Source organism: Leptinotarsa decemlineata, unplaced genomic scaffold (genome assembly GCF_025532065.1).
Source record: "Leptinotarsa decemlineata unplaced genomic scaffold, Ldec_3_MD MMD2_tig00026330_RagTag_RagTag, whole genome shotgun sequence".
In the NCBI taxonomy this organism is placed as follows: domain Eukaryota; kingdom Metazoa; phylum Arthropoda; class Insecta; order Coleoptera; family Chrysomelidae; genus Leptinotarsa; species Leptinotarsa decemlineata.
The window spans coordinates 251,612-395,790 of record NW_027412690.1 but is presented as its reverse complement, the minus strand read 5'-3'; the positions used below and the strand labels follow the sequence as shown (position 1 = coordinate 395,790).

The 144,179-nt window shown below is 35.2% G+C and overlaps 5 protein-coding genes and 1 long non-coding RNA gene across 6 annotated transcripts; 2 read left to right on the top strand and 4 right to left on the bottom strand.

Annotated features, from left to right (window-relative positions):
- Window positions 1-12,482: 12,482 nt before the first annotated feature.
- LOC141485727 (uncharacterized) lies at window positions 12,483-13,226 on the bottom strand. Its single transcript, XR_012467386.1, has 2 exons — window positions 13,068-13,226; window positions 12,483-12,861 (listed from the first exon to the last, which is right to left on the bottom strand). It is a non-coding gene; the product is annotated as an uncharacterized lncRNA (long non-coding RNA).
- A 193-nt stretch (window positions 13,227-13,419) lies between these two features.
- On the top strand, window positions 13,420-18,749 carry fbp (fructose-1,6-bisphosphatase). The gene is made up of 5 exons (XM_074183044.1): window positions 13,420-13,740; window positions 14,772-14,916; window positions 15,575-15,855; window positions 16,525-16,750; window positions 18,421-18,749. The coding sequence occupies exons 1-5, from the start codon at window positions 13,565-13,567 to the stop codon at window positions 18,619-18,621; spliced, it is 1,029 nt and encodes a 342-aa protein (XP_074039145.1). The 5' UTR covers window positions 13,420-13,564; the 3' UTR covers window positions 18,622-18,749.
- Window positions 18,750-23,943: 5,194 nt separating this feature from the next.
- LOC111514916 (tyrosine kinase Abl) lies at window positions 23,944-34,492 on the bottom strand. Its single transcript, XM_074183043.1, has 7 exons — window positions 34,256-34,492; window positions 33,671-34,147; window positions 31,743-31,925; window positions 31,485-31,558; window positions 31,179-31,407; window positions 26,557-26,886; window positions 23,944-24,968 (listed from the first exon to the last, which is right to left on the bottom strand). The coding sequence occupies exons 1-7, from the start codon at window positions 34,275-34,277 to the stop codon at window positions 24,805-24,807; spliced, it is 1,479 nt and encodes a 492-aa protein (XP_074039144.1). The 5' UTR covers window positions 34,278-34,492; the 3' UTR covers window positions 23,944-24,804.
- Window positions 34,493-38,337: 3,845 nt separating this feature from the next.
- Window positions 38,338-78,485, top strand: ChT (Choline transporter). Its single transcript, XM_074183042.1, is given in 8 exon segments — window positions 38,338-38,844; window positions 46,662-46,836; window positions 48,543-49,199; window positions 49,202-49,234; window positions 53,622-53,943; window positions 62,036-62,211; window positions 62,611-62,838; window positions 70,756-78,485. Coding segments are annotated over 7 exon segments (1,779 nt in total). The 5' UTR covers window positions 38,338-38,844; window positions 46,662-46,670; the 3' UTR covers window positions 70,953-78,485.
- Window positions 78,486-79,087: 602 nt separating this feature from the next.
- Window positions 79,088-93,828, bottom strand: LOC111512466 (uncharacterized). The gene is made up of 5 exons (XM_074183041.1): window positions 93,672-93,828; window positions 86,031-86,094; window positions 82,398-82,703; window positions 80,776-81,081; window positions 79,088-79,952 (listed from the first exon to the last, which is right to left on the bottom strand). The coding sequence occupies exons 1-5, from the start codon at window positions 93,690-93,692 to the stop codon at window positions 79,219-79,221; spliced, it is 1,431 nt and encodes a 476-aa protein (XP_074039142.1). The 5' UTR covers window positions 93,693-93,828; the 3' UTR covers window positions 79,088-79,218.
- A 20,467-nt stretch (window positions 93,829-114,295) lies between these two features.
- Window positions 114,296-115,050, bottom strand: LOC141485666 (uncharacterized). The gene is made up of 2 exons (XM_074182831.1): window positions 114,820-115,050; window positions 114,296-114,739 (listed from the first exon to the last, which is right to left on the bottom strand). Exons 1-2 carry the CDS (start codon window positions 115,048-115,050, stop codon window positions 114,296-114,298), a joined length of 675 nt encoding a protein of 224 aa, XP_074038932.1.
- Between the last annotated feature and the right edge of the window lie 29,129 nt (window positions 115,051-144,179).

Genomic DNA, 144,179 nt, shown 5'->3' with positions numbered 1-144,179 from the left:
GCATTTGGCCCTGATGAAGTGCCCGTCATCGTACTTAAAAAGTGCGCAAATGAACTTGCATCAGTCTTTTGCAGACTTTTCAACCTGTCTTATGAGAAAGGGGGTTTTTCCTTCTTGTTGAAAGATTGCTCGCGTTCAGCCTATTTCTCAAAAGGACAAGAAAAATCTTCCAAATTACTGTAGATGAGTCGCTTTGCTATTAGTGATATCAAAAATCATGGAAACTGTCGTAAACCACCATCTCCTCAAATATTTGGATTGCTTCAATATCTTGAGCGATTATCAATATGGCTTTCGGAAACAAAGATCAACAGGCGATCTTTTATCGTATGTCACCCATATTTGGAATAACGCAATCGAGGAACATGAAGAATGAAGAGCTGTAGCGCTTGATATTTCTGAGGCTTTTGTCAGTGTATGGCATAAGGGTTTGCTCGCCAAACTTCGATGCTATGGCTTATCGGATCATTTCTGTGTATGGCTCTTCAGCTTCCTGAACTTCCTGCACTGCACTGGCAGCAGGAGGTTGCGTATCTTAATGAGGACCTAGAAGTGATTTCGAATTGGGATGAACGTAATCAGTTTCAGTGCCACAAAAACCCAGGCATCGCTTTTCTCCAAAAAGATAAATGTCTCCGATCCGGATATAATAATGTCAGGTCAGACAATTCCGCTGCTGTGGCTGCTCATAGTTTCGAGTTTCAACTCAGTATACTTTAAACTTCACTGTTTAAGAACTCTTTCATCTAGAGACCTGCGTTTATGTGGAATTAACTTCCTGAGAACTTTCTTCCAAATGGATTTAATCTCCAGAATTTTCCTATAGTGAAAGATATGAAAAAATATAATTCCAAGCTATAATAATAACCAAAATGAAAGTGAAACAATTCGTTAATTGAGAAAAGTTCAAAATAAAAGGTAGGAAAATAATTTTGAAATGCATCTGAGCGGTTGTGGTCTGGATACTCCACCCATTGAAAAAAAATTAATACACAGGGGTGCGCAAAAGTCTGGAATAAAATTAATATCTTTTTAACCAGAATTTTAAAAAAAACGCTGAAACACGTCAGTTTTTTCCACGTTGTACGCATTTTTTGGCAATAAAATGAAATTTTTTTTAACCTCTTAGCTGCAACCCTCCCCAACTTTTTTTTTCAAATGCAAACCTATGTCGCGTATGAGTTCATTGAAAAGCTCGTAAAAAATGGATTCTGACCATACCCTTTAATTTTTTTGTGGTTACAATGAAATGAGAAAAAACTCTTTTGAAAAGTTACAAATACCTAACTTAGTGCTATCTACGGCTGAATTAACGTAACAGATGCTGATATTGGCCTTTGCTTGGCAGGCTCCTAGGCGATGGTAAAACCCGTCTACGGAATTCCGAATGGCCACAGCCGGTATGTTATGTGATTCCACTCTAATTCTGCTTTTTAGATCTTCAATATTAGCCGGCCTATTTTGATAAACCTTGTCTTTCATATATCCCCAATAAAAATTATCTAATGGCGTTAAGTCTGGGGATCTTGGCGGCCATTCAATTGTACTACGTCGTCCAATCCAGCGTCCTGCAAATATGTCATCGAGATATTCTCTGAAATTATTACCAAAATGTGGGGGAGCGCCGTCCTGTTGGAACCAAAGTGTTTCAGTGGGGATATCTGGATGTGCTTCATTGGAAAACATAACAGCTAAAGCAGGGACTAATTCAAAGCGTAAAAAGTCTGAGTAGCGTGCAGCTGTGAGGTTTCCCTCAAAAAAGTACGGCCCTAATATTCTGTTGCTGATGATGCCTGCCCATACATTTACTTTCTGAGGACGCTGCGTACGAGCTTCGCATATCCAGTGTGGGTTTTCCTGACTCCAGAATCGATAGTTATGCCTGTTAACTACTCCATGTAAATAAAAAGTAGTTTCGTCCGAAAAGAGTATGTTGAGTGGAAACCCATTATCCTCGTCACGTCGCCTCATTATTTCCTCGCAAAATTGCAAACGCCTGTCATAGTCATCTTCCAAGAGCTCTTGGACAAGACATACCATATATGGGTGGTATTTTTCTGTTTTCAAAAACCTCCTAATCGTACGTCTAGACGCAGGATTGTTTTGGGCTAATGAAACCGTTGACAAATGTGGATCTTCCTGCAGAGATACGGCAATGTCCAATTTTTGATCTTCGTCTAAAACATGTGGCCGGCCACTTCTGGGCAAGTCCTTCACTGTACCATGTTCTTCAAATTTGTGTAAGATCTTACTCACAGTAGCCTGGGAAATGTGATTTTCCGGATATTTTGCATTACATAAAGTTCACACCTCACTTTGACTCCGCATTCTATCCCCACATCCCAACAATATCAAGACTTCGATACGCTACCTCTCTGATAATACCATTTTTGTTTAGCAAATTAAAAAAGAACACTTTGAAGGTACCTAATTAATAAACTAAACATACATACAATTTGAATTTCACCCAGAAATGCCACAATTTTAAAACTGAATCAAGACATCAGGGCATTCATTTTGGTACAAAAAATGCAACAACTTCTTTCTCTTTTTGAGGTACACTGGTCAACAATTGCTTGGGATGAAACTAATTTTATGTGTAAGTTTTTGGTGAAAAAATAAAATCCACAGAATGTTGATGCTACATTACGTTCATCAGTTTTACACATAAATCAATGAAATTTGTTGTCGTGCGTGGCCCGGTTGGTCTGTTCTTAAAATTTGTAAACTTTTAGAAAGTAGGTACTGGTGATCCTTAGCAATTGTTGAGCAATGTACATCATCACCACTTATTTGTTTTTTGCAACGTTAATTCACCCGTAGATAGCACTAAATAGGTGTTTCTAACTTTTTTGGTTTTATAAGAGTTTTTTTTCATTTCGTGGTAACCGCATGAGTAAAAAAAAATAAAGGGTATGGTCGGATTCCATTTATTACGAGCTTTTCAATGAGCCCATACACGACATAGGTTTGCATTTGAAAAAAAAAGTTGGGGAAGGTTGCAGTTATGGGGTTGAAAAAAAATCTTTCATTTTATTGCCAAAAAATGCGTACAACGTGAAATCAACTGACGTGTTTCAGCGTTTTTTTTTCCAAAATACTGGTTAAAAAGATATTAATTTTATTCCGGACTTTTGCGCACCCCTGTATAATTGAATTCAATCGAAAATGATGCAGTTGAAGTCAAAAACACTTTTGAATATAGAAAAGGTGGTGTGATGATAAAGTTAAGCTAGAATTTATCATAAACTTGTTTCAATTCCCACGCACCGTTTGTGATGGGTCAGTCTCCACGAGGGTCTTCAAATCTTCGTCCTGGATCACTGTAGGTCGACCACGTCGACCAAATGCTTGCGTAATTTCCTAAAAAAGTCCTACCTCCCTGGAATTGTTCTCTATATTTTACAAATTTCTTGATATTTTTCTTTTTTCACACAAAAAGTGACAAATGATTGTTTTTGTTTTAGTAGTATTTAAAAAAATATATCGTAAAAACTAATTTGTTTAAAACAAATTGTTAGGAATCACACGTTAAAAGGTGAGACCTCGTTAATCCTTAGCTCGCACAAGTTTCGACTTCTGAGAGTTGTTGCTCGTAGAGGTGCGACAGCTGATTAACGGAAAAACAGATTTTAAACAGATTTTTAAACACAGAGATTAAATTTAAAAATCATAATATTTATCACTGATGAAAATCCCCTATAAAAAAATTCCAAATACCTATCTTATACATTTGTTCATAACAATTTTTTATACAAATAGAGCTGAAAATGATGAAAAATCATTTTTATGTAATTTCAAATGATAAGAATACGAATAAATTTGAATTTAGAAAAAAAAATGTTTCCATTGCTTTAATTGAAATTTTCACTCTTTACCGCCTTTGATTATTGTGTGGAAAATCAAAATTTTTTCGAGACTTTCAAGAAAAGCTCCAAGAAGTGAACAAAATTTGAGGTTTTCAGTTTGAAAATTATAAGGGTTTTATGTAAATATATAAAAATCAGTTAATTAACTAAAGTATATCTAATAAAATAATTACGAGAAAAAATTGTTTTCAATGGATTTTCATTTATTCAAGTATGTAGAAGGTATATGAATTTTTTGAAATAATGATATTTAATGGATTAAAATAATTTTTATTGTTCAAAGGGCCCTGTCGGTCAGCGTATCGCCCGCTTTCAGCGCTATTTTCGCCTCTGAATTAAAATTATAAATATTGGTGATACATTTCCGGGATGTGAAACTTTTGTTTAAGAACTTTTCTCTTCTTCAAGGATCTTTTTTCAAGTTTCGGATATCTTTAATATTTTTCGAGATATTTGCAGAAAACCAAACCCCCCTTTCTTCTGCTAAATTGTTTATAACTTTTGCAATTTTTTCGAGCTCCTATTGAAATTTTTCAAGAAGTTGTTAGAGGTCATTTCAAATTCAATGAGCTCTGGATAATAATTTTCGGTGCCCTCGGACAGAAGTTCCAAAAAGGATCTTGTGACTATTATTGAGATATGGAGCTACAAAATACATGACATTAAAATGGACACAACTTTTGAAACAACGTGATATTTAAAAGAATTACTTCCATATCGATATCGAAACGTACATTCCATGCCACTTTCATTGACATGCCGTTTATTACAATCGAAATTTCTTGAATTTTATATTTGTTTCAGGTGCAAAATATGTTAATAGAACTCATCAAACGCAAAATGCTGCAATTGGATATGTTAACTGTATACACTTGCTATGGAATAAAAAAAAATAGCTTTCAAGTGGTATGGCTCCTACACGATGGTTTTCAGGAATCTTGTTAAATATTTACTTTCCACTCGTAATATAATTCCGAAAGTGATAAATATAAATGAAAATATATTGAAACTTTCTTACAGAAACCTCTGAAGAAATGTATAAGAAAAAAGAAAGAAGGAAGCAGAATAAAAGATATCTAGTGATAGACAATGTTAAATTTGTTTTGGAGTTTTTTTTTAATATTGTTTAGTTCATTTCTAATATAATTGAAGTCTTTCGATTTAGTTTTTCCTTTTTCAATTTACAATTTTTTTTTCTTACAATATCTTTCGTTGGAAATTCACTTTATTTATTTTAGTGTCTGATTTTAATGTTATATAATTGGCTAGTCTTTCAATTTTATCCTTTCAGAATGTTCACCTACTAATTACTTTTTTAATTTTTATGCCTTTTTCATTGAAGGTTTTTTCTTATATTAATTGTATTTTCTCTCTCTGCATTACTTTAAACTGTAGTTTGGCTATTATTGAAATGCTACCAAAGCTCAACATCAATTCATTGTTGGTTGAAGGAATATGATTTTAAGATATTCCTTGGACGTACTTATAACAAAATAGTCCTTCTAGGGATGTCCCTAGGAAGAATATGGAACATTTCTAGGATTTTCCTTGGGCGTCATGAAGAATGTCCTTTTTTTGCGGAACGAGGATGTACTTGGGATGTCCCAAGGTTCTGCCTGATCCTGATGGTGGCTGTCCCGGGGAATTCTTTTCGTTCATTCCGGGATGTCCCAGATATATCTAAGGGACTTGACTGTAGTGTCACGAATGTCAGTAGTTTTTTGTTTATTCAATTCAATAATATGAATATTCATGTGTAATGATCATTATTTTGCATATAGAAAAGATTACAAATGCTTCTCAGTGAACTATACAATAAATATATACTCTTTTCCCGCTCAATTGGTAACTTATTGTACTAGAAATGAAAGGGCCGTGAGCGCTACTGAATTCATTCTTACTTATAGAAATTAACGATCGTTTTCTGAGGATATGCTGTTTCCGAAAATCTTTTTATTTGTTCCCTTTGAAATTCTATTTCCCTCCAAACAATAACCTATCCGGGTAAAGTCCCAACTCTTAAAAAGGGAATCACCTTTATTCAAATTTCCCGTGCAGGACCTCAACGAGTGTGGTGAACGGAATAATCGGACACACATACCCGACCGAAGCTGCACGCGGGGTTACTACCCTTATTCTGTCCGGGCCGCCATAGTTCGTGTCATCGTAAAAGAGAGCCAAGCTGCATGCGGAACCGACGCAAACCCCGGAAATACTTTGCAAAATTCTCTACCGAAGGGTTGATTTTGCGGTTCGAACGCTACAGGGGTGTATTGATTGCTCGTGATATTTTCAATCAGCATCTATTTGATTTCCGTTTGTTTGCATGGATTTCGCTCGTCTGGCGCCGGAAGAAAAACAACCGTTACCTGGCTGATAGCACGGCGGGTATTGAATACTGATTGATGCGACTTGAAGTATCTACAATGTGATCGTACAATGGCTTAGGTTACGTTAGGTTTTCGAAGATGACGTTTACTGACTTCTGAAACTTTTTTAGATAATACCATAAAAACAATATCTACTAATTTCCATGACAAAAACTGAATACATTCGCTTTTCACTTTATATATTCCCAAATTCATAGCTGTCATAAAATAGTAGTCCTAAAATAATGCATTTTTGTTTAAAAGGCTGTACAACCTAGGTACCAAGAAAACTTTATGTAAGCCTAGCAGAGTTAATATAAAATTTTATTTTCTTATGATGAATTTCTAGGTAATACTCGATAATTGGGGCCAGGAATACAATTGTTTATAACCAATATAACCCTCAAACAATACTTATAAGTGTGTGAAAGCTATTTTCCGGGTTTTTTTGGCCGTGGTCTGCAGGTATGTATACATGACGTTTCGTCTACTACTGCGGTAGACATTATCAAAAGCTATATAACGGTCGCAGTACCCGAGTTGGTGCTCGAGTTGTTGTTTCCGTTGTTCCGAACGCAGTAACTACGTTTACTGTGGTTTTATTTTGGTTTTATATTATTATTATTATTAGACGTGGCTTGATTTCTCTCAATTGGATTACCTTCTTTGTGTACCTTCAAGGACAGGTAGTCAGATCCGAAATCGGCTGCTCTCCAGCCACCCATGAGTTGAAAACTCTCGACAGATGGCGGTGGGTGCTTGGTAATTTTTTCACCAAGTGTTCAGCCGATCTGACTCTGGAGCAGTAAAGTCTTTGGAACCTACAAGAACCTACAAGAATGACTGTTTTTTGAATTTGTTCGACTGAAATGTCTACCTTAGTGCGGCAAGCCGGTGTGAGAGGGGCATAATTCCACCAAGGATTCCAATAATCAGAATATACATCTTGACAGAGTGGACAGAGTTGAAGGGAAAATCTCGATATTTAATCCATTTTTTCTCCTCTTTTTCGACGATGTTCTTCTCGCCAGGAGCTGAAAACTCCACGACAAATATCGTCTTGCTCTGATGTTATTATTAACATTCAAATTCAAATTTATTGCATCCATATCCTATTAACAATAAATAGATCGGATTAGTCCAAGTTCACAAATTGATTTGTGTCTGATGATTATGTATAATTAAAATGACAAACATAAATAATGGTTAAAAAAAGATTACATTTTTGAATGTTATGAAACATCGAGTCAAAAACCGAATTCGATTCGGGTATTTCAGTGATGCATACTTCACCGCCTGTGAAAAATCACAAGACCATTACAAAGATAAAGCAAAATATGAAAAAGCATGGTTAGTACTAGAAGTTACTAACCACATTTTCGTTCCAGCATGTACGAATCACATAGAAACATGTTGAGTTTGCCGCAAACTATATCGACATGCGAGATCCATGATACGTTGAAGTCGAATTGTGTTCCTAAGAACTTCACCATTATTATATCCATAATTGACACTTCTTCAAATGAGAGCGGTAAATGCAAAGGTGTTCTATGTTTGCTATAAAACTCTATATATTCAGTCTTTTTATGATTATTCATAAGTTTATTTTTAAAGCACCAGTCCTTGAACTCTATTAGGATTGTGTTGACCTTCTCGGATAGTCTTTCAGATGAAATATCTGACACAGTAATGCAAGTATCATGTGCATACATAAGCACCATTCCTTGAGTTATGCGAATGGAAAAATGGAAAATTAGACAACCGAGTGCGCTTCCTTGGAATGCACCAATATCTGTTTCAAATTCCTCCGAGATGACGTCATCAATATTAACAAAGAACTTTCTTCGTTCGAGAAAGGACACGACCCACTCATTGATTAGGCCGCGGACACCAAGGTTATTCAATTTATCAGATATGGAAGAAATATCGATCGAGTCGAACGCTCTAGTCAGATCCAAAAAAAAATGAGATCACAAATTTGCCAGAGTCCATTTTGTTGTTGACATATCGCACAAATTATATCGCGCTTGTTTCAGTTGAAAAACCACTACGGAACCCATGCTGGTTGTCACATTAAACCTGATATGTGTTGAAAAAATTTGTAAAGCGATTGGTCTTTAATTCTCAATATTACTTGGATCACCTTTTTCAAAAATAAGAATTATAGAGGCTAATTATCATTAGTATTTTTTTCACCGTAGTGTACGCTGGTCAGGCCCTATCCCCCGAAGCCCCGATACATTCGGGAGGGCGCGCCAGCATAATCAACCAATGACCACTCCCCACACCGTGGGGTAAGTGATCATTGGGTCCGAGAATCATGTTACCTGAGCAAACGCAGTGAGCCAAGAATGACAGCCTTCTGCATCTATGCGGCTAATATTTCTGCCTTAGTGCGGCAAGCCGGTATGATTTTGAGATTCGAGAGTAGAGAAAACATTATTCCACCAAGGACTCCAATAATCTGAACAACCATCTTGACAGAGTGATCTGGATAGAGTCTGCGGAGTTCGAATAGAAAATCTCGATATTTTATCCGTTTTTTCCTCCTCTTTCCTGACGATATTCGTCTTGCCAGGAGCTGAAAACTCCACGACAAATATCGTTTTGGTCTGGTGGTCTACATCAGGACTACATCAGGCTTATTAGCTTGTATGAGCCTGAGGGTGGGAAACGAATAGTTCCAATAAATTCGGCACTTCTCGTTCCCCACAACGGATTCAATATCCCCCGGAGCGTAGGGCAACACCGGTGTCTCGTCAATACCGTAAGAGTGCCGTAGATGGTAATATAGCACTCTTAAAGCCGCGTTATGTCGATGTATATAGGCCGAGACCGCATATGCTGGACATGCTGATAGCAAGTGCATTAGGGTCTCGGGCGCCTCGTGGCAGGCCCTGCACCTTGTGTCATGAACCTCTATACCCATCACACGACTGCGGTAGACTGAGGTGATGACATGATGAACCCCTTAGTTTCCGACTTCAGCCCACTCGACCTGAGAAAAGCGAACGTCAGGCGCTTTGATAAGCCAAGGTCTTCAATGTTATTAAAGAAGACCCCATGCATCAGCTTATCCCTGTGTCTCCGCAGAAGTAAGGTGATCTCTGCGGCTTTTATCTGAGCTTTTTACTGAACGGGTTCCAACTCGGTGACAGAGTTGTAGTCACCTCGTTCAGAGTCGAATACTATACCGAGTTCATCAGCTGCTCGAGCAGCTGCCCTATGGAGAAATGCTCCAATTTCCAATTATTATTATTATTAGGAACCGTTTACAGAGATTACATATAGTTACAGCTACCAGACTGAGTCATAGCCGGTGGGAGAAATCGTACGCACATACTCATGTCGAGGGCGAGGCTTTTCAATTGCCATGACTCAGTCCGGTAGCTGTGAACTATGCACCTTGGGATTTACTGAAATTATTATACTCTAAAACAAATCGAAAATTACGGATTTGCACACATTTCAACCGATAAAACTGGTACACTAGAGATACAGCTCTTGATAATGTCTCAATGGTGGATAAAAACATACGCGTAGTTCTTCGAAACAATTGTGGGAATAATGAGCTAATCTAATGGAGGTTAATGCTATGGAAAAACTCCACAGAGGGTATTGTAGAATATTTACATAGGAATCGATTTCATTCCACTCTGGATGTTATTTTTGACGTACACTTTTATCATTAACATGTATGTACTAACTTTGAAATTTGGCGAATACGCTGTTAGTTTTTTGGTGGAGTAGTTAGATTAACAAAACTATTATTTTGTTGAAAATTGAAATCTATTAGAAATAAATTTATTTTGTATTGTTGAATATAGTTATGTATCAGTCTGCATATATGTGACGTTTCGAACAAGGCTCATAATGAAATTTTTTATTTGTTCAAAAAATTTATTAAATAATTCCCAGATACGATTTTCTGAATGTTCTTATTTGAACCTGTAAATACTATGTATATACAGGGTGTTCCTTAAACACATGCTAATATTCAAGGAGGTAATTCTTAGACCCATTAGACCCATCATATGGACGTTTGTCCTAAACGCCTTAACTTTTGAGATACAGGGTGGCATATTTGGTACATATTTCCATGCCTCAAGGCGCATTTTCTGATGTACACAAATTTGTATTTTTTCAAACAGTGGCATCCCTACGGGTTCCGCATTGAATATTTTTGGGGAAAAAGTACTACGCCAATGCTTTCTTTTCAAAATAAAATCATTTTTAAAATCCTCATTTATTTTGGAGAAAATTTGATCTCCTGGTATTTCTTTGTCCGACGCATGATTTTCACTCAAAAAAATAAAAATCGACAGAAAGCAAATTAAGAAATTAGATCAATTCTAAAATGAATGAGAATCTGAAAATTGCTTCATAACGCATTACCAATTCCCTAATAATATTTGGAAACATAATCTGCAAAAAAATAAATTTACCATGCGTCGGACAAAGAAAACCCAGCAAATCAAATGTGCTCAAAAATGTATGGAGATTTTAAAAATAATTTTTAATTCAAGATAAAGCAGTGGCGTAGTATTTTTTTCGCCAAAAATATACATTTCAAAACTCGTACGTACGCCACTGGCAGAGAAAATTAAGAAAATTGTACATCAGAAAATGCGCCTTGAGGCATGGAACATATGTACCAAATATGCCAAAGATGTCTTCAAAATTATCTCAGTTATTATTGAAAAACTGATTATTTTTGAAAACTTTGCCACCCTGTATCTCAAAAGTTAAGGCGTTTAGGACATACGTCCATAGGACATTTTTTCCTTAAAATGGGTCTAAGAATTACCTCCTTAAATATTAACATGTGTTTAAGGAACACCCTGTATACAGTATAGTTTCTTTATTACTCTCTGGATACTTAAAATAGTACTGTATTGAGTGCTTTTCACTGTGGGAAATCATAAAGTAATATATGTCAAAAAAAATTGTTTGAGAAAAATAAAGCTTTTTTTAAGGACAAAACACAAGCACTACAGGAAAATCCTTAAGGCGCTCTAAGAGCGGTGCCTGTGCGAAAGTAGCGATTCCATTTGGAGAAATGTTCTCAGGAAGTGTATTCCACATAAACGCAGTTTTCCAAATGGAACAGTTCTTGAACAGTGAATGCAAATTAATAACTGAATATTTTTTCAGTTAAAATCTAAAGCAAATGAACTTTAAACGTTCAAGCCAGGGTCGATATACCTACACAGTAGGTTTAATGGACTGACGTCTATCAGAAAACAACTACTCCCCCGGCTAATACCACGAGGGGCGTTGGATTATATCCGACAGGCGTCAGTGCAGGAATCTTCACAGAAAATTTCCAGCATATGCAATTGGCAATACAACTGAAAGAGTCGACCTTCAATTCTGGAACGGGCACACTTGCAGACCGGTTTTGGGCTTATTAGCCACTCATCAGTGCAAGATAGTGATCATTATCGATTATATCCGACAGGCGTCAGTCGCCTGTCAGATATAATCCAACGCCTTTCGTGGTATTGGCCGGGGAGTAGTTGTTTTCTGATAGGCGTCAGTCCATTAAACCTAACGTGTAGGTATATCGAGACTGGCTTGAACGTTTAAAGTTCATTTGCTTTATATTTGTTTACTGCCAGTCTTCAAGCATAGCCCACTGGCTAATAAGAAAATTTTTTCGGATTGATCGATAACAAAAAATATGACTTCTGGCGCAGGTTTTCACTGAAAATCATAAATAAAATAATTAGATTATTATTACTTTCGAAAATTTGACTATTGTTTGCATTTTATTGACAGAACGTTTGATAGATTTCATGATACTGTTAAAAATCTGTTAACCAGCTGTCGCCCTCCTACAAACGACAACCCCGAGAAGCCAAATATTAACGACGTCTCACCGTTTAACGTGGGGTATCTGTAAAATAATATATTTAATATATTTATTCAACAACCCAAGTAGGGATTTCAACATTTTCATTGTTTTTTGATATTTATGTTAGTAGAGCTCATACCTGATGGTGATAACTACATTATCGAATCTTTTATTCAAAAAATGTTTTCTGTTCCAAATGAGCCATTTTCGATATACCTTTTACTCGTATTCAATTCCAGGTGAAACAGTGATCAAGTTTTCCGTAACCACAAATAAAACAAAATATCAGTGGTGTTCTATTTTTTAAATAACGAATATTTTAAAATCAAAAGTTACAGCGACATCTCGTAATGAGGTACCAAACTTCCACAATAAAACAAAAGTGTATGAAATTTACCACTTGAATATATTATTTCAGTTAAGAAACACAGGTTTTTACGGCCGAAGTGACGATTGAAAAGAACAAAATCCAGGTGGAGTAGTTCAACTTCAGACCAGACTGGTGGTACTTAAGACCATGGCATATCAGTCCGGATTTTGTTCTTTTCAATATTTCAGTTACGTTAACATATTTTTGGTCTTCCGATATCGTTTTCTTTTTAAACAACACCAATATCTTTACACATAAAAAGCCAATGTCATTCTCTGTTTACATTTTCACAGTCCAACTATCGATTTGAGCTTGTGGTGCCCTCTTTCTTGGAGATATCAAACGTCTTCAAATAAAACAGTAGGAACACTACTGGCTACTGGGATGATCCTTTTGCTGCAAACATTCATTTCTACTTATGAACATGTTCCTTTCTTGCGGTTTTGTATAACAGAAAGTGAGGAAAACAGAATTAAAAAAAATATAATAAAATAAATAAAAAATATTTACGATTACGGTTCCTGATGGCAATAAAAATAAAGATGCTCACCGAATTTAAATTCAATTCTGACATATACCTAACTACGTCTAAGTTATCTTACTATTAGTAAAGTTGCATTTGAGTCCTTCCAACGCCAGTAGATGGTAAAAAGGCTGTGAAGAAACATAGTTATAACGATGAAGATGATCCCCTTTTTTTTATAAGTTTAAAATGATTCATTCCTACTAACTTTTCAAAATTTAATTGAAAATAAACCATTTATTATTTTTTCATTTTTAATAAGGCCCACGAATAACCATATAACTGATAAGGAAGAGAATGTTAACTATATATGTCAGCTGTAGTGATCTTGCCCAATAAACTGAATTATACAGATAAGATATAAAATTAACCCCGAATAGAATCAATGCATACGTAACATCGACATAAATATAGCTTATCACGATACAAGCCCAACCTAAACTCATTAAAAAAAAAGCTTGCACAACAAACTAGAAGGTTAAACCACAGGTTACGCTTTCCTTTCTAATATTATAATTTAACCTCACTTTTCTCAGTGCGCGATTGTAAGTCAGAGAGTGCGTTTCTGTTGTTGATATGGCCAGCAAAAATCACGCCTTGGATTCGAATTGTATAACTCTCACCAGGTTTTTCCTGGCTGAGCAGAAGAAATGCCCTCAAGCAACAGGTGAACTCACACAACTTCTAAACTCCATCCAGACTGCTGTGAAAGTGATCAGCAGCGCTGTCAGGAAAGCCGGTATAACGCAACTGTAAGTCAACTCATTAACTGTGAATATCTGGCGCTTTTTCAAAAAAAAAAGTTAAATGAATTTTTTGTATTTGATAAAGTGGTTTCTGATAAAATCACCAAAATACTTCGATTATGTAGTACTATGTATTGCGTCAGCAATTCTACATATCAATGGTTATTGTTCCTACAAAATTCTTGCATTATCAAAGGAACAGTACCGGACTGGCCCATTCCCTACCTTAATATTTTCTTCTGAAGTGAATTGGAAACTCTGAAACGATCCTGATTGCCTTTTTGTTGTTTTGATAAATGTGTTTTTTTGTAATGGGTCTGAATTCAAATGGAAACATACTTACGAAAAATTAATTTTCATTTCAATATTGTTATTAAATATTCTGCAAAAATTTTTGGAAAATATCAAGAGCAGAACTCGGAGCAAAATAATGGTTTAGCAGGGTGGAAATGGTTTTCAGTTATTTGTTTAAATGTGGTTGACAATGTTTCTTGCTTAAAATGTTAAAGGTGTTAATAATAAATTTGAAATCTTTGGGAGAAAGATTTTTTGAAAGAAAACGGAAAAATATCAGAAATCATTTGTAAAAAAAATATTGTCCTGAAATGAAAATGTATTAATAAATTGAACAATAAAGTGAAATATGTAGGCAATGAAAATGAAAACCATTATTATAATGAAGATCAATGATGAAAAACAGCAAAAAAACAAATAGTTTCACATCTGGACTATCAACTGATCATCATATTCTGTTTTTCCATTAACCACGTGAGGCCCCCTATAAACGCCAACCCTCAACAGTCGGAATTTGTGCGAGATAAGGGTTAACGAGCTCTTACCTTTTAACGTGCGATTCCTAGCATGTGTGGTTGGAATGAGTAAACTGGAACACTCAAACTAATCCGGCTACCGTTCCACTGAAATTCCATGTATAAATCAGTTTATTGGTAGTTTTACTATAACGTTCTTCGGATTTACATAATATAATTTGAAGTATTGCATCTATGCATGAGGCTATGGTCAATTATTTTTTATAGATTCGGTACTGTTGGCGAAACCAATGTCCAAGGAGAAGAAGTGAAAAAGCTAGATGTTCTTGCAAATGAGCTCTTTATTAATATGCTTAAGTCGTCATATACAGTAGCCCTTTTGATTTCAGAAGAGAACGAAACTGTCATAGAGGTATGAAAATATATTAGTACAGTTTTCTAGATTATAAGTTATTAAAATATAGGAATAGGAAACGGTGAAAAATTAAGATAGTTGTCCTCGTGGCTTAGTTAGTTACCATTATTATGAGTATGTGATGTAATCTCAACAAGTTTACAAACATTGTAAAATTTGAGTCTTTTACCTTCATTTATCCTTCAAAATATCCTTAATATGCAATTATATGCCATCAATACTTCTACACCTCAAGTATGCCTTCGAAATCATCGATGCCCTCGTAATTATTCATTTTTGGAATGCCAAATTTGACCGAAGTATTTACATTGAATTTGGATAGTAATGCCAATTTCACAATCTGGCCTACACGCATTTCTCAATTCTTTGCGTTCATGATGTGATGTAAGCTCTGATGTTTCATTCAATATTCATTCAAAATGTTATGATGCATTTTGAATCATAACAATTAGTGTTTTGTCCTATTACTATTCATACATAATAAGGAATTGAATGAAAAGAACAATTCATCTCATATTTTTCATTTTTCCCATTTCAACAATCAGTTTTAAGAGAAAAGACTAATTCACAGCTGATATATTACCATTACTTGCTTTCAATAAAGTATATTACATAAAATTCTATCAAATAAACTCCAAATTCTATTGTTGCCTAGGTTGAAGTTGAAAGAAGAGGAAAATATATTGTCTGTTTTGACCCCTTGGATGGTTCCTCCAACATAGACTGCCTCGTCTCGATTGGTTCCATCTTCGCCATCCTTAAAAAAGAGGACAACACCATCCCAACACTGAAAGATGCACTTCAGACGGGAAGAAACGTTGTCTCAGCTGGATACGCCCTCTATGGAAGCGCTACCATGATGGTGATTTCTACAGGAAATGGGGTTCATGGATTCATGCTAGATCCTAGTATAGGAGAATTCATCTTGACTGACAGGTTGACACATTCAATTAGATTTGTTGCTGTGGGCAATCTAGAATTACTATAGGGGTTACCTTTTCAAGTTTTTTTTCAAAATGGAATGATGAATATACAAAAACCAAAATTCTGTTATTAGATGTAGCCTCCAAAAGTTCAGGTGGCACAGTTTTACAACTTAACCTATACACCTATATAGAAACAATAAATATATATGTACCTATACATCATAAATTACCTACAAGGTGTGTTTGGAAAATAAAGGAAATTTTTAAATTTCACGAGTTTGGAGGGTCCGATTGTTTTTTTTTTTCATTGTCAGTATATATGTTCCTTAAGTATATATAAGTACCTTAAGTTTTCAGTTGTATTCATTGTAAACTTTGTCTGTGGCAGTCGCTAAGATTAGACGTGTTTTTAAGAGCATATAATGTTTGGTAGAATTATATAAAAAAACTGCTTGAGAGGTTTCTTGGTATAATACATTCATTTAGTTGAACCGCTCAGTAATTCGAATGTTGTCTATCAACTTCTGTTTTTTGGAAGACAATCTCGTTTAGTTTTACAAGAAGGTAAATAGAGTTTGAGGTGAATACAGTTTAAAATCTTCAGGGACTGACTTATCATCTTTTCAATTGAAACTGTTGTTTTTTCCAAATCTATACGAAATCTCTTCAAATGTTTCAGGAATATGCAAGTTCCGAAGAGAGGCAAAATTTATGCTATCAATGAAGGATACACTCATCAATGGGATGATGCCATCAAAGAGTATGTCGCTAACAAGAAGGATCCTTCTAAAGGAAAGACTTATAATGCCAGATATGTCGGATCTATGGTAGCTGATGTACACAGGACCATTAAGTATGGTGGGATTTTTATCTACCCCGCTACGACTTCTTCACCAAAAGGAAAGGTTCGTACTCTTGATAGGTTTTAGAGTTGTCTACTGATACATTTTTCTTCTTCTATTATTTGGTTGCATGATTGAGTTTTTAGCCATTTTACACATGTATGTACAGCTACCGGACCGAGTCATGGCCGGTGGGAGAAATCGTACATATATATTTATTTTATTGAGGGATAGGATTCTCACCGGCCATGACTCAGTCCGTCAGCTGTATTTATGTTCTTGTCCGTTAATATGATTTAAATAACTTGGCCACACCAAGTGAAAACAGCAGTAATTTTCTGTCATAACTTCAAGCATTTTTAGATTGTCAGAAAAATTAAGGTGAAGTTTGGCAACATTCTCATTTGATTTTCTTTCCTCTCTTTATTTTTTGTTTGGAAAAGAAGTGAGAGTAAAACGAGTAGAAACTAACTTTCTATCGAATTCCAGAATAGCCATCCTATTTTCTGATTGATATTGACATAAGAGTGCTGAAACCTAATTATGCACGAAAAATGCTCACAAGGTGGGAAAATAATTTTATAAGTTTCTTAACCTAATTCATTATTATTTATCCATCTTCTCAACGGTTTGCAAACACAGTTGGGGTTTGTCACTTTCTGTCACTAACAATCAGACCATTTTTGTTGATTCATTTACGTTTCAAAATAAAAATTTCTAGACTGATTTTTCCGGTTCAAAGATTTTTTTCAAAACAACTATGTTACTATAAATTTTTGTGATTTTTTTGAAAAGTAATATCAAACAATTCACTATAATTAACATTTAGGTAATTCAACTGAATCAATTACAAAAAGTTTATATATTTAGAAAAACATCATATTGTACATACATATGCACAATACTTAAAGCTTATAAATGGTAGTCAACATATGATTTAAAATATGAAATATATAAACACACACACACACGCATACACTATATATTTTTTCTGGAAAATATTTGGGTTGCAGTCTGACCAAATCGAAACATTTTCTTTGCTTCAGCCGAGCTTTTGAAAATATACATTTTCTTTGTAAACTACAAAATATAAAATGATAATTGTATAAAGACACTAGACATGAATATGTTTTTACAAACATGAAATAAAAATTAAATTACAACAATAAATAACATGAAAGATTTCACAAAATGACAAAACAACATTGACATATTATCAATTATTCATATCATATCATATCATATCATATCAAATTACGATCTTGTAATTTGTGAAAAGTTGACAAAAAAATTTAATATTTTTGAAAGCTTGGATAAAATGAATAAAATGTTTCAATTTGGTCAGTAAAAATGAAACACAATTATTTCAAACAAAATATAGTTAATACAGTCACTACTTCAATATCTATGTTTGTGACTACATATTCATATCTTATCTTTTTATACAATAACCATTTTGTATTTTGTAGAAAATCTTGACAAAAAAGTAAATATTTCCAAAAGATCACTCAAAACAAAAACATTGTTTTAATTTGGATAAATAGACAGTAACCCAAATATTTTTCATGAATTATAGTTAATACAGACACTATTTCAATATCTAATATATATTTTTAGTTCGGTCGAAATTTTGATAAACTCGAACATTTCTCAAATTCATGCTTCAAACTCGAAGTAATAAATTTTATTTCAAAAATACGTATTATATTTTCATTTCATTGATTTTTACATAGCTTCGACTTCTCTATGAATGTATTCCAATGGCATACATCATGGAACAGGCTGGCGGTTCGGCCAGTAACGGAAAAATCCCAATTCTGGACGTGCAACCCACCAGTCTTCATGAAAGATCACCCATTTTCCTCGGTTCGTCCGAAGATGTGGAAGAAGTTCTTGCCATCATAAAAAAACACGGGAAAAAGGGCGACGCCTGATCTGTATTGTTCTCATGTTATAATCTTTCTGTCTGCAGCATATTAATATCATTTCATAAGTTGTTGTCTATCTCATTTTGTTAAGTAATGAAAAAATTTATTGGAATAAAAATGTTATTGAAAAGCGATGACTTATCCCTTTTATTCAATTAACTTGATAATATTGTGTGAATGCTGGCAACATCTCATGTGTGAACTTTGACCAGTTAGGCAATGATTCAGTTTAGTTTCTATTATTGTCATTAGAGAGTTATATTAGGAGTGTTGATATAAAAGCTAAACAACCAATGATTTAATTTGTTATCAGGTATAACATTCTCCACTCAATTTCAAGTGTATTCTGTACTTAATGGAGATTAAATCAATAGAACCCAAAGTGAACATGGTGGTACTGCTGTTTTTGTTAAATTAGAATTTTATAATGCAAACACTTTTGAGTGTTCTGCCATAGAGGTAAATAAAAAACTTTGTATAGTCACTTTATATTGTAGCTCATCAAACGACTCTGAAGTTGATATATTTCTTTGATCAGTTGAATATTATCTTAAATTACATAACAAGTAAATATACAGAAATAATAATATGCGGAGATTTCAACATAGACTTCACAGGAGAAAGCCACCCTAAAAAACAACTATTTGACTTACTTGAAATGTTTCATCTTATTTTGCCATATGCTGAACCAACGCGTTCGGCAAAATATGGGAAAAAGATAACTTCTAGTGGACTGGATTATATAGTTACCAACATAGCGTACGTCTTCTGTGAGGTCTATGATATGGGGGTATCAGATCACTTTGCCCAAAGACTGACATGTAATATAATGTGTTAGGAATCACACGTTAAAAGATAAGACCTCGTTAGTCTTTAGCTCGCACAAGTTTCTCAACTCCTGAGAGTTGTCGTTCGTATGGGGGCGACAGCTGATTAACGGAAAAACAGATTTTAAACAGATATTTTAAATCAAAAATACAAAATACATTGTCACTCGGTAAATTAATGACGTTTCAATATCAGAATTTAAATCACTATTAATCGCGGACGACTTCTCATATGAACAAAATGAGAGTGTTGATGTCATGTTCAATAACTTCTTTTCACATTTCCAATGGTGCTTCGATGTTGCAATACCCAAGCAAAAAATGAAACCATCAAAAAAATTGAGTTCAGGAAAAATTCCATTTTCAAATGAACTCTATGCAGAGCTGGATGATCTAAAACAAATGAATTGGTTGCGGAAAAATACCAATGATCCTGTAATACATGAATACTATAAAAAAAAACCAAAAAGGAAATTGATAGAGAGATCTCCATTGCAAAAAGGAATTATCATACAAATATTATACAAAATTCCAACAATAAAGTGAAAACACTATGGAACTTGGTGAACAACAAAACCAACCGCGTAAAACAAAAACAGAAAATCACCTTAAATTACAATCACAAAATCGTAATTGAAAATAAAGATATAGCAAATGTATTTGGAGTTCACTTTGCTAACTCTGTCAAAGAGAAAATAGATTCCCTTGATCTCCCTTGCGATATGTGTACCAAAGTTGAAGCGATGAGTCCAAACTCCATGTTTTTCGCTCCCGTTACTGAACATGACATCAAGCATATAATTCCTAACTTGAAGAAAAAAATTTCTGCTGGCATTGATGAAATTCCTGTCACAATTCTAAAAAAATCAGTTGATATTATATTTAGCACTTTAACGTTAATAGTAAACAACTCTGTAATGAGTGGAATATTCCCAAATGCACTAAAAATCACAAAGTCGATTCCTATATTCAAAAAAGGGGATACACAGTGTGTTGAAAATTATAGGATGATTTGCCTCCTCAGCTGTTTTTCCAAATTAATGGAAACAGCAGTGTACAACCAAATAATCAACTATTTAAACAAATATAATATTATTACTTCATCTCAGCATGGATTTCGACCTAAACACTCAGTGGAGACAGCATCTGTTGATTTGACACAATATATATATATGATAATATCAACGAAAACAAAGTTGTAGGACGACTTTTATTTGACCTGTCGCGTGCATTCGACACCATGAAGCACGAGTATTTACCAACCAAATTAGAGGCAATAGGTATACGAGGCCCAGTTCAGCACTGGATCCTATCATATATATCTGGGAGGACGCTTAAGGTGCAGATTTAGGACGAGTTCTCTCATAACTTTGACATTACAATTGGCACTCCCCAAGGTGGTGTCTTAGGCCCCTTGCTATTTTTGCTTTATGTGAATGATTTACCCACTCACATTAAGCATGGACAAACCTTTATCTATGCGGATGATACCACATTTATTGTTGTGGCTGACACCGCTACTGAATTCCAAAAGAAAATTAAATTGGTTACAGAGGAATTTGCGCACTGGTGTGAGGTGAATCATCTAATTAACAATACAGACAAAATGGTGTTCATAGAGTTTACAAGTACCCTCAGGCGAACACACAATCTTACAATAAATATTGATGATATTGAAATAAACACATCAGAGTCAGCACGATACTTAGGTATGGAACTAGACTACAAGTTCTCATTTAACAACCAAATAGATTCTATTTGCAAAAAACTAAATAAACTATATTATGCTTTTTATACACTCCAGTCAAATTTTCATAGACCTTACTTGATTAATTTATATTATGGACTGGTATATAGCACCATCAGCTGCAACATCATAGTATGGGGAAGGTCCACAGAAACATCCCGAGTCTTTGGAATACAAAAAAAGTTCATCAGAATGATATATGATTTAGACTACAGATAATCGTGTAGGAATACTTTCACAAATAACAATATTTTAACATTCACATCTATTTATTTGTATAAATTACTGACGTATACCTTTTTAAATAAAGAAAAACTAAACAAAAACAGTGAGTACCACAGATACGATACGAGAAAGAAAAATGACTTTCACTTACATCCATCCTATACTCAGATCACATCACAAAAAATCACCTCTGTATGCAGGGGCATATTTATTCAAGTTATTGCCTAAAAGCATAAAATCGGAAACAAAAATAAAAACTTAAACATACACTGAAAAAGTTCTTAATCCAAGGAGCATTTTATACTTTAGACGATTTTATTCAAAAGTGTGGCTGATTCATTTTCATCTATATAGTATGCATTAAATGTACTGTTTTTAATATGTATCCATCCAATATGTTTTAACTTTTGTGTGAAATCGACTATTGTTAATGTGTTTGTACTTGTCGTTTGTTTTTAATTTTTTTTTGACATATCTCATGTTGTAAGAACAACCTAAAGAAACAAATATATTATCTATCTATCTATCTATAATAATGCGAACAGAGTAGAGCCCCAACATGCTATGTGAGATCTGCTGATTGGGGTCACAATAATGGTGATGATAATGGGATTATTTGTACTTTTACAATTTGTAGGTTGATTTATCTATAGTGTTTCTAGTGGAGTCTGAAACAAATGAGTTTTTGTTCGAACAATGGCTTTATTCAAAATTTGAATATTTCTGATTTCCAATATAATCTAAGATAACGAAAATATCCATAATATCAAAAAAAAGTTATTCAAAAAAGTTTTTCATTTTATATGCAAAATTTCAGCTGCTATCACTGTTGAAAAATTCTAAGTTTTGACAATTCTTTATTCCAAACACATTGTCTTTCAATTAGTATCAAAGCAAATATGTGTTATCCCACAAAATGTTAATAGAACTTTAAAAATTTGGTCACATGAGATGCAAACTTCATTTGCTTTTGACACTTTATAACGTAACTTTATAAAATATATTTTTGAAAAGGAGGTTCATGTTTTGGGGTAATACACATTTTAACAGTTTTGACAATGAAGGAATAGTCGACAAAGTAATGAAAAGGAAATGTCGTGGCTACTGCTCTGAACGAGCCACACAAATTTTCTAAAATCCAACAATACTCGATGTAAATAACATAAATATATCAATATATAAAGAAAACATTGAAATAGTGCAAGAAATAAAATATCTTGGCTTCAAAATAGATAACTTTATCACTTTCAAAAGCCATTTTAATTACGTTCATAGCAAAATAAGTAAAAAAATATTCTTTCTTTCACGAATACGCCAACAATTATCTTTCTCCACAACTATAAAACTATAATCCAACTTCACTTTGGATATTGTCCAAGTTTACTGTCGTTACTACATTCTAACAATATCACTGCAAAATTGCAAAATAAAGCAATGCGAATCATTCTCAAATGCAAAAAGTCCACTCCTATTGATACAATGTTAGTTGTACTGAACTGGAATCCATTAAAAACCCTATTATATTATCTCTCAATGATTTTTATTTATAAAACGTTGAAAGGACAGTTACCTTCATATTTCAATCAATTTATCACATTCAATAATCAAATTCACAATTATCAGACCAGAGGAAGTTCAAACTTTCATGTAAAGAGAACCAATTACAAAAAAAAACATGAATTCTTTATTTCACGAAGGAATGATTCAATATAATAATCTACCCATTCATATCAAGGATAGTGCAACACTTGAGTTCATTCAAATGCAATCTTCTGGGGTACATCAATGAAAAATAACCTTCATCTTGTATATGTATTATTTCTTCACAAACTATTGTATTAAACAACAGCAGATGTTCATTCATTTAATCAAATAATTATGTAATAGATATTATTAAAATTTTTGTAGATTAGGATTTCTATTTCAAATAAAGATTATTATTATTATTATTAGCCCACTGCAAACAATACCACAAGGCTCAATACTCTGCTTTCAAACCAGCTGTGAAGTTGATATCTCAAAAACTTGGTTTTGGAAGGCTTCATCTTCATAAGAGGTAGAAAGTGCACTATTTTTGCTAATTTAAACAATTTTGTATGCTTTATGAAAACAAAGTTACTTATGGCGGACATTCAATTTGGTTTACACTGTACAGTATATAATTATTGGATCTTTAGTAAATAACTTGATGCTTTCCTTTGGAGTTAAACTTGTAAATGAGTTGATGTACATGTGAGAACCAAGAATAAATCCTTGTGGTACCCCAAAGATGTTTAGGATGTTTTAATTTTTTGCATATTATTTATTATAATATTGAATGTAATTCCCTATCTCTCCAATGATACGAAGAACCAGATGTCATCTATGGAATCGACAGAAGACTCAAACACAAATCCAAAGAACAGGCAATTGTCTGCCTCTGTTTTTATGGAAACCATACTGATCATCATATAAAAAGGCATATTTCAACAAACCAGATTGAGATCAATTGATTGAGGTGAAACTAACAGGACATAACTGAAAAATCACTTTTAAATTTTTATGTTTATTGACATTTCACTGAATTTTTATAATTTACACAATTACATAAATATAGATTATAAATACAAAATTATACGAGACCTAGACTAAAATTGAAAAGTGGGACAATCTCCAAAAGTCCGGATTTTCTAAGCTATGATGAGAAATTGTAAAAGCTCATGTCCATTCACAAAATACCAAATATTGCCCATGTACTAGATGTAACGGTACATATTTTAACTGCTTTCAGCTCTTCTCAAACCTTTTTGTATTGTTGAATAGTCTCAAGTTCGCCGAAAAAGAACTGCTTCAAAAACTAGATCTATATTTGAATTGAAGTATAAATAATATAAGAATATACATGTGCACAATGTAGGTTATTCTGAAATATTTCACTTTATCCCAAGTAATATTTTCTGAAATTGTAAATACATTTTTGAATCAAATTAAATGCAAACTACCATGTTGAAGATAGGAAACAACCTTAAATATTTTCAAATTTGAGACAACAAAAATATGTTTTAAAACGTTATATTTTTTTTTTCCTTTTGTTTGTTCAGGTTTTTTCAAACATGCAAGTAACTTCCATTTATTTTACATTTTTTGAAATGAATAATTTACAAATATTTTTGGGAATATTGTATTCTTATCCCTCAGAACCCAGATTTTTATTTCATTTTTGGAAGAGTACTCAAAAGTTTATAATTCTTGAATACTTCTTAGAAACACTTTTCTGACGAATTAAAGTCTGTGCTCTAGATGAGAACATTATATGAAAACATACATATTGATCCAAGGAGTTCCTATCTCTGTAAACACTAAAGATTCATATAAAACTGTCTACCGTAAATACCCCTATATATTCACCTTTCAAACACAAGGTTCCACATAATTTCCAGGAAAGAGTCCCGTAATACCGTCCATGACTCCCTCCCACCATCCATCATCGTTCTTCTTCAAAACGTAAATGACTGAACTCTCTTGGAAGCTAAGTTCGTCGTCTTTGTCAGCATAGTAGTCATATATGGCAACAACTGGTTTGGAAGAAATGAAAATATGGTTATTGGTTATGGTTATTATTAAATATTTAGAAAATAACGGTTTTTCCTAACATTTTGAATTTAAAATATAAAACCAACAGTTTAAAAAATGAATTCAAATTTTTGTAGAATAAAATTACCAGATGAGAATGGTTTTTTAACTGATGATGATTTTTGTTCACAAGAGTGAAGCTAACTATATATTCACTCATTCATAGCCTATGTGAACTCAAGAAATACAGACTTCAATTGCAAAACAAAGATTTTCATGATATACATACGAGGGTTGCCTTTTATATTTTGGTATTAGAGAACAAAAACAAATATTAATCATCGAAAATCACTTTATTGTTTTTCAAAATATTCCCAATGAAGATCTATACACTTTTGCATGCGTTTGAACCAATTGTCGAAGCACTTTTGCCACTCTGATTGAGGTATCTCCAAAACATGCACTCTGAATGCAGCAACCGCTTCTTCAGGTGTCGAAAAACGTTGACTTCTCAGTTTGTCTTTACGTGCGGAAATAAAATGAAGTCATTTGGTGCCAAGTCAGGACTATACGGCGGATGACTCATCAAATCGATGTTTTGGGTGCTCAAAAATGCAGTTGTTTGAGCCGATGTGTGAGAGTTCGCAATGTCGTGGTGAAGAGTTATTCGCCTTTGGCGGTTGGTTTTCCTGTCTTCTTGGAAGACAACTAACAAACAAATTGTTGTGTATCACTCAGAAATAACTGTTCTGCGTTGTTCTAGTGGCATGGTTGCGACATGTCCAGTTTTTCCCAAAAAAACAACTTTTGTTGGATTTGGCTCATCTTGAAACACCCATACAGTCGAGTGCTGTTTACTTTCGGGCTCATACGCGAAATTCCACGATTCATCACCTGTCACGATGTCATAGACGTGTTTCGAAGCACCGCGATCTTATTTTTTGAGCATTTCCTTCAACCTATCAACATGAGCCTTTTTTTGAGCGATTGACAAATTGTGTGGGATCCAACGTGAACACATTTTTTATGACAGTCAAATGTTTATGCAATATTGAATGTATCACAATCTCATGATAGATCACATAACGATCTTGCAATATCAGTTCGTGCACAGCATCAATGGTTTTCAGAACAACAAATGATTTTGGGCGACCTTCACAAAGTTCGTCTTGGAGTGAACTACGACCACAATTGAATTCATCATATCATCGATAAACACTGGTCCTTGATGGAGCTTCATCGCCAAAAATTGAATTAAGTTCATTCATGTACTGTTGCTGAGTTAATCCACATCGAAAGTTGTAAAAAATAATCGCACGAAAATGTTCACGATTTATTTCCATTTCTGGGCCGAGATGAATCTTTCAAGTTACTGTAAACAACACAAAAAACGCGTATGTCAAAACGTTCTGAGTACATAAAAGCTCAAAAATGTCCAACTTCACGATAGAGCTGTATAGAAGGCAACCCTCGTATTATGTTAAAAAAAAATCCTGAAGAGTTGATATAACTTCGTAAACATAAAACAGGTAGCCCAACAGATCTTTGAAGTACTCCCACATTCATAAATAATCTCCAAGTCGTACAAACCTTTTTCGATGTAATTCTTTGGGACCCATCCCGGTAAATCTTCCTCATCCGGCACGATGGGCATCACACCTGAATTTCTCGGCCTACCGAATCCTTCATGCTCGTCCTCCGGAGGCGGTGGGGGAGGTAACGGGGGCGACTGAGCCCCGCTCTGCCTGGCGAGATTCTGTGCCAGAGCTTGAGAGATGCGATGGCCCTGAGCGTGAGACAGGGTGTGCATCCCGAGGCTGCCCTGCGGAACTGGCCCGTGGTGACCACCCATCATCATCGGGTGATGCTGGTTCGAAGACAGCACCATCTCTTGGCTGTTTATCAGCGGAGAGGGTGGTGCTGAAAAATGCAATGTCAGAAATAATTGTCTTTCACCCATTGAAGGATGTAACATTTACTATTATAATAATAGATAGTTCGTATTCGTCCTAAAATATAAAACACAATGAATAGACACTAATGCACAATACTTGTCAAGTTATTCAATTAAAAAATATAATTGTATTACGCTGTTTCAAATGTTTTGTCCGTTTTAATGTCATGTGTTTTTGTAGCTCCATATCTCAATGAATATTTATTCTGTGTCGTGGTATACAGGGTGTTTATTAAACATGCGACAAAAAATTAAGGGACTATTCTAAGGATATTTTGTCCTTTGATGATTTTTAATAGGGCGCTTTGTTTCGAAGATACAGGGCGACGAAAAATTTCGACAATAACAATTTTGGTAATTTTAAAATTATCAACGTAGCGGAAATAAAAGTAACGCGTACTACACTGTACTTACCAAGTAATAAAAAATCTAACAATTCCGTTGGTACTTACCAACAACATTCCGATTACTACAAGCGGCTGCAGACATTCAATTTGAATAGTATGTCTCGTAACACTTTGTCTAATTGACGTGCATTTTATGTGTTCAATATTTAAATTCTTGTTAGTGGAGTCTTCTATCACGAATGCTTATAGTAACACAGAGATGGCTGACATGCATTTCATTTATGGACTTGCTGATGGCATTTCATTGGAAGCTTGGCGGTTGTACAGTGAACGATTTCTTAATTGTAATGTGCCTAATAGAAAAAAATTTCCAAAGTATACATCAACGACTTCGGGAAACAGGAGCATTAAAGCGAAATAGGGCTCCAGGAAGGCCAATGACAGTAAAAACGGTTGAAGTGGAAGAGAATGTGCTGGCCATGATGTAAGAAGGTACAGAGATCACTGGATTGGTCGAGGTGGCCCTCACTTATGGCCTGCTCGATCACCGGACTTGAGTTCGGGAGTCAATTAGGAGAAGATTGGATTCTTGCATCCGAGCGAGAGGTAGTCATTTCCAACAGTTCTTGTAGATTAAGAAACATTACATGTAATTTTTGGTAATAAATTGTTATTGTAGAAATGTTTGTGGCATGTTTAATAAACACCGTATATAAGAATCGATAGAGAATTTTGTACTCTACATTGATGCTATTCTACATGATGTCGCTAAGCAATTTTCAGTCAATTTTTCTCTACATATTCAAGTTGAACCAAAACGCTGCCGAAACAGCCCGAAAAATCAACAAGCCATTTGACAGTAATAGTAATGATGAAAGCACCATTTGACGTGGATTTGAGAAATTCCGTCCCAGACATTTTAGCCTCGAACATGAGTCTTAAGGTGGTCGACCTATAGTAATCCAGGACGAGGATTTGAGACTGGTGGAGACTGACCCATCACAAACGGTGCATGGGATGGTGGAAGAACTGGGTGTCAGCTCCTATGCGGTTATCAATGCTTCAAACTGTATTGGAGAGGTCATACAGCTCGAAAAAATGGATGCCTCATGATTTGAACAATCAACAGAAATTTTCACGTTTCGAGGACTGTTCTTCTTTGTTTTTGTGCAAGTAAAACGACTTTTTTTATTAGATCGTCACGTGAGATGAAAAGAGGATCCTCTACGACAACAGGAGACATTCAAAAGAGTGGTTGAACTATGATGAGCCACCCGTACACTTCCCAAAGGCGAAAACCAACCAAAAAAAAAATCATGGTTGCTGTATGGTTAGCAGCGGCTGGTGTGATTCACTGTAACCAAACCATCACAGCAGAGTCCTAATGTGAGGAAACTGACGAAATGTACCGAAAATTGCGTCAGCAGCATCCGGAATTTGTCAACAGAAGAGGTCCGATTCTGATCCACACTGAATAGTATTTTCAAGGTATTTTGATTCCAACAAATGTTTGTCGTGATTCTGTAAACTGACATAGCTCTTTTTCTTATGAACCAATTGAAATAAATTAAATACTAAATCAAGTGAAGCTTACCTACAATAAATTGGTGATAATTTCAGAGATTAGCACGCATAAATGATTTGACAGACAAAAATCTAAATATCACTCTCAGTAATCAGTTACACTTTTATTATATGTACTGTATTTATATAAAACCAGTACAGCCTGTCAATTCTAGAAAGACTGGAGAATCCTCACAACCTGAGTGATCCCTGAAATATATTCTTTCAGAAATACTCAATATCCAACTACCTGCGGTATTATACTTGCTATGAACGAAGACTTGAATACATATTGTCTAATGATTACAGATTGAGTGGATCAAATTATTGATATCATCATAATTGATAATTTTATTACAGGTTAGTAGACATTGAAAGACTGGCTATAAAATTTTCGTTTTGACTGGAAAATAACACAATGAAATTTTATAAAAGAAGGAACCGAAATTCAATTTAAATATATATCATTTTGAAGGTTGGATTCCTGTGAGATCAGAATTGCTACTGATGTCATCATTGTAGCCGTCATCGTCACTATCACCTAGTAAATTTGTAATTATACTGTCAATCAAGAGCAGGTTTCTGGGAGGAATAAAACTCTTGAAAGTGTTTAGCATGTTCACTGAAAACGACAAAGAATTCAACACACGGTTTTATCACCTACATACTGCATTAGTGATACCCATACTAATTATTCAATATTGTTTAAATCGGAATCATGAGAATATCCTCTATGAATTGTATATTGCTTCGTCTTAACCACTAATTTCACCTAATTTAGTATTCAAGACTCAGACCTGGGGAAGTTATTGTATAGCAAAACATGTGTTACAGTTTTGTGAATCATTCAGAGAAAATCTCACAATAAAGCGTTACTTTCATCAAGTATTGGTCAGTTCCATTATATACCTAATTAAGTATTCGATTTGAATTTCAAATAACAGTTTTGCACAAATGCACTTTCTCTTCCAGACTTTGTCCCTTTGAAAGTGTTTGGGATAAATGTATATTATAAATGTATATATATTTCATATACATAAATTAATGGTCAACCTTCTCTTTCTCCTAATTTCTTTATATCTTTCAAAAAGATTCTACTTGAATGCAGGATTTCTGATTTTTCCAAGAGTACTTTCCTATTTTTTTTTTTTTTTCATCTAAATCCAATTTCTCTAGATACTTCAATGACTCATAAGAGCATTTATAACCATTGTCCCTTTAATATTTTTTTATGTATTCACTACAAAGTTGGGATTTTTTTTTCTCTGTTATATAAAAATAATTGACATTTTTGATTGATTCAAAGAGACTTACTATTCATTACTATTCATGAACTTGTGAAGGTTAGTAGTACTGTATAGGGAGTGTTATCATTCGTTATCAAATTCATTATTGCCCTTATTAATTTTTTTTTTGTATTTTTACATTGAGAAAATTGTGTGTTAAATTACTTGTTTGTTTTGTAATTTTCAGTATTGTATGAAGTGACCACTGTTTTAGTAGCGTATTAGACATGCTTATATGTTATAAAATTTAAATTTGAAGTTGGAAATATATTTTCATTCGCTCCATACATTATTAATCGACTCTATTACCATAGACAGGCTTTGACTTTGTAGTTTTTTAGTTTATTTGTTGTCGCCATTATTTAAACATTTTATGTAACCATTTTTTCTATTAATAATATTAATATTACTGGATATTACTGGAGTTTTTTCCCAACACCAAATCGTTATTTTTAACACCTCGACACGTGTTTCGATCACCAAGTGATCATCTTCAAAGAGGAAGATTAAAACAATAAACTTATTACTTTTATAATCAACAAAAAAAACCTTTGTTAAAATCATCAAGGATACCGTTTGGAGCTTTGTTGTTTTTTTATTTGGAGTGGAAAATGAGGACGACTCACCATCTTCGATTTATTTCACTATGTATTCATTGGTATTGAGACTCGCACCCATTGCTTTTTGACTATGCTCTTATGCCCTTTTTAAGTCTGAAGAACGACCAACATTCACTTCCCGTTTCATAAATTGAATAACATTTGCAATCACATATCTTGTTTGTTTTGTTGAAACTTTTTGTTTCAGTTTAGAAGTAAATTCCGTTTTCGTTACACAGATGTTTATTGTACACTTTACTACCGATGTATCTTCTGATGCATCTTCTTGGTAGCACCATATAAAAATCCGGAAATTCTTTCTACAGTTGACAAGTTGTATATTCCAACACTTTCAATGGATTTCTACCCAATTCCAATAAAATGTTTGCATAACAAGCCTGGCATACATAAATGCCATTCATTTTCAATAGCAGTTATAATATTTATGATAGGGAATACTTACGTGGCATGCTCATGTGAAGTTCTTGCACATATCCCGCTGAATTTGGAGGTGGTGGAGGAGGTGGCGTTTGGGGCTGAACCACCTGTTGCTGCTGTTGCGACATTGGGTGCACCATACCTACTTGCGGAGAGGTCTGATGAAGATTTGGCAAAGGCAAAGTGCCATAGCCTGGACCTCTCTCACGTCTAGGGTGTCCAATGGGATAATTTGGAGCATAATGACTGGGAACCTATTAATAATAATTGGGAAATAAATAAGAAAGAACTTCAGGAGAATTTGGGGATGGAATAAAAAAACATTATATACCTGTGGTGGTGCCACTGCCGGTGGTGTACGATACTCTCTACTGTTTTTGCTCAAAGTCCCTCCTGAAACTGATGCTGAAGAAAATAATTTTAAAAAATTGTAAAGTACATATCAGATTAGAAAAAGATCAAACTAAACCAACAAACTACTAGTTTGAGGATGAAAAAAAATCTACAATCAGTTTAAAGGCGTAGCCCAAGACCAGCATATTGAGGAACATCATGATTTACAAGTCAATGATATAATAATATATCTAACCTTTACTAGAAGTTCTGGATACTTGAGGTGGCGTTGGTGGTTTAGTTGTTGGAGCTGGTCCCACCCCAGCCATGGAATTTGCAGAAAGGGAATTTAAGGAATGAATGCTGCCCTGACTTGACCCTCTTTGTTTTTGTCTCGGAGTACCTCCGCCTCTAACTCCATGACCGATGTCATCAAATACTACAACAAATACAATTTGGTGTAAAAATTCTGATTTTTCATATACATTTCAGTCAAGTTTTTTATATTGCAGGAATTTGTTGCAAATGAAAAAATAAATGAAACAATATGATCGAGTGTAATCATTGGTATTTTTTCCTAGTACTTAGGAGCCGTCAGACATACACTACAGCCTCATTGATATCACAAGGATCATGTTTCGAGTTTTTACAAAAAGGAGGAGAAATTCATTTTTGAAATTAATACATCTTTCATGTCTTCAAACCATTTCTTCAACAAGGTCTTACAGTTGCATTTTTTTGTTTGAAATAGGGAAATAGCTCATTAGGAGACAAATTGAAAGAATACAGGTAATGAGTCAATTCGACGTTGAAATTATTATTAAACCAGATTTGTTGAGTCCTACAAATACTCACCAAAACCGTTTTAACAATTTCATTACTTGAAAATTCCTTAGAGGTTCGAGAAGTTGATTTGCTTGAAAAACTAATAATTCAAAGCATGGAAACTGGATACGTGTGAGAAAATAGACAATCACTCAGCTGGTTGAAGATCGCTCAGAAATGAGCAAGGGTGGATAGTATGGAGATTCTAGCTTCTACATAAGTCACATAGATAGATAGATAGATATACGTGGGGAAGCTTCTATCTATGAACACTCAATTCGAAGAAATAGGAGGGCATGGTGACTACACTACATAAACATCCAGATTATTATTACAACTGATGTAAAAGAAGTCATTGATATTTAAACATTCTAGAAGCATCTGAATTTTTTGTCAAATGACCATATTCGCTAAAGATTGAGTGGTGGCTGAATTTTATAGTTCATTGTTGACAGTGATTCCCGTCATAACCAACAATATCATTGAAAATGATAAAAATATTTGACATATTTGAAGCATTTCATTGATTAGGGCTTTCAATTGAAACCTTAAACCTGACTACCACTTAGTGCTACTCCAAAATAGTAAATTTTCAGCTAAAATTTCATCTAAATTGTATCTCTCCTCCATAGTTTTCACTTCTGAGTGTTGACTAATGGGATGTTTTTCTCCGCTTGGGGCTTTGTTCACCAGATGGAGTTGTTACTAGTTAACAATCATCCTCTCATACGAAGGTTTCATATATGTAGCGGAGCTGTGTTGAAATTAATCGAGTTCCAGTCACTTTGCTGTCTGGGTGAGATCTTTCCTGTACTGACGGGAGGTTATATCTTGAAACCGCAGTCTTCAGGTGGTCTACTTGAATAATTTCAGCATGGTCCTGCTGCTGGATGAACAAGAAACATCTCCGAGACTAGCCTCTGTGAGGAATCTTGCATAAATGTCTGTTGAATATAATTCAATATCCAGCGTGGTTTTAGCAGGGGAAATAGTTGTTTCTCGGCAGACATTTACCACACCCTACTGTGTAGGTAAGTAGTTGGGAGAGATTAATATTTTGAAATTCATTTGGAAATATTCATTTCCTTATATGTATGTATCTCTCCTTGATAGTTTTCACTTTTGATTTCTGTTATGGAGTTGAAAGAATGTATATAAATTCAGTGGTGCCAAAAATGAAATATAAAAGCCTACCACCACTTACTCTAATTCAATATGGTCAATTGGATTCAGTTAGCCATGGTGAACTTCAAAAAAAATTTCAGGGATGATTATCGAAGGTATTATACTTTCAATAATTCTACCTAATATAGGTAGTATTTTTGAATATAAACAATTTTTAGGTGGCTTTTTACTCACTTGTGTAATCAATGGGTTTCCTCAAATACTTTATAGGTTTCTCTGGATTGGCAGGGGCAATAATCTTATACTGTCTGCTGGTAGACTTGTTCGCAGTCAAAACTCCGATTTCTCTCCTAGCAACTTTCTCCTTGTGAATCATGACAGTCTGAGAAATGTGATTCATCTGACTTTCCATCTCTGCAAGTTGAGCGGTCTGCAGTTCCAACAACTGGAGGAAATTATAAGCTAGAGTGTTAATTTGGTATGCAACGCTGGCTAGCGACTGCGTGGTGTAATTTTTGGTCTCTTCCAAAGCCATCCTCTTGTTTTCATTTTGGAAATAGTTTGCTTCGCAGTATTCGGCGACCCTCTGGAGATTTGTATGGTTTTCTGAGAGGTTACCTCGCCCTTCAGGGATTTCTGAGCGAAGTAGAGCTGCGAGTTCTGCCATAGTGTCGCAATCACTGACCACACCAGACTCTCTACTAGGGCTTCCTAGAAAATAAAATCGATGTATTGTCAAAATCTCTCCGCTGAATTGCACTTGAGGTGTTAGTGAATTCACTTTTTCAAAAATTTAAAGGGAAACAGGATGTTACAAACCTTGGGCGTAGTACACACTCATAATATTATCAGATTATTATTCATTGTTATATTTAGTGTTTATTGAGACGGACACGTCTCACTTTCAGTACCTTGTTGAATGAGAATTTTTTAGATACACGATTAAAAATAATTTGTAGAAAACTTTGAGAATCAACATAAATAACCTAATTAAATAATTGAAATTGACGATGTTTGTAGTTTCGGTTCGCTTCGAATCGGAAGTTTTCGGGCTGTACTGACATGGAACGCTCAGAAAACATTCAAACATATCTTTCTCTTAGAATTTTTTTTTTCGCTTCTATACATATTTTCAAAATCATAAGTAAATATGCAATAATTTTTTTGAGGGCTCAACCTAAACATGAAGAAGATGAATTTATCATGATTCGACATCTATCGGAAATATTGTAACTATTATAAAAAGTCAATATTAGAAATTCAAAGACTTCTAGGCACTGTTCGCTGTTTGGAAAGTTGCTGATAACTGAGAGCTTAGGTCAAAACGGAAATGAGCATGAGCCAAATTAATATATTCACAGCCGTCATTGACCCCAGAAATTTAACGATTGTTTCAAATTTGTATCTAATATAATAATGAAGAAAAATTAACGTAAGAACATTAACTTTGTGAACTGCTGCACTTTCCACTTTCGATCTAGCATTATATTTCATATAACAGATCATTTCTGCCAACCACGATTTTTCTAGATTGATTTTGCGATACTTTTTGTCCAATCAACAAATTCAATATGTGGCAGAAATATCAATGCAAAATGTCACTTTGACAATTTTTTGTATTGCTTGATATATATGCACCGCCACCTTGCGACGATGGCTCCTACGAATTCAATCAGTCTCGTAGGTATAGATTCATATTTCGTCAAATTACAGAAATTTACCTAGTGACCTATAGATGGCAGAAGGATGAACAAATTTAAAATAAACTAGGGAATACATATGAGAATTCTAAAAGATTCCGAGTTTGAGATCGAAATATTTATTAAATTTCTACTTTACTCAGAATCCATTGATTAAAAAAATTGTGGCCCTCATACGCCGTCGTAAATTCCGCAAACACCAACGAAAAATTCTAGTTGAACGAATTCTAGGCTGCATGGTAACAATGAAAAAAAAACTGATCTGCCAAATAAGAATTATCGATTTCATATGTTAGAAAATTAGTCAATAAGAAATAAAGGGTACTGATATTTATTATTATCCAAACAAGGTATTACAGACCAAATAAATGTATAAAAATTTTGAAATTCATATAATCCTTACAATAATAACATCATTCAAGGATGAATACAAAAACTATTTCTATATTCATTTTCATGAATGAATCAATAAAAATCTTACAAATTTGAACTTCTAGGGATGAGTAATTTAATAAAATATAAATTCAGAAGTATCGAAACATTATTATGTATTACAAAATGGCGACTGGGCGCCATCTGGAAAAAAAATTGAAAGTGGGGTCTTGTGACACATAATTTTGAAGCTCCTGACGAATACTTCACATCCCTAGAATATGAAGTCAATATCTTCACCTATTATAAAATGAAGGAAAATTTAATAATTTTCTGAAGACAAACACATTAATATCGATACTTCTAGAAATATTCTTTTTTATCTGCCATATGGCAACTCCAACAACCCGATAAGGTTTGTTAAGTTATTTTTTGTTTATGAAAATGAAAAAAATGTCAGTACGACAATGAACATCATTGTTCAGTTAGAATATTCTCATTTATAGTTTTCGGTTTCACTAGTAGAAAGGTATAGGTACCACGTCAACAATCTCTAAAATGGTCAATTCTCGTCTATTGGAAAAAAAATTGAAGCGATTTTTATTTATGGTGCGACGCGTAACTTTCACGAGACCGAAAGAATTTTCAATGAATGTTTTCCGTATCGTTCTATTTCATAACTACCGGTAGTGTACATAACAAAAAGTTCCAAGGTCACCCGTTCATTCCGGAAGAACAGCAAGTGCAAATAATGAGATGGCAGTAAATCCTGAACAGTCTACTTATTTCGCCGCGAATGTTTGTGGGGTGTCTCCTTCTACTGCGTGGAGACTTTTGAAGAGGAATGGGTATCATCAATACAAAATTAAAATGATACACCAATTAACTAATGATGACCCTGATCGAAGAACAGAATTCTGCGAAATCATGTTGAAAACACTTGCAAGGCACCCTACCTATTTCTACAATATTTGTTTTAGTGACGAATGTACATTTTTTTTACACGACAATGTTTATAGACAAAATTGCCGTTTTTGGAGTGACACCAACCCTCACGTTTTCCGGGAAACACATACCCAATATCCAGAAAAAATTAACATTTGGGCAGAAATATTGGGAAATCATATTGTAGGACCTCTATTTATTGATCAAAATTTAACAGGAGTACTGTATTTGAATATGTTGGAAATTATTGTTGACCCTCTTATCACTGAAATCGTCAAAGCGAATCCTAATGAATTCGATATGGATATTGTATTCCAACAAGATGGAACACTACTACATTACTCCAGACAAGTAAGAAACTATTTGGACACTTACTTTTTCCGGTCGTTGGATTGGCCGTCGAGGTCCTACAGAATGGCCAGCCCGCTCGCCAAATTTGACACCCTTGGACCTTTTTTTAGTGGGCTATTTGAAGCAAAAGGTGTACGAAACTGAACCTGCTTCAATATTGGATATATGGCAGAGAATAATGAATATTTGTAGAGACATTGACGTTACTGTGTTCGAAAATGTTCGGCGTGAAATATCGGATAGGCTGTTCATATGTCAAGAAGTTCAAGGCAACCAGCATTTCGAGCAGCTTCTGAACTGACCTCAAGCTTATTACCTCATATTATGTAGGTAGTTAAATGTCAATGTATTCAGGCAATTATTGAAAGTTCTAGGGTTGTGAAGTATTCGTTAGGAGCTTCAAACATATTTATCACAAGACCCCCCTTTCTATTTATCTTGTTTTTCCAGATAGCGCCCAGTCGCCATCTTGAAAGTTTTATTTGTCAATTTCACTTCAAAATAAAGTAATCATGCATTAATTTCATTATACCAAATTTCAATTTCTTGAGTTGACCCGTTCAAAAAATAAAATGCACTGTAAAGGATATTTTCATTGACGGAAAATCCATACACAAAAAAGAAGCCCAGCGATAGCATATGGCATTCACGTACCTATCTTCTTTGTGGGCGGACGTTATCGGCACGTCTTCCACTACCACAGCCACCAAGGAAATGAATGAGGAGATTTATTTCATATATGCTCTCTTCATAAATCATTATTAGGTAATATTAACTGTCACTGCATACTGTTTTATATCTCTAAGGTTTCCAGGGGTATTCCATACAACTTAATTCACACTAACCATTCTCTGGATATATCCTTCAATTGAATGGTTTGGTATAAATATATAAGATTGATTATCCTGTTTTCTCTGTGCTTGAATGAAGCAAAACCTGAAGTGTTACCCTAAATACCCGAAATAAAGTTATATTTTTAGATGAATCCGCATCCACCCTCAGTATATATAAGAAGACTTGAAACACTTTTTCTCAAAATTCTCTCATTGTACAAGCACTGCTCCCAATCGCACGAACTGCAACCCTTTTCTCGACATGTGTTTTAGCAACCAAGTTGTGGTCTTCAGGAGATCAAATAGACTAATAAAGTATGTATTTGAATCTCTGTCAAAATTTTATGTTATCAATTGAAATATAAATACAAAAAAAAATGGTGGCTTTGTTATCCTTCGATGCTTTGAGAAAATTGTCTCATATGTGTAACTCTATGAAACATAATTATAAATATTAGGGAATGCCTTGAATGAAAATTGAAACTCAGAAAGACTTTCGACAATTTCCAGGCTCTCATGAAAATGGCTGGCAATTCTGCCCATTTCCATAATTGGAAGAACTATGCGAATTGAATTCAGAAATAAGTTTCAGTTTTGATTGAAAGGTAATGAAGTTTTCCCGTTTCATTCAGGCACACACTTTTCCAATCCAATCTGCACCTCCTAAACGAATCATAAAAGCTGATCTTCGTTTCTAAACTCAGTCGTTTCAGCAATCCATCAAAAATGCATGAAGAATCCCCTCCCCCGTCCAATTGTTATAGACAAAATATTGACGACCTTCGCAGCAACCTTTCCCGAAGGACCATGTGGGAGGCGGGGGTGGGAATTTCGGCTTCGGCCCATTTCCACTGGGCCAGAAAGCGCCGCCTACACTGCCCGGCCCATGCCCAATAGACTCCACATCCCGTTGACGTCACAGGGGATCAATACCTCGCAGGATCGGGAGCAGTCCTGCCAGTGAGACCGACAAAATTGTACGTCTGAAGGTGTTCACGCGTGTGTTAATGAATTTTACCATCGCCCATGTGTGGGCTAGCTTTTAGAACCAGGAACAGCCCCTCTCAAAAGACATCCCTTCGCTGGGGCGATTGCTGTTTCCGGTCACGGGTGGTAGTTTTGAAGATATAAACAATTCGGCTTTGTTGCTAATTTTCAATTGCGGTTTATTTCATAAATTATAGTGCTTCTTCAGGTTCTTGTACAGGTAATTTCAGTTGAAGGTCCTATCATGCTCATCCTGTTCATGTTCGGAAATGTTTTATTTATATGCTATTTATATAACATCCACGTTATCGATTCATTGATGCCTCCATTCATACTAACCAGCCGACTGTGAAGAATTTTCTGTTGAAAAAATACCATGGACTAACTTCACAAAGTTTTGAAAGCGATATTTTAAAAACAGATAATATCATGGTTAATGCTAACAATTTCTTTGAACACTGTAATGAAATATATAAAAACGAATAGGGGAATCATAAGACTGTGGTTACCAACTATGAACCAAGTTAACTCAACATATTCTACGAAAATAGATGAGAATGTATGAAATAAAAAGCATATACAAATTGATAGATATATTTATTTCAACAAAGTATTTCATAATCATTCACAAGAGTGGTAGAATATTCTTGTCTGACAAATATGTCAAAATGGAAATTGTAAACTTATCAATATGTGTACAAGTATATCGAATATGAAACGTTCAAAATGAAAGGCTTCAAGTTTCAAATACGAATATAAACATTTTAAAATGTGCGTTGTATTGCGCATGATTATTGAAAGTAGAAATAATTTCTATAAATACATACAGTGCGTAAAAGCCAAATGGAATAAATTCATTGTTTCGGTTACTGTACATATTTAAAAAAATCCCGAAACACCTCAGATGTAAAATTATAATTTCAACATAAAAATGCCACCCATATCTTCAACACCTTTTAAATAACAGGTACAACCCCCAATTTTTTACACGGGAAGTATAGGTTTGTGATATATCGTTTGAAAGATCTCTTCATTCTCTTTTCATAAATGTTATCTCTTTCAAGTTCATTGTAACAACTGAGATAAAATAAATTTAAATCATATGGTTACCGAAATTCGCTAAAATACACTCAAAAACTGTCTTCTAACATTACGTGACCGACCTAATCGCAAGCGTTATTCGTTTTTAGATGATTCAAATCTGGAGGTTTAGTTCTGTACACATTCTGTATCTGTAGAGTAGGGAGGGTGAGTGTAAGCCCACGCACTTAGGCCACATGTGACCCATTGTACATCCTCCCAAGGTCCTCCTAGGTCGTCGTCCATCCTGTCCTTTCCAGGAAGGTGGACAGGTCGCTGGGAGACATCTCCTTTATATCGGCAGGTGTAGGCCAAGACTCGCCGAACACACACTCTCTTATTGACGATAACTCCGGGCACTCGCACAGGACATGCCTGACAGTCTCATCTTCCTGTTCACACATCCTGCATAGAGGTGTGTCCATTCTGTACACATTGCTCTTTACATATCCCCATAAAAAATCTGATGATGAGAGATCAGGTGATCGCGCTGGCCATTCAATCGATTCTCGCCTCCCTATCCACCGATATTGAAATGTTGTATCGAGGTGCCGGACATTACCTTAGTCATGTGGTGGTGCTCCATCCTGCTGAAACCATATCGTATTCACTGAAACTTGAGGGTTTCCTGGATCAGGATATAAATTTGCTAAGATTAGAATGTCATCACTTTGAAGTAGTGCCAAATAATTATCGCAGTTCAAGCCCGCAATGAAAAAGGGACCGATGATATGGTTTCCTACAATGCCTGCCCAAACATTAACCTTTTGAGGGTATTGCGTGTATTCCTGTTTTATCCAGTGAGGATTTTCCGTTGACCAGTAGCGGCAATTTTGCCGGTTAGCATTACCATTAAGAGACAAAGTACACTCACCAGAAAACATAACGTCGTCTAATTGGATGATATTGCTATCCAACATGCCCATCATTTGCTCAAAAAATGAGTTCTATCAAAATAGTCTCCTATAGGGATGCATTTTATTTTCTTTTAATATGTTTACTATCGATGTATGGCTAACATTGAATGTAGTGAATGTCTGTCTACTCGATGTATGTGGGTTTTCCTCAAACTCAAGCATCACATCTAATTTGAGTTAATCACTCATTGCATTGGCAGCTGCTTTCGGCCCCACATGACCAAGCTCGCGAAACTGCTTCTCTACTTTGCTCATTGTTCCTTGACCTAATTTCTCATGAATTAGGCAAGCTACTTCTTTTTTTTTTTTTTCTTCTGATTGATTCCGCCGTTACTTGATGAAGATCCATAGTAATTTCAAAAACTACACCTCACTATTTGATTTCCACAAACTTTATTTGAAAATATATCACAGCATGTTTTGCTAGCACAGTAGCTTTGTCAAGTCACTTGATAAAACTACTGTGCTAGCGAAACATGTGATATGTTTTTCAAATAAAGTTTGTTGAGCCCTGGGGGTCCTGGGTCAACGAATGAGGGTTCTCCCCTCAATCGTTGCCTCAGGGTCTTCAGACTTCCAAATCCGGCCCTGAGGACTAATATATGATTTTCCCAGAGGGTTGAAATGGGTACTCTGGCTTGCGCAAGACACGCCCACTATGGACTTTTATTGAAAAAAATATAATAATTAAATATTATTTTCAACTCATCTAATACAAAACTTGAGAAAAGAAAAAAATTAGGAATCTACTAAATGAATGAATGAAGAATAATCCGCGGTTAAAAAATTTTTTTCATGATTTTACAGTAAATTGTGCATTAGTTAATTAAAAAATGTTCTACTTGAACAGGAACATTCCAAGTGCGATAATAGTTGAATAACAAATCTGAGATTTTTTTTAGCTCTTTTGAAAGGTTTCAGAATAGATTTCCATTGGAAAAATAAAAAAAATATTATTTTCAATTTGCTGTCGACAATTTACTCAGTCTAAAAATCGCTTCATTAATCATTGAAAATATATTTTTCTATATTTCAACCGAATCAAGAATGATTTTTCAAAATCTTCGTCTGTTATTATTGAAAAAATTGTTATATACAAATGTGTTGATTATAAGAAATATGATTTTTTTTGAAAACATAGTCTTTGATGCAAATTATGATTAAAAACCATTTATTGAAAACAAAATTCATTGCTCAAAAATGGATTTGTTGATTAACAATTTTTTCTACTACTTGTAATTAATATTGAGAAACATTTTTTTTCAAACATAATTTATTTTGCTCTTTGATAACTATAAAAATCCCAATCAAATCCATTAGTTTTATGTGATGATTGTCAGACCAATGATCCACTATGGTACAATTGCCTGTTGGCCGAAGGCATTACAGAAAATGGCCCAGGCGAAGCTCTCTGGCTTACAGATACAGGCTTGTCTGGCCATCAGTAATGTCATCAGTACCACACCGTCAGCGGCCATGGAGATCCTTCTAGATCTACCTTCTCTTCACATTTTTCTGGAGAGAAAGGCTTGATGGACTGCATATAGACTTGTGCACACTACCAATTGCACAAATCAATTGACTGCAGAGTGCAACATACTGTTGGTTGACACTGGAAATCACAGCATTCTGGAAATGACCTCTGACTTCATGCCTCAAACTGACAACTACGAACTGCCTTATAAAGTACTGTTCCCGAGCAGAGAGGGCTGGATTCTCCGGAAGAAGGAAATATTAAGAGCAGTAGTTGTTGGTTCGCATGGATCAAAAACACCTTCCAGTTCTGGTGCAGGTGTTTTAGTCGCAGATCCAGGACAGAGATATCAACCTGTGGAAAGTTACGCTATTGAATTGTGTGCTGAGTGATTGGAAGACTCTAACCACATACACAAGTCAAAGAAAATAATCTCGGACAGTTAAGCGGCGTTGGAAGCTCTTGGCTACTACCGAGCAACGTCTAAATTGGTAGCAAATTGCCAAAAACGACTTCTCAATAGGAATACTCAACAGATTGTCTCTGGTCTGGATTCCTGGCCATACTGGCCTGGAAGGCAATGAGACTGATGACTCCCTTTGCAAAGGAGGGTGTTGCAAGGAGCTTCATCGGACCAGAACCTGTTATTGGTATCGCTTTAGGCTTTGCCAAATAAAGATTGAACACCTGGATGGCAAGAAGATTTATGGACTTCTGGCAGAATCTTCCAGGATTGGCTCACTCCAAGGCGTTTATTCACCCTTCGAAGTTTGATACCAAACAGTTGTTGGACTACAGCAGGGATGAACTACGATGTCTAATAAGCCTTCTTACATGTCACTGTTATTTGAATCATCATATGCAGAGACTCGGACTATCGAAGACAGTGTGTGTCGCCTCTGTTTGGAAAATGATGAAACAGCAGAGCACATACTTTATGCCTGCTCCGCTGGGAATAACAGTTCGACAGAGCCGTACTCTTATCATCTGACTTGAAACACCACTCACCATATACCCACTCACTTTGAACATAACCTAATCTAACGAAAAATAATGTTTCTAGATAGATAGATAAATTTATTTCAACAGAGTATTTTGTGATCATTCACAGGAGTGGCTGAATAATTTTTTGTGAGAAATACGTCAAAAGGAAAAATATCAATATGTGTGCTTATAAATCTTAACATTAAATATTCAAAATGAATAGCTTTAAGTTTCAAACACGATTACAAACACTTTAAAATATGCATCGTGTTGCGCATGACTATTGAAAGTAGAGATAGTTTTTGTAAATACGTATATACATTTTGAATAGAATGAAATGTTAATATTACAACCGAATCAAGAATGATTTTTCAAAATCTCCATCTGCTATTGTTTGAAAAGTTGTTACGAACAAATGCGTTGATTATAAGATAATTCAATTCTTTTTTTAGAAACATGATCTTTGATGTGAATTTTGATTGAAAAAAACGTTTCTTGAAAAAAAAATTAATTTCTTGAAAACGGATTTGCTGATTAACAATTTTTTTCTACCACTTGTAATCAATATTGTCAATTCTGTCAATTATAATATATTTTGCTCTTTGATAAAAAAAAAAAATCAATTAAATTATCATTGTTAATTCAATTAACACAAAATTTCCTTCTCTATTTGAATATTATTTCAAGTTTGGAAAATTCCTAAAAGTTTTTGAGATATCTGCAGAAACCAAACTCCATCTTTTTTTTTCAGTTGATTGTTTAGAACTACTGCAGTTTTTGCAAGCGTCACTTGATTTTTTTAATCATCTACACGATATTCCGAATCGAATGACACCTCGTTCATATTTTTCGGAGGCAGAGAAAAAATTTGATCTGAAAAGTACTCGACCTGAGTATCCTCTTATTTGAATTGACACTCAAACATATGTCAAATGCAACAATATAAAATAAGTTCTTTATTGAAACTCTTCATCGTATTTCAAAATATGTATTGAAAAAAAATTTTGAGTACTTTGGTTTTTCTAACCTAGATGGTTTTCCACCGAGGGATCGGCCTATAAACTGATCCTTGTGGAGCATAAAAAACTAACAACTGCCCTATAAAAATACTTCAACGATACTCATTTATTGGCGAGCTAGTAATGCAATCTGTTTCTAAATTGTATATAATTGTCATTGGTCTAATCCATCATATTAAAGAGACATCGATCATTACAAGGTCAACGTTGCGTGTTTTCGAACTTCCAAGTTATAAAGACGGTCGATCACATCGACAGAACATGTTTACGAAGATGAATGTATTGCTTTCTAAAAAAAATATTTGTTTGGTTTTAATTTCATGACCTTCGCAGGTACAATTAGTAGATATGGATCAAGCCGTAAAAAGAAACACGTTTCGTATGAAAACATTAATGGACTTGGTTGTTAATGAAAACTCGATGATGAGCTATTGGTTTGTATTTTCGTTTTGGTGATATTTTGACATAATGTTGAGAAAAATGATAACTTTCAATAAAAAAAAAACGCTATCGTTCTAACATTGTGATATCATGATGAAGCTCAACAATTTTGAAAACATTTAAAAGTAAACGCCAGAGTCAGAATTTTTGGAATACGCTACAAGCAGTAGTACCATTTCGGCAAAAGTACTTTTTATCCAAAATCTGTAACAGTTTTCTTGATGTGCGTTCTTTCAGCCTAATTAGCGTCATCAGTAACTGATCTTGAGTAACTGCTGTTTCTAACTTAGCTAGATTATATCAAATAGAGTCAACCATTTCTTTCACTTTTAGTATCTCATCAATGACCTCTCAGATAAAAACTATATTGAAAGCAAGAGCTCTAAGTAGTTGTAGAAAAAATAGTTTCAGTTTTCTCTAACAAGAAGTTGTAACAGATCTAGTAGACCTCTAGCGGGAAGGATATTTATATCACAGATAATGGAGTGAGGCATTGAAAGCTTTACGCCGGTTACAGTGGATTTTAGTCCGCCTGACATACTCAATCAATCTATCAATAATCTATTTTCCTGAGACAGATCTGACCTTTTTTGAAGTATTGTATTCTTGTATGGAGCTCTGCCCCCAAACATACCCTGAAGTTGCTGGATTCCATCCAGAAAAGAACCATCCGCCTGATTGGAGACGCGAACATCACGTGCAACCTTGATAGTCTGGAACATCGAAGAAAGGTTGGAGATTTGTCTCTCTTCTATAGATACTTTCACGGGAGGTGTTCAAGTGACTTGGAACATTTGATTCCACCAAGAGCGGTACATATTAGAAATACGCGATGTACTGTGGCGGCTCATCGTTTTGAGGTTCAAATGAATACACCTCGAACTTTACTCTTTAAAAACTCTTTCATTTGGAGAACTGCCTTTATGTGGAATAAACTTCCTGAGAACGTTTTTCCAAAAGGATTTCTGTGGTACTTGTGTTTTGTCCTCGAAAAAAAAAACAACATTCTCCGCAGCTGGGTGAAAATGCCTTGGGATGGATTATTGTTAGCTCCAAGATGGATGGAAGTACCAATTTTTCAGACAGAATTGCTAGTCATGTGTAAGAATATCATTTCTAAAAGTCATTTATTTGTGCGTCTGAACTAATTTGGGCCCGCAAACAATATCCTTAAGGCAACTAATGTTCTCACGGAGAAGAGATCTTCAGGTCTTCTCTCGGGATCAGAATTTTTCTGTAGAATTTTGCAAATCACAAAAAGAAAGAACTTCGCTATCGTTAATTGAATCAGTTAAAATAATAGTGAAATATATCAGGTCGAAGACAAACGAAAAGTTTGATAACCTACCACCAAAGGAAGTAGAGCAGTCTTTAGAGTTGAAGAAAAATATCTGAGATTGATAACGGAGATTCTTCTACAAGATACCGTTCATCGAAGACAAATGATCAGATTGGATAGTGAGAGTTGTCCCTAATGCAAACTCACCACAGAAAATGCAAAAAAATGCTTTGAGAATGTGAAGTTTCTTGAAGGGATGACAGTGACGCCTGGAGATATAAAACCCACCTCCAAAAAACTGATAAACTTTGCCAGAAATTTCAACATTCTGAAAGTGGAATAGTTTTGGGTATCATAAAAAACACTATTGAGGAGGTAGGTCTTGCGATTTGTGCAATGGACTTCCAAGAATTAGAGGTACCGATTTTGCCAACAAGATAACTTTTTCTTTTCTTCATTAGAACTTTCTTAGCTTTTCTCTTCATCAAATCATTTATTACCTGGGACATTAGTCAGTATCAGACTTCTGAATGCTTTTTCGTAATGAAAAAAATGGAAATCAAATAAGGCGAACTAACATGGTTTGAAACATTTCTTTACGAGAAAAATGGAGATGGAAGAGTAGAAACCCAAAAACTTAACTCTCCTGAAAAATTCTCTTCTTTTCAATTCAATCATGACTCCTTCACCCTTCTTTCTGATTTGATCTGAGATCTTTGAAAAAACCTGTGGACATTTCTACATTTCCTGTAAATTTTCTTCTTCAGAAAATGTATAAAAAGAGTCACTTAGATTTTATTTCGTCGTCGACTAAATTTACAGGCACAAATTACTTTGTTTCAGATTTAAAAAATGATCAACATAGCAGGAATAATTTCTATCATTTTATTTTACATCCTCATTTTGGGCGTTGGAATTTGGGCCGGAAGAAAGAAAGAAGAAGGAAATGATTCGGAGGAAGAGGTTATGCTGGCTGGACGTAATATCGGACTGTTTGTCGGCATTTTCACAATGACAGGTAAGTACTAACAAGAGAAAGTCAGCTGCAACTAACAGGAAAGTGAACAATTTACATAATATCAAAAATAAATAAATGAAAGTTTTATGGCTTCTTTTATGGCTACATTGTAATACCTGATTTTTATTGAATGGCAAATTGAAATGTAAGATACTCAGCAGTTCTTCATTATGATATACGGGGTAACAATTCTAAAACTTTCTATTCTCGAAATTTCCTTTCAGAAAATATCCAATTTGGAAAGACAAGTAGAATTTATTTTTTGGCAATCTCGTTCAACCACCGTTGGGAAGTAAAAAATCATGAGGCTGTGCATGCACTATGTGCTGATAATATAGAAATCCTCCTGTACAACTAAAATAACTGCTGCATCAGTTTTAGTTTTTCATTCTTTCAGGAGCAGCAAACACCGTTGTAAGTTATCTTATTTCTGTAACATTGCATCTTGGAATATTAATACTATTATTATGGTTATTAAATAACAATGAATGATCTAACATTGAGGCAAACCAACTCTTGCTGTTAGTTTCGCATAATTATATTCCAATATTTTTTATTTTGGAATTTGGAGTTTACGAATCTGATGAATTTCATATTAATGATTTTCACATCTTCAACATGAAGTTTAATATCTACCGAAATTTGCATCAACCATCAAAATCTGTCTAAATAAGACCCTATATATGTCGAGTGCTTTTGATGAAAACTATCTGTACAAACAGAAGTCAGCGACTTTTTTTTTAAACGAATCAGTTGATACAATTCCCATGAATTATATAGGAATTACAAAGATTTGAAAAATGTGTTCTTAATGAATCCTGTGTAGTAAATTTACTTGGTCCATTCACATACGGCTTAATAAGAAAATAAATGCTTGGTCTAGGAAAAGTACTGGGATTTGCCCTTTGTTTCTATTAATCACTACGATAGTTCTTTAAAATCAAAGAGGATAAACATTCATAGCCGGAAATAACTGTTTCGTAGCTATTTACCGGGTATGTTGGCCGTGGTAGGTGTTTATGACCGACGTTTCATCTACAACTACGGTATACATTATCGAATACAATGAAGCAACGAACGACGGTTTCTAGTTGCTCAATATGCTTACAGTTTATTGCAGGTAGCCAGACTTATTGTTTATTCTATCTTCTTTTCAGTTCAAATTGAGTTCAAATGAGAGCTACCCGATCACGAAAAGAGAAGTAATAACCCGGCTTTCTGAACATAAGAGAAATTGTCGCCTTGGGCGAGGCAAAACATGCACTCATATAAGACCCCACGTTATCACGTTTAAAGGACATGATAATGTGGAAAGTCTCAGTGAAAACTATTTAGGGAGGTGGTAGAAATTCTGAAACAGAGACAATTTCAATCGAAAGAAGGAGGAAATTAACATGTATGAATTCTGGCTACCTGCGGTGAACTATACTCGAATTGGATCATTCAATGCAACTGAATAATAATAAAACCACACCTATCACCAATATAATAAAACCAGAGATTCAACCATTGCAGATATGAGCTGTAAAGACACCTAGAGAACATTCTTAACCTCGTCGCTTCTGATGTCCACCGCAGTAATAGACAAAACACTTAACACAGCCAACAAACATGGAAAATATCTTTAGCACAATTCCCCAAATGTTCTTTTGGTTTCTTGATAACACTGTCAATGTAAATACCTATTATCACTGAATTTCTTCCAGCAACTTGGGTAGGTGGCGGATACATCAATGGCACAGCTGAAGCAATCTACACTCGAGGTCTAGTATGGTGTCAAGCTCCGTTCGGCTATTCCCTCAGCTTGGTCTTTGGGGGAATCTTCTTCGCCAACAAGATGCGTAAGCAAGGCTACATCACCATGTTGGATCCCTTACAGGACTCCTTCGGCGAAAGAATGGGTGGCCTCCTCTTCCTGCCTGCTCTCTGCGGAGAAGTCTTCTGGGCAGCAGGCATCTTAGCAGCGTTAGGAGCTACCTTAAGCGTCATTATAGACATGGACCATAGAACGAGTGTGATTTTCAGCGCGTGCGTGGCTGTTTTTTACACTCTCTTTGGAGGCCTGTATGCTGTGGCGTACACTGACGTGATTCAGCTGTTCTGCATCTTCATAGGCCTCTGGATGTGCATACCTTTTGCGTGGAACAGCGAATATGTAGTTCCCTTGGCTTCGATTGAGAAGGATTGGATCGGACATATCGATAATCATGAGATTTTTTACTATATTGATTACGGGTTGTTACTGGTATTCGGTGGGATACCTTGGCAGGTTTATTTCCAGAGAGTGTTGTCGAGTAAATCTGCGGGAAGAGCACAAGTATTGTCCTATGTAGCAGCCTTTGGGTGTGTGCTAATGGCAATCCCTCGGTTCTGATTGGGGCTATAGCCAAGGCAACAGGTGAGTCCATATAAAATGACTATATTGAGTTATATTTGTACTGGGTCAGTTAATGATACACTAGCGACCCGCCCCGGCTCTGCACGGGTGCAATACTGATAATAAATATACATATAAACGCATGCGTTCGCTGCTAATCATGAAGTTCTTGCTATAGGGCGAAGCGCGGTACCGCCACAACCGCCATGTCCCTGTATTTTAAATTTGTAATATCTTCAAAAATATGTATTTGAATTACATGCAGCAAAGGGCCATAGCACAATGTATTTGAGGTACTTTATCGAATAAGAATTAATGCTGTATTGTTTAAAGTATCTTCGTAAATAAGCCTCCATTTCACAAGGATGAAAAATGTTTCTTGTGGGTTATCCCCAATAGATAGACATATACCATTTCAGATTTTTTTGTGGACTCATTTAAGGTGTACAATACTGTAGTACATTTTTTGGTCTATCTCGTGTGGTTCAGCCAACGTTTGCAATTTTAGCGCAAAAAATGTGTTTATTTACGACATCACATTAAACAACTTCAAAATTATCAGTACATATTTATCTACTATATTATGCGTGTTATATACATATAAACCTTCCTTTCGAATCACTATATCTACAGTGTCATCCCCAAAGTATACACCATACACCATTTCTATGCTACCTACCCTTGCTAAAATCATAAAAAACTTGTTAAACAAAGAATTATGATGTTTGTGAAAAAGCATAATATTAGTAGCAGTCAGTTTGGGTTTCAGAGTTTGAAAAACACGGAAGATGCTATGTTTCATTTACTGGAAAACGTGTATCTCAATTTAAATAATCGTGAAATAGCAGCGGCAGTTTTTTTCGATCTTTCAAAAGCTTTCGATTGGGTAGATCATGAAATTCTGCTACAAAAACTGGAAGTGTATGGCTTTAGAGATATATCTTTGAAATGGTTCAGATCATACCTGTCAGAACGTACTCAGAAAGTCAAACTCCCGGACAACATATCCCATCTCCAGACAGTTACTTGTGGTGTTCCACAAGGATCGGTTCTAGGCCCAATTATCTTATTGTTATATATTAACGACCTAGCCCGCATTAATATAACCGCAGAAATAACCCAATTCGCTGATGACACTACATTATTTTGGCATGTCAAGAATGAAAGGGAACTGCATGATTTGATCAGCATGGATATTATAAAATAAAAGACTGGTGTGATGCTAATATCTTATCATTTAATATCTCAAAAACTAGCATCATCACCCTCAAGTGCTCCACACTAGATATCTACCTGGGTACTCAATTAATAGAAAACAAAACGTCAGCAAAATTTCTGGGATTACAAATTGATAAAAATTTGGATTTTGAAGGTGTTAAAAATTTTTATCAGGATGCTTTGCAGTCAGAGTACCAGCAAATGAACTGGGCCCTAATATGGCAAAAAATGTGTACTTTGCTCTCATCGATTCCCATCTGAGATACGGTATCTGTTTTTGGGGAACGTGTTGCCAATACATGTTTGATAGGGTGTTTGTACTACAAAAAAGAGGAATAAGAAATATGTGTAGAGTTGGATTCAGGGATTCCTGTCGACCTTCATTCAGAAAGCATAAAATCTTGACCTTGCCTTCCATACTTATATTGGAAATGTTATGTCTGGTGCAAAAAAAAATACAGGACGGAAATTTTCATTTTACCACGACGAAATACCAGAAATAAGCTCAATATAGGTTAACTGATTCCAATATCATCAAAAATTGAGAGGTCTTTCATATATAATGGGAAAAAAATGTTTAACCATTTGCCAATTGAGATCAAAGGCATACATAACATGTACCACTGAATTTAAAAAGTCTGTAAGAAAGCTTCTGATTTCAAAGGCTTTTTATCCTTTAGACGAATTCTATTCAGACAGGACATTAAATTATATAAACAATTAATTTTAATTATTGTGTTTCAGTACCTACTGGTATTTGAACTATGTGACTTTTTTACCTTTTTGTTTAATGTTTACATTAAGCTCTGAACTGTATAGTTGAAAATGTTTACGGAGTTGATACTTACTGTTATTTTCTATGCATTCACTTGCATATTTTTATGCTTTATAGTTTTTATGTTCTCATACTTACATGTATGTGTCGAATGAAAATATTCATTATTATTATTATTTATTTTAATATGTGGCATATATATCATTACTTTCTGACTACTTTTTTACCTCAAAATTCTGAAATCACCAAATGTTCAAATATTACTTTCAATTTGTATAACTTATGTTCTTTAAAATAATAACACTTTTGACAATAATATTTTATCTTCGACAATATCTTTCAAGTTGTGTATCTTATATTTCTTAGAATAGTAACACTTTGTGAATGAGATTTCATCTTCGACAATAAAGTACATTTTGATTTGATTCGATTTGATATGCGAAACTTATTTATTAAGGGTTTTTCGACAAAAAGTTATTCCTGATGAAAGTTTATACACCCCCTAAAACTGAACATGCACCAACAAAATACAGTAAAATACAAGTAATATACGAGGAGCCTTCAAATATTTGATTTAGAGACAGATGTAAAGTACTCTTATTTTGGAAAATCTCGGGAAATGTTATTCAGAAAAGTTGTTCAGCATTGAAAAATACATCTAGATTGGAAGTCATGGCCATCTGAGTGAAGTTTTATTTTTTACTGATTTTTTAAAATGGGGACTACGAAAAAAATTGCTAAAACAATAAATAGACAGCATTCTGTATCGGTTTATTTTTAAACCCTGTTATATTACGAATTAAACAACTATGGTGTTAATCACTATAAATTTTTTTGAAGAATGAAATAATTTTCAAATTTTTTGGTGCAGTTATTTTTATTTTTTGTTAACCCCGAAAATCACTCAAAATTATGCAGTATCGTAACAAGAACCTAATTTTTAATAATATCAAATCACAAAACATCAAAATAAAATAGGTATTTTTTCACGTTTTGTAGCATCTATGAAAATTTCAAGGATATAGAAAATACGCTGCTATTATATCAATCATATTACCCTGACCAAATTATTTTAATGATTCAGTTCTGAAAATAAGTTTGAAAATAACTAATAAAACGGTTTCATTGAAAAAAAATTTATACTGATATAGATAATGTACTAAGAACTAAAAAACAATTCGGAAGGTCCTTTTGGCAGTCATCTCACCACTTTCCTCAGTAACCTTCGTCTTTGGACGAAGCATAACCTCAGTGAATATGTAGAGACTACGTCCAACGATTTGATTATTTTTTATCTGATCAATACCGTAGATTGCTGAGGAGAGTGGTGTGATGACTGCTACCTAGGACCTTCCAATTTTTATAAAGTTTTTGTGCATTATCTACATTATTCTATCTTTTTTTAAACCGTTCAACAGTTCCCAATATTGTTACTCATTTCTTCTCATTCTGTTTTTCACATTTAGTGCCTCAGTATTGCAAGGTAATATGTAATCCGCCATTTTGTAGCTGCGGTCATTTTGAATTTGCATTTTTTCAAAGTATAGGTACTACTATTCTACTGTCATTGGATACCCATATTGGGGTAATTGTCAAAAAATGTGGAATCAGCCATTCTGTAGCTTCGACCATCTTGAATTCGCTTTTTTTGAAAGTATACTACTATTTCACAACTCATCACAACTCAAGCACTGTCATTTGATACCTGTGTGAGGTAGTTGTGAAAAAATATGTTATCCGCCATTTTATAGCTGCGGTCATCTTGAATTTGCTTCTTTACCAAAGTATATTACTATTCTACTGGTCAAGCTCTATCATTTGATACCCATATTGAGATAGTTGTTTAAAACATCTGTTTAAAATCTGTTTTTCGTTAATCAGTTGTCGCTCCCATACGAACGACAACTCTCAGAAGTTGAGAAACTTGTGCGAATTAAGGACTAACGAGGTATTACCTAACACGGTTGCAAAATGATCCCAGCTTCAACCAGATAAAATATCTCGAGAAAAATATCTGGTCGAGGCAGGAATCAAACTCACGGTCTTCCGATCGTGAGTCGGGCGCACTACCACAGCGGCCAATTCCACAACAATATATCAACAGAAAGGGGGTCAAACTTCAATTACTGAATTCAACCCAAACAAATAAACAAACAGGGCAAGCTGAATAAAACCGTTTCATGGAAATGAAAAATATTTCTACAAGACACACATATTTAACTGAGGACAATGAAAATGTATTGTTGATAAATTCACAGGTAATAAAGAGTTAATTTCTACACAAAAAGGACCAAATGTTGATACAACGTACCTTTATTCTAGTTACTCTTGGTCAAAATCACTCTCTGATGGTGCTAATCGGGTTTGCAAACATGCATAATATCTTTTACTGAGTTCCATTCATTTTATTTATAGCATGGAACGAAACAGGCTACAAGGGTCCCTACCCCCTCACAGAAGAAGAAACCAGCATGATTCTACCTATGGTCCTACAGTTTCTCACTCCCAGTTTCGTTTCATTCTTCGGACTGGGAGCCGTGTCAGCGGCTGTCATGTCATCAGCAGACTCTAGCGTTCTGTCAGCCAGCTCCATGTTCGCTAGAAATGTCTACAAACTGATCTTCCGACAGAAAGCCTCTGAAATGGAGATCATCTGGGTGATGAGGGTGTCCATCCTCATTGTGGGTTTTCTTGCGACTGTCATGGCGCTGACTATTCCTTCGATATATGGTTTGTGGTGAGTTTTTCCAAAAGACTCTGAGTAGTTCTTATCGAATTTGAAATCTACTAAAGAAGATCAGACGTGAATCGACTCTGAATGTTTTTGTCAAACATTGCCAAAAATCAAATTCCAGTTGTTACCATTTATTGACGTAGTTTTTTTTTTCTGCTGAACAGTAATTTTCATAAAAAGAAACAAGAAATGTTACAGACATTGAAAATAATACAGATGAGTCAACAAGATTCCCTTGGTCCATTGCTATCAGGGAAAACAATTTTTCGAATTACCCAATTTTTTCCGCAGTCATATCGTTAAATACTATATTTCAAAATTATTTCCTCGCATACTGGGGAGATTCAGCCTCGCGTGGCCAAACAAAGTTAATTTTTTTTTTAAATGGAACACCCAGTACATGAATACATTATTCGATCTCATATTTTGTAACTCTCTGAGGAATTTTTGTTTTCAAATTTTTATTGCGGTATTGCCAAGTTACTCCAGAAAAGCCTATATTGTAGACACTACTTTTTTAATTCACTACCCTCATGTCTACAGCGATTAAGCAGATTCTTTTTAGGAATAGTTAGTCAACATCACTACAATAATTTCGGGTATCTAAACTTTCGAAAAAACCGGTGAAAGTTCATTCATTTTCAAACAGATATAATTGAACTTTTTCAAATGGAACACTATATTTTTTCATTTGTATGAAATGATTCAACATTTCCCTACATTTTTTATCTGAGGTATAGTATAAGAAAAATAGATATTTTACAAATTATACCCAGTTTTATTGATTGTTGTAACCACAAAAAATTTATTTATTTACGTTCACTTACTCAACATTTTTTCAATATGAACAATAACGCCTGAATTTTTTATTGAATAGAGGAGTTCAAAAATGTTCAAAATGGTGACCATTTTCAGCAACACATAATATCAGACTTTCTTTAAACGAATTATCTACACGTTCCAGCATATCCTCTGAGATTTTCCTGGAAGCTCTAGTGATTCTTCCTTCCATGTCTTCTACAGATGTTGGAGGAGTTGCTTGCTTTGCTTGATAACGTTAATTTATTATTAGGGTTAGTAATTTACAATGTTTTTTGAATATTTGTTGGGACCCTTCTATAGGCTTATGCCTCTTCAGGGTTTACAATTTTATCCTATCAGTGTGTGTTAATATGTAGATGAATTATAAATTATGGTTTATGAATAATAAGTACAAATAGTAGATTTGGTTGTCCTGGTTCTTGGTTGTGTTCGGTATTCATGGGAGTGTGGATTTGTGTTGAATCTGAGGTGTTGCTGGTTTCATTTGAGTTCTCAGGGCGTTCCAGGCTGTGATTTTCCGCTATCTGATGGCTAATGGATATTCTGGATCTGCTCCGTAGGGTCTTCCAATAACTCCAGGAGTCTGGCTAGGGGCACCGGTAGCTTTTTTTTTGGTATCCTTTTGGCGTCTCCGCGGGGCCTCCATGGGGTGGTAAGGGTGTTGATGACTGCGGTGTTTTGGCTTCTCATAGTTCTCATAGCGAATCTGCCTTGGGGTGATATCTATTTGATTGTATAAATTGTGTGAGGGATATCTGAAGGGGATGTTATGGATGTTTCTTATGATTTTTCTCTAGGTTCTTACTATTCGGTGGACTTGTCTTTAGGAAAGGGTGCTGTAGATCGTGGTCCACCACCGGTCTTATGAAGGTTTTGTTTGTGTGTAAGAGAGTCTCCCAGTGGAGGGTACTTGTGAAGGTAACCCTCAAGTGGGACACCGAGTTTTGGAGGTAGAGGTTCTCTCCCAACAGTCTGAGGTTCAAGTTGTTAGTGTTAAGTTTAGGACGGGTAGTGGTGTTTGGGTGTCTAAATAGGATTGTTTGGGTTTTAACGGGATTTATTTTGATTCACCACTTGTTGCACCATTGTTCAAAGTGGTCAATCATTGTTTGGGTACTGGTTGCTGATCCGTATAGGATTGTGTCGTCCGCATATTGCAGAATTTTTTGGGTGGTGGGAGTGTCGTGCACATAAGAATAAGGTGGGTGCAAGGATAGATCCTTGGGGGACTCCGGCTTTGGGAGTGAAAGGTAGGGATGGGGTTTCGCCGACTTTTACGCCGATTTGTCGGTTGGTGAGATAGGAAGCGACTAGTCTGATGCATTGAGGTGGTAGTTGGATTTGAATTAGTTTCCAGATCAGGCTCGCGTGACAGACCTTGTAGAATGCTTTTTCTATGTCTAGCAGGATGACGACAGTACCAAAGGAAGAATTGGAGGAGTTTGGTAGATAATCCATTTGATATACCTCCATGAAAAAATCCATTTTTGTCAGGTCAGGTGATCTGGCTGGCCACGCCACAGGCCTACCCCCACCCCACCTATCTATTTTTTATTGAAATGATTTTTGAGGTATTCCCGTACCTCAGTTTTGAAATGTGGTGGTGCACCCACCACATTCTAAGTTTTGTTCCATATAGAACCCCGTCCAATAAATTAGAAAATCTGACACATTTTCTTTCAGAAAATACGGACCGATAACTCTTTTTCCAAGAATTCCACCCCAAACATTCAGTGACCAACGCTGTTGATGATTCAGGCAACGAACAAAATGGGGGTTTGCATGTTATGTAGATTCACAGTTCCATTTTATGAAAAATCGCTTCATCAGAAAATAACACAAAATCGAAAAAATCATTTTCCTGCCTGATCTTTTCTAAGCCTCATCGGCAAAATTGAACACGTTTTTCAAAATCTCTCCTTCCTTACTCTTGCATCGTGTCATCCGAGACACGCTGGTTCGAGAAAATCATAATTCCCTGCCCAGGTCTTGGGTACTCACTTGGAGATTTTCAACAAGGTGAAGAACAATTTGAAATGAATTCTCTTCATTTATTACAGGGCAGACACGTTCGAACTTCTCGTGATTGACATTACCAGTTCTTTCAAATCTTTTTAGAGCCTGAAATGCCCTTCCATCTGGTTGTCTTCTTTCGGTGAACTTCTCTTAGTAAATCCCAAATGCAAGGAGTCAGTTTTCGTCACTTTCCCCCAAAGCAGAAACCATTTGCACCATGCATATCTTCCCATACATAATTCATAATGAAAATGATTCAATCTACACGCGAAAGAAACTTCAACAAATGGTGTCATTGACAAATTCCGAGATTCATTTTTTGATGTTGGTCATGGATAACTGGTTTGTTAAAGAAAAAAGTAGTATAAATATTCTTCAAATTTTTACGCATTTCTTACTGTTGAAACCGCTGATAACTATCACTAGATGGTATGAAAAATGCGAATGTATTAGCGATTAGTTTGAATATTCGAAAAACAAATTTGAGTGAGTGAACGTATACCTCCGATAAAAAATGTAGTGAAATGTTGAAACATTTCATGCAAATGAAAAAATACAGGATGTTCTATTTGAAAAGTTGAATTATGTCTGTTTGAAAATGAATGAAACTTGACCGGTTTTACCGAGCACCCTATATATTGTTTCCGAAAGTAGAGATTCCAGAAACCATCATAGTAATGTTGACTAACTATGCATAAAGAATCAACTTAATTGCTATAGACATGCGAGTGATGAATTAAAAAAATATTGTCTGTCAAATAGGATTTTCTGGAATAATTTGGCATTGCCGCAATGGAAATTCGAAAACAAAAATTCTATGAAGAGCTAAAAAAATGTAGAATGGAATGGCGTATTCATATACTGGATGTTCTATTTAAAAAATATAACTTTGGTTGGGCACGCTTGGCTGAATCATCCAGTAAGCAAGAAAATAATTTTGAAAGATAGTATTCATCGATATGACTGCAAAAAATATTGAGCATTTCAAAAAATTGTTTTCATCTAATAGCAATAGACCGAGGGAATCTTGTTGACTCACCCTGTATAACGCCAAACCAATGCATTTGGAACTTACATTGACAATGGACAAAAAATTGAAATCTGCACAACATGTTATTGAAATCAAAAGCACTGTATGAATAACTTGATCAATTTCTTCCTATATCTCATCATGGCGTCAAATACTACTCAATGTAGATGGAAAACAGTAGGTTTAGCTTAGGTGTTCTTTGGAAAAGGCAAGAACCACTATTCAATAAGATCAAATCAGAGCCCAAAGACAAAGTATCAGTGATCCAGTACGAAACAGCGCTGCTTCGACGTGCCAAAGTCCCATCAGTGTTGCTGGGATGAATCAAAAATACATTGTTGGACTCAACTGTTCGTACAAGAAAGTCTGAATATGTGAAGGCGATCACATCTCCTCTCAAGAAGACGCTATCTATGGGATCGATAGAAGTCTGTATACCAGGATATCATAGATGAACTGGGTTCCCTAAGGCGGCCCGTTGCATAATCAATCGACATCGACTGTACAATGAAATTCGCCCTTTGTCTTTCACTGCAATTTTCACTGCAAGGCGACTAGATCATATCAGAGCCCAAAAACGATGCATTTATAATCCAACCTCAGATAGTGTTTATAAAATAGAATAGAAATTTATTTATTTATACTGAACAACAATCAGAATGATTTCGACTCACACAGTTTTTTTAAAGTTCCTCACACACAGTATTAATTAGTACCATTGATACAGTTGAAATTGATATAAAGTTCAACAATATAAAACAATAAATAATATGATGATCGTAAAAAAAATCCATACACATTTGAGCATTCGCAGTTCCTCACCATTTTGTTAACGGCTTCGAGACATTGTTGAAGAGGAGACAAATTTTTTGAGAAACGAAATAGATCGTCTCTTCTTCTCAGTCTTACGTTGAGTTACAATAAAATCAATAGTATAGAGAATTTCAGGTACTTTCAGTTTTCTAAGAATGTTAAAAACAAAAATCACTTTCGAGGACTCACGACTGTCTTTCAATGGTTGCATATTAAATTATTGTAATTGGCTGGAATACGATATAAATATAGGCCAGACATTGTGTTTTCTAAATAAGAGTGTTCTTAATAATCATTTCTGGACTTTTTCTATTGTATTAGAATATAAAAAGGTTTTTGGATTCCAAATGACACAACCATATTCCAGCTTAGAACGAACAATGAAGTTGAAGAGAAACAAACAAGTATTGTTATTGAATTTACGGCTAGATCTTGAGATAAAACTCATTTTTCTATAACATTCAGATACTAAGTATTCAATGTGCTCAAAGGAACTGAACACACCCGTGAAAATGATGATCTTCCATCTCATTCATTTTGTCAATTGGTGTGATTGATGAAATAGTCCTTAATGGTGGGTGACTTATTTCGTGTGGAACTCATTATTTTGCATTTAGTTTCGTTGAGAGAATACTGAAAAGTAATTAGATAGATTATTGAGATCATCTTGAAGCATATCAGAATCTTTATCGCTTTCGAGTCTTCTGAAGAGCTTGAGATCATCGGCATATAGGAGAAATTGAGAATTCAAAAGTGAAAAGTATCGAGGAGAGATACATACCTATAAGGAAATGAATATTTCGAAATAAATTTCGTCTGTGAGGATTGACATAGTTACCATTTATAACTTTCCATATAATAAAAAATTCAGATAATCAAAAAGTGAAATAATTTCACTAGAACTTATTCTTCATCAAAAAGTCCATGCCAGTAAGTAAATTCTCAGTTATATCGATCTTTGCAATTGCAATTGTCTCACTTCTTCGAAAGTAGTCCTATTGAATATTCTAGGTAGGGAATGCTACTGAAAATCAAGAAATCTCATCGATTTTCAGTTCATTTAAACGATTCTGGAGATGAGTTATAGGACGAATTTCAGTTGAGACTCAGTCTAATTTATGATTATCTATTACCACGATTAAAGTCCGACATTAACGGGTGTATTAGCCGTGTTCTGTAGGTTTTTATATCTGATCACTTCGACCGTTGCCGATCGATCGCCTTTGAAAATGCCTGCCGCAGTAGCAGACGAAACGTCAGATATTTTGCAGACCACGGCGAATAAACCCGGAAACACCTGACAACTTGTTAGATACCTGCCTGATGATGCAGATGAAGTTATCTGCATCATCAGGAATTATGCCGGCACATTTTTCGTGCACCCAAACCTGGCATAAAACACAAGAACGCATATCCAATTTTTCACTCGACTGACAAAGATAACAAAACCAGCGATCAATTTTTGTTGTGGATTTTTCCTTTTTCTTTCGACAAGAATTTTGGAATGTCTGAAATAAGTCTTTATTGACTTGTTGCGATTTGTAATTGAGAGCCTTTCTCCTAACTTGCATTTTTTTTGGAGGCAACACGGGAGTTTTTACAACTCCTTTAAATGTTTCTTTTCACAACTTGGTGAGGAGGAAGAACGTGTTTTTGGTTGCTTTTGAGTACCAGATGTTCCAGGTACTGGATTATCCTGCTGTCGAGGTAGAACTAATGTTTCAGAACGAGAATGTGTGATCGTCAGTTTCTTTTAAGTTCCTGATGGTTCAGAAACTGGTTCAGTATTTTCACCAAGAGGTAAATGGTCGTTATCAGAAAGAAAGTCTTCTTCCGCAGGTCTTCTTTAAAGCATCGATGGTGCAGAGGCTTCATCAGCTATAGTATTCGGATTAAATAAAACAATTCCTGTAGCTTTAAAACCACTTGTTATGTTCGCTACATTCATGGATTTTTCCCAAACTAGTGTAAAGACATCAGAGAATCTATCCTTATTCGAACAACGATCTGGATGCTGATCCCATTATGTTAGTAGCTGATCGTCCCAATAATGTTCAAACGATCAGAATTCAGCCTTGTCTAAGACAAGGAGACAAAGTAGATCCACGTTAATTTCTTCGGCCTTGTTTGCTATTGAAATATCTAAATGGCACTTTGCCCCATCAAATAGAAGGAGCACCTTTCCAGCTGGTTTTTACTTCCCAAGTGGTCCAACCACTTACTGAATATGTTATGCCTTTGGGATTCATCAAAACTTCTGTTCCGATTGGCATATTATCTGAATACGCAGGCTTTTTATGAGATCCTTTGAACAAAATCATTGGTGGAATACAGTTTCATATTGCGTTAACACAGGCTACAATGGTCACGTTTTCGCCATGTTATTGTGAAACTAGATGCACCCTCTTTGATCCTTTTGATGCAAGGACAGACTGCTGATGATGTAATGTTGGCCTGCATCCTTTTTTGTCCATGTTGTAAATCCATTCAGGAGAATATTTTAAATCAAACTTTTGTAATGTCGTATCCAAAACTTCAAAATAATGTTTTACTATAGGACGGACGGTTTAATTTAGCAGATATGGCTGAAATCATTGATTGTGCTTTTCTTTGCCAATACGTGGGTGGCTTTTGAGAAATGAAGAGTACCAGTTTTTCCGTTGAAACATATCAATTCGATTAGCTTTAATAAACTTGTGAACACTTCTTCTCAGAGCTTTTGATGTAAGAGGGAGGCCGATTTGTCATAGACGAATAATCCTTTGTTCTAGTTCGGATTCTTGGTTTTCTGTTAAAATAGGTTTACGTCTTAGTGTCCTACTCACAACACGACTTTTTAAATGATTCCTCAAAGTACGACGAGAAATACCTGTCTGCTGTTCTACAGCTCTTTGAGAATGTCCTTGTCGTAAAAGCCTGAGTGCGTCATCCATCATCTCTCTATCCCAGTTAGCACGTAAACTTCGGCACTGATACTTGGCCATATAAAACAAAAAACTTCTGAAAATAAATTCCACATAAAAACTCTGAAAATAAGGCCCGGGCCTTATGCAATGCAAAACACATTTACATGGAGTTGAAAGCTTACTGAGCCTACTTTTGTGTAGGAAAAAATTATTTCTATTTGTGCACTAGGTTATGTAAAAATATTAACTTACCTTGAACATTTGCTTATAATGAATAATGTAAGATACAAATTCACTCAGAGTTACACCAAAAAACACAACGTACATGTTTAGTTTTAGTAGTTGAACGTCTACTGATGCAGTAGACCATTTTTTCTCATCGGTTTAGAATAATCTCCATGTGCCATTGCAAGAGACAAATTAAGGCAAACACGTCAGTCACATCTGATAATTCAGGACCAACTATTTTGGAATTATAGTATAGTTTTACATTTGAATTTTGTTCTAGGTCAATGTGCTCCGACCTAGTATACGTTATACTGTTTCCCCAACTCCTTATGGTTGTGCATTTCAAAGAATATTGCAACACGTATGGCAGTTTGGCAGCCTACATCATAGCTTTTCTTGTCAGAGTATCTGGTGGAGAAGAACTGATGCATCTACCACCTCTTATAAAATATCCAGGTTAGTTGTTTTAGAAGAGTGTCTGCCCGTGTTCTTCTTATTGGTATCTTCCCCTGGAAAATATAGTCCCTACCGATAATCTCAATATTTTCAAGAATGTTATGAGTGCTAGTGCATATCCGTCTACACTGAAAATTATAAAGTCCGCTTATCAATAGACTGTTGTAATGCTCCTTCATATCACGGAATTTACAAAATACTGTGTATTGCGTCAGTAATTCTAGCATTACTGCCATCAAATTAAAGATATTCACATGCAGTTTTCAGCACAAGTTTTTGTCGAAAGTATGTGTTAAGATATGGATTTTTTCTTGTCAAACTTCGTACATGTGACACTTCTTTTCTCAACTAATCTTAAATACCCATATACTGTAAATCTAACAAAAATGTATGTCGAAGGTTATGATGAGGAAGGGAAGAGACAACTTTTTCCCTTCAGAACGATGGCCATGATGATGTCGCTAATAACTCTCGTGGGGGTATCCTGGTGGACGAAATGGGTTTTCGAAACTGGACGTCTGGCTCCTGGGTATGACTTCTTTCATTGCGTTGTTAATATTCCCGAAGATATTCAGAGGGTGGGTGAACCATCTGAGGAGGGAGAGCAAATGGCCGTGATGGCATCAGGTGAGAAAATATGTTGTGATATAAAAGTTGAACACACCCAGCTATTAATTTTTTCCATGAATTTTGTCTGTCAAACTCTTGTATGTCATTGTAATGTGAACTAAGCTTATACATTGTGGAATACTTTATGCACAAAAATATTACTGGAGTTATTTTCTCAACACCAAACCGTTACTTTACCACCTCGACACGTGTTTCGATCACCAAGTGATCATCTTCAAAAGAAAGATTGATCTCCCTTTTGAAGATGATCACATCGAGATCGAAACACTTCTCGAGGTGTTAAAATAACGGTTTGGTGTTGGAAAAAACCTCCAGTAATATTCATTACTACACCAAAGGTTTCAAACAGTGCATCACAAGTACAAAAATAGTATGTCTATCTTGATCACAACACTATACTAAAACCAATAATGATTGAGAGTAGAAGTAAGCCCAGTTGACAGCAAATCGGGGGCGTGCTTATTAATTTTTGAGAGGGTTAAGAATGAAGGAAAAATTCTTAGTACAATTAGTTAAAATATTCATACACATTTTTTATTTATTTCATTAAAACTTTGCAATATCGTAATTTACCTAATCGTTGTAGTCATTAGGTGGGCCTTATGAAAACGGAGTAATAATCGTGGTAATTATAGTAGGTACCAAATAAATTAACAATATTAATAAAAAAACAATATATATATATATAATATATATATATATATATATATATATATATATATATATATATATAACTTTTTTTCACTATTGGGTTGCAGCAATTGATAAGTGAACTCTTTATAACTATTCTCAAGCTTTCAAGTAACTCAAACTCATCGTCAGGGGTACTAGAAAATACAAATTACAAATTTTTGATAATAGAATATAATATAAATGTAAATGTACAAATTTTCGTCTAATCTTCAACCTCAGATTCGTCACTGTTGCTACCGCTATCATCAAAGTGAATTATGATTGGTTCAATATTATGTTCAATACGGTTGTCTACGTCCCACATTTTTTGCTCCTCTTTTAAAACATGCTGCATGCATTTCTTCCAGTCTTCTGCAGAAACAGTTCGAAAAGCTTCTTGTAGGTGATGTTGCACGTCCACTAATTTAAATGTTCTGTTTTCTCGTGCCATATATCCTTTTACTTGCGCCCAGATTAATTCTTTTGGGTTTAATTCGCAGTGGTATGGTGGTAACCTTAAAACTGTTATTCCACGACTTAACGCCATTTCATCCACTGCGAATTTTTTATATATGTCTGTGTGTAATTTTGTTAGCTGAAGTAGTTCTGCCTTTAAACTATCTTTGTTATATTGGATGTTCTTATCAATTAACCATTCTTGAATTGCTGCTTTTTTCCATGATTGTTTCGGTAATGGTTCTAAATGTCGACTATGGTATGGGGCATTGTCCATGACGATGACAGACCCAGGTTCCACAAGTTGGATGATGCCACCTCCGCATTCATATCTTCATGATAGTCGCCTGTTTTCTTAGATTTAAATATTAATTCACCATTTGGTAAAAATCCACTGTCGCTTCCTATATGCGTAACTATCAGACGACTACCTTTTCCAGATGGCTGTTTTAACCCAACCGACAAACCTTCAATAAAGGCTTGTAGTGCACTTGTTATATTACCATCCTGCCATACTTTTTTGACCGTATGTCCTTGGTTAACCCATGTCTCGTCCATGAAGTACAATTTTTTTTTGAGCTTCCGAAATTCGTCAATTTTTCTTAGATAGTTTCTTCTCCATGCTATTATTTCTTGACGTTCAATGAGAATGCTTTTCCTGTCAACTTTTCCGTACGTAAATTTCATTTCATGTACAAGTTTTCTAATAGTTTCTTTACCCATTTTTGGGACCAATTCATGATCGCTAAGTGCCTCCAGAACTGTTTGTAGTGTGGGCAGCTCATTTCTGAAAAAGAAACTGTGAATAGTTCTGCGTATACTGGTTTTGGCTTCTTCATCAACTGTGATTTTTTTTCGTCCGCTACTAGTTTTTGGCGTTTGTACGTCCCCATGAATTTCTGCTTCTCTTAGTATTTTGTAAATTGATGATTTTGGTACACCGGTATAATCAGAGCACATATCAACTAATTTATCTTTTGTAATTGTGGAACTTAATGATGTAGAAATGCCCGGTTGGTTATTCGGAGGTACACACGTAGAATTACAGCACGTATGCACAAAGTCATCTTTTGGTGGCTGATGATCTCTTTCAAGACAGTGAAATACTCGCAGTACAATTTGTTTTTCTCTTACTGACGAGACTTCGACCGTTTTACCTTTTTCGACGTGGAAGGCCCGACCATGTCTCCCATTTTTTGAGTAGTTTGAGAACGGTGTAGAAATATAATTATGTAACGCTTAAACACTTATTAGCACTATTATTTTCACCAATTGTTATCACAACACGTCGATTGCTGACTAACTTAACTGAAAAACGTACAATTCACGCTGTATAATTCACAAATCAATGATACGCTCATGGCTGCAAGTACATTAGTGAGGACTGCAACGATGAGATGGAAGTTACGGTAAAGTGACAAAGACAGAAATATCGTTGCGTACAGCGTTGCCACTAGTTGTAATAAATATCTAACACTATACAGAAAATAATGAATTTTAACTGATCAGTAATCAGGAAATGTATAAGTATTACTCATTACAAGCTCATTACTGATTTTTGTCATAAATAATACCTTTCAATCGTACTAGTATTGTGTATTATCTATAATTTGCCACAACCTACAACTCTACTGCTTACTATATTTTGATTCTGCTATAAACTGGCAACGTAAAATTTAGATATGACAACGCGCTTTACTCTCAATCATTATTGGTTTTACTATATATGGAGTATTAGTCACAAAGAAACAAATTCAATTCGATAGGATTAGAAAATAGGGGACAGCTTGCAACTCTGTTTTATGATATATATAAATCATTATGATTGCCTCGGATTAAAATTCCTTTTGAGACTGCGAGTTCCAGCTAGTTCAATTCGATTCAAGCGATTGTTACAAATAACACTCCTTCCTACAATTAATTTTTGCTCACAAACATTATTTGCAAATTTCTGAAGTCATCTTTGACCTTACAGGCTTTTTGGGTGAAAATATTCTTCGAATTATTTTTAATGATATCTTTTTTGAGATATATAGGTCTTCCAACAGGGACTTTCGAACTTTAATAATTGATAATGGCCAACTTGTTGAAGCTACATCTGTCAAATAAGTTGTCATTTATTCAGTCTGTTTTGCCAAATCACTATGGACGGATAAAGTATTCAACAATACGTGCAAATTACAAAATTGTTGTATCAAAATGGGTTTTCTGCTCGGGTAACTTATCGAGCGCTTCGGCCATTTTACGGTCGTTATAATCGTCATACGGAGAATACTATTAGCAATGTGGTGAATACATTTGAGTCCACTGGTTCAGTTAACGACTGACCAATACCCTTACGTTGACGAAACGCAAGATCAGCCGAAAACATCGCCGCTGTATATGAGAGTGTGCAGGAGAATACGAGACAGTCGATTCCACATCGCTCACAGGAAATCGACCTTTTGCAGACCACAACTGATGAATTTTGCATTGTGACTTGAGCTTGCACCCGTACAAAATTCAACTGACCCAGAAACTGAAGGTAAACGACCATAGAAAATGACGTGTGTTCGCTGAATGGGCTGTGGAGCAGTTGGAAACTGATCTAATTTCCATCGAAAAATCATCTTCACTGATGAGACTTATTTTTAGACGAATGGGTACGTGAACAAACAAAGTTGTCGAATTTGGAACGCTACCAATCCACATGAGACCCAAGAGTGCCCAATTTATCCTGAAAAAGTCACTGTTTGGTATGTATTTTAGGCTGGCGGCATCATCGATCCATATTTCTTTAAGAACGACGTTGACCAGGTCATCACTGTCAACGGCGAGCGCTATAAGTCGATGATCACCAACTTCTTCTGGCCTGAATTGGATGACCGAGCTACCAACGACATGTGATTTCAATAGGACGGCGCTACGTGCCACACGTGCTCCTTTCCTACTCCACCTCCAACAGCAAGGGCACTTTCTGCAAGGGAGGCAAGAAACCGGCTGCCCCTGTAGAAAAGCGACCTTAAATGAGCACCTCCACGGAGGGAACCCCAAAAAGGTTGAAGAAACCGCGCAATGACAGTAATGTCACTGCACTTTCCAAAACCTTCACGAAGGCCGTCGTAAGACACCTCAAGGTTGCCAAAGAGAGTGTGTGTTCGGCGAGTCTTGGCCTTCACTCACCGATATAAAGGAGATGTCTCCTAGTGACCTGTCAACCTTCCTGGAAAAGACAGAATGGACCTAGGAGGACAACTCCTCAGGAGGATGTACAATGGGTCACATGTGGCTTAAGTGCTTTGAGTCTACACTCAGCCTCCCTTTTTTACAGATACAGATACGTGCCACACAGCTCATGCCACATTGGATATTCTGCACGATCAGAAATGAGTTTAAGTAAGCTGGCCACCGAAATCGTGATATTTGACCCCGTTAGACTTTTTCTTATGGGGTTTTCTTAAGTCGCAGGTGTATGCGAAATAGCTACAAATCATAGAGGCCCTCAAAGACAAAATAACTTATGCCATCGATCAAATTCAGCGCCTGAATCATGGAAAATGGGACGTTTCAGAGGCGCCGTGGCGGACATTTGAACGATGTTATATTCCACACATTTTTTTTCAAGGACAAAACACAAGCACAATAGAATTTTTTTTAAGGCACTCTCAGAGCGGTGCCTGTGCGAAAGTAGCGATTCACATTGGATTTGAATAACTGGAGATCAAATTCATTTGGGAAAACGTTCTCAGGAAGTTCATTCCACACAAACGCAGTTCTCCAGATGAAAGAGTTCTCAAACAGTGAAGTTCGAGGTGTAACTCGAACCTTAAAACGATGAGCAGCCACCTTAAAACCTTGAAACGATGAGCAGCCACAGTTCCTCAAGAATTTTTGATATATACCGCTCTTTGTGGAATAAAATGTGCCAAGTCATTTGAACACTTCCCGTGAAATTATTTATAGAAAAGACACAAATCAAGGTTGTAAGTGATGTTCACGTCTTCAATCAGGCGGATGGCTCTTTTGTGGATGGAGTCTATCAACTTCAGGGGCAGAGCTACATACATGAAAACAATGCTCCAAAGAAGGTCTGATCTGATGTTTATACAGCATCAAAAGTTGCTGAGGTGTGTACAGTTTTCTGGTTCGGAACAGTGTTCCAAGTTTTTGGGAAGCAGCCTTTGCAATTCCAATGACTTGATTGTGCCAAGACATATTGGTGTCCATTTTAACCCCCAACAAACTTATCAAAGCAAAAAGCGGAATTGTTTGACCTGACATTATTATATCCTGTACGGAAACATTCATCTTCTTGGAGAAAACCGATGCCTGGGTTTTGGTGGCATTGCACATGCAACCTCCTGCTGCCGGTGAAGATGTGCCTCTCTAGCATATGTCCTGTTATACAAATGGAATGATGAGACAAGTGTGCTGTCATCAGCAAAGCATCAATAGGTCTTTCAAATGAATAGAATATCGATGATATTCCACACATACTTTGTTTTATTCAAATTTGAAGATAGCAAGTGCTTAATAAAAGCGCGCAATATTCTAAGTTTACTTTAGTTTTTCTCAGGTAATGAACTTCAAATATTTATCTTTCATCTAAAATATTTTTAGTGATCACCCTAGGCCCTAGAGCTTTAAAATAGCGGAAAAACCTGGTATTATCAATTTCAACATTGAGAATCAGTTGAGACAGGGCCGCGCCGACCCACCAGAGCGCCTGTGTGCGAAACCTATGAAACGCCTCTTTTTTTCACGAATCTTCATGTTTGAACTTATGTTTTTTTATTATTTGTTAATTTTGACCGTAATAAATGTTCTCCAGTTTTATTTACTTAGATAATATTTTCATAAATAGGTAAAACCAGTTAAGTAGCTTTCGCTTACCAATTACTGCGAAAAATAAAACATGAATTAAGTTTTTACATACTTTATTTATAATATTAAATCTAATTGAATACTTAGATAGTAACAACAAAATATCTGACTTTTCTAATAATACTGATTTAACTATTACGTAGGCTATGTTTAAAAAAAAAAACAAAAAGAGTCTGTAATATCTGAAAATATAAACATACTTAAATTATATTATTTCCACTCTTCTCGTTTTTCTGTTTGCGAAATCCTTAATGATTCCGTGTATGTCTATATGGTCTAATATGGCCTCCTCTATGGATATTGTTGCTAAATTGATTAATCTTTCCTGGCTCATTGTTGAGCGTAGATAATTTTTCATGAGTTTTAATTTAGAAAACGACCTTTACGCGCTTGCTACGGGAACTGGCATAGTTAGCAAAATTCGTAATGCTATGCTGATGTAAGGGCAAATAGCTGTCAAATTGTTTAAATATATAAATTTGAGAATTTTCACCACACCATTTAATTTTTTGACAAAAGACTGACACAACACAATTTCTTCACACAAATCATCGGCGTTAATATCCAATGAATCATTTGCAGAAAATTTTTCCTGCAAAGATGTGTACAATCCAGTATTATTGAAAAATATACATTAATTTGACATAAATTTAAAATAAAATGTTGAATTTGAATACCGAGTATATAAACAAGTAAACAGGTCTTCAATCAAAGAAGTAAATTATTTCATTTTGGATCTTATCTCCAAGATAAGTCGGCATAGTTTTGAAATCCAAATCATTCGCGACGTATATGTTAAGGTATTGAAACATCGAATTTTCTTAACAGTTCAATACCTTTTAAAAAATTACCATTTTTACGGACGTATAATTTTTGGCTTTGGCCGCGAAAAGCCATATTTTGTGTACCTAGAAATTGGACCACATACCTATATTATTCTTTTGATTACATCGTACCAGCCCTGCTTTTCAACCTCTAAAAGTTTTTATTGAATACTATCAATAGTGTTTTTATTTTTAAGAGCGTGACATAAATCTGTCCACTTTTTATAATTATTGAAATGAGCAGAACTTTTCTCATGTCTGCTCCAATACAAAGCTAGATGTTGCCAATCACTAATTTCCTCGCAGAATTTATTTTTATGTTTTGATTCAAATAGCTTGCAACAGAAGCAATAAACTGCATTTTTGAACACTAAATACAGCAACCACTCTCTTGATACTTTATTATTACTTTATGAAAATTATACTGTTGCGCGACGCTGAGTTGAGATCCTTGAATGAATGCCTCATAGTTTTGTTCAATATTCGCAACGATTATATACTTGGATTTAAAACTCGTTGTTCACCTGACTCTCAATTTTTTTTCGAGAACGTTGACAAAAATGTACACTGTTCTATGAGAAATGTTTCTAATAAGATCTAACACTCTACAGTCGTAGAGAACTGTGGAAACAAGAGCGTTTCAATTTTCTGTAACTAAATGCAATCAGCTCAAATACTTCTCATTGATTTTCGACAGTTTGTGATTCTGATAGTCCCAAATTCCTAAAAAAATTATCTGGTGCACTGCATATTTTGAGAAAAATTATTATAATGTTGAATTCTTATTGGTTCTCTATAGTTTAAACGTCTTTGGATAAATACATTACCTCCAAAACTTCCTAAAAAGATTGGTAGAGCATTTGATAGAAACCTTTGTGCATGATATTCATCTTTGTGGTGAGCTCCAAATAGAATCAATACATTTTCTCCTTTCATTGGGAGTTTTATACATATTTGTTTGATGATTTTTGATATTTCAAAATCCCTGATTTATAATATTGATTTTTTTCACCGCATTCATTCGGAAATGTGTAATTATTTCGTCGAATTTATGTTCTATGTTACATGGTTCTATGTTACATGGTGTTTGTTTCTGTAGGTGCGATGGGTAAACTATATGGAGCGGCAACTTTAGTAGGGAAAGATGAAAGAAACGGTAGAATTAATCCAGCACTGGAAACCGATGATGAGGACCTTCCAGCATCAGAACTTGAGAAGCTCAGAGCACCAATAGGCAGCGGTGGTGGATCCCGATCGGCCACCAACCCCCTAGACAACGGCCAAACCACCCTATGAGATGATGGGAATGTCTTCGATTTGAAATAGGGATCCACTGGTATAGTTCATTTATCTATTTTGAAAAGAACAGAAATATGAAATGAAAACTATCAAGAATGAGGGAAAGCATTTTTTAGTTGATTCCATTTTGAGAAACCCATCGGGTTTTCCATCTATATTTTATTTCCATGCATTTTTGGAACCTTCTTCTCCTGAGGTAGGTGTTGTTATTTCGATAGATATAACTGCTGGTCAGTTGAGTATATAATCTGTTTTCTGAGTTCAAATGTTTAAATTAATGTTGCATAATATAGATGTATTAGAAGACTCATCAGTATAGTTTTGAGCAGTTGTAGTTGAAATATGGTTAAGACATCTGAAGATTCGGAAAGGATAGATAAATACCAAAAAAATTTAAAAAGAATTCATGAGTGAAAGAAAAATTGAGGTTCACCTCAGAATTATAAGTTCATGAAGTTCCGGTCTGAAAAATAAAAATGTTAAAATTATTATATTTTAAACTCAACCAAATAACAGAATAACATCTGTTCATGGTTTTTCTGAAGAGTTAGAATTAATTTGTTTTGACTGTCTTATCAGGACAACTATTAGAACAACCAATACCTTATGATTTGTTCGCACAAAAACACAGACTGAAAAAATCGATTAAAAAAAAAACAAATGAATATCTTGCTCATCGAAGTTGGGTTAAATGGTTTGAAAAATATTGGTAACACCTGTTTCATGAACTGCGTAATCCAATGTTTATCAAATACGTGATGGTTATTGGAATATTTGAAAAAGGATGAATTCATGAAAGATATCAATACTAGTATTTCTAGTACGAAGGGTGCTTCAATCAAATCTTTTGCAGAAGTCATCAAGGAGTTGTGGTCAGAAGATTCATTTGATAAAGTAGTAAATACAGCCTCCTTAAAAAATCAGATTCAAAGTTTTGCTCCTCGATTCATGGGTAATTCCCATCAAGACGCCCAGGAGTTTCTCCGTTATTTTTTAGAAGGATTACATGAAGAGGTTAATATAATTAATGAGAAACCTAAACCAATCTTAACGGAGATTGACAAAAAATTGAGCGACAGCGGAAATGCACACGAGTCATGGCTCACATATTTGAGGATGCATAACTCTAAGAGTGTAGATAATTTCGTTGGCCAATTGAAATGCAGACACTCTTACTCTTCAGTAACATTTGATCCTTTCTGGGGTTTGTCTCTCTCCATACCACAAAGAACCGACCAATTGAGTTTGTGGCAATGCTTGGCTTCTTTTACAAGAGAAGAAACTTTGGATGGAAATGAAAAACCGACGTGTTCGAAATGCAAGGAAATCAATCCACAAGTTTCCCTATATTTCAGTAATACATTTAAAAAGATTCTCTCCAACGGAAAGTAGAGGCAAATTGAATGATGCCATCGAATTTCCTCTAGAAGGATTGGATATGGACAATTTTGCAGCAGAAAATGTGGCTACTTGTTTTAATCTATATGCACTTTTAAATCACAGTGGGACTACTAACAGAGGACATTGTACAGCATACTGCAGACACCCGTATACTGGCGCGTGGCACAAATACAACGATTCACACGTGTCACCAATTTCACCAAAGTCGCATACGTGGAGAAGCATACGTCATTTTTTATGTAAAGGATGGAACAAAATCGCACCTTTAAGATAACTGAGGGAAAGTTTCTTTGTGCAATTATTATTTATTTTTTGTTAATTTCTTATACTAATGATTATATTGAAGTCTAAACAAAATAGAACATTGAGAAGATATATCAAACTAGATTAGGATCAGTAACTTCAGAGTGGAGTAGAATCGAAGGAAAATTACTAGTAGATGGATATGAGGATATAAGCTTTGAATTATTTTTATTCCTTGATCAAAAATTCAAAAATTGGAATGGTCGCAAACATTCTGGAGTGTTTCTTTTGCTGTCCAACCACAATCGGTAGAACAACCAACCAGAATTACTTATGAATCAAATGACATGAATAACATTAAGGAAAATTTTATTCAACAGTATTGATAATTTCTATAATTTTTTCCATTAGTTAATTTTCGAGATTCCTTCTATTGCTCATAGCAAAAAAACGAAACCGGGGTATTGCACTTGTGACTTTTCACTTTCATTCAATAAAGAGAGGTTGAAGAAAAATTATTTTTTGGTATGAGAAAACATTATTTTTTGAAACCGCAACCATTACTACAAAATATTACTGAGTATAAGACTTTAATATCAGTTCTGTCGTCCCTGGAATGAAAAAAGTATTATTTTGAACTTCTCACCATTCCGAATTATTAATGAATGATCAATTATCATTTTATTGAAATCGAAAAATCACTGAATTGCTTCCATGATTTTCTCAGAAAATAATGGATATATTGAAAAAATCATATGAATAATTTTAATCTGATCTGAAATTCATTTCAGTAAAAATATATTGTGTGATTTTATTGGAGTCAATGAAAAAGTGGTTTTTTGTATAAAATCATTAGATCAGGATGTTCTTAAGGAGAATATATAATATATCCTCAGCATATATTTTCATAGTATTCACATAGATGCTATCCAATTATACTTAGTGAATTTGGGATCCCCTTTTTTTGTTTCATTTCCTTGGATTGTTTTATACCACACACACTTTTTTGGGGAAACTTCTATCTTCACTAGAGACTCCCCATTCATCTTGGTTTCCAGACAGAGACAAAGTGAAAATCCGAAGTGAACGAGTCATTGATTTTTATCAGTTTGTTGCCATTTGTGAGTGAGAATTTAATAATAAATATTACTTCGAGTATGTGATGGAGTTGACCGATACTTGATGAAAAGCCAAATTTGAAGGTGTCCTTGTAGAAAACAAAAAATATTATCCTGCAAGATGTACAGTGAACTGAAGTAAGTTCGATGACTGATGTCTGATATCATTAGTTACTGAACTGTTAATGTTTCGAGTCACAAGAAATTTCATTTCGAGTCGGGAAAGTCATGCTTAGTTTGATGGGTCCTCTAGTAACACTATATAATTGTTCAGTCATAATAGTTTTATGAAATTCATATAACCAATTGTATCATTGTTATATTTCAGAGAAAATTGTGCGTTATTTTTTTATCTCTCCTTTCAATGAATATATCTTTACATCGAATTCTAGTAGTACTAACAAATTATTACTAAGTTTTCAGCAACTCAGCAACAAAATCAATCAAATAGTCCAGATGTCATTTGAATTGATATACGTGTCATGGTTGAGATTTCTTGGAAAAATGTTGATTTCAATGAAGAAAGAATCTAAGAGAGATCATGAATTTTTCAGAAGGTGGGACGCATAGAAAAAGGTACTTTCAATTCTTCATATTCGATAAAAGTCCCAAAATAATACAATTCACTCTATTATTATGGAACAACTGTTTTGCTTATTTCTCTTTTTGAGATTATAGAAACAACTTCCATGAGTTTCCAGTTTTTGTAATACAATGAATTGTAGAAATTTGAACTGATTACTTCGTGTAAATCAGTTCCACTGTGGACCTGCACTTCTGGTATTCTATATTTCAATAGAGAAAACCAGGAAAATATTCCAGAAAGTGACTCAAAAACGTCTATACTTTATCAATAAGTCAGACATGCAATAAATATCTCTGAATTTCATTAAAGTTTTGAAATTTGCCGCTATCAAAAATGATAAGAAAGAGTACGAGACCAAGCTGTTTCATTACCCTTTCACCTTAATGAAAGAGGTTAGAAAATTAGCATTCATTCGATATAATCGAAAAAAGTAATCGCCAAACAAATAAACCATTTTTGCTGAACGAGTTGCTGAAACCAAACAGATTTTTGGAGTACTCTTTTTGTTAACATTGTTGAATCGTAAGCCTCAAAAAAAGAGAAATTGAAATTTCTCTGCTTTAAAATCGATAAAAGTCCATGAAAGTGCATGGAACTAGTATTTGAATTATTATAAAATATAACCCACTTTTGGGGCTTACGCTTTAGATTAACTTGTTCTATGAATATAAATTAATGCAATTTTTCTTATCAAATTGAAATTTTGCATTTCTATTATTCGCGTTGTCGAAAAGTCTCTGAAAATGTAAAATTTGTAGCTATTGCAACCGATTTGGTAATTTTCTCTGAATCTTTTTCGAATAAAACAAGTTTTTATATAGGTATTATTCGTTTAGGCAGTCAAGGTATAGTATATTTATTTCATGATGTAGGTAATGTATGTATTGAATCAACTATTTTTCCTGCAACAGTTGCAAAAGAATGTTATAGAGTGTCTGGGCTTGAATAAAGTCCGTTTTATTCCAGTTTTTTCTCAACTTTCAATTTTCTTTCCCATTTTAAAAATTTGATAATAACCAAGATATCAAACTATTTTGATGATATGCTGATGGATAGTTTTCACAACTTCCAGAAACATGGTAACAAATAAATGTTAATGATGGAGTTATTATCTGTATGATATAAGAAAGTGAGAAAGAAATCGTAGATTTATTTTTTGCACCCACCGGGTGCTAGGCAATTGCAAAAGCTACAAATCAACAATAATTTCTCTAGAATTGATCTCACGGAATTTCTCATCTAATCGTTATTGTTATTTCGATTTCAACAAAGAAATTATTCTCGATGTGTGAATGTGGTGAAACAATAAATAATTAGTGTAACGTTCACGTATATATTGCCGTGATTCATTGTGAAACAGATACATATCTTGCAGAGGGTAAAGACTTAGAAGAAATCTAAACATATCACAATACATATCATTTTAAATTTCGTTGAACGAAATGATGTTCTGAACACGTTTCGATGTAAACTATTTTCTGAAAACGACACTGTATGAATTTTGTGAACTAACATTTTTTTCCATAGAAATAAAAATTTTAATGACGTGATATTGTTTTTCATAATTAACATGTTGAGGAATTTCAACTAATTATATCCGATTTGAATCTTCTTAGCGATATAATGAGTGACAGCCGACATGAAAAACGTTGAGCTTGATATAAGAACTTGAATTTTTTAATATTTCTCATTGTTTCTTTCCTGAATATTTTTTAGAGTTTACCAAAAATAATATCCGTTGAATATTGTTAGCCAATGCTTTGTGCCAACGGAATTTAAACCCATCGACAACGATTAGGGTTTTACCTTTCTCACTTAGCATCAGTTGGTACTGGATATTGTCCATTATCAAACGAAAAGTTAATAAAGAAAAGAATGCAAATAATTCCGAAACACTTCGGAAAAAAGAAAGCTATAGAACAATTCAAGCAATTCAAGAACCAACTTATAACAATAGGGTGTGATGCGTTCGTAACCGTGACAAGAAGTAAAATGGCAAATAACATTAAAATTTTTCCATGAATTTCGTAAAGAAGAATGGATTCAAATCTATCTACAGGAATAGCAGCTCATTTTGCTTACTACACTCATTCATATTTTATTTTTTCATATTTTTCAATAGGTAGGTTGGGTTAGGTCCAAGGTGTGTAGGTCTATTCGACCTTCCACAGCAACCCGCAAGGGTTTATTGTGGCTCAAACCTATTCACACTCGACTAAATAAACCGAGCTTCTTAACGGAGCCGTTTTCAATAGGTAAAACCAAAGCCCAAAAACAGAATATTCATACTTCAATACCTGATATATGTTTTATCAGTGGAGAGGAATGTGGGTGGCTATGGTTCAACAAGAGTCCAACAATACATTTGTGGTTTAGCATAGTACCACTGGTGCGAAAAATGGTAGGTTGAAACAGCACTGTCTTGTATTGCATCACTAATGATTTATTTCTGGGTTCTCGTGTCATCCATTGAAAAATATGAAAAAATATGAGAATCGATGTTTAAAAAAATGAAATGATGCTTTTTTCGTCCTTCAAATCACTTTTTTGATATCGAAAAAACTTCAATTGAACGACGATATATGAATATTATCATGAAAAAATTTCTACAGAAAAATATAGGACCGAATCTAAAATTTTGATCTCGACGGTGCCCCAAGTCAGACGGCGGTATAAAAGTTCTATAATCATATACTGATAGTACATTGAATGTTGTTATGGCGAAGTGCGAACATATTTCGGGTATTTTTGCAAATGAAGAAGTGGAAGCAGAAAATTTATTTCTGAAACTTTCGTCTTTTCCGTGTATCTCCAGAACTAAAAAAGGGTCGATGTTCCGAAAATACGGAACTCTGTCACAATCCAACCTACCCATATTCTTTTTAAGTCGTATATTTGTGTTTTTCGTGTTGCAAAGTATTTCAGCAGATTTCGTAACAGAAAACAGTTTACATTGAAACATTGCGTTAATTAGTTCTTCTGTAAATAGTTGTTATTTTTCAGTGGATAATGCAACTGAATCTGTTGAATTTGTGGATTGTAGATTATGAGGTAACGTTTCACGATTATTGAAAATAGTTGTTGGGATTTTTATAAAGGATATATATTCCTGAGAAATGAAAGGTTAATTGGTTCAATAGGATGGCGACCGTTGAATATGATTTCGATTGTCAAGTTGGCGGTAATTCGGTCAAATGTTGAAGAAAAGCAATTGTAACATTGTCGACGTTTCGAAACGTTATTGTTTCATCTTCAGGGCTCTGAAGTATGACACATACATATCAAAATGGGATTCTAGAATGTAGTTTTGTTAAAAGCAAAATAAAATATGTAAAATAACAATTAAAAATAATAAAACGCTTCGAACACTTTACATCTATGTTGTTTTCTGTTATTAACAAAACTACATTCTAGAGTCCCATCTTATACTTTAGAGTCCTGAAGATGATACAATGAAGTTTCGAAACGTCGACAACTCAGCAATTGGTTTTCTTCAACATTTCGACCAAATTCCCGTCAACTTGATAATCGAAAGTCAATTGGTTCGTCTTGAATATTTAGAAATCAGACTTTCATTGGTTCAATGATGATGTATATCCACTGAATTTGTTACCTCTCCAATACTCATTTGTAAATATTTATAAAGCACACGTAAACATGATTTTTCAAGTGTACAAATCTTTGATTTTTACGCACATTTTATTAAGTACACTTACGCCATTCCTGAAGATGAAATAATTTCCATCAAACGAATAGTCAATTCACGAGATGAAATTGATTTGAGTCTACACTATTTCATTGACAAATATTATGTCGTCACATCATATTTTGGATTAACAATTGATGTAAATAGTCGAAGATCATTTTTAAACTAAAAATGTCCTGCAATATATTGCAAATGATATGTGGAAATCACTTCGAGTATTTCATATTATGAGGATTGAAAATCACTTCCGCATGAGGAAGAAAATATTGATATATTATGAGGTGTTTAAAACTCAGTGGTTTCCTCAATATATCTCCACAGAGAAAAATCCTATATTTGGTAAGCTGTATACAAAAAGTAATATAGACTGTTACCCCCTAGATGGCATTGCTAAAATACTATTATCGATGTATAAACTGTTAGAATGAAAATGTATATCTAGAATCTTGTTGTAAGAAATAAATGAAGTGAATAGATTTGTTTTCATTTTTCCTCATCAGTATAAATCGACTGAACTTTGAATGAACCCCAAATTGAACAGAACAGCTGATTTTGGACATCTTCTGTTGTAATTGTATGAATATTCGTAATTCGGTACCAAACGACATTCACTAATAGTATGAACAAAATCGTGTTATAAATGTGATGAAATGAAATGCCAAAAGTTTTGAAAAGATTTGTACCAATTAACAAAATCTTCAATGCTTCTTTGAATCAAAAGATTTATGATTCAACAATTCACCATCATTATGGTAGGTAATCTCTATGTAATTGGTATTGAAAGTAGCATGTTGAGTGACAACAAAGCCACAAGTCAAACGTTGTCAAGAATGAACAGTACAATAACTGTTAAAATTTCATTGGATGCAAAATAAATCTACAGAAGTATCTAGGCTTGGCTTTACAGACACGTCACACCCTTTTTTTGCAATCCTTGGTTGACTGCGGCCATATCATCAGCTTCATTTGCGATTGAGTTTCTTATAAAAAAAATTGCACCACTTGTATCTTTTTCGATCTGACACCCAAACTGATTGTTGTTTAAAATACCGTGCTGTAAATCAAATTAAAACGAAAGTTTAAGTATAAAACTAAAAATTTTATTTCAAGTATCAAAAATTACATTAAATGGTAATACTGCGGATAGCTCTAATAAATAAATAAATCTACTTATTTACAAAATGTATATGGTCGCTTCTTCTGAACTTTTTAGTACGAATAACCTCCGTTGCTGGCGTAACCTTGACCACCTCCGTTTCCACCTGAACTGTAGCCACCTCCTCCACCGCCATTTCCGAAACCGTTGCCTCCAGAACTATAACCTCCTCCAGAACTATAACCACCTCCTCCAGAACTATAACCACCTCCTCCAGAACTATAACCACCTCCTCCAGAACTATAACCACCTCCCCCAGAACTATAACCACCTCCTCCAGAACTATAACCACTTCCTCCAGAACTATAACCATTTCCTCCAGAACTATAACCACCTCCTCCACCGGATGTTGGGGCACCATAAGAAGAACTTGGAGGTCCTACTGGAGGAGCACCATACGATGAACTTGGGGGTCTAGAGGGAGGAGCGCCGTATGACGAACTTGGAGGGCTAGCAGGAGGCGCACCGTAAGATGAACTCGGACGACCAGCAGGAGGAGCGCCGTATGACGAACTTGGAGGACCTGAGGGGGGAGCGCCGTATGACGAACTTGGAGGACCAGCCGGAGGAGCACCGTAGGATGAGCTTGGTGGACCAGAGGGTGGAGCTCCGTATGACGAGCTTGGAGGACCAGCAGGAGGAGCACCGTATGATGAAGATGGACCAGATGAGAAGCCTCCATTACCTTTACCGTTGCCATGTGAGGAAAGGGCGGGCCCTATTGGGGTTCCGTAGCTTGTTGAAGGTGGTAAGTAGCTTCCCGATGGTCTTCCTCCGCCATTTTTGCCTGAAAGGAGAGAATTGGAATTTATAACTTGATTAGGGTGAGAATATGTTCACTGGATTCGTAGAATATTATTGAGTTGAAGTAACAAATAATCTGACTGTTCATCAATATTGAATGTTCTCTCATTCAATGTGGTGTTGAGAGATGAAACAAAAGTATTTCCTGAATTTAGAGAGGTTGCAAATATGAAAAAAAACTACCTATCTTGAATAGTTTCATAATTTTCAATCAAAAAATCTCAAGATTGAGATATCACTGTTGGTTTTCAAATATAAATAATGGTGCTGGTGGTACAATGGAATAGAACATCGAATTGAAGCAGACATTTTTTATTTTCATGTTGATCATAAAATGTCAGTGTATTCCATAAAACAAAAATGTGTCAAATTTTATCTCAGTGTTACTCTGAAACAACACGAAGTTTTTTACTACATAATGGATTGAGACATTCGATACATATTCTATCAGAATGAAAAAATGAATGAGTATTGGATCTGTTATGAGAGAAATAATGTTCCTGAACTTGTTTCACTATCATAAAAGCATCTTCAATATTTTTCATTTCAGTATAAGAGATAGTTCCAAGAAAGAACAAATTGAAACGAAAATCTTGTCAAATGAATAATTATATGTATCTCACAACTACGAATATTTCATTTAAATAATTGAAAGACCAATGGTAAGCAATTTTTAATGAATTATAATATGTTTATGGTCTTTATGTCATCATTCCGCAGACGTAATTGAAAGGTTATGAGAAATGAAAAATACAAGTACAACTCTTATAACATCAATAGATTTTTCAATAAAAAAAGTCCATTACCTCTGCCGTTTCCATGTCCTCTGCCATTACCTCGTCCATTACCATTTGGAGCACCGTAGGAGGGCGATGGGGGAGCCCCATAGCTAGGGGAAGGAATCGATGGAGGGGCACCATATGATGGGGATGGTATGGATGGAGGAGCACCGTATGATGGAGACGGGGGAGCTCCGTAAGATGAAGAAGGTGCTGCTGGAGGAGCCCCGTAGCTGCTTGAGATGCCTCCACCACCTCCATTCTTTCCACCGCCGAATCCACCTCCAAATCCACCCCCAAATCCTCCGCCAAATCCGCCGCCACCACCTCCACCTGGATATTGAAATACTGAATGTTTACAATGGATCTGGTATATAAAAATCAGAAGTTGCGTTTGAAAAAAACATATATTTTCAAATACAGTAGTACGTTGGGTGGAAACCCATTAGTACGAAACATCTTTGTCTCTCGGTATCCGTGAGAAATCTTGATGTTTCCTATGGTATCACGATATTGATTATTTGGTTTGAAATGTGATTTTTACAACACTTCTAGATTCACACATAATTACCTTGATGCTGAAGTTTCAAGTGCAACAAATATCAAGTATACTTGAACACTCAATTTACACGCGAGTATTGAAAAACTGCCGCGAAGGCCTTCTGTTTTGGAAAAAGTGCTGTGATTACTGATAAATATTTGTTTGGGTCTCATGATGCTGATTTTGCTGATCAGCCCAATTATTTGTCAGATATTTTCATTTGATGATCTTTTTTAATAACACCATCATGGCTGTTTATATTAGTCACTTGTTCCCTCTATGAACATCCATAATAGTTACTGCAAAATGGTGAATCATGGTATCACACAAAAATCTACAACAATTTTTTATGAGCGAGTTCTCACTTTAAAAAGCAGAAACAATGATTTCATATCCACATGGATTATATAAGCAAAGCAAATTGTTTTCAGTTATAGATGCGATATTTTTCAAATAAAAAGTTCTGCTTGATATTCTTTACAAAATGAATCATCACATGTGAACTGAACTGTTGAATTTAAGAGTGTATGAGTACACTGTGTGTTTTATTTTGAAATCCAAAAGATATAAATCGAAGTTATTGGAATGAAGGTCCAATTCCTTCATTTCATTCAATTTATATTTCTGAAAAATTGAGAATAATTCGAAACTTATTTGTTAAAATTACATTTGATTATCAGAACCAACTATGTCTTAGTAAAAGGCCAAAAATTTTCTTTTCCAAAAATTGATCTCTCCTAAAAATATACCCTTCCAATTTAAATAATGAAGATATTTTTGAAAACTATTTTCAGTCTATTTTTCTTTCGAAATTTCACCAGACTTATTTAACGGCGATTTTAATCGTAGAATATTAGACTTTATAGTCTTCAGATTGGTAACGGAGATCATAATTATGAACTTGGAAAGAGATGCATTGTACTAAATGTTTTCAAAATATGCTACTTGTTCTGTAACTTCATCACTCTGTTTATACCTAGTTTGAATAACTTTGTGATTTAAATATAGTTGAAAAAACTTGAATAGAACATAATTTTTGAGATTGAATGTAGTTTAACCGCTTCATACTGCGCCATGGGCTGCAGGTTCAAATACATTTTGTACTTACCGAAACCACTTCCTCCAGAAGGTGCTCCATAGGTAGATGACGGAGGTGCTCCATAACTAGGAGAAGGGGGTGCCCCATAGCTAGGAGAAGGAATTGAAGGAGGGGCCCCGTAACTTGAAGATGGTGGTCCTGCAGGGGGTGCTCCGTAAGAGCTGGATGGTCCACCTCCGAATCCACCACCACCTCCGAACCCACCACCACCTCCGAATCCACCTCCACCTCCAAATCCACCGCCTCCTCCACTTTTGTATCCTCCAAAACCTCCGTTACCACCACTAGGTGGGAGGTAACTGTTGGATATCGGTGCTGGAAATTGAAAAATTCATTACTGTCGAGAACGGACTCGTTATTTTTGTCTGAAACTTTACATTGGTCAAACAGAGAGAGATTTCACTAGAAGAATCAGAAAACATTGAAGTCGTGTTTCAATGTGACAATCAATTTCAATAATCTTCAAGCGAAAGGGTTCATGATCAATCACAGCAAAAAATGAGTTTCATTTGGAAAATAAATATTTGGAAGCAGGAATTTTGAAATGTTTACACGATTTACACAGGGCGAAATAGAATCGGGTGATTCTCCTATGTTGAATTTGTTTCCATTGTTGTTTTCGAACTCTCCTTTTCTTCCTACAAGAAATGAATGTACCACATTATACAAAATGAAGTATACGTCCCTGTTGGACTGTGAAAAGCATTGGACAGTGTGTATTCATTCCACACCTAAATGAGTGACTTGAATAATTATGTATGTATGTCTCTCTTCGACTGATTTCTGGTTCTAGTCCCGTTAATTTTTGTAATTGATTATTTTACATTCTCAATTTTATATAGTTTTTTCGCTTACTAAACAAAACGTGAACTCCTAGTTACGGTTGTTACACTTTTGTAAACTGTAACCTCATTCGAAAGAGATTTTGGTTCTCTATTCAAATTTTCAACCAGATATTTATTGTCCTCAAGATATAACTAATCACTAATTTTTTTTTGAAAATATTTTCGGTCTGCCGATTTGTTCATACCTTTGGTGTTACTTTTCGAGTACTTCAGTTCATTTTTACTTTACAAGTGTCCAAGGTAAGAATGGTCAGCATGTAAAAATTTGAATGGCCTTTTGAAAGTAGAAAAATATCCACTATGAGTGCTACATCAATGAGTTAATTTATATCAGGTAATTTTTTGTGTCCATATAAAAATTTGGATTGGCTTTTCGTAGACGATGCGTCGGAGTAAATATCTTTGATAGCCATATTGTTTAGCCTGAAAATTGGCAAAAAAGGAAGTGTTTTTGGGTTTCCAATATAATTTCTGAAAGTAAAACATTGAGTCGAAATTAGCTGTTTTCGGTTCTTTCAAAATACCTTCGAAACTAATCGGAATCATTTCAATAAACTTTGAAATGGTCTAATTATTTGAAAAAAAAAATGTAATCGTTTACGTTCAAATCCAGTCAAATCTTCCAACAGATTAATAATTACTCATTTATGGCAATGAATTGACAATACATAATGCTGGATATATTATGTATTGAAAAATAAAGAGGATAGGTTGTGTCTGATCGATCTGAAGAAACGTCGATTAGAATCTTTCGTAACTTTTGTAGTCTGAAATCGCGTTAAATACAGTTTAGCGTTAATGAGTTATTTAGTCATTACAGAAAGTAAATTTGATGTGATTATTTTGTCACTTTCTCGATAATTTCAATATCCCACTTCAAGAGTAATTCAACAACATCAACGAAATATAATCTGCGATTGATGGACAAACCAACATTACATCAGAAGTTCAAGAGATGAAAATGACTTTTGTTTTTTCCAAAGTTCACTTTACCAAATTGTTCAACAAAAATTGAAGAATTAATCGTTTCAAAATCAAAAAGAAACGAGGTAGGAGCAGTTACACTCATGCAGGTCATGGAACCAAGGAAACAGTCCAGTAATGCATTCGTGGTATAGCCTAGCATCACTGATGAGGTCTATGGTGAGTCGAAACAGCACTGTCTAGTGTTGGAATACGAATGTTTTACCTTTGAGCTTTTGTTCCATTTAACCGATAATTATACTGAGCACCTCAGAAAATTGCTGTGTTACTTATTTTTCAGAGTGTACAATAGATATTGATGGATTATATTGAAGAGGTGGGATTTTGGAAAATACTACTAAAAAATTTCTCTGATGCTTGCCAATAAGCAGATGAAAATCTGCTCGACTTCGAGAATCTAAACAGATTTCTATAACTTTGTATGTATCCATGAAACTTTTGAAATACGACCGAATTAACACCAAGAGCTGAAATATGAAAAAGAAACAATTTGTAGTTACAATAATGCAATAACATATATTGGTAAATGAATTCAATTTCGACTAGATTTTTGAGTTTTGTTCAGAGAATTGAACGACTTCAAAAAGAATGAACCAATAATCGACTGCCCTCACATTTGATTATTTAAAAGGGCACTTATATATTGGTAAGAGGTACATGTGGCATTATCTGATGCTCATATTTTCTTGAAATCTCTCTAAATTTTTGGCCTTCATGAACATTGAACGAAACATTATTGCAAAGAACAGCCTCAGATTTTGTGAAGTGAAAATATGGTGTAGTTATAGTGCTTGACCCAGTTGAAACTGATTTGGCCCTTGGAAAATCAATGATATCATTTTGAAAAGACGGTTTTACTATTACATTTCAATTATTCAAAAACAAGTTGCGGAATAATTTTGAGTTGTTTGTGTCACACGAGAAAATAATGAACATTTGCATTACATTAATTACTTACTCATAATAGCTAATATACAAACTCAATAAAGTGAATGGAAAATTGATGCTACTTGGAATATTTTTTTGAAAATATGTTGAAATAAACAGTCATTTGGTTAGCCAGTATTTTGCAGCAAGGGGCATCGACGATTTTTCTTGTCAATACGTTTTGAGAGAAGAATTTCGAATTCGATGAATGGGATGACGATCAAATTCGTTCAATAGGAAAAGTATTTGTATTCAATAGGTCTTCTGAGTTGACCTCATTATTTTTGTTGCGATATTTGAAAATCACACTGTACATAATTGGATCTCAGTAGTTACGGTTCTCAGTTAATTCAAAATGATGGATGTTAATGGTGGTTGCCTTAAAATTAATTACTTGTGATATATTTTATGTGCAAAACTTTCACCTTCTTCAGCTGATAATTTTTATATTCTTTATTGACTGAGGTTTTTAATCGAAAAATTATCTAGTGACTGTCTACAGTGGAAATTGATTTCAGTCTGGAGCCGATGAGATGCATGATGATAAGTAGTACCTATTCGTCTTTTGCTTTCAACTGAGACTGACATCAATAAAAATCAAGTCAATTGTTCCAATTCCTATATTGCCAATAATATTCATCAGTGCATATCTGTATCGGCTTTTTCCTATAATTATAACTTGTCTCATTTCATCTCAGTGGTTCCTAATTACCGCTATCTAATCAGTTCTAATTAGAATAGCTACTCATCAACCTCATTCTATCTGATGTACGAAATTCTGGTCATGATTATATACGAACCATTGTACATATGTAACCGGTAGAGGATAATTTTCACTTTCATAGTGATTATCAAGAGAAAGAAGAAGAAACTGCTGACGGCTTACCTTCACGCTTAGCGAGTTGTCCCGCGTTGGTTCCGTAAACACAGCATAGTGCAAGTGTGCAACTCTGAAAAAAAAAACAGTGTTATTGATTACTTCTAATCATACATTACTTCTAATCATACATATATATGATTGATTGAGAATGCTGAACCATCTCTACTAATTATCACGTTAGTTACAATTGAAAATGTATCAATGATGGAAGTTGATAATCCATTCATACAGAGATGTATAAGAACTGTAAAACAATCCTTGAGTGACAATGCCTGTGCAACAATGGTGATTATTATCATTATTATATTTGCAGAAAGAGTCTCGAAAATTTTCTATGATGATCAATAATTCTCAAAAATGTTGATCGATATTTATTTGAGGGATATTCCTTACAATGTCGAATCTATTTATTGAAAAAGGAAATAAAGAGGGATACTTTCAAAAGAAGGGAGGAAAATTTCACCCGGAACAAATTTTGTTTTTGTTTACGAACATTGAAATTCTTTTTCTTGTTCATTTCCTATATTAAACATTAGTGATAGATCAAAGAGTGTAAACTTTCGCGGCTGGGGATGACTGTGTCTAAGCAATTTTTATTTTTTTGGCAGTGATCTTTAGGTTTTATGCCTGACGTTTCGTCTACTACTGCGGCAAACATTATCAGAGGCGATGAGGTAACGGTCGAAATACCTTTGAGCACTTCGACCGTTACCTAATCACCTTTGATAATGTCTACCGTAAACGTAGACGAAATGTTAAGCATAGAAACCTGCAGACCACGGTCAGAAACCCTAAAAGTAGCTTTGGTATATAGGTAGGTACTATAATTCCACAATAGTAGACAATAAATTCTCAGAATAAACTGACATTCTTGCCTTAATCTGTCTCTTGCAGTGACATACAGAAATTATATTGAACAGATGAGGTCAACCTCAACAATGTTTTCGATTCAATGGATAATTTAGTGCCTACTATTATGGAATTGTAATTATAGAAATAGATATGATCTCTATAGCTTGGATTGAATTGAGTAGGTTTATAGCAATGAAAATGTTTATTTATTTGTTTGAAAATGTTTATTTATTGTTAATATATATTCAAAATTAAAGACAAAATTTTGTAAAAGAAGTAATCGATGAAAGTCGAAGTTCAATTTGCGCTGATCCACAACTTGAGCTTCACTGAAAAGATTTGTGAAATAATTTGAATTTTGTTTCAGAAATTATATGTAGTAATATTTGTAGCCATCGTAAATATCATTCTGATATTTGGTGGAACTGAAAGTCTCTCGTTATTAAAATAAATTAATTTCTGTTTCGCATGGCTGAATAATTCAGTGCTTTGAATGAATAATCTGTTTTATTTTTGGGATTCATATTCATTCTCCTTCACAAAGAGGTAACACTTACAGATTTTTTCAAATCTCAACTAGATTTGGTGGAAATATGGTCAAATCAACGCGCTTAGCATCACCCCGTATCAAGGGTAATACCACAAATAACGTGACAGAATGTGAGTCTGGATATAATTAGTCTTTCACAAAATTGAAATCCAGGAGCAGTGATCATTACGCCTCTAGTCTAAAATATTTGACGCAAAATATTATAGCAGACCTCCACAAAGAGAGGCCACATGTCTCCAGACTCTAAAACCAGTGTCCAGCCATAATCTCAGATTTTTGAATATATAAATCGTATCATCCCAAACCTTAGATTCATCAACCAATCAATGTTCATCCATTTGATGTTGGGTCTTCAGCATAGTGCAGCATAGTAAAATTTTCGAAAAATCGATGGAAATCAGAAATACATAAAAATACTGAAAGAGGTCCAAGAGTTTAACCTCGCGGCACTCCAAAATTCATAAGTTATGCCTTTGAATACTGACCATGTATAAATTACTTTTAAGAACTGTCTCAGTTTAATATGGTTCTGAAGTTTCTGTAACGATTGAGTGAAACGTCTTTGAAAGACATCAAAAAAGGTGTTGATAAGACATTTTTGGACGAAAAACGAAATTTCTACCAGTTCAGATTGTACAGCCTGTTAAATGCAGAAAGAGCTTTCTGAATTTCGTTATGTTATCGTCCACTGGATGTGCTTTCGTTAGAAGAAGCTGAGAGCGAGCGAGAGAGAGGGGAAGAAATACAATTATCAAGACTCTTCCTAGAATTGACAAGCTTTACTCATACATTATAAACATTTTCTTTGTGTAAGGACGTCATAACTTTATTGATGATATCTACAAGATTCAAGATAAGATTATTCGAATATAACAAGAATTGTTTGAATGAAATTATATTGAAAAATGGGTTATCAAATAGCTCAGATTGTTGTGGAAGAAAAAAATCTGTTTAACATCTGTTTTTTGTTAACCAGCTGTCGCACCCCTACAAACAACAACCTTCAGAAGTCGAAACTTGTGCGAGCTAAGGACTAACGAGGTCTCACCTTTTAACGTGTGATTCCTATCACGGGTTGGACGATAGCAAGTGAAAATCGATCGTTCAGACTGGGGCTTGAACCACCGACCAACACGGCGGTCGATTTGAGTGAGTGAACAAAGCACTCACGTCAAACCGACCGGCTACCGACCGACCAAATAGAGACAAATAACTCTCTATTAATTATATCTAAATATTTTCATGAACTGTCGTACCTTCAAATTATTGAACCCTTTTCAGAAAGCACTTCTAGCTAAAATCGAACTTAATGAAAAATTCCATAAGCAGAACCATTCAGTGCTTATTTATTATTCACTACAAATCAATTACTCAATTTGCACCTATTGAATTCGTATCATCCACTTGTCACGTCATATAAAAGTACAAGTGAAGTTACTTCAAATGAATATAATTAAACAATGTAGACTTGATTATATTATAAGCAATGTTAGCTCATTATTTCCTAACAGTAGTTTGTCACGTAGAATAAATAGTCATGTCATGTCCATTTAGCCATAATGAAACCCGGATCGGTGAATTAGAATTTTAAATATTGAGTAATGGTAAGAAGATTAGATCATGAAACGAATCAGAGTCCGGACTTTTATTATACTACCACTTGGCCTTCAGAAGAGGAATTCAGGAAGCATATGTTTTATGCTTTGGTTATTTTTGTCTGCTTACGCTTACAGTCAAGTTCAAATACTGAAACATTGCATTCCTAATCAAATTTGAATGAAAGTCCTTGAAGGATAGAAAATTAATAAAACAACCTTTACAATTAGGGCCATAGTGACTAGTAATAAAATCCATTTCGATTAGAAAGGCATTATCGTAATAATATTTTTCCATAACATTTTTCTATACAGGTATATTATCTGATCTCTCATGTTTTCGGGTCACTTCCTAAATTCAAGTGTGAGGAAAGTATTATCATTATTGAAATATCATTTGAGACTTGAATTTCTTCAGAAGTCTGAACTTTCAAACTTCATTTCAAATAAATTCAATTTTCTGGAAGAGCATTTTTTGGTAATTTATTCTACATTTTCTATGAAATCATCAGTACCATTGAATGAGAAGTTTTGGACTATGTTATAACTGGAAGACACATGATGAACGAATTATGAAAGATCAAGAAGTAAATATAAATGTTTCATCTCTGCAATTCAATAGTGATTTTTATCAGGGGTTAGTTAACCGTTTTCCAAAAGACTCTATTCAGTGGTAAGTTGTGACAGATTCTGAACTTGTCGAAACTAGAATCAAGAAGTTGGATCAAAATTTAATCCTTCCATTTGTCAACCAGTTAATTTGTTGTTGAGGTTGAAGCATATGAATATTTTATGGAAGGTCCTTATGACCACAATCATTACTATATTATTTTGGTTTAACCTTCAGACTTTAGATGTTTCAGCAATTGTATATTGGAACACACAATTAAAAAAAGTTAAATTCAATGTATCTATTTCATTAATTTTTTCATCCACATGATAATTTTTAATGCATGTCATAGCAGATTTGAATTGGGATTTCACGATATTTAGATCAAGTCAAAGAATTGTTGTAAGGCCAAACTTTTGATTTCACTCAACTGAATTTATAAATAAACCATAATTGGATAGAACACCAATAAAACTGAAAGCCATCCCATGAATGATATCATAAACTCATAAGTGGGTTGAAGAAATCTTTGTGATCAATAGAGATGGTTTTCCAGTTCATCTGAATAGCAAGTTTTGTTCTTTTCATAACTATTTTCACGTGCTGTGACTATGAGTCTAGATATTATTAGTTCATTAAATTTCAATCCAGGAGCAGTGCTCATTATGTCTCTAGTCTAAAATAGTCGACGCAAAACATTATAGGAGACCCGCACAAACAGAGGTCACATTGCTCCGGACTCTAAAATCAGCGTCCAGCCATAATCTTAGATTTTTGCTCTCTTTGTGTATATTTATGTATATGTATGTATTGATAAATATATCACGCATATCATCAATTTTTGTTTTGAACGATCATATTTTCCAGACCCGTGGAAAATTGCCGATGGATTGCCCAAGAATAATGATCCAGCTAGTTATTCTGGTCTCAGAATTATCAGTATACTCCCAACCATCTTCAAGAGGAAGATCAAACTTCCTCTTGAAGGTGATCATTTGGTGATCGAAACACGTGTCGAGGTGTTGAAATAACGGTTTGGTGTTGGGAAAAAACTCCAGTGATATCTATGAAGTAAATCAAAAATAATATTGATAGCTCTGATGAAATCACACATAAATTTGCTAGTACAGGAAACAAGATTGTTGGAAAGGGTGTAATGAAGAGGTTAAAGTCATGAGATCGGAATTCCCTTCGGAGACTTGGAAATGATGAACAAGACTACCAAAAGACAAAAATGCAACTTGAAGTTTGTTTCATCATCGTGATGTATGAGAAACTGAAAATTCAATGAATCACTCGTTTCTGGTTGAATTACGATTTAAATGACGCAGATACACAATCAAGATGGAACACACTTTTGAAAATAAATATTTTCTCAAGCAACAATAAATGAATGCAACTTAATTCAATTGTAGTGATGTACAAAGAAATTAAACTATGATAAACCACCCTTTTTCTGGGTGAATGGAGATTTGGAAGATGATGAGATACAACCCAGATGAAGTACAGTTTTGAGAAGACTTTCTTTTCCGACGAAGCATCTCAGCTGTAGTGTATTGAAAACGAAAGATAACGTTTTGCGGTTGCGTTGTATTCGACTTACCCGCTCGAAAAATAATTTTTATTCTGAACAAGCCAATGAAAATAATAAACCAACCGTTCAAACATGTAGAGAAATAGTAGAATGTTGAAATCCAAACGTGACAATAAACAACTTAAAAACAATCAGCAATTATAATTTGTTCCCAATCGAGAGAAAGAGTTATGGAAAACATCGAAGAAAGTAATGAGTGAATGTGAATGGAAGTAACTTGTTTATAACCTAGCATGAAGAATGCATACAAAGATTATGTAAATTGGATGGGAACATTAGGATGTTAATAGTGAACTTTGATCGTAAATTCTAAATCAACTGAAAGTTTTCAGTGAAGATATTTCACAGCAAAATATAAAGTCTGGCGTCAATTGAAAAGGGAAAGAAAAAGTGACGGAATTGAAAATGCTGATAGATAAAAGTCAGCAAACCCAAAATATACAAAATGTGATTATTACTCACGCTCTCTTCCAGAAACAAAACCAATAAAAGTTTATTGTTCAAGTTTGAAAATATCCATATAGGACGAAACTGCAGTAATGTTAGTTACAAATAAAAGTGGTAAAAAAACATAGAAATTTTCATTTCTCTTTTCATCATGATCTCCTACCAAGAAGTAATGACTACATCCATCAATTTATTATGTAGGTGTTTTGACTTGGGTGAAAACTATTTTTTTCCCAATATTTTTTAATGAATGCTGGGTAGATTTGCGAAAGAGAGACATAGTAGAAACATATGAAGAGTATTTATGAAAAAATCTGTGTTTTACGACTTCTACAGATCCTTATTTCAGATTAGAAAATCGAGAAAAATGCTTTGATTATCTTCGTGATGGCTGCAAATACGGAAAAATATATATATAGAACGAATTTGTGGGGTCAGTGGATTCTATGAATTGATGAATTAAAGAAAATTAGTTTTCGTAGTTCAGTTGTAATGTATTCAATATACGACTGAAGTTTGAAATAATTCATAAAAATTAAGTTTAATCTACTTTTCATTTTAGTCAATACCCGCGAAGTTGTGATTTTTTGCAAACTTAATAATGAGTGCTTGGACATGTGGATAATAAAAACATAAATACGACGAAATTACTTTTTCACACACCAGAACTGTGAAAACACTGTTTTGAAAAAAAAAAAAACGTTACGATGGTCAAGTTGGTATCATCAGATCAAATTTCTATAACTTGTTCAGGTGTGAAGGAAAATTATTATCGTTTGATTCATTCATTCAATTTGTAATTCGTTTTCAAGAAATATTTCATTGGGAGATTTTCACTGGACAGGTTACAAAATCGCATCATTTTACTGTACTAGTATGAATATGACAGAAGAAGCTATTGTTTTGTGAACTGTGCACTGAAAATCTCACAATGAACTATTTGTTTACGTTATCATGGATTTTCATCAGATATCTACCGAATTCATCACAAAATTTATCCTTCCCAAATTTGAAAAGGAGGATATCAATGAGAACACTGAAAATCTGTATTTTATCTACAAAACGATTATTTTGATATGAAAAAAATTATGAAAAACTTTTTCAACTAGTATTACGTTTGATGAAAATTACTTTTCATTTCCCAATTTGTATCTTTTTCATTTATTTATGTGAATGTTCACTGAATGAAGTTTGTAATCTTCTTTAATCCTTTTAACGTGTGATTCCGTGTTAGGAATCACACGTTAAAAGGTAAGACCTCGTTAGTCCTTAGCTCGCACAAGTTTTTCAACTTCTGAGAGTTGTCGTTCGTATGGGGGCGGCAGCTGATTAACGGAAAACATATTTTAAACATATATTTAATCGGTTTCCTTTCAAGATAAAACATTTTTAGAAGAGAATACATTTCATAATACGTATCAGAATTATATTTATTGCAGATAAATCTTGTGAATCTTATTCATAAACAGAAATTTTTCCATTGGGAACCATGCCATGTCATTGGTGGTCATTACTTTGATTTCACTTTTTGAGTAGAGAATTCATTTTAACAACTACATAAAAACTTCAACAAATGAAGATGACATTGAAAAAACTTGAACTTTTTGATATCTATTGTGAAAATTATTCATTACAACCCTTGATTCCATTCCCCTAATTTCATTTTGATGCCATATTCCATTAAAACCTATTACTCATCATCTAAATGAATGTATTCATACCTAAACCACTGGCTCCAACCAAAAACAACTTTGAATCATATATTGATAGGGTTTTTCAACCCTTATTCAAAACTCGCACAGGTAATTAAAATAATTTGGGATTACTAAAAATTTTTTTGCCTCTTCAAAAATTTTGTCAGTGTTTTTGTATATCATATTCACTGGAAATTTCAAAAATAATTCATGAAACGAAATATTTTTTCTGATAATTTTTTCTGAAATTTCTACTTCACATTCGTCAACCATTCCTCAACTTTGTGATGAAGCACATCACTTACCACTAAAATAAATCCCCTCATGTTTGGAGTCACTTGCACCAACACAAAAAGTAAGACTTCTGCTGTCACGAAGTCAATGCCTGCTTATCTTCTATGCGTTTATTTATACACTTGCCCGTGATGAGACTGGTGAAAGTGGTGATAGGATCGTGGGAGATGCCAAGAAGAACGAAGAAGACTTCAACGGGGGTGATCTACCATCATAACCTTGAATTACATAAATTTACTACATAGTATAGAATGATGCGCATATTATGATATGAACCAGTTGTGTTATTTTATGGTCACGACAATTGCAATTGCGAGCTTTGAGATTTCACATCACTTCTATTATGTGCTGGTCATTTTAGTCGGAGTTTATTGTTTTTATGGGAAGCAGTGTGAATAAATTTTTGAATTATACATGGAAAGTTGCCGATAGAATGGAAAAAATGAAATGAACGTTGTATTGAATTTGTTTATTGAGGTAGAAATAGGTGAAAAATTTGAATTTTTGGAAGATAAAAAACAATCAAGCTCATGTTTTTAATCCAAATAAAATATGTAAATGCTGACTAAGTATTTAAAAACCCTTGAAAATTGAAAACCAACAATATTGGTTATATGAAAAATTGCCCTTTCTATTCGTTCACTATTGAAACAAATTTTATGAAGTAATCATGTCTTCTGCAGAATATTTTTTAAATATTCCAATTTTTGAAAGAATATTTTCATTTCATATTTTACGGATCGGAACCATCATACATTTTTTGGAAGGAAGAATCTTCAGCATGATTTTCTATGTGAAATTTAGTACGAAAATTATAAAAAAAAAGATTTTAATGTAGCTGATGAAACGAATGATAATTTAAGCAAATTCACTAAGGACAAAAAAAACAAAGTGTCGGATAGATCAGAAATGTATGAATTTATTTGTTGATTTTGTTACAAATTATAAATTGATTGAATGTAGTGAACTTTTATAATTTATAAGTAATTTTTCTAATGAGAAAACAAATTCAACATGCGCAAAGTATATTTTGGCAAAGAAACATGTGAGTAATTGATTAATATTATGTCATATTGAAACTCAATGTTTTATAATGCTTCCAAATCATAACTTCGAGCATTTACTCAATGAATAGAATCGGGTGAATTTCCTCTGTTGAACTAGTTGTTCAACGATGAAAGTGTAAAATTAATGGAGAATTTTTATAAGGTCAGTTCGGAAATCAAGGCAGTTTTTGTGAAATGTTCATTTTGACGGGTTTGTACCTGAAATGATTAGATTTATCATAATTGAGTAGTTGAAGTCGATGCAATTCCAATTATTAATATATATGAAGTTATAGGAAGTACTATGATAGATTTAGTTTAGTAATAACGAGCCGGAAAATTCTATTGCACGTTTGGGGTTTCCCTGGCGTGTGATTTCACAGAGTGTTAAGTGAAAATCAAGCAATGAAATGTTATTGAAAACAATTATTATTATCATCGATTCATAAAGGAAATTTGACGAAAAAAGCATTGTTTCACAATTTCGAGACTGATAAATTTTTCACTGTATTAGTTAGCACGACTTCCATCAAGAATAACTTAATTGTTACCAAATTAGCACCTGGAAATTGATGTGTGTAATGAAAAATTGAGTAGTACAACTGCAATATTCATTATCTCACAATATTCTGACTGTGACAAGTTGACTCATCATTTTGCTCGTAATTGTTTATTCAATAGCGACATGAGTTTCGATAATAGAACTTTTCCAAAAAAGCGGTGTAGGGTTACTAATATCACTGCACAGTTTATCATAACAGCATTGCTACGATTGGAAAGGAAGTCCTCAAATGTAATAGTGGGAAAATAAACTATAGAGGGTGCTGTTTGAGACTGGTTGGCGATTTTTCATAGAAGAAAAAATTCCATCGATTATATCTATATGAAATTTCGTGTATTAAATGAGATAATTTGTATTATCGCGAGATATTCAAAGGCTGGTTAAATAACCAAAATTTGTTATTCAACACCTGTTTTTCATTTGTTTGAAGGTGATTGACAATGTTTCATGATGAATTTCACTAGTTCGGACTTCCATTGTCTACTATATAAAATGATTTGAAATCCCTGAAACAACTAAAAAAGGAAAATTAAGCACCAGTCATAGCCAACATATATATGGAGTGGTTTGAAACTCTAGCCATTGAAGAAGCCCACAAGAAACCGCGAGTCTGGTTGAGAAATGTTGACGACACCTTCATAATATGGAACCATGGGAATACTGAACTAGACGCCTTCCTGAAACACATCAACAGCGTGAGATCTTCCATCAATTTCACAATGGAGAAGGAAATCCACAACGAATTGCCATTCTAAGACGTTTTGGTGAAGAGGACCGACACTAAGTGGGAAACATCTGTATACCGAAAACCCACTCATACGGGACAGTATCTGAACCACGAATCCAACCACCATCAATCGACTGAAAGAGGAATCATCAAGACTCTATTAGACCGTACTTTTGGGCTCTGCAATACGGAGGAAGGTCTCGAGAAGGAACTAGACATCATCAAAAATGATCTTCAACGGAATGGCTACTCCAAAGCGGTGGTAGAAAAGACTTTGGCTAGAAGACAGCAGGAGCCTCGCAAGGAAGAGAAGCCGTCACAACCAGTGCTTGCACTTCCCTTCAGAGGATTATCGAAGAGGATAAGAAGAATTGGTTCCAAGTACAACATTAGAACCTGCTTCCGATCCGGTCACACTATCCGTAGCTGCCTCACGAAAACCAGGCCACCAAACGCGGACTGCGATTCCAAGAATTGCATTTACCGGATACCCTGTGAGTGCGGAAAATCCTATATTGGTGAAACTAAGAGGCCATTGAATGTTCGCATTGCCGAGCACAAGAAACACACACAGCGAGGGGAAACCAGCAAATCAGGAATAGCAGACCATGTTTGGACCCATCAACACAACATCGAGTGGTCCCAAGCTGAGATCTTGCACAGAGAGGAACATTGGTTTAGGAGAAAATTCAAGGAAGCCGCATACATGTTGTCCAACAACGTATTCAGCCAAGCCAGCGTAGAAATACGCAACATATGGAAACCCATCATCAAGCGAAAAATGGCCAACTCCCGCCAAAACGGTCATCTCCCACGGAACCAGTGAAGCGGAAAATGGAAAGCGGGGATAAGTGAAAGTACTCGAACGACCTATAAATAGTCATCTCTCGGAGGAATCAGTCCAGTCATCACCCAAAGACGATTGTAGATACTAACAATCGAAACGTCGTGAACTAACGTGACTTGGAATCTCTTCACTTTTTATTTTCTTTCTTTTTTCATTTCTCCATTTTTATTTATTCAATTGTTCTATTGTTACTTGTATTTTATTTCACTATTATTTCATTTCAGGTTTATTTTGTTTAATATAATTATTATTTTCAGCTATCTCATTTTTAATTCTTCTTTTTTAGCTGTTTCAGGGATTCCAAATCATTTTATATAGTAGACAATGGAAGTCCGAACTAGTGAAATTCACCTGTTTTTCAGCTGTGCAAGATTTTTCTATGAACTTAATTTCAAACCATCATCACTCGTCTATTACATGAAGATCACACACAATATCCCGAGATGTTGGACGTGTAGGTTTTGTTTTTGGTTGTTATAGAAGAAAATAATCCCTTACAGTTCTTGGACATAGTGACCGTTACAATAATAATAAGTTGACATCTCGAAAAGATGAAAGATCTCACCATATATTTGCTGTTCGTCAGCATTTCTATGAAACGTTTTGTTGTGTAAGGATGGGCCCACAGAGATCAAATTGAAGTAAGTTAGAATTTTTTGGATCTCTCTACATGATTTAGGTCAACAGAGTATCTCATCTGAAATATTTTAGATCATCAGAAATCACTTTGAATAAAAATTTTCATTACTCTACGAGAGCAGAACATAATTTCGAATCTTTTTGAAGTGAAAAGTGAGTGAATAGAAATTATTGATTTTTATTCATTGTCCCATATATAGAATCAAAACCTCTTCTCAATGACTTTTCCTAACGTATTTTTGTGGAAAAGATGATTCCCAAAGCCTACCTGATGTTAAGATTTTGAGGCAATCAAATTTTCTTATTTTGAAATTTGATAACCACATTTTGATTCTCAGTAAAAAATAGCCTCGGGGTGTTATGCCGTCCAGTTTAAACAGCGTATCACGCTCTCATAGAGTTTCACCTCAGATAAGGTATTGCTTTCTCACCCTACCTCCTTTGCTACTACTAGAAAGCGTGTGCTCAGTCTATAATCTCAATCTACCTCTAGCTATACCTTTCTCGAACCTGACCAGAGAATCAATTGTATACTATAGTTTGGAGTAGTAAACCATCGAAGCTGGTGTTCCCCAGGGATCCATATTGTATCCAAACCTTTTTTTATTGTATATCAACAACTTATTGTAAAAACCAAGAATCCAATACATAGGCACTCCTCAAATTGCAGTTTAAGGAGTGCCTAGAAGATGACAGTACTACCAACTGTCGAAAGCGCTCGTAGATAATGAATAGAAGATATAAAGCTTCAAATCCTTTTTGTAAAATTTAAAATAAAGGGAAATTAGTATATATATATATATATATATATATATATATATATATATATATATATATATATATGTATATATATATATATATATATATATATATATATATATATATATATATATATATATATATATATATATATATATACAAATATGAAAGTTATTGAGTGTCTTGATATAGAAACAGAACTTAATATCGGGCATAGCACTCATGAAAGTGGCAAACCATAGACACGTGTTTCGGGCTTTTGGCCCATCATCAGTATGGTGCAGCCAAGTGTAAGGATGGGCAACACTTGGTTACCAAAAGATAGAAATACAAATGCACGGAGCCACCAACAGGAGCCAACCGCACATTTGTGGTTTCAGTTGATAGATCTCGTGTTCACCATACTGATGATGGGCCAAAAGCCCGAAACACGTGTCTATGGTTTGCCACTTTCATGAGTGCTATGTCCGATATTAAGTTCTGTTTCTATATATATATATATATATATATATATATATATATATATATATATATATATATATATATATATATATATATATATATATATATGTTAACTCGAAGATCCTGAATGAAGATTAGTGGATAACTTATTGATAGTGATGACCTTCCACAAAGTATAGTTTTATCTACTTATGGAAGTCAGGATCAAATTTACCTGTTTCTCAACTTTTGTTCACAAAAAATGAATCACTAGTCTACAATTTTTTCATTCAGATATCCCATTGGCACTTTTGAAATATTCCTGAAATGTTCACAGTTCAGACTTATAAGGTTAGGATTTTTCATTTCTTCTCTTTGTTTCAATTTCTATCCCTCGAGAGCAGAAAAATCAATGTGATAGAAATGTTCATGAATATTTTCACTCCCCAAATTTAAGAATGTTTTGTTACTTTCTAGTTTATACTTTTACTAGTCTACTGATATCAAATCAATGATATCTCATTCATTATTCAGAACTGTATGGTTTCTAATATGTATAATATTCATAAAGCATCTTCTCCATTATGAACGATATAAAATCTATTACTTCGAAACTAGTGAATATTCCGATGTTAATTTTAGCTGAACTTTCCATCTCAGTGAGGATTATTAGTCTTCAGATGCGATCTGAGAATTATTCAATACTCCTTTTATCTAGCAATCAACTTTCCTCTACGAAAATAAAATGTTTAGAGGATTAAGTAGACCGATTTATTTCACTGCAGAAATATTTGAATGGATTGCATTTCTTTTGAGTAATCATTTCAAGTGTTTCGATTTGAATGGTAATTCATTCGTAAATTAATCAGGTACATAAGTGAATGAAGATGAGATGAATTTGAAAGTGATCTTCGTAGAGATGATGAATATGAAATATAGAAATGTACGTGGAATTGTTGAATTGTGAATGTGAATTGTTGAATGACGTTAATGGGGATCCAGATAATAATAATAATAATAATAACCCGATAACCCCGGATGACGTTGTGGGTTCCAAGAACTTTGCTGCTCCAGGCCCAGATGGGCTGAACACTTACTGGTGGAAAAAACTACCAAGCACCCACCGCCATCTGGCCAGAGTTTTCAACTCATAGCTGGACGGAGAGCAGCCGATTCCGGATTGGTTTGTCGAGGGGCGGAGATTTTTCGATTCCTAAGAATTATAGACCGATAACATGCTTGAATTCGTGTTATAAGTTGTTTACAAGCATCTTATAGACACGAATACTCACCGCAGTTGACCGAGTGTTCGAACGGATATATGAGCAGAGAGGGTCAAAGAGAGGAGTCGCTGAATATGAAGAGAACCTGCTCATCGATAGATGTGTAACGCAGGACTCGATTTAATATAAGCGTTACATCTCTATGGCCTAGATCGATTACCGTAAGGTATTTGATACAATGTCGCATGAGCTCATCTTGCATTTGCTCAGATGCCTTGCGGTACCCGACAAAATAGTGAGATTCATTGAACAACTGATACCACTTTGGCGAACCCGCTCTGGTCAAGCAAGAGTCCAAACAGGGTGGGTCACTTTCAGAAGGGGTGTATTTCAGGGTGATTCCCTCAGTCCCCTTCTCTTCTGCATCTCACTATTGCCATTATCCATTGCGCTCAGAAACACTCGAGGGTATAACTGTGGCACCTCCGGAAACCGGATGCACAAGGTCACCCGTTTGTTTTATATGGATGGTCTTAAACTTTATTCCTCTGGAGAGACGGATCGGATCTCCATCAGTCTTTGAGGGTGGTGAAAGAGTACACACATGCTATCGGTATGAAATTCGGGATAGACAAATGTGCAATGGTCCATCTCAAAAGAGGACGATGCGGGGACTACGGAGAGGATGTGCAGCTCGTAGATGGAAGCATCTTACACCATCTGGATGCCGGACAGACGTATACTTACCACGGGGTGAAACAACGCACGGGGTGTAACAGCAGTGAAAAACTCTCTCCTCGGCAAGTACCAGCACATACTTCGACAGATCTGGTCATCGGAACTGTCGGGGAAGAACAAAGTTGCTGCAACAAATATGCTTGCCGTTCCAATCTTACTCTACTCATTTGGAGTAGTGAAGTGGACTCGAGAGGAGCTGTATCAACTCGACGTAAAGACCCGAAAAATGATGCATCTCTATAGGAGTTTGCATCCCAAATCGTCCGTTTCACGGTTGTACTTCCCCCGACAACAGGGAAGCCGTGGACTTTTGAGTTTGGAGTGTCTACATGACAGAGTGGTGCTGTAAAGCCTGTAAAGTCGTCAGGAGTTCGGATCCTCTTCTCTGCATGGTCCGTGACCATGAGAGAGCAAGAATTGGAGCATTTCTCTTTAGGGCAGCTGCCCGAGCAGCTGATGAACTCGGTATAGTTTTCGACACTGAACGAGGTGACCACAACTCTGTCACCGAGTTGGAACCTGTTCAGCAAAAAGCTCAGATAAAAGCCGCAGAGATTACCTTACTTCTGCGGAAACACAAGGATAAGCCAATGCATGGGGTCTTCTTCAATAACATTGGAGACCTTGGCTTATCAAAGCGTCTGACCTTCGCTTTTCTCAGGTCGAGTGGGCTGAAGTCGGAACTGGGGGCTTCATCATGGCTTGCCAGGATGGTGTCTTCAACACCTTAGTCTACCGTAGTCGCGTGATGGGTATAGAGGTTCCTGACACAAGGTGCAGGGCCTGCCGCGAGACGCCCGAGAACCTAATGCACTTGCTATCAGCATGTCTAGCATATGCGGTCTCGGCCTATATCCATCGACATAACGCGGCCCTAAGAGTGCTATATTACCATCTACGGCACTCTTACGGTATTGACGAGACACCGGTGTTCCCCACCCTCAAGCTCATACAAGCTAATAAGCCTGATGTGGTCCGTCTCGATCACCAGAGCAAAACGATATTTATCGTGGAGTTTTCAGCTCCTGGCGAGATGAATATCATCAGAAAAGAGGAGGAAAAACGGATGATATCCTGTCTACTCTCGAAACTTAAAATCATACCGGCTTGCCGCACTAAGGCAGAAATCTAAGCCGTACAGATGCAGAAGGCTGTCATTCTTGGCTCACTGCGCTTGCCCAGGGCACATTTCTTTGGACTCAATGATCACTTACTCCACGGTGTGGGGAGTGGTTATTGGTTGATAATGCTGGCGCGCCCTCCCGAATGTAACGGGGCTTCGGGGGATAGGGCCTGACCAGCGCACACTACGGTGAAAATAATAATAATAATAATAATAATAATAGACTCTATCCATATATATATATATATATATATATATATATATATATATATATATATATATATATATATATATATATATATATATATATATATATATATAGAATACATAAGTTACATTAATAGCTATAGTAAGGTTGCAAGAGAACACAGGAGAGCAAGTTATGATAAAACTGACTTATATTTTTAAAGTAGGAAATTTATAATTTGACTTAAAACTTGTAATACTGAGATTTTGCGGTGTGGTGGAGATAACAAACCTCCGAATCTCAAATTCAAGTTGTGCACATCCGTTCTAACTGTTAGATATATAGATATATATAGATATGTTAGATATATATAGAGATATATAGGAATTTTTGTTAGGATAATTTTATGATAGAACGAATTTGCATGGTGAATTCTCTTAAGTTCCATATCTAATCATCCGATTTCAAGCAATTTGTGTGATATTCTTTGAAACTTTATGATGCCATATGTCAATCTTAAATAAGACTTTTGTACTTTCTGGATTTTTTACTGTAAACAGTAGTCAGATTTGGACCATATAACAAATCCGCATAATTAAAATTTGACAAAACTAATGTTTCACATAATTTCATTTTCACACTTCTTGGAAAAAATTGCCGGTTCCTATAAATCAATTTTAATGAGATATATACACGTTGAATTAACGATTCTATATCCGAGTCTAATATCACTCCTAAATTTTTGGCTTCATTTACTACAGTTATCAAATTATCATTGATTTTAACATTTATTTGCTACGTTTTAGCATGATTATATGCGGAACCAAACAACGATAATTTTTATTTAGTAGAGTTGATCAATAAGCAGTGAACAGAAGCTGAATCAATGAAGGTCGCTAATTCCTGATTTATAGTTTCACAAGCATTATCCACTAGTGGATAATGATTGTGATCCAAATCTATTACCCAAAATCTATTACAATCAAATCTATTACAGTGGAAATCCACTGAAATAGATTTGAGTGTCACCTGCAAATACATAAATCTTACATTATGTCAGAGATTTGAGCAAATTGAGAGTGTATATAGAAGATTTGCTTGAAAAGATTATAACTGGTGACGAATCATGGGTTATGACATCGAATCCAATGTCCAATCGTCCCAATGGAAGAGCCTGGGAGAGACAAGACCAAGAAAAGGACGCCATGTTTGATCAAATGTCGAGGTTTTGCGTACTGTTTTTTTTTATTACCGTGTCGTAGTGCATCAGGAGTTCTTACCACATGGTCGTACGGTCAATAAGGGGTATTATCTTGAAGTTATGCACCGCTTGCGAGAAAAAATACGAAGAAAATGTCTAGATTGCACCTGCTCATTCGTTATTGCCAAAAACATGCCTCAGTCACCGTATTAACCAGATGTGCCCCTATATGACTATTTTCTGTTCCCAAGATTGAAGTGATTCATTTGAGGACGGCGTTTTTCGACGATTGCGGAGATAAAATCCGAAACGCTGGTACAAGTGTATTATATCTAAGGAGAACCACTTTGAAGGGGACAAAATAGATATTGATGAATGAATGAATATTTTTAGAGAGAAATGAACATTCACTTGATTTTTTGAATAGACCTCCTATAGCATCTGTATTGGTAAAATTCAATGAATACATATTATTACTCCAAATCACCCGCCGTATCTGTCTGTCTGAAGGTGATGAAACTACCAAATGGAATTTCATTCGGTTTCCAGCAATGAGTGAAATAATTCAAAAGGAAGGTTAAGGTGTATAATCAATTACTTTTTCGTCTGATTTGATTGAAATATGATGATGTTATCCGTAAGAGGTCGATTCGGTGCTCTTGTGTAAGTTTCCGTCTGAAACGGCACCTATCCATTTTGAATTCAATAAAATAATTATCTTCATATTGCCCTTCTTTTATAGCTCTTCGATGGAAGAATAGTCTACTATACCCATATCAATATTTGAAGTAATGGTCACATAAAAAAATGATATTTGGGAAGCTATTCGGATGAATACGATGTCATTTCTCCTCAAATGAATACGTTATTCACCTAAGGTTTTTCATGCTGGTTTCTTGTCGCTGTGTGTGTTTCTTGTGCTCAGCAATGCGAATTTTCAATGGCCTCTTAGTTTCACCGATATAGGATTTTCTTCACCCACAGGATATCCGGTAAATGCAATTTTTGGAATCGCAGTTCGCGTTTGGTGGCCTGGTTTCCGTGAGGCTGCTACGAATAGTGTTTCTGGATCTAAAGCAGGTTCTGATGTCGTACTTGGACCCAACTCTTTTCATCCTTTCCGATGTAGGGAAGTGCAAGCACTGGTTCCTTATGCAGCTCTTGCTGTCTTTCAGACTAAGTCTGTTCCACCATTGCCATTCCGTTGAAGATCATTCTTGATGTTTTATAGCTCCTTCTCGAGACCTTCCTTTGTATCACAGAGCCCAAAGGCACGGTCTAATAGAGTCTTGATGATTCCTCTTTTAGTCGAATGATGGTAAATGGATTCGTGGTTCAGATATTGTCCCGTGTGAGTGTGTTTTCGGTATACAGATGTTTTCACCATAGTGTTGCTTCTCTTCAACAATACGTCTAAGAATGGCAATTCGTTGTGGACTTCCTTCTCCATCGTGGAAGTGATGATGTGTTTCAGGAAGGTGTCCAGTTCTGTATTCCCATGGTTCCATATTATAAAGGTGTCGTCAACGTATCTCAACCAGACTCGAAGTTTTTATGGGCTTCTTCATTGGCCAAAGTTTCAAACCACTTCATATATTTTGGCTATGACTGGTGAAAATGGCGATTCCATTGGCAGTCCCTCATCTTGTGTAAATAATTCGTCCTTCAGGTTGAAATAACTAGTAATTCCATAATTACTTCTTTAGGTAAGTTCGTTCCATTCTCCAGGTCCTCGTTTCATCTTCAACTTCTATTTTTTACTTCTATTTTATTTCACTGTGATTTAATTTCAGGGGTTTTTTGCTCAATAAAATTGTTATTTTCAACTATTGTTTTCAATTTTTCATTTGTATTGTATTGTTTTGTATTGTTTTTAATCATTTTATATAATGTTGGACAATGGAAGTCCTAACTGATAATATTCATCATGACAAAATGTCAATTACCTTCAAACAAAGCATTACCATTAGTATCTTCTGAAGACGCAAACTTGGTGGAATGCTCCTCGAGAACAGGGTTCCATTCTACAGTTTGGTGTTTGTTTCGAATATATCATTTATCAAATCCTACCTAATTATATATGGGTTTACTGGTTATGTAGATATGCCGGATCATCTATCACTCTATTGAGTTATTATTAGGGTGATTTTCTTCACTTGTCACACACAAATGTAAGTTGCTTGCTATTGAATACGGAAATCAAATTTATAACAGAATTTGAAAAATATTATTTTAAAAGGAAATTGAAAATAATTTTGAATATTGTTAGTAGTGCTAGTCAACGTATTCGTTTTTGGAATGTACGGCAGTGTTTAATAATTATGAGTATGGGATTCCATATGATATTTGAAATGTTTGACTCAAGACTATTATGAGTATGTCAGTATCAATAATACGTTACACTTATTTGACCAATTTTAATTATTCGGAGGAAATTTCACTAGAACATTCCTCCTTTAGAGAAGGAGGAATTTTCTTCCTGAAAGATTATATTTTTCAAACAACTAACTGAAAAATTTACTATTCTTCACAGTATTGCAATATTAAGAAATAACACAACTTTCTATTTGAAACCTATCTAAAACTATTTATAAAAAATACAATAAAATACCATAAATAAACATCTCCTAATATTATGATCCATAACTGAACTCAGCAAATCGGATTAAAAATAACCTCATATCAAATTACTATAACTGCTTAGTCTTCGTTCCTTCCTGAAACGGTTTCACAATGAATGCACTCGACAAATGATTGTTAGATAGTTTTTCCTTATCACACAAAGTGAAATTTGGTAAATTGAGTATGACTGTTTCAAACTCCATTTGTAGAGAAAGCCAAATTGTTCGTTGTAGATTTTTGAAGGAATAACAATCAAAATTAACAAGGCGTTAAATTGATAAATTCATTAGGAGACAAAGATTTTGGCTAGAGAGTCTTGTTTCTGTTTTTATCACTGAGAAAATTGGTATTCATTGAATTTGAAATCCCTATCGATGAGTTGGAAAAAATGGGAAAAAACTATTGGTTATTTAATAACTAAACGATTTAGTTGTGAAAATAGTTTTTATCACAATTTGTCATTTGCCGTTTTGATGAAAATATTGACCGAACTGGCTTTAAGATTACAAAGCTTTTCAGTCTCACAGCATCACGACCTGACAGTTTTTCTCCAATATTTGATACAAAACCTTGCAGAAAATTTCTTTCAAAAATATGGAACTAGCAGTATGTGACATGAAAACTATGAACATGCAATAAGGGAATTAAAAAGGCAAAACGGGAGTCTTGGAGGAGTCTGTGGGAGTATCTCTGATTTTTCTCGCAGCACGAGAATTCACAGGATTCTCTATAGAAAGTCGACTGCTGAAATTGGGTCGATTAAATGACCCGATGAAACATTCACCAGCAACGGCAGCTGAATGGGCTATCAAGTCGTTTCAGCCCTTCAAATCTCCTGGAGAGGATGGTATATTTCCAGCTCTTCTTCATAATGGACTGGAAATTATTTTACCTATTCCCATAAAATTGTATAGAGCTAGTCTGGCTTGGAACTATATATCACCCAGTTGGTTGGCAGCAAGGGTGGTATATATACACACCCTGAATCGGTACGACTAATCATCCGTACATCCTTCCTGTTGAAAGAACTTGAGAGGATACTGGATACATCAGGAGGGTGGCAGTACATGCAGCCCCACTAAATAACCACCAGTATGGATATCAAACCGGCAAATCGACAGATTTAGCATTTCCCAATCCTTTGACAACAAGGAGATTACGATTGCTGTATTTCTCGATATTGAAGGAGCATTTGATAATGATTTATCTAAATCAGAAGAATCCCTGGCTAGGAAAGGCATAAAATCGACCATAACTGGTTGGATCTATACCACTGGTAAACAGAACTGCAACTGCGACTCTTCAAGGCGAGGTCATTAGGTTCAGGTTTACCACAGGCTGCCCTCAAGGTGAGGTACATTCTACCTGTGGTCGTTCCCGATGGATAGTCTGTTTGATGCCTTTGACAGAAAAAAAGTAGATCTGCAAGCTTATACAGATGACCTTGTCGTCTTGGCTATGTCCACGACGGGAAGGGTGGCTTGTAATATCCTCCAAAGCACGATAGACGGTTTCACAGTTAGTGTCTGAGGGAGCAGATGTTTGTCAACCCCAGTGAAACTGTGATAATCCCCTTCACCAGAAGGAGTAAGTTGGACGATTTAACGCCACTTATTCTCAATGATGAGGTCATTCCATTTGGAATAGGGTGAAGTATCTTGGCGTTGTCCTTGATAAAAAACTCACCTGGAACGCTCACTTGGAAAACGTTTTATACAAAGCCAGACTGTTCCTAAGGACATGTCGAAGGATTTGTGGTGAAACGGCTTAGGCGAAGCTCTCTGACTTACAGAGACAGGCTTGTCTGATCATCAGTCGTGCCATCAGTACCACACCATCAGGGACTATGGATCTACCCCGTCTCCACATTTACTGGATAGAAAGGCAAGATGGACTGCATATAGACTTGTGCACATTGCCAATTGCACCAATTAATCTAATGCAGAGTACAACAGACTGCTGGTTGCCACTGGAAGTCACAGCATTCTGGGAATGATCTCTGACTTCATGCCTCCAACTGCCTACTACGAACTGCGTTATAAAGTACTGTTGCCGTGTAAAGAGGACTGCATCCTCCGGTAGAAGGAAATATCAAGAGCAGATAGTTGCTAGTTCACAGATGGATCAAAAATACCTTCAGTTTCTGGTGCAGGTGTTTCCAGTCGCAGACCCAGGACAGAGATATCAACCTGCCTAGGAATTTATGCTATTGAATTGTGCGCGGAGAGATTGGAAGGATCCAACATCATAAACAAGTCAATAAAAACATTCTCGGGCAGTCAAGTGACGTTGAAAACTCCTGGCACCTACCGAGCAACGTCTTAATTGGTAGCAAACTTCCAAAAACGAATCTCCTCGATAGGAAGACATATTGTCTCTGGTCTGGATTCCCGGCCATTGTGGCCTGGAAAACAATGAGGCTGCTGACTACCTTGCAAAGGAGGGTGCTGCAAGTAGCTCAGAACCTGTCATTGGCATCGCTTTAGGCTTTGTCAAACAAACATTGAACACCTGGATGGATATACTTCTTGCAGACACTTCCAGGATTGGCTCACTGCAAGGCGTTCATTCACCATTCGAAGCTTGATACCAAACAGCTGTTGGACTACAGTGGAGATGAACTACGATGTCTAACAGGCTTTCTCACAGGTCATTGCCATCTGACTCATCATATGAAGAGACTCGGACAGTGGGAAGACAGTGTGTGTCGCCTCTGTCAGATGAAACAGCAGAGCACATACTTTGTGCCTGCCATGTGGGTAATTGAATCAGGTTTTCAGAGTTTGGCAGAGCTGTACTCTTACCATCTGACCTGAAAGACCAACCACCATACCAACTAATCGGCTTCGTTAAGAAACTGAGTTTGTTTGATCGAGCGTGAATAGGTGTGAGCCACAATAAACCTTCGTGGGTTGCGGTGAAGGGTCGAATAGACCCACTCACTTTTGACTCAACCTGACCTAATCTAATCATGAACAAATATTCCATTACAACAGCTCATTGTTTACTCTCGTATGAAAGGGAAACTTTTGTGTAAAAGAATGTGAAAAGAGAGGTGCATCCTTTTGAATTGAAACAGACGAAGTTTGATTTGAAGAGTGTTATAATTTTGATATGGAGAACCTTATTAGCAAGTATGTATAGGGGCTTTCATTAAGGTCTTCCTACCTTTGAACATAAATAAAACAAAGTATGTGGGATATATCATCAAAATTTTGTATTCGTTTGAAAGACCTATTGATGCCATTATGTGTTGAATATAACATCGTTGAAATGTCCGCCACGGCATCTCTGGGTCCCGTATCAGAGTGATCAACATTAAATACTCTCAGATACGCTAAAAGAGTCTATATACACGGTGAGAAATTCAAAAATTATATAAATAAATGTTGACTTATTAACTTATGAACTGCCCACCATAATGCTCAGGCATTTTCTATATCTCTATAGGATGGGGACATTAGCGGTGCATTAGCTGTTCTAAATATAAGTACAAGAATCACTTAATCGTGACTGGGGTGGACTTCAATGACTCGAGCCATATTCCAACATATAGGAAAATTCATGTATGCAAATATTCACGTGATAACCAAGCCCGAAAATCTTGGTATGTCATATTAATCTTAGATTATTGTATGTGGAAGCATTCGATTTAAAGCAAAAATTTCAAAACAATAGGATTGCATGGATTTTGATTAATTCAGCATATTGAGATTATTTTCAGACCTGTCTGTGTATACTAATAATATTCGCTACAAATTTTTCCCGACTCCTTCTCTTCACAAATCAAAAATGAATGTCCAAGAGAATATATTAAAAAAAATAGAATATCTATCTACCATAAATTTTGTTTCCAGATCTTTGTGAATGCAAACTTCGGAAGCTTTTATTGTATGAACAACAATAACATGGTAAATATAATATGTAAACTGCATTCATCATGTTCATAATTGTTTCGACCATATCTTTTCGTTTTTGAAAATCGTAACTATTCTCTTATAGGTTTTTCGGTTTACACGTAGAAGGTTTTTTTAGTTTCTGAAGTCAAACTCAAGCGGTGCTGTGGCCAAGTTCAAATAAGTGTGCTCTGGATACATCAATTCGACACTTCGCTTTCTTCTATACATTATTCGTTTACTGTGAGAAATTTGTTTTGTATGTGAAATATGACCTTCATTATTAGCATCTAGATTATGACAAGTGAATAATATTTCGCACAGATAACAAATCTGAGTGGCCCAATTGTCGTCATTCACATTTCTATGATATCATACCCTTTCAACATTGCAATATAACATTGCAGATATTTGAAATATTTCGTGAACCAGGACTGTGACAAAAGAGTCTGACCTCGATCCATGTTCGTGCATCTTGCTTCCCAAAGGCCCTAATTGGTCTATTTTGAATCAACTCATGTACAACGATAGTTGACTCATGTCGAAACAATAAATTATTAGATATAATATATTCAAACGATTAACGGAATGTTATTGATTGTTTGCAGTAACGGTATGTGACCATTTTAGATGGGTTTGTTTCAATTGTCCAATTGTGTTAATAAAAGTGCATGGAACATGTAAAACTGGGAAATATAATTTATAGATTTGATTTATTTATAAACTCATCGAGAAAGAAATGCAAATCAGGAAATTATGAAACAACAATAAAAAGTAATTGGCGCTCCGGGGCGACTTCATTGATTTCAGGGGCGCATTTGCTTTTTCAGCTCCGGGAAAACACGGAAAAACCTGCAGCACCCCATCATCTGAAAATCTTGATCTGCTAATGTTGATCTTACAACAACACTGAATGAATTGAAGCAAAAAATAAATATTGGTAGATTCTTGATAATCTTCAAAGATATAAGTACTCCAGAAATCTTCAGTTGAAATTCTAATTGAACATTATTATTACAGTTTGTCAGATCGTATTCGTTGTTTGTTGCTCTCCAGTTTCAGAAGTAGCTACGATGATTCTATTTCGGATACTTTCACCAGTTTTTCTAAATGAATATGCTCTCAGGGAGTTTGGGTAAATTTGTTGCAATACCCATAAAAATTAACATTCACTAAATGAAGTAATCGGCGTCACTAAGAAGCTGAATCTATTTGATTGAGTTAGAATAGGTGTGATTCACAATAATGCCTGGCGGGTTGTAGATATGTCGCAAATGGTCGCACTCACTTTGAACCTACCTGTATGCATACATACATTCATGTTTTGTTATTTTTTCTTTCATACAGCATAAACTAGTAGATTTGCGAGGAATAAAACTCAAAGTCATCTCCACAATTTAAATTTTGCACTCCATTTACTGCACTCCATTTTGAGATACAATGGACTTCTACCAGAGAATAAACTACTAGGGAATCATATGCTGAGGGGGTAATGGGAACACTGCGTCTGTTTCTTCCTCGCTTTTGATAATGTCCTTCACCGCAATAGTGGACGAAACATCAGGCTTCGAAACCTGCAGATCGTGAACAAAAAATCCGAAAAATAGCTTTGAGGCAGTTTCTATATATTGTTTTCTATCGGGTCTTTCAATAGGGATTTCCAAACTTCGACAATTGATAACGGCCATCTTGTTGAAGCTATATCTGTCAGTTGTCAGTTGTGATTTATTCAGTCTGTTTTGTCAAATCACCATGGACGGATATAGCAATCAACAACACTTGCATATGATACATTTTTTGATCGAAATGGGTGTTCTGTTCGGGCACAATTTGAATTTTGGAGACTAGTTTGAGTTTTATTCCTCGCAAATCTACTGCACTCCATTTTGAGATACAATGGACTTCTACCAGAGAATAAACTACTAGGGAATCATATGCTGAGGGGGTAATGGGAACACTGCGTCTGTTTCTTCCTCGCTTTTGATAATGTCCTCCACCGCAATAATGGACGAAACGCCAGGCTTCGAAACCTTCAAATCGTGAACAAAAAATCCGAAAAATAGCTTTGAGACAGTTTCTATATATTGTTTTCTATCTGGTCTTCCAATAGGGATTTCCAAACTTTGACAATTGATAACGGCCATCTTGTTGAAGCTGTATCTGTCATTTGTCAGTTGTAATTTATTCAGTCTGTTTTGTCAAATCACTATAGACGGATATAGCAATCAACAACACGGATCGAAATGGGTGTTGTCTTCGGGCAACGTACCGCACGCACCGCTCATTTTATGGTCGCCAGAATCGTCCTACGGAGAGGAATATTGGCAATGTGGTGGATAAATTTGAGTCCACTGATTCAGTAAACGATCGACCAATACCCGCATGTCGAAGAATAATAGATCTGCCGAAAACATCACCGCTGTCTGTGAGAGTATTCAGGAAAATCCGAAGCAATCGATTTCGCGTTTCTCACAAGAATTCGGCCTTTGACAAACCACAACTAAGTGAATTCAGTGATGAGGCCCATTTCTGGATAGATCGGTAAGTGAACAAACGAAATTGTCGAATTTTGGACGATACCAATCCACATTAGATTCAAGACCATCCAATGCATCCCGGAAAAGTCACTGTTTGGTGTGGATTTTGGGCTGACGGCGTTATTGAACATACTTCTTTGAGAATGACGTTGGCCAGGCCATCACTGTCTACATAGGTCGATGATTACGAACTTATTTTGTTCTAAATTGGATGATCTGGGGACATTAACAACATGTGGTTTCAACAGGACGGCGCTACGTGCTACATAGCTTATGCCACATTGGATATTCTGCACGAGCGATTTGAGGGCATGGTCATCTCACGTGGAGGTGATGTGAACGGGCCACAGAGATCGTACGATTTGAGCCTATTAGACTTTTTTGTGGGGTTTTCCCACGTCGCAGGTGTATGTGAATAAGTCACAAACCACAACGGTTCTCAAAGCCAACATAAGCCATGCCATCGGTCAAATTCAGCCTGATTTATGCATCAGAGTCATGAAAAATTGGATCAATAGGTCTTTCAAACGAATAAAAAAAATCGATATCTCACGCACACTTTGTTTTATTTCAATTTGACGATAGGAAGCGCTCAACGAAAGACCCTATATATTCTGAAGAGAAAGGTAGTAGTGGAAGATAAAAGTGATTTTTTATAATACTTGAAAAACAATGGGTACAATCATTCATAACGACTGAGTAATCACCGAATGAAATTCAACAATTATATTTCAAACAGTTCAATTATTGATTACATCTCTAGCTGTATTTCTTGGAATTGATACCCAATGAAGTATCAAAGCTTACTGATTTACGTAAGAAGCACATTTGGAGTTTGTTATGTCAAAATTAATATTTTCAACTTTTACCAATTTTACCAACTTTTATGAGCTTCGATTCTTTAAGATATTTTGAAATAGATTTTATTCAACAAATAAAATCGACCATATTTGTGAAATCGAAGGAAGTATAAATTTGAAATTGTTGTTTCTATTGTTTCATAAAGAAATTATAAGTGACTTGCTGGATTTAACAACAATATGATGACTAGAAATGATGAAAAACCACGTTTTTTCTTGTTAGTTGCTTTTGTTGAATGAAAATTACAATTTTATTGAAATCTTTGCTATTGAATACAACCTGAAACGCCGCACTTTCTGTATAATGCAAAATATTTTTTTTTATCAATTTCTCGTCGAAATCCTAAATAATTCCATTTTTAAGACAAACCCACATTTTTTTTCAATAAAAACGACAATTCTTCTTCTCAAATTTCTTGACGTCGAACGTAACTCAACAAGTCACCAACCTAACCTTGTTCAACCCAACTTCCAAGTCCATCTACCCCAAATGAGCTAACCCAATAAGTTACCAATCCAACCTCCAAGTCCACCCTACAACAGTCTAACTTAACTGATCCCAACCTCCAAGTCCACCCTAAAAGAGCTAACCCAACAAGTCATCACCCTAGCCTCCAAGTCCAGATGGCCTAAACCCAACAAGTCCAACACAATTTACAAGTCCATCCACCCCAAAGGAGCTAACCCAACAAATTAACCCAACCTCCAAGTCTACCCCAAATTGGCCCAAACCAAGTCACCCCCAACCTCGTCTACACCAAAACCCACCACAACCAATTAGTCGGAAAAAACACTTTTTCCAACTAATTGGATCCTCAGGAAAACCGAGATACACCGCCCAGAAAGCGGTTATTGCTATCTTACTGTACACCTTTTAAATAGCCCAATGCAGCTCTCAAATCGAAATGCCCGGGTGGTATCAACCTAACCTAACCTAACCTATCCTGACCTAATCTGACCTAACCTAACCTTTTTTTTTTTTGGTGGGGTAGAAATTCTCATGGACACTGGCCGCTCGGTATCCATCGCGTTCCAGTAGTGCCGGACTCCTACCGGCTAAAACCACCCCAAAAAACCCTCTCCCACACCCGGAGCTGTCCAGGATATTACAGGTGCGGGCGGTTTATACTTTGATCTTTGTTTACTTTCTATTTATCATCTCTGATCTAGGTTGCTAGCTTGCCATTCTCTTTCTTTCCTCTCTTTGTTTTCCATTACCTCTCTGATCTACGTAACGCCTTCAGTCCATGATCTGCGGTTTCTTACCATCGTCTCCAATAGGTTCTCTGGTGTTATCTGGGCTCCGAAATAAGTCTCTAAGCCTGTTCTCTGGGCGTGCCACCTGTTGCACTCGAAGTCGGTGTGCTTCGGATCGTCCCTTTCCCCGCAGTATTTACACAGATCGTTTCTCGATTTTTCGATCCTTAAAGTATACATTCTGAAGGAGCCGTGTCCAGTCAGCGCCTGCGTGACATAATAGTTCAGAGTCTTGAAGTCGCATTTCAACCACGATTTAATATGGGGTATTAGGCGTTTAGTCCATTGGGCAGTTGAATGGTTCCTCTCCCATCTGTCCTGCCATTCGTTTACAGTAGTTTCTCTTTCTCTAAGTTTGTCTGCCTCGGTGACTCCTTCAAGATTGTCCAGGTGTACTCTTCTGCCAAAACCGTTCTATATGCGGACGCCATTCTGATTAGCATCCTTCTTTGCGTCGCTGTAACCATGTTTCTATATTTGTCCACGTCCATCACCCGTGCCCAAACCGGAGCAGCATACAGCAGGACGGATGGGACAACTCCATATAAAACCTTTTTATTTGATCCTGGGCCCCTTATATTTGGCAGAATCTTGGTTAGAGCAGTCACTTGCCTGTCTGCCTTTTTGCACGTCCTTTCGATGTGTTCATCAAAAATAGTTTTGTCATCTATCCATATGCCTAAGTATTTCATGTATTTCTTTGGGGTGACTATAGTTTCCGCCATGACGAAGGTCACTCCTTCTCTCTGCCTCAAAACTTTGATAATGATGGCCTCTGTTTTTCTATGGCGACATCTAGGCCGTTTTCACCTATCCATCGTCTCACCTGGTCCAATGCTAGGTTAGCCCTTACCATCATCTCTTCCTTTGTATTTGCGCTGATGGTCAGCGCTAGGTCGTCAGCGTAGGCCTGTGCCTGGCAGTCTGTTGGGAACTCAAGTCGCAAGACCTTGTCGTACAGGACATTCCACAGGGTGGAACCTAACCTAACCTATTCTATATTCTTGATAAATCGCAAAGGAACCCGCAAATGGAATTTGGGTCTCAATGATTTTTTTTAAAATTTTTTATATGATGTAGTCCATGTAATTCTCAACCAATATTGCACCAAAATTGCGCCAACCCCAAATAATGAACAGTTTTGCCACTAGGGGTCGTTAAAATCAAACCTTTCTCAGAATAAACTACTCATTTTCGAAACCGGGAATAACATTTCCACCTGTTTTATTGTACATAATGTTGCATATGATTACGCTCTTCCATAAAAAAAAATATTAAACCCCCCTCTCTTCCCCCACCTATTATGAAACACAAAAAATTATATCTGGATTACTTTAAAGTGTATCGCCGGATATTTGAATATGCTTGAATCAGGGAAATAGCACTTTTTCATATAATTATCCCCTCCCCCCGAGGGGTACAAAACAAAAAAATGGTGGATTTTTCTGAATTTTGAATATGATGTAGCTCATGTTATTACGAATAAAAATTAAGTAGATGATAAATCCCAAAAAATGAATAGTTTTGTTGATGGGGGGGGGCGTTAAAATCAGCCCTTGCTCAGAATAGAAAATAACATTTCCACCCATTTCATTGTAGCTAATGTTGCATAAGATTATGCTCTTTTATAAAACAAATAGTCACTCCCCGTCTTCCCACACCACCTATCATGAAAATACAAATATATTTAAGTATGACCTTTGAGAACATATTTCCAAGGCTCACTTACGATTGGGCATAAATGTAAAGTTATGAATCATTTGTGATAGGCCTCAGAAGTAGTTGTGAATCTGGTCTGTGATTGATTACAAAAATCGAAGTTTATATGGTGGAAGTCGCGTTCAACAAACATGCAGGACATATAAAATGTTTGGTAAATCATTATTTTGTTGTTCCGTTTGTAGTGTAATTCGGATATTATTGAACATTTTCACAGGAACTCACACTTTTTGACATGTATATGACGGCTCAAATGGAGGTAATAAAACATTGTGTACCTTTCTAGACCTTAGCAAGCGGTAGATCACAGGATAATTTTTTATAAATTGAAAATGTATGGTCTAATATGAATACCCTGGCAGTAGATTGAGGGCTTTCCGAATATCTGAGTGCAGTATGTTGCCATTGACAATCAAACATCGCAGTGACTACTCTGTCAAATTGGTTATTCACAGGAATCTAGAAAATTACTAATAACATCATGATGTTATTAGTAATTTCCCAAATACCCTTTGATATCTCTCTCTACCTACCAATAAAGCTTTTAGTATCACCAGGATCTATTTTGGTACATCTATCGTTGAAAATAGAACTAACTAACGTTTCACTTATTGATATTTCAGATATTGACATCGAGACATACAAATTCTTGAACATAGTGAACATTACAACTAGAATGGATTGACAATGTTGGACTCTTGCATTTCTGAAACCTTCTTTTTGTAAATAAATTGGTCGGAACGGTCTAGTTGAATCTGTTTGAAAAAAATCTGTTTTTTCTGTTAATCAGCTGTCGCACCCCTACGAACGACAACCCTCAGAAGTCGAAACTTGTGCGAGCTGAGGATTAAGGAGGTTTCACCATTCAACGTGTGATTCCTAACACATAAAAGACAAGATCACCCCATTTAGGTCTGTTAGATTGTTGGGGTGTCACTTGAGGATTAAAAATTTACGTCAACGCATTATCGCTAGATATTGCCAAAAATTAAGACGTATTTCCTCTTGTGGTGACCCGAAGTAGTATTACAAAATCAACTGAACAAAAAAATCATATATGGAACCCCGTGAATCACTCGTTGAAGTTAAAAGGCGGCACGAGCGCCCAATGATCGTTTATTTGTCTTCTTTACATTCTAATTTATGCCGCTACATGCAACTTCAAATCACGATGCTCGGATTCGCTGTGAAATTTATAACATTTTGCGGTTTCAGATCAATGGTGCATTTGAATACGAATATGGATTCTAAGAAGTATCAGTGTGTTGGGACACTTTTTGATTGTATCTAGTAAGTCGGTTGAGTGCATCGAAAAATACTCTCAGGAGATAGTAATGCCACGTTGTTCTTTATGTTTGGTTTATCCCGAAGATCATCACATAATAACAGTAAATTTCAGATACAGTTGAATACTCGTCCTGGTATCAGCCTGGAAGGAAGTGAAATATTTTTACGTTGATTCACCTTTTCCCAGGTCAAATTATTCCTTCCGAAGAAACATCTAAAATCGGACAACACACTTATTCACAAGTCAAATATATTTTTTTATTACTTGCCAACACCAGTTACAAAATCCAACAACATTGACCAACAAACAAATTTGAAATTTATCTTGTTTTCATCATATAAAAGTTATGTTGGTGAAACTGGAAGACCATCTCAAGTACGTGAGAATGAACATCAACATAACATGACAAATATACAGACGATCAACAGGATCAAAATTATCAGAACAAATTTTGAAAAGCACTGGATTGGAACAATGATCGCCAATGAACCACACGCTGAAAGACGTAAGCTCAGCATACATTCTTATAATGGGTCTTCCAACAGTGACTTCCGAACTTTGACAATTGACAACGGCCATCCTGTTGAAGCTACATCTGTCAAATAAGTTGTCATTTATTCAGTCTATTTTGCCAAATCTGCATGGACAAATATAGCATTCAACAATACGTGCAAATCATGAAAAATATTTCATCAAAATGGGTATTCTGTGGGCAACGTACCGCGCGCTTCGCCCATTTCCCTGTCGCTACAATCGTCCTATCGAGAGGACTATTCGCAATGCGGTGAATAAATTTGACTCCACCGGTTCAGTAAACGATCGACACCTGTACGAAGACAAAACGCAAAATCTTTCGAGAACATGACTGGTGTCTGTGAGAGTTAGCAGGAGAATCCGAAGCAATCGGTTTGGCGTCGCTCACGAGAACTCGGCCTTTCGCAGACCACAACTTGACGAATTTTGTGTCGTGACTTGGGCCTGTATCCGTACAAAATTCAACCGACCCAGGAACTGAACGTAAACGACCACAGACAACAACGTGTACTCACTGAATGAGCTCTGAAGCAGTTGACAATTGACAAAAGTCACTGTTTGGTGTGGCGAGCACTTTAGGTCGATGATTATCAACTTCTGCCCTGAATTGGATGATCTGGGCACTAACGACATGTGGTTTCAACAGGACGGTTTCAATGTGACAGCTCATGTCACATTGGCTATTCTGCACGCGCGATTTGGAGGCGTGGTCATCTCACGTGGAGGTGATGTGAATTGGCCACCGAGATCAAAAGATTCGGCCGGGTTGAACTTTTTCTTCTGGGTTTTTTTCGAGTCGCAGGTGCATGCGAATGAGCCACAAACCACAGCGGTCTTCAAAGCAAACATAACCCATGCCATAGGTCGAGTTCAGACTGCCCTCTTGAAAGTAATCGACGATCTTGCGAGATTCAGAGTTCAATCAAAAGTCACCATTTTAGTACTGCTTGATCAAAGTAAAGCTTTCGATTTACTTAATGTCGATCTACTCATCAGCAAGCTCAAGTTCATAGGATTCGATGACATTTTTCTTAAATGGGTGACCAGCTATCTCACAGGCCGATCAGTTTTAGGACCCTTGATATTTTCAGTGTTTATTTTTGATCACCCCACTTTCTTATCACATTGTCAAGTACATCTATACGCAGATGATATTCAGTTATATTTGTCTTCTCATGACACCGATACAGAAAGTTGCGTGGCCAATATAAACACAGATTTGCACAAAACATTCCTATACTCGGAGAATCATGGACTGAAAATCAATCCAAATAAAACTTTGGCCTTATGCATAGGGTCTCAAAGTCCAATAGTAGAAACTCAGTGTAACTTTAGGCTCACTCTCGATAATGCAGACATTGACTGGGTAGACAGTGCTACAAATCTTGGCGTAACCATAGATAGCTCTTTGTCTTTCCATGAATGCTCAGTGCTGATTTGAAAATATTAAAATTCAATGTATGGTAGTGCAAAGAAATTGTTAAATTGACCAAAATAATGTTAAGAATATTAAGAGTTATTAGCAACTATATGATGTATTATTTTTCTCTCTTCTCTATCATTGATATGATAGTAAATAAATATGTTTATAATTATTTTCTTTTACTCACTGTATAATTTTTGGGAGGGGTGGAAGATAGCCTTTGGCTAACCCTTTTCCTTTTCCTTTTATGTATAAATGTATTTTTATACATAATTAACGATTTTATTATTATTATTAATTTATGCGCCAGAGTCATGGAAAATTGGATGCAGAAATGGATCATATTTGGTTACCCTTATCGAAGAGAGATATGGATAGTGGTAGTATTTCGCTATACACGCCTGAAGAAGCTTTTGTATATCTGACAAGGAAGTTCGAAAACAAAACGAAGCAAACAAGAAAAACTGCAAGCTATTGTTGATTTTATCAGTTCTGCGGACGAAGGCAGATATTGGCCTCCGTAACTTCAATGTTAACTGTATCGATTTTTTAGAAAGTTGAACGCAAAAATAGCCTTGAAAACTACATGCTCACTTCAATAATGTTAGGTAACCTAAAAAAATATGTTGGAAAATAAAAATTCGGGGATATATGAAGTTAATTTAGAGGACTATGACAAAAAACATATAGGTCAGACTGAAAAAGCTATTGAATCTTGTTTCAAAGAGCATGCAGTGCATATCCGATTTGGGAGACCATAAAAGTTTAGTGTCGCTCAACACGCCCTGGGGAACGGCTACAGATTAAATGAGAACTATCTAAAATTGTACTCGGTATATAGTACTAGATTCTTGAATCCTTCCAAAAGTGTGAAAATGGTAAAGTGTGGCAATGAGACTTTAACGGGAAGTATTTCTAATTTGGTTGGTGAAATGCGCGTTGCTGAGAGTGTTGCATTTCTTTTTGGGATCAATGCTACGCAGCTTTACCTCTGAATGAATCGTTGATTGAAGTCAAATAAGTTGTTTCATCGCGGAATGCGAATCAATTACATTGATTTCTTTGTGCAAAAATGCATTTCAAACGAAAAAAAGAAATATAAGAATAAGAGACCAGATTGGCTCTAACACGAAGTATAATAGTGTGGGTCACAAGATCCTTTTTTGGAACTTCTGTGCAAGGGCACCGAAAATTATGATCCAAGACTCATTCGATTCGGAATAACCTCTAGCAACTTTTTGAAGAGTTTCAAGAGGGGCTCGAAAAAATTGCAAAAGTTATAAACAATTCAGTTAAAAATAGGAGGAAATTTCCTAAAAATAAGTCCCACTTCATGAAACTCTATCACCAATAATTATAATTTTAAGTTGGAGGCGAAAATAGCGCTAAAAGCGGGCGATGCGCGTCCCGCACGCGCTGACCGATACGGACCTTTGATCAGTACAAATTATTTCAACCCATTAAATATCATTATTCAGAAAAAAATTGACAAACTTTCTAGACACTTGAATGAACGGAAATCCATGGAATTTTTTTTTCCCGTTATTATTTTATACTTCAGTTAATTAACAAATTTTTACAAGTATTGAATTTTAAAAACCCTGATAATTATAATTTTTGAACTAAAAACCTCATGTTTTGTTCCCTTCTAGAAGATTTTCTTGGTAGATTGAAAAAAGATTCCCGTTGGAAAAATTGAAAAATTTTGAATTCTCACTTTGTTATTAATAGTCAAAGACGTAAAAAAGTTAAAAATTCCACTAAAGCAACAAATTTTTGTTAATACACGAATTTATTCGTTTTCCTAATGTTCAAAGTTACATAATAATGGTCATTCATAATTTTTAGCTCTATTTAAAAAAAATTGTTATAAACAAATATATTGTTTATAAGATATTTGAAATGTTTTTGGGGTGGATTTTTATCAGTGATGAATATAATGATTTCCAAAAATAAAATAATTTCTAAAAAAAATTTTTATTGCTTAAAATCGCATTTATTGATTAACAATTTTTTTTGCTACTCAATATGAATATTGAGTAACGATTCTTTATAAAATCATAATTTTTATTTCTTTTTGATATTCTGAGAGAAACTCATTTAATGAACAATTTGTTTGAAAAAAACTAGTTTTCACAATATATTTTTTTTTCAAATACCAGCAAAAAAAAAAAACAACCATGTGTCATTTTTTGTGTGAAAAAATTTCTCAATTTTTTATGTATTTTTCAATATTTTTCTTTTTTTACACAACAAATGACACATGGTTGTTAATTTGTTTGAAACAAATTGTTCATTGGATAAATATATAAATATAAATGAAAAAGCAGAATATGAAAGCGAAATAGAAATTATGAATTAAAACAAAAAAATCGTTCGTTAATATTCATATTTAGTAGCAAAAATAATTGTTAATCGACAAATGAGTTTCCAAGCAATGAAAAAATTTTAAGAATCATAATATTCATCACTGATAAAAAACCCACAAAAAAAAAGTGGAAAATAGAATTTTTTTTATTTTTTCAAAAGGAATCTTTTTTGAAGGCTTTCAAGAGGAGATCCAAGAAGAGAACAAAACTTGAGGTTTCTAGTTTAAACATTATTAGGGTAAAAATTAGTTAATTAACTAAAGTATATCGAATAAAATAATAACATGGATTTTCGTTTATTCAATTGTCTAGAAGGCATGTGAATTTTTTTCCCAATGATATTCAATGGGTTAAAATAGTTTTTATTGTTCTCAATTAAAATCATGAATATTGTTGAAAGAGTTCTGGGAGGTGCAACTTTTTTTTAGGAAATTTCCTCCTCTTTAGAACATTCCTTTCAGATTTTGGATATCTTTAATATTTTCCGAGATATTTGCAAAATAAACAAACCTCCTTTTTTTAATGAATTGTTTGTATCTTTTGCATTTTTTTCGAGCCCATCTTGAAATTTTTCAAAAAGTTGCTAGAAGTTATTCCAAATCGAAAGGATCTTGTGACCCAGGCTGTAAGTTCATTTGAGTGTTTTTCTCAATACTGATCGAGAAATAATCTAGTATATTTGTATTGCATGAACATGACAAATAAAAATTTGAAAAGCATCATATGAAGGATCAGAAATATCATCATCAGAAATTGTTACGATACAATTTTGCTTTGTTATAAATTAAACAATTTATTTATACTTTTAATAATCGCTTAGTTTATTCATTTCCACATGCGAATTTATGTATATTTAAAACCTTTCTAACCCGCCTATGACACCGACTAGGTCGGTAAATAGGTTGTGTTCCTTTTTTTCTCACACCCAAGGACATAAGGATAAGGACGGAAATTTTGGCGAAAAGATATTTTTCGATTGTGAATTGCTGAATGAACTGATTGCGTGGTTGAATTATTTCGCTCGTTCACTACCTAGAAGGAATTTTGGAATTTTCAGCTAACTGTGGTTCCTTTTTGATATTGTGAAGTTTGGAGTATTTTGGGACAGTATTGGAAACCACCGCTGCAAAAGCAGGATTTTTATAAAAAGGGCAAATAGTCAGTATTTTCTCTGTTTTGTGTTGGAAACACCCTCGATTATTAGGAGGTTAGTACAGTATTTTCAAACAACCTTGTTCAACTCAGCTATGGAACTCATAATAAATTTTGTCCTTATTTTTCTTACCTTTTGATTACGATGTTGTCATGAGAATATTTTTCTTCAGGGTGTTAGAATATTCCTAAGAAAGGCGGTGTTTATTTATTTCCTATAATAAAATGTACAAGTTACCTCATTGAGATGAGTGGTGTAAGCTTTTACGTGACGTCACATATTAGCGAATGTATTATGATAGTAGTAATCTAGCAATTGAAGTGAGGAATTGGCAAACAGAGGGGTCACTGTATTTCTTTTTTTTAATACATTGTAATAAACTTCCTTAGTCATTGCAAATAGAATTATTACTTTTATGAGAAGTTAAATATTTCAATAGTGGGCTTCCCCAATAACTGGGCAGTTTTCCGGTTTTTAACTGGCCAACAAAAATTGGTGGCGCTTCCCCATTTAGTTAAAAATCATTGTTTTTTTTTAATCAGTTGCACCCACGACTTTGTGCAAACCACTGACCTAGTCGGGCATGTTAGCGGTGTTTTTGATTTTTGGCAACCCTATTGTAAATTTAATTATCTTGTTCAAAAACATATCGTAGCAAAATTCAATTTCAGTTATTTCGAACCAAGTGAAGCATGAAATTTAAAACAATAAATAGTTGATATACTAAGAAACTATGAAATACGTGCATGGAAAGCCCTTGGAATCCTGAAGGTATTGCAACATATATTCATTCCATATAAAATATCGATATAATAATACTGAAAAATAAAACATTGATGTAACACCACCATACATTTGCTTTGCATCGTCACCGACATGACACAAATCACATGCAATATTACTTCGCATCCTATCAAGATGAGAACATACTCTGATTTGCAAACCGACATTCACATAAGTGCTCTTTTGTTTCAAAAGAAACGTGTAATTTTGAACGGATCTAATGATCTCTCTGTTATTCAAAAAGCGATTTAACTGAACGATAGCTAAGTGAGGTCATATTTCGCAATGTTTAGGTAAGTAATATGAACAACTAGTTGTTACCCGCGGTTTCGTGCGCGTAGAATTTGGTTTGTCATATTAAGTTTCATGACAGACCATTTTAAACAAATAGTTACAATATTTTTTTATCGACTCAAAACTTCAGGTTTCTAACTTCAAAACTGACGATATTCAATACAATCTTCAGACCCCTATTTTTCTCTCTTGGGGGTGGAAATTCCTTATTCCCTTTCATGATGCTCATTTACGCTGTACAAAGAACCTACCTGCATATTTCAAGATTCTAGTTTCAGTAGCATCGGATGTACGTTAATATAACAGCGGGCAACAGCTAGTAATTTATATTTTCTAACACGCTTTCATTAGCTTCACCTGTATGTATGTATGTTTGTTTGTTTGTTTGTAACTCTCAAGCTCGGGCATTGATATTTCGACATTATTGCTAGATCTATGCGCGGCAGATGGCGCTGTACGTAACCTCCTTGATATAATTCGAACTCACTTTACATGTATTTCTTCATTTAAAAAAAAAAAATTTATTAGCACGCGCGCCTGTTGCCTTATTTGTAACCCTCATTTGGGCGCCTGCTGCCTTGGGATAGGTAGCTGATTTTCAGGCTCCCTTTCCGGAATCGCAAAATATCTATAGTAATTTTTCTAAACAATATACGGCTGATTGATCCCACAGTTCAGATGAAATAAATATAGTTCAAAAAGACTAAAAAACACGCTTTTATAGCATACGAAACAAAGAAATGAAAATAAATATAGTTTAAAAAACTAAAAAACACGCTTTTGAGGAACATCAAACTAAAAAGTTAAAAATATTTTTTAAATGAGTTCAAAATAATAACGAACGAAAAATACTAGTATTATTGTGAAAAAACGTGGGGGCTTTGTGCTATATTTTTTATATATCATGCGTCCATCGCTTTTTTCACTAGAATACTAGTATTTTTCATTCATTATTGTTTTAAGCTTCACGTCACGCGTCTGCCCGCGTATGGGTCACGTTTTCGGCGATGGCGCTTCATTGCTTAGACCGCTCTTATACCCCCGCGCATCTTCCCACGTCGTCTTACAGTAGATGCAACGCGTAGTGGCTTACTGCGTTGTTGGGCGACTTTTCTGCTATCCCAAATCGGATACGCGCTGCATAGTCTTTGAAACAAGTTTCAATAGCTTGTTCAGTGTGACCTATATTTTTTTGTCACAGTCCTCAAAACTCATTTCGTATATTCCCGACTTTTCATTTTTCAACACATTTTCTTTGGGATACCTAACATTATTGAAGTGAGCAGGTAGTTTTCATGTAACTCCAACGGTATAGGCAGCGCACGCCATAATAGCTCTCGGGGAGCAAGACTTTTCCGATTTACTTAATAATTATCGTTATATTATGACCAAAATTATACAAAATCTTCATAAATTGTAGCCTAAATGTTATTCAGATGTATAAACTGTATTTGTGTGAAGTTTCATTTAAATCCGTTCAGTCGTTTAGGCGTGAAAGAGCTCAAATATACATACATACATCCATCATCACAAATTTTCACATTTATATTAGTATAGATATAAAAATTCAGTTTTTCAAATAAGTAACGATTCAGAAATATAACAAGAGTTTTGCGTTTCATCGAAGATCTGGAAGAAGTTATGTGTATATTTTAAACTTGCTAAACAATAACTCGCATCACTGAATAATTATTTTTCTGAAAACGACATATTTCGTGGATTCAATGCATTTGTTTTTTTGACTATGTTACTATTTTCACCGACTTCAGAAAATAGGAGGTTATCAATTCGACACGTACGCTGTCTGTTTAAAAAATGAGGTGAATTTTCAATATTTTGATTTTATATTTTGTCTCCTTCAAAGTATCCCCCCTCAGGTATAATACACTTGTGCCAGCATTTTTCATCCTCGAAGCAGTTCTGAATTACACTTTTTGGTATGTCCGTGATCTCTCTCAGCGATTCGGTTTTATCTATTCAATCGTCGCGAAACGCCGTCCTTTCATGGGTACTTCAATCTTGGGAACAAAAAAAAAGTTGCAGGGTGCCAAATCTGGTGTATACTGAGGCATAATTACGTTTTTAGCCAAAAAAATACGAACAATCAATGACGAGTGAGCAGGTGCATTACCGTGTTTCATGAATTGTTTTTCCACAATATCAGACGCTTTCTTCGTATCGCTTCTCGCACGCGGTGCATAACTTCAAGATAATACTCCATATTGAACATACGACCATGTGGCCCTACATCATGGTAATCGAAAAAAAAAACAGTGAGCAAAACCTTGATATTTGATCGAACTCGGCTCTTCCATTGGGACTATTGGGATTCGGATCTCATAACGATATACCCATGAGTCGTCACGAGTTGTAACCTTTCTGAGAAAATCTGGTTCGTCGTTGATGTCAATCAAATGTTCCTGAGCGATGCTCATGCAACGGCTTTTTTGGTCAAAATTCAGCAATTTTGGAACGAACTTCGCTGCCACACACTTCATGCTCAAAGCCGACATCCTCAGCAACTTTTCTAATAGTGATTCGATGATTTTCCATAACAATTTTCCCCACTTTCTCATTATTTTCATCCAGGGCGAGCGTCGTCATTCACATTTTCTCGACCTCCTGTGGAAGGCTTGTAAACATTTTTTTGATTCAGAGTACAATCACCGTATGGCGCTGTCAATATTTCGAATGTTTTTGAGTACTCAATTTAATTTTTGATACAAAGAGGTAAATTCTGAGATCCAAATTTTTTGTGGGAGAAAATCGCCGAATACGCAAAAAAGTTTGAGCTTTTATGCCTCAAGCCAACAAACCAAACATGCTGAACAGCTTAAACTATGAACATATGTTCGAGACGAGTGTACCAACATACAAAAGTGACAAAAATCGCTAATCGAATGTACGTATAGCCCACTGGATAAGGTAGAGTTCTCAAGCAACTCCATTTTTCACAAGAAAACTGATGGGTACTTCGCATCAAAATGGATTTAGTGGCTTCGCCAGATTTCTATGAACCTTCATTGTTAGTAATTTTATCATCCTGAGAGATTCTGTATCACATGACCATGACTTTCATTTTGAAATTGAATAATTTGAATGGGAATCTTTTTCAAATCCAATTATATCCGGAACCTCTTCTACCCACAATTTGCTCACTTGGTATATAAAAAAAACCATTACTTTTTTTTTAATTGCTTTTTCCTCAATCAGCGGATGGCTCGTTAATTATTACTGTTTCACTTGAGTGCCATAAACATAAATCAATTAGGCTTCGATCAGGAAATAAATCATACGTTTTGAAATCTGTCTCGCTTTTAGTTTTTGTATATTCCTTGCCTTTTGCCTTAATTGTGATTTATAATTAAATAGTCGAAATAAATCAAGTAGTTACTTATACTAGATTTAATGAATTGATTGCAAATCGCAGTACTAATTGAAGAATCACTGCATGTGGAAGATTCAAGGTTAAACTAATTTGTTTTTTAATAAAGTGTGATATTTTCAATGCTGAGCTCCTCTTCATCCTGTTTAGAATGAAAAAAGATCTTCCAAGAAGAATTCATTGGCTTAATAAGAAAAACTGTTTGGTAATTATTTTCAACTCCATCTTACACGGATGTTCTGGGTTGAAGAGTTGTTCTCATCAGAAAAAAAAACACTCAAACAAAAAATTCACATACTCTCTGTGAAGGTTTCACTCAAGGTTATAATGAAGTCTTGCTATTAATACAACTATCAATCATTGGATCATATTTAATGAATCTATCAGTCAAATAAAATGAAATGTAAATCAGGTCAGGGATTTTGAAGTGGTTCAACTCCAGTGTGAATAATTTCATTCACATCTCATTTCATAACAATTGCCACATTGATTATGATATTCCTTGGAGTCTATTTCTCTCCTAAGATTATTGAGTGCCATTAAATTTTCAAGAGATCTCATGTCAGTGGTTAATAATTTGAATTTTTTCTAATGACTCATCATTTTAGAATATTCCTTGGTCTTAGAGAGAAACAAGCTTTGCATCTCTTTCATAAGGTCATACGTTAAGGGAGTCTATATAAGAATTGTAGAAGTTCTCGACTTTAGAAAGTCACCAATGAATGAAATCGACGATGATTCCAAAACCTAAACAAAATCTACGGAGCTGAAATGTGTTAAATATCTCTTAATATCCAATAAGTTCACTAAGCAAATTTGATCATGAATAAAAGACACACAGAGCATCGATAAAGATCGAAACAGGCAGAGTGGTTTGCTGAATGCAATTCCAAACGAATGAAAAATTACTTATAGATCCCAGGTGTAATGTAGAATCAACATTATCTTAGAAAGATATATCGGAGATCATAACTCAATGTTGGAACTGAGTGACACATTAGTCAAAAATTTAATTTTGAATTGGCCAGAACATGGAATCAGATTTCAATGTGAGGAACTATCTAGTCATTGTACAGAAGCCAAAGAATGAAAATCCAGTAGGATCCCTCTTACTTTTAGATGATTTTTTGCATCTCAAATGGAAGGATCTATGTGTGGCAATGGTAATATCTTAGTTTAACTGAAAGCTCCTGGAAAAGTTGGGCTGATACAGCTTCATAATACTCAAGAAGTCGAATATTGGTTCTTCGACAAGCAACCACAAGAATCCTCAAAAAGCCATAATCACTTCTGAAAGATGGATTATACGGTATTCCATAAAGAGCTTTCTATCATCGAAATTTTTATTCGTTTAAAAGACCTATTGATTCCATTATGTGTGCAATATGACATCGTTCAAATGCCCAATGTAGCATGAGTTCTGTGGCATATCGTTGGTGCAATTCAGGCCAAAGGAAGTTGGTATTCATCAACCTATAGTGCTCGCCGTTGACAGTAATGACCTAGTCAACGTTGTTCTCAAAGAAATATTGACCGATGATGCTGCCAGCCCAAAATCCGCATCAAACAGTGACTTTTCGGGATGCATTGGATGCTCTTAGATCTCATGTGGATTGGTATCGTTCCAAAGTTGATAACTTTGTTCGTTCACGTACCCATTCATCACGAAATGGACCTCATCGCTGAAGATGAGTGTCAGTTACCAACTGCTCCAGAACCCATTCAGCGAAAACACCATGTTGTCTATGGTCAGTTACCTCAAGTTTCTGGGTCAGTTGAATTTTGTACGGGTGCAGGCTCAACTCACAACACATAATTCGCCAAGTGTTTATAGTTTATAGTCTGCGAAAAGCCGAGTTCTTGTGAGCGACACGAAATTGACTGCCTTAGATTATCCTGCGCACTCTCACAGGCAGCGGCGATGTTTTCGGCAAATCTTGTGTTCCGTTGACTACGGGTGTTGGTCGATTGTGTAGTGAACCAGTGGATTCAAATTAATCCACCACATTGGGAATAGTTTTTTGGTGAAACGATTATGGCGACCGTAAAATGGCCAAAGCGCACGGTACGTGCCCGAACGAAGCACTCATTTTGATGAAAAAATGTTATTATTTGCACGTGTTGTGGAATGCTATATCCTTTCATGGTGAATCGGCCAATTAGACTGAATTAGAATAGACAACTAATTTGACAGATGTAGCTTCAACAAGTTGGCCGCTATCAATTGTAAAACTTCGGAAGTCCCCGTTGGAAAACCCTGTATAACTGACGGTATATAATTCTATCAATATGGCGAACTTTCCAACATCACATCAAGAAAATGGAATTGACCATTCTGTTCAACTTCTATTATTGATTCTATTATTGAGTATTGTTCTTTCAAGTGACGTGGATAATAATTCAGATCATAACGATTCCAATTTCAGACAGCATATACATTATCAACATAATTCGACCATAATATTTCGCCGTTTTGATGAGTTGCGGCGAAAGTTTTTAGCTAAGGTTAAAAATAAGGAGAAATCAATAAGCATACCAAAAGTTCAATAATAGAGCTCCAAACATAAATTCAAAACATTTGGCAAGGGTCAAATGCAACTTTATTGGTTCGATATTAGCTCATTTTCCAACTCAGCTGTGACAACATCAAAGCTTAGCAGAATTCAATCTTCTAGCTATGCCATGACGTACCTAATAATTTTTGAAAAGCTGAATTCATTTTCTGATATCGGCTTCAAAGTCTTTTGAGAATATTCTGTGAGTTTTTGATGAGGTACAGGACAAAATTTATATAGTAATAATAGTACAATTTATTCACCAAATATACAAGTAGAGTTTGAATATAACTATTGCTGGTGGTAAATAAATATGAAGCGCCCAAAAGAAGGTTTCCCTTGTGCATGGGCGAAAATATTTTAGATTCTTGAGTAGTTTATAGAATTATAGTTTATAGAATCTACAAGAAGATAGATATACAAACAAAAAACATAACATAGATATTACAAAGAAGAAAGTATGTTCATTTACAATACAGATACAAGTTTGCATATAAACAAGTAGGCAAGGCATAGTGTTTTTCCTATCAATTGATCGGTGTATATTTTCTCTTGGAAAGCTATGAAGCCAATTTTTAAGTTTTTTCAGCAAGTCGAATGATCGTATTCTGTAGAGATCATCTGGTATATTAGCATATGATACTGGAACTTTGACATTTTCGTATATTATTTCTTGGAATGCTTGTTGTTTTGGCTTTGAAGCGTGTTTCATGTTTGTGCTGAATAGGCTCGTATTTGTGCTTGTTTTTATGGTGGTGGAAGACTAGTGATTGATAGTAAAGTTGACGGGCATCCAGAGCTTTTGCTTCTGTGAATATTGTTTCCGCTGGGTATCTATAGTTTTTCAGGAGTATGATCTTTAAGATCCATTTTTGTGATATGTCTAATGGTTTCAAGAAGGTGTCTGCGATACCACCCCAAACCTTTATACCGTATGTTATATGTGTCTGAATTAGTGTTTCATATAGAATTGACATGCATTTTGAGTCAAATATTTCTCTTTAGACTTAAAATTTAATGGCCATGCCCTTCAATTTTTTGATACAGCGTTTGATACAGTCAGCGTTACAGTGTATCATAATTCCCAAATATTTAATGTGGGAAGCTGAAGGAATTTTTGTGAGGCAATTGTTGAATTCAAGTTGCCTATATGCTGGGAGATTATCACTGTAGCATGTGAAAGGAAGAAAAAAGATTTTTTGGAAATTGATGGTTTTTAGAGATTGCTAGGATGAGTCTTCATATAAGATCGCAATATCAACAGCGAAGCTGATGATGGAGCCTTGTGTTTGGATAGTTCGTTGATGTATAGAATAAATAGAATAGGGCCCACAGTACCTTGTGGTATGCCATATTTTAGAGTTTTTTCTGAGCTTATTGTGCCATCTATATTAATCACTTGCTTTTTTTCACTAAGATAGCTCTCCATCAAGTTGAGTGGTGTTTCCCAGAAACAAATGGCTTCAAGTGTTTGGAATAGTTTCTGACGGAAAAAGTGAAATTTTCACAATGAAATAATGGAATGAACTAGAAAATTCACCATTTTCACACTTGTATGAATCTCTCTATTATATCTATTTTCAGTTGAAGAAGGTAAAAATATACAATGAATCTTTAAAAGCTCCTGAATTTTCTACAGTCAGTCAAAACTCCAAATGAAAAAGAAAGTTTTTAATTAGTTTATATATTAACATGCCTTGGGTTTTGTTACTTTGAAGTTTGAGGTGTTGAAATTACAGATTATGTTGCTAACAAAAATCAGAAACGTGAAATCATTTTCGAAAAATTTCGTTTGTTCTCATCACTCCATATTCCATGAATGCTTTTCATAATTGAAGGTTCTGTTAAATTTTGCTTCAGGCACTATGGACGATGTTCAAATAAATTATTCTGTATTATTGATTGCTTTTCCACTTATATTCGTAGTAGCTCGACACTATGGAATAACGACGGTTGAAAATTCAGATTATTATGTACATACAAAACATCGTAAACAGTTCTTGCTACATCCGCACCTGATGTCCAAAACGTATATCGATCACCATGTCATTATGTCACCATTAGATCACCTACGAATCAATGAGTTACATAATCATGGAAATACGGATATTTGATTGTTCAAAGATTCTCTAATTTTTATCACCTTCATATACTCGAATTACCAAAGCAAACATTTTCTATAGAAATATAGAATATGATTTCAATAGCCATATTTATTAGTTTACCTGTAAAATAAGTCCCTGTTACAAATGAACTATTTCTTATTGTACCTAGAACAATAATGTTTATTTCTAAATATTAATGATATTAATATATTCATTCATTTCGAAATCTTTAACAGGTCATATTAACGAATATGAAAGATATGCTGAAAAATGATTTGCGACATATTTACCGTAGCTATTTTGGAAAGTACCTAAATTGATCTTTTTGAAATTTCGAATGATGACGAATGGAATGTGAAATTTTATTATGAAATTGTAAAATTTTATGTGAACACTTGAGTATATCTGCTATTTTTTTAATGTTAATTCAATTCATACAGTAATTTTTTAGCTGTGCAATGCTAATGAAATAATCAATGATTTTCATTTCAATTAGATGTATTGAAAATTGATTTGTCTGCACTTGTACTAGGTTGTCCTGATTGGTACACGATGTTGACAGGTATACTGCTTCTGGTCTTCTCGAGTACTGGATACCACGTTGTGTTGACGCGTCTACCTTCTTCATTTTTGTTGAAATTGTTGAAATGTTCATAGATCCCATTGGTTTCCCTATAAAGTATTGTGTGGTGGTACGTTAAATAGAACCGCAGTTTATTATGTGGTCTGTTTCTGCTAGTACATATTCTGCAATTGCGAATTTCCCCGGTTGCATAAGGCAACAGCTACGCTTATGTTTTTGTATCCTGCTGTCGATCTGCGTCTGGTAGTTCCATTGTAAACTCTGCCAAAGGAACCGGAAATCTTGTATACACCAGAGAATAACTGAGGATCTCTTATGTGCTTCGCCGATCTGATACTGTTTCGTAGTAGATTATTTGGCTTGTAAATGGTCTAGATATTGTAACGTTCAAACAATTTTTCAATGTGGTACGTGTTTATGTTTATGTATGGCAAGTAGACTCTGCCAGGATTATTGTCAAAGCTGGAGTATTTTTGCTTGGCTGAGGGCATTCGATTCCTTGGAATGTATCCCTATTGGCACATAGAACTTGGTCTAGGTTTGGTTAGGTCAGGTCCAAAGTAAGTGGTCTATTCGACACTACACCGCAGTCCCCAGCGGTGCTGGCACAAAGTATGTGCTCTGTTGCTTCATCATTTTTCAAACATAGGCGACACACACTGTCTTCCGACAGTCCGAGTCTCTGAATATGATGATTCAAATGATTGTGACCTGTGAGAAGTACTGTTAGACATCATAGTTCATCCCTACTATAGTCCTACAACTGTTTGCTATCAAGCTTCAAGGGTGAATAAATGTCTTAGAGTGAGCCAATACTGGAAGATTCTGCCCGAAATCCATAAATCTTCTTGCCATCCAGGTGTTCAATCTTTGTTTGGCAAAGCCTGAAGCGATGCCAATGACAGGTTCTGGTCCGATGAAGCTGCTTGCAGCATCCTCCTTTGCAAGGGAGTCAGTAGCCTCATTGCCATCCAGGCCAGTATGGCCAAGAATTCAGACCAGAGACAATCTGTAAAGTCTTCCTATCGAAAGGAATCGTTATTGGCAATTTGCTACCAATTTAGACGTTGCTCAGTGGGAGCCTACAGCTTTCAACGCCTCTTAACTGTTCGAGAATATTTTTATTAACTTGTGTATGAGGTGGGATTCTTCCAATCTCTCCGCACACAGTTCAATAGCGTGAATTTCCGTTTGAAATACAATCGTAAAGGTTCCTAGGCAGGTTGATATATCTGTCCTGGGTCTGCGATGGAAAACACCTGCACCAGAACCTGAAGGTGTTTGTGATCCATCTGTGAACCAACAACTATCTGCTCTAAATATTCTTTTCTCCCGGAGGATCCAGTCCTCTCTACTTGGAAATAGTACTTTATAAGGCAGTCCATACTTGACAGTTGGGGGCATAAGATCGGAGGTCATTTCCAGAATGCTGTGACTTTCAGTGTCAACCAAGTCTGTTGTACTCTGCATTAAATTGATTTGTGCAATTGGCAATGTGCACAAGTCTCTATGCAGTACATCTAGCCTCTCTCTACAAAAAATGTGGAGAGGAGGTTAACTTGGTCTAGATGACGAAGTCCTTCTTCAAAAAGATATAGGTTACAAATCCTGGTTTAAGATATATTGGATCATGTCCTACTAGCCCGGATTTTGTTCTATCTAATCATGACTACGGCCTTGAAAGCCTATGTCCTTATATCTCAGTCAAATCAATCAAATTTCATTTTACATTCTTTATTTTCGTAACACTCATGCAAATTTCTTTTAGTTTCCAGATTCACGTAATAAACAACTGCCTTTGGATCGGTCTATAAAACTACTCTTGCATGAATTTATTTTTGTCTCGCATCACGAACTCGATATAAACACGATGGTTATCATGTCGCAAAGATGAATGATTGATCATTTGCGTTCGGTGATCCTACAAGCAATGCAATTTTATTCAAATGAATACTTGGCTGGATATATGTGGTGGAGACTGTGGAGAGGCAAGAGGAGTGAAACAATTCTTGTTGATAAATCAATTTTTGCAGAAAGTCAGATTAGGAATATTCATGGAACAAATCATTTCTATTCTGGTTTTTTGGAACTGTCAAATTGTCAACAATTGCTACTGATTCATGTTTTGGGGAGCAAATGGAACGAAGAATTTGTATCAAACTTGTGTAAAAAAATAAAATGAAGTGTAGCTAAATATGTGAAATGTTAATGAAGACTTTATGGTGTGAATAAAACAAGAATTAACGAGTGGTATCAGCATTTCCAAGATGGCTGTGAGGACGTTGAAGATGACGAACGCCCTGGGCACCCCAACAAATGAAAAATTGATGAAAACGTACATAAAGTTGAATAAATGATTATGAACAATAGTCGAATCACAATCAGCGAAGTCACTGATGATTTACGAGAATCAATCTGAGAAAAACGCCTTGATTTGTATGAAACTGCATAGCTTTTGACACCACAATATTGCACCTGCTCACACTTCATTGCTTGTTCGTGAATTTTTGTCCAAAACTAATACTATGAGGATGCTTCAACCTCCATATTCTCCAAACATGGCTCCGTGTGAATTTGTCTCAGTATGGAGAATGAAGAGAACCTTTAAGGGCCATCATTTAATGAGCATATATGACATTTAAAGCGCATCGCTGAAAAAGCTAAGTGTCATACCAAAGATCGAGTTTGAAAAGTCTTTCGAGGATTGATAGAAGCGCTGGCACAAGTGCATAATATCCAACGACCACAAAAGGTATCAATGAGTAATTAAAGACAAGTGTTTTCATCCGAAAATCTGAAATACATTCAGAGGATGAACGTTTTTCATATAAGTGAGATACTATATAATTTTTCTCATATATTACGTTCTGTAGCATTCTACTCATTTTACGAATATTTTGATAACAAACTGATTGGAAAAAAGTGGTTTCCAAGAAATTCAGTGTTCATATATTTGAAAGTAATTATTCCGAATTATTTGTTTCCATTTCCCAAAGTAGTATCATAGCAATTCTATAATTTTTGATCAGTAAGCCTCATTATGAGACTTACTGATAATGCATTAACTTTCTTGGACGTAAAAAAATAACTTTGTTCAAAAGCCATGCACTTTCAATTGTAATCGCAGAGTAAACTATAATTTTCAGAATTTGAAAAGCTCCTTTGATGATGACGTATTTGTAGCACTACTTGAGATAATGAAAACTGTATGGAGGCCATTTTCCGTTTTTTTGCCGTGGTCTGCAGGATATTCTGCCTGAAGTCTCGTCTACTACTGCGGTATAAATTATCAAAGGAGATGTGGTAATGGTAAGATGCTGGTATTTGAGTCTGGTTTTATATTATTAATAGTATTTGATTAATAAAAAGATATCTAATGATGATCAATACCTGACTGAATTTTGGAATTTCATTCCAAGTTGGAAAGTACGAGAAATCATCAATATCATGCAGAAATCGATAATTGAAAATTGTTTTGAGTTTGGAGGGTGATGGCACAAAAATAGAATTAGAAATTGCTATGTGTGCACCAAATTGATTGAATTACATGGAAGACCCACTTTTTCTTTAACCACCGAACTTGCGTTTCTTCATAATTCATAGTTCGAATACAAAATTTATTAGAATTAGATACTTCGATCATCATCGTTGACGAATTTCGATTCAGAGATAACTTGAATTTCAACTTCTTGCTGATATTTTCAGCGGAATTAGTCCTCCATGAAAACTAATTATTTCAACACGGCATTTACATTCATACCGTAAGGAAAAATCGTGCGAAAATTAACAAATCATGACACAACATAGCTTGAATAGGTTTCCATCTCACGATAATGTATTTTATCGGCCTTTGTTTACACCATTTTCGTAGAAACTGACAATTAATGAACAGTGTAATAGCGATATCTTGCTTAAATTACTTAATATGTACATTAGGAAGGTTTTGATAGCTCATAATAGGCACTTGCCTTCTATTAATATGGGCAGTAACCTAAAAAGTCGTGATTCTAAACATTAAATGTGTGTTTTTGTAGCTTTTGCATTGATTAGGATGGTTAAAGACAATGTAACGGAGTTAAGTGGGTCAATGTTTTCAATATGAGCTTTTTTGGTACAAGTAATCAGACTCAAAGGAACTTCTCAGCGGATTTCGTGTATATATCAGAGCGAGAAATGTCAAAATTTTTTATAATATGCCAGTGTTTTGTGATTCAATCTTATCATTTTGATAAATCTCTGGCAGGCATTGAAACAATATCACATGTCATGGAGTCAAAGATATGGCCACTCAAAAGTCAAGACAGTAAAATATCAACTGTTTTAGGAATCGTCTTCGGATGATAATAATTATAACGTCGTCACTAAACGTCGTGACGTAACTTGGTTTTGTATCTTTTAATAACGTTTCGATTGTTAGTATCCACAATCGTCTTCGGGTGATAACAGTTATCACCCCTGTGAGTTGGGGCTTTAGAATTTGCTCACCGTGGTATAACCAGACGTCAAGTAGAAGTCTTGAAACTGGCCACTTTTGGAGAGAACAACATTTTTCTCAACTAGTAATGAAAGTATATCAATGTACCTTGTTATCTAACATCTTTATATGACATTTACAGTAACTGTCTTTATTATTTTATCTTATGCATTGAGATTGTTAGTGTAGGTGTGTCATCAGATATACCTTATCTTTATGTATCTTTATCTTGACTTTATCTTGTCCTTATCTTATCTTTATCTCTTTTTGGCAAGACATAAGTTTTTTTGATGCAGTTCTTCATGGAAGAAATTATCTTTTGAATAAATCTTTTGGCAAATTTGATATATTTTGGGTTTATTACTGTACACGATATACCTGACTATTAATTGCTTGCATTGATTTAACTATATCTAATAGAGGTATATATATTTTGCTTGGGTAATTTCAAGTATCATAGATTTTTATGGATGACATTTATCCATATATTCAGAAGAGTCTTGGAAAGCTGGTTGCCTACTTCAAAATGTCTGCCTTTCCGACATCGTTCTCTGAAGATTTCTTTGACATTGCAGTTCTTTGTCTAAATAATCTGGTAGTAATTATAGGGATTCATTATGTGGTTTATTTAGTTTTGGTAGTAGTTATAGGGACTCATTCTGGTGGGTGCGAGTACCGCAGTTTCATTATGAGGTTCATTTAGTTTTGGTAATAGTTATAGGGACTCATTTTGGTGGGTGTGAGTACCGCTCAGATGCGACAGCTAGTTTGCTAGCGGGATCCTTGGTAGGGTGAACTTTGGGGGGTGTTGTCAGGTTAGCGTGGAGGTCTAGACCAGTCAGCGTGTGAAGCCCGCCCAAGGGCGATCTGGCAATGCTACTGGGGGATCCTGAGCTCCATGGATCTGTCGTAGTTGAGGACTTGCTCGCAGTACCAGGAAAGAAATGAGAGTATCCCGCAATTTAACTTTCTGTGGCACTATAGCCCACACCAGTTGAAGGTGACAACTGGAATTTTTTTTGTTTTATATATATTTTGTTTTTTGTTTCACCTAGGGTGTAGCTAGTGATGGTTGTCCGGGTTTTGGATTCGGGATAGCCGTTGATTGTTTCAGGAAATCTGGAGGCGAGTGGTTGTAGATGTTTACTCACCGGCGCAGCAAACAACATCTTGCAGCGATGAGAACATCTTGACTGGATTCTCTAGGAGGACTCCTGCTGTGCTGTGTTCTGAGTACGGAGATTGTCATTATCTGGACCCTATTATTTCTCCACTCAAACTGTGATAATACAGTGAGTTAGAAGCTTCAGTTATGTAAATGCTTCAATTTACACACAGATTTAGTTTACTTAAATGGATAGTTTTCCTTTGAAATTTTTTTATTCCTATAATCATCAATGGTGTTGGTTAAGACATTTTATTATTATCTTTGTAATCATTGCTGCAAGAAAAAAAAATCGAAACATTTGTTTGAATTTTTTTTTGGGGGAGTAACGGGGATGTGTAACGATATATTCGTTACCGTCATTTCATTGTATTCATGACACGATAAAATGTGACATCTATGAATTCCATGTAACCGGTATTGGCAAGTGTTCCTCCTAGCATAAGCCATCTTTGGTTCACTAGTAACGTGAAAATAGGTAAGAAGAGAAGATGAAGGAGGAATTTTTAAAAAAGGGAGAAGTCTCTCGTGAGTTGAGAAGGTAGAGCTCAATATCTTAGAGTTTTAGTTTTTTTTTTGGATGTGAAAGTAATGATGCTGATTCAGAAAAATCTGAATATTTCATGGTGATCACTGTGAATTTAAACCCAAGCTATCTATTTTACATTCGTTGATGAATTGGGGTTTCTGCGGATGCAAGAATTGAAGTCCTGAAATTTTCTTCTGAGAAAAGATGTCCCTCCTTCCAGGTGTGAAAAATCCCTGAAATTAGTGTGAGGGGTTACTGGCGATTTTGACGAGAAGTCCTGGGATTTCTATCCGATTGCTGATCACAGTGAGTGAAAATAAAAAAAAAAAATGTAAGTCACAATCCAAATTTTTGCTTCATCATTCGGGAAGCTCCACTCTGCCGCTGAACTCAGATTCAAGCAAGGGATCTGTCTCTTGGTTGAACAAATCTCCGGTTCATAGATCAAGATGTAACCAATCTTTCCTCATTATTTATATCTTTGTAGATTGGTTACAGACTTCAAGTAAATTGAGGTTATAATCCCATTTCCTAATTTAAATGATTTAGTGAAATTTTTTTAGTGGTCATTTTTTGTACAAAGCATTGTTTTGTTTCCTGAGACACATTCAGTGGTGATTTCAAGGTTATTTTTGTTCGTATAAGATTATTTATTTGCTTATACATGTTGACTCCTGAATTCAAGGTTAATTTTTTTATGTAAACCATTGATGCATCAATACCAGAGTAGTATAACTAAGAGTAATTGTTGTGAATATTATTCAATGTATCTATGAATGAATATTTATGTGAAACCATCATACTAACAGGGTCAGTTTTTATTACTATCTTCGTAATGGTATTTTATATTTTTTTTCCATCATAAAATAAAAAAAAATGCTGGCGCCCAGCCATTCAAATATCTAACATTCATATTTTCACTTGCTTGACACATTAAAAATCAGAAACTAGCAAAGGTGTCCAAAGAACTCACACCGTTCTCTACTGACCAGCCTGGGCATTCAAAGTAGCCCCGACTATGTTACACATTGTGGACGATTGTGGTTTGGAATTTTTTAATTTTCATTTTTGTTAACAATATTTTTAATTTTTTAATTTTCAGCTTGTGTTAGTATTTACATTTTAATTTTTATTTTATTTATATTTTTTTGTTTGTTGCTTGTATGTTATTTCTTTGTAATTTCAGTTTTTTGTTTAATAAAAATTGTTATTTTTTCGTTTACCTTTCTCATTTTTTACAGATTCTTTCAGGGATTTCAAATCAATTTGTATTATATTAGACAATGGAAGTCCGAACTGATGAAATACACCACGAAACATTGTCAACCACCTTCAAACAATCGTTTCAACATCACATTCGTTATCAGTGGACGAAAATACTTGAACTTAATTAAAAATTTTACAAAAACCAACGTGAGTCGAAAAATGAAAGTCTGCTTCTGGTTCAGAAAAAAATATGTGAGAGAGCTGCATATCTTCCAAATACCTTCATCCACCGGCAATGACGCAAGAATATCAGACGCTGAATAATATTGTCTTGTCGCTGAGCTCACACATATAGATTACAATATTTTATTTTCACTTCACAAGCAAACCAACAATTTTGTAGCAATACATTTCAGTGGATAACAAAAATTGTGGCGCATTCTGTGATAACAGTGATATCAAAATCATTTGGAAGGTTCAACATCTTGAGCGATCATTAATGGTTCCATAAACAAAGATCAAAAGGTGACTTTCTATCGTATGTCACTTTTATTTGGAATAACGTAATCGAGAAACATGGTGAGTCGAGAGCTGTTGCGTTTGATATTTTTAAAGCATTTGACCGTGTGTGGCATGAGGGTTTGCTGGCCAAACTTGTTAGTGTATGGCTTTTCAGCTTCCTGCAAGTTATATCTCGATTACTTTTACCATCAGCGATGTTGTTTCCCAGGAATACATATTGTCTCCAACCCTCTTTTTATTGTATTTCAACGACTCATTGAAAGAAACCAAGAATCCAATATATTGTTTTGTTGACGACAGAACATCATCATTCCATTTAGATTCCAGGACATCGGCTGCGGATGCACATCTTCACAGGCAGCAGGAAGTTGCATATCTTAATCAGGATCTATATGTGATTTTGAATTGGGGTGAAAGTAACCAGATTCAATTCAATGCCACGAAAGCACATGCATCAGTTTCCTCCCAAAAGATAAACGTCTCCGAACCGGATATAATAATATCAGGCCAGACAATTCCGCTTTCTGCTTCGATAAGTTTGAGGTTAAGATGGACAACAATATGTCTTGTCACAATCATGTTGCTGGAATTGCAAAGGCTGCATCTCAAAAGCTTGGAACACTGTTTCGAACCTGTCCTGAGGTTATGAATACATAACGACCATAGAATTGGAAGGTTCCTTGTACTTTTTCTCAGTTCTATCACTCCTCAAAAACCTAAGAGATGAGTTTTGTCACTACCTCAATTCCATCTCTATTGATATTTTTGAAAAATTGATAGAGGAAAAGTAGCATTCAGCATTGTTTTATTTCACATTGAATGGTTTTTGTACTTGTTACTCTTCTAGATACTCAACTTTGTGAAAAAATGATCACGAAAGTTTTCGAAGAGTCGAAGTTATACATTCTTTCAAACAAACATTTGCAAATCAAGTAATCAAGTAAGTAATAGTAGTTTCCCAATTCAATTGGAGTCAGTGGACTATTTTGGTCGCATCTCCTTTATTTCTGTGCACATTTGTGATGCTCCAGTTCATTTTAGATATATTTTCAGTCATCTATAACTTTTTATTATTTATTGTCATTATTATATTACTACTTGTATATATTATATACTGTAGAATGTTTGGGAATATTTTTGAACGTTCGCAAAATTCATGGAACATCCCAGATCATTGTGACACAATCAAAGGAGTTATATGGTGCGGTACTTCTCTATCCTCCATCTTGAAGGGGGTTACCGTTTTTATTTGAAAGGCACACTTCTGAAGATGAAGAACTGGAGTCTTTGTCCTCTAGAGATTCTTATATTAGTCCAGATCATTCAAAAATATCAGAGAGAACATGACGGAACGTTTTGGAATGTCGTGAAATGTACGGGAATAGTTTCGAACATTATGGAACGTTCAGAAACATGCCAGGTCACTGTGAAACATTTCAGCTTTTTTGTATGGGTGGAGCTAATTTTCGATAAGGTCATGTAAAGCAAGACCTGTTGACTTCTTTTGATTTGAAGTATATCGTTAACGGTTTGAATTACAAAATTTTCTGCTTGTAGACTACCTAAAATTCATGTATTCAACACTGTTATACTGCAGCCTTGTTCCTGGCATTACCTTAGTGACAAAATGTTACATTTTGACATTAAAAAATGACATTAAATTACGTTTTCAGTCACGTTGTTACATTTTTAGGAACTTTCAACTGACATTTTACGCACCAGAACTGACAATCGATGCCAGGGTTCATAAACGAATCCTGAATTGATGCATCAAAACTGACAGTTGACGCATTAAGTTGACGTTAAGGTATCAAAATTGATGATCAAATAGGTTGCCGTCAATTTTAGTACGCCAACCTGTCAGTACGAAATGATTCGCCTTGTGTATAAATCATTTGAACGTTACAATTTTCTGTCAAATGCTACAACAATACTGATACTTTGATACCGATACATTGGAGAGGTGCCACAAAAAAATAATGGAATCATTGAAAATCATTTCATTATTACAAAATGTATTTATTGAATATTTATATATATTCTTACAATTATTCTTACAATTTGTATAAGAAAATGGATATTTTGAAATGAAATCTCGAAACAGTGTGGCGAGAGAGGTAACGTAACGCCGAACAAGTTGTAAGGGAATAGCACAGTCGCTTGCGCATAACAACCCATCGCCACGGCATGCGGCGCTACGCCAGCAATCGGTTTAACGTGCGGTTATAGATGTTTCACATCAAAAAGTAGTTTTTCTTGTCAACGGATACATGTTGATTATACTTCTGCATTGAGGTTTTAAGTTTGAATGAAGGAATGTTATTTTACAAATAGGTACCTAAGATGGGGTTCAGCATAGAACTGAACTATTAGTTATATTAAAACTTCATAGGTAACTCGATGATCAGCCTAAATTTGAAATATCAGGAAGTTGATAATTTCTGAACAAAAGAAATTTAAGATTTCATGGTCGCTTGATTTTAATTCCATACACCACTTTGAAAAGTACACACCAGCTGACAAACATTGTACAACGAATTACAAATCGTTTATAAGTGCCTTCACATATTCAAGTTCCAGCATAAAATTCGGAGATTAGTATAAACACTGAATGTTGATTAGCGTGCGTTGGACAATTAGGCTTCAACATCTTCTGGTTTCACTTTCTCCGCAATCCAAGGTCACGTTCCGTTCTACAGCGAAGATAATTCGCTTCAATAGCGTTCCTTTTCTTCTTCAGTTTCACTATCAATAAGACGTGCCAGTTACAGGGGTCAAGTACCGCAGGCGAATTTAAACAAAACTGTAATGCTTAGATATAATTGTAACCTGGGGGTCATTTGGTGGGAAATTAGTCATGGACGTGAAAATGATGGATCACCTCCTGGTGTGTTGCCATTGTTTTGACAAACAATTGGGAAATGCGAACAAATGCGAACAGGTTACGACTAAGCCCAGCATACCAGGAAATGTGATATTTACCATTTCAGAAGAGTTCATTACTTTGTTTCAAGAAAGAATAATCACAGGTTGAATATTGATTTGTTGAAATATCTTCGCTAAATCATGAATATGTTACTGATAGCTCTAATCACAGTTCGAATATATTTGATTTCTACTTTCCTGTGAATTATGGAAGTTTGCGTCTCATTTCAGAATAGAAAAAAACTAAATCAAGTCGAACTTTTGATTTTCATTACCCAAAAGGTATCTATTGAGAAAATGTGGAAATTTAAAAAAATCTGGTTGGTGTAATGGCCATGTAGGGTTTTTCCTACAACTACTTACTTCAGAAACATTTTATTTCTTTACTGATTTTCATTTTATATAATAATTTTTTGTTAGGAAATTAATTTTTCATAACTCCATTATCAAGCAGTTGTCTAAAACACCCATCTGCTTGGGTGTTTATGTTGATTTCTTTTTTTTAGTTTTCACTTATCATTTTCGTATTTTCTCATCGCATATCATCGAAATGCCCTCTTCTCTCGAAATGAAAGTTTATTGTCGAAAAACAGATGAATATTTAGAATGACACCACTTGGGATATTCACAGTAGGTAGTCATCGTTAACATTCTTATGGATTGAGACAAGGAATTCGGGCCCAAGTGGTTGACCCTTCTTCACTATGACCCGACCATTGTCAGTGATGATTTTTCGGCCAGAAACTATTTCTTATTCTGGGGTTTCTGCCGAGAACTAAACCCGCTCTAGAGTCTCCTCGCTGATCGAGAAAAGACTTAGGTAGCATTAGTTCCTCGAGGTT

Coding starts and splice junctions, on each gene's coding strand:
- LOC141485666 (XM_074182831.1), bottom strand. CDS start 115,050: ATGGCGGAAACTATAGTCACCCCAAAGAAATACATGAAATACTTAGGC. Junction 114,740..114,819: donor CTGCTCCGGTTTGGGCACGG/GTGATGGACGTG, acceptor GTCCGCATATAG/AACGGTTTTGGCAGAAGAGT.
- LOC111514916 (XM_074183043.1), bottom strand. CDS start 34,277: ATGAGTGTGTACTACGCCCAAG. Junction 34,148..34,255: donor GAGTGTGTACTACGCCCAAG/GTTTGTAACATC, acceptor TTTATTTTCTAG/GAAGCCCTAGTAGAGAGTCT. Junction 31,408..31,484: donor CGGCAGTGGCACCACCACAG/GTATATAATGTT, acceptor TATTATTAATAG/GTTCCCAGTCATTATGCTCC.
- fbp (XM_074183044.1), top strand. CDS start 13,565: ATGGCCAGCAAAAATCACGCCTTGGATTCGAATTGTATAACTCTCACC. Junction 13,741..14,771: donor AAAGCCGGTATAACGCAACT/GTAAGTCAACTC, acceptor TATTTTTTATAG/ATTCGGTACTGTTGGCGAAA. Junction 15,856..16,524: donor GAATTCATCTTGACTGACAG/GTTGACACATTC, acceptor CAAATGTTTCAG/GAATATGCAAGTTCCGAAGA.
- LOC111512466 (XM_074183041.1), bottom strand. CDS start 93,692: ATGAGGGGATTTATTTTAGTG. Junction 82,704..86,030: donor ACAACTCGCTAAGCGTGAAG/GTAAGCCGTCAG, acceptor TTCAATTTCCAG/CACCGATATCCAACAGTTAC. Junction 81,082..82,397: donor TTCTGGAGGAAGTGGTTTCG/GTAAGTACAAAA, acceptor TTCAATATCCAG/GTGGAGGTGGTGGCGGCGGA.